Here is a 134525-nt window from a genome sequence, read left to right as displayed (position 1 = left end):
TGTTCGATGTATTGGCGTTCTTCGTACGCGATGGGATTGTCGTCGTTGTCTGTCGCGTGCGGCGGTCGCCTGTTCCAAAACCAGTTCTTCAGACTGTCGATGTCAATTTGCGACGGCGCTGGGCGATCCCTGACATGCCGGGCTGCTATTCGCCATACTTCACGAGGATTTCCACTGCCTCGACATTGTCGCTGCGGACAGCCTGATGGAGAGGGTGTTGTACGTGATGTACATTCAGTAACTCAGATACTGCCTGCATGGCCGTGGACCTGTGGGACCTGCATTAAACCATTAGCAGAAGATGACATACAGTGGAACACAACGTACTCATGACGATTCGGAGGATTGACTATGAATTCAAGAACAGCTCGCAGCCTGTCCACATTCTCAAAGGAGACGGCTGCATTAACCGCCGTCCAGTCTCCCGTGAGCCATTCAGGCCATGCGTCTTGAAACTGCGGCATCATCTGCTCCAGGATTGCATTGCATTTCAGAAACTCCAAGGCAAACTGGGTTATTCCTTCACTTGCATCGGTACCCTTATGAAATTCTATTCACTCTCCCTCGTTGTGTCTTATAAGCCAGAGCGCCAGGGCGTTCTCTCCGTGTCGCAAGGCACACTCAAGAGGTACGCAACAATCGGGGAGAGGGCTGTCCATTGAGCAACCCAGAGCCCGCAGTTGTTTGCAGATCGAGAGGTCACCGGTTTCTATGGCCTTGCGTAGAACACGTAGCCGTTCTGATTTGAGCGTTTTCTCTCCGTATATTCTCACTAAATCTTCACGGTCATTTCCTCCGAGGACCTTAATGGTGATCCGAGTGTCAATACCCATAGTCTTCACGCTGCCCGGTGTAGCGCTAATTTCAGCAAGGTAGTCGATGATGTATTTTGGCATGGCATACTGAACTGGAATGTCGAGTGGTGTCTCTTGGAGGTCACTTAATGCATTGATGCCACAACACCTTGAGTTTAGATACTCCAAGATTTTCTTCCCTATAGATGTCTGATGAGCCATATGCTGCTGCAAAATTTGCACATGTGTAGCCAAGGCCCGCCGGTACATTGATATTTGACAACACGCCCTCCTTGACCAAGTATTTCAGGCAGTCCAGAGACCCAGTAATAGCTGCTATATGGAGCGCATTACATTGGGGGATCTCGCGCCCCTTAAGGAGTTTTGAAGATACCACATGGCCATAAAAAGAGGAATCAAGGTCAAATGTTTTTGTCCACTTAATGTTGAAGGAATGGTTTCTTAGGATTTGAAGCCCAGCGACTTTATGCATCCACATGAACTCTAGCATTGCTGGAAGCTCGTCGTGAGAGGCGTTGTTAGGGTCGGCACCGTTCTTTAGCAGAAGCTGCATGGTCTCCACGGAATATTCGCGGGCATGGTAAAGGACTACAGGCCTTGAGTTAATGGCGCGAGCATTAAGATCACCCCTTTCTGAAGAAGCATCTGTAACTTCTCCGTCCTCCATGGGACCTCCTTGGCAACTAAAAGGTGAGTTAGCGGCAACTTGCACGTACTGTTCAATGTGTTCGGTCCACTAACGTTGGCGTTTAACAGCAGGAGCGCGAAGGTTCATGGCGAACAGTGACACCTTGGCCGGCAGGTATAGTGCAGATAGGATTCCTTGTTAACATGCTCAAGAACATTGGTACCGAGGATGAGAGCTTTATGTATTACGGCCGCCTAATCCCTATATGTATTGGTTCCTCCACGATCCCTCAGGCTCTTTGAGATAGCTGGGTTTCAGAATTTTAAGGATAATTAATTTAAATTCTGCCAAGTCATCCGCATCCACCTCAGCATCCTGGATAGCGGTAAGAATCGCATCGACTATCGGTTCAAAGGCCGGACAAGCCCTCTCGGCCTCATAGGCAGCAAAAATCTCGTGATGCAAGAATATCTCCAGGACATGGTAAGCCCAGTCAGAGGGATCGGCTGGTATGACCTCAGAACAAAGGAACTCGAGAATATCCGCTTTCAGCACATCGTCCTGAGGTATTAGCTCTCCCAAGAGCCCATCGGCGACCTCGTCATCGAAGCCTGGCAACTGTTTGAGCAGAGCTTCGATCAGCAGCCGCCCCTTATGACGTTGGCTGCAGCAGTTCTCGCGAAGAGATTTCAAGGAACGAACCGATTGTATAGAACTTGACGGGGAAATGTGATGCAGAGGGAAGGGTTCTTTCCCAAGTGAGATGTTGGTGGCGACGAACGCTTCTATAACACTGTCTAAGCCAGCTTTCAGCACTTCTTCATAGGGTGTGACGGAGCCAGTGAAACACCTGTCTGTGAGATAGTGTGGTAACAGTGATAAAATGATGTCATTTTCGGCTGCGGATAAGGCAACTGCCATCGGCGTGCACCCGTCATCATTGAGTTCCTCCAGTCGGGCTTGTCGATCCAAGTGTTTGTCCACCAAAGGCTTGACAATATAATCACGCCGCCAGGCTTCTCTTCCTTTTACTCTCAGGTGAAATGGGGTGTTACCTTGGTGATCTTTTACACCATTGGAAGCTCCATGTTCTAGGAGTATATGGGCGCAACTGTCTGTCGCATCGTGCAGTGGCACACGTCCCATAGTATCCTGCGCTGAGACATCCATACCAGCGTCAAGTAGATGTTTTAGTGCCCGAGTAGAATTCTTCCTTGCAGCTATCTGCAACAAGGAAATCCCATCTTCCTGTGTCTCGCAATATGGTTTGGATCTCGGGTCCAATATCAGGTCACTTAGCTTCGACACATTGTCATATTCGATAGCTGCTTCCAATGTCGAGTTGTATGCATTGTCCGAAAGCCCTGTTGCCTCGACCATAATAGAAAGATGATGACGGACGCTTGCCTTATTAATTGCATGACGCAAATATGCCCTTGTATAATTGTCATGAATCCCAGTTCGAGCGGCAGAGCGTATCTCAGTCAATACCCTTGCCAAGCGTGTCACATCCAACAATAGCCGGTCCAACACCTGAAATACCTCGTGAAGCTATTTAATTGATTGGCCGTGGACCTGGGCGCCCGAAATCATCGCTTTTAAGAATAGAGCCATGGAGCTCGTGATGTCGCTGTGACCTGCTAGTCGCACGATAAGGTCTAGCAGCGAGTAGCGCATTGAGCCAAGACTGACAACTTGTGTGGCTATGGTAATCCGTGGGAGCAACTATGTCACCAAATCCAGCCATAGAATGCAGGTGGCTGATGTGTTCGGCCCCATCCAGTCATAGAACAGGGACTCCATTATCGTCTCGTTGTCATGCTCAAATTGATGATCCTTGGGAACATCGTAAAGGAGCACTGGCAAGCCAAAGAGCAGACATTCAACCGGAGAGGCGATGCTGCTCACTGATTGAAACAAAGCTGCATTTTCATCAATTGACCTATAGATCAAGTGCTCCAGGCTTAGAATACTAGCCATATGAATAGTCGTGAAATCGGCATGGATAATCTTCGCAACGATATCAGACGGGTCGACACCAAGGCCATATTCATCCCGTACACGGAAGGAGAATGTAACACATCACAGGAGGAATTGTGGGGTTTTACGCAGCTGAAATAATTCATCGAAAAACTCGAAAGCGCAACTCCGCAGAGAATTGGTATGCTCCGGATTGGAGTGCATGGCCGCCCCAGCGAGGCTCATCCTCAACCAGGAGGGCCAATACCATGTTGCAAAGTGATAAAAACGGTGGTTGATTCGGGTTCTCTCCACGGCCTTCACAGCGTTCGCCGGTGCTGAAAGACAGCTGCTGAAATCATCCAGGTTGACGAATCGGAGGCAGAAATGGACGAGTAGTCAATCTGGACGTGGGGTGATGTGGTAAATTTGCAGGCCTAATTCTGGATCCTGTAGATAAGGCGATTCAAGGAACTCCCTAACGGGGAAGTGCGCAAATTCAAAATGGGATCCATCATTGGACTTTCGTAGGGTGCTGCTGCAGACCGGTGCAGTCTCCTCTTCTGGGACAGCGTTATTTTCTCCTATATATAAATCGCCCTAGCGAAGAGCAAGCGCATCACTTAGTTGCGGTATTGATATCTCCCTCCCTGCAGCTGCCACCATTCGCAAAGTCATTTGCATGATGTGTGAAGATGCTGGAACGACGTTCCGTAGAATTCGTTCATATGTTGCATTCAGAGTTGGTGGCAATTTCCCTAATGCCTCCTTGCAGAAATCGCACAGATAGTCCATTTGACAGCTGACCCAAAGGAACCTGAGGCAGAACCTGTCAGCCTTTAGTCATGCACAGTGTAATCTGGGAGAAGACCTACATCCCCTGACCTCCCTGTATTAATGCCTCGATAATCTCTCCTTCCAAGCTTGGTCGGCGAATGCGCAGTTTCTGTTCCTGAATTCTCTGTTTCAACTCTGCGCGGACGTACATATCTACATCTGCGCTCTGAGCAGCGATCTCGATGTGATGAAATGTCCCGTCTAGAAGCACCCGGATATGCTCTTCCACACGACTTAGTAACGCCACTGAGGTCGACGGGGCTTTGCATATTGGGGATGCAAGGTACTCGGTTACTTTTGACTGAAGACCATCAACGACTAGTAATACCTGGTCGAAGCACTGGGTCATCTCTACCAGCTTCTCAATAAGGACTGCGGCCTCGGGGGACCTAGGCAAGCTGTTCCCGGGGTTTAGGTCTTTGTAGTAGGCGGCCATTATTCCGAAGGCATCGTGGCTCTGTCTGGCAAGTTGTGAAGCCAAGCAGCTCAGAATATTGACCTCTTCCAGAGACTCCAGTTCCTTGTAATCGCAGAAGAAGAAACAGCACCCTTTGTTTGAACCAACGTATTGCGTCGCTGCTAGGCACTCTTGAATCATCAAGCCTGCCAGAACAGTCTTCCCGGCACCTGGAATGCCACTCAGCCAGGGTTTGCCATTTCGAGAGCCAAGCCAGTCCTTAAATTCGTCGCCCTCGGTGAGCCATAGTCCGGTGTTTTGATGCCAAAGGTTAATGCTTGTCTGGAGAGTAGGCTTTGGATTATAGCCCATGAAGAAGTCCAATACATCGAAGAAGTCCAATACATCCTGGTGGTATTTTTTTCACCAGAATCCGGGTTTGAATCTGCTCCAGCGTATGTTTGACTTTGGCAAGGTCGTTACCAATCTCATCCTGTCTGGTGAGGGTTTTCAGCTTAGCGTGAGTCCGCGGAAAGGGCCAGCGTCATTGTCGCCTTGTGGGTAGATATCTCGTCAAGTAACGCTTTGAGCTCTTTGGAAGTATACGGCGATTTGAGTCTGGTAGCAGCGGCAGTTGCACGTCCATGACTCCAATCGAGTCCTGCAGCCGTTTTTTTTGGAGGCGCAATTTGATTTCCTGGACGGTCTGCCGGCAAGGGTTGACATGATGGAGGCGGAAAGTTGTGCTGCGCCCGTCATCCTCGAACGACCTAGCGAGCAAAGAAAGCCGATAGAGCAATACGGAAGGGTTTTGGATTTCCGTAAACAGGCTAAGGATATCCTTCTTTGCGTCTTTGACTGCGCGATTGTTTACGGGCTGAAACACTTCCTCTGCCAGGGAAATCAGGTCGGCGACGCTAAGAGCGATGGAAAGAGGGTCAGACATTTCCTTGGTACATGAATCACATACAGCGCAGCGAAAACAGGTATGAGGATTCTTGTCGACTGGGAGGCGAATCAGCAGAGGGCGACCTGTATAAGCATAGTCACATTCGACCGGCACTGCCCCGCGCGAGGCTGCTTCGCCTGTAACCAATCATTGTTAGCAGAGCTCGTGCAACCGCACCGTAAGATCTTCTGCTGGGAGGACATACCATCGAAAGCTATCGCTATTTGAATAGCGCTCAACCAGCTGAGGTGACGATTGCGTTGGCAGACAAACTGGAGAGTCGGTGCTATCCCCGCCACCGCCGCGGAAGGCGGCCCTGAAGCAGAAGAGCAAGCTCTGCCCAAAGCTGCCTTCCCAGAGGTGGACTGGGTGCCCACTTTTCGCGTTTTCGGGCTGAGTTGTCGGCGAGGGCAGGGATGCATCGCCTCCTCGAATCAGGACCCTCCTGATCACTCAACATCCTAGCGTTTTGCGGTCGGCTACATGCTGGGTGTGACCACCATCATCTTCCGACGTTCTGGCCGGGACCGTTCGATATGTAGTTGCCCAGCTGAACTATCTGTTGCACGGCCATCAGAAAATTCTTGGGCTTCCCCAACAACCTCACCCCGTCCCTGTTGAAGAGGTGAAAGGGCTCGATGGAATGCCATGTCATTGAGGTGGATCTGATAATTTAGCTAAGATGAAGCTATTCGGAGATCATGGTCTCTGTGGGCGCAACTAACCTAATGAGGTTAGTGTGATCCTCAAGTCTCGTCAATTCGGTGCCGCGTACCAAAGTCCTAGTCTTGTTCTTGCCCCCGGTGGAAGTCTACGGTATACGGGGCTAAAGCCTATAGGCACAAGAGCATGCTGGAAAATCTATTAGTTTAATCCTGCAGTGTCTTGGTGGGCGTAATGCACTGCTTTGCAGTGTTGCTCTTGGCGCCCAGATCTACCCCGCTTTACGTATCTTACTAGATATAGCGCCCAATGAACCGGATGACTTTCTTAGCGCGACCGAGTGAATCGGATGACTTTCTGACAAAAATGACCTAAAGGAGTTTAGCGCCACGTTTTGGCCAGTAATCGTAGACCCACAAAAAAGCTCGTTGGCCAATAGAACGCCGCCACGGCCAACGTCACCTCCTTCACCACCAAGGCCAGGCTCTGAATAGCCTCAATTTCCGTTTTAGGACCAAGCTGGCGGGCGTACAAGGCCTCCGCAACATCCACTGCAGCTCCCGCTACGACCGCTACAATCTCCGCTCTGAATAGCTTCAATTTAGCCGTGTTAGGAAGGAACTGGCAGGCGTACGAGGCCTCTGCGGGCGCGCGTCAGATAATTACCCCTTTTTGAATTAACCAATGAGATTCCTGCATTCTATTGACGTAAATATAACTTTTAGACATTCGAAATAGCTTCAGAATGCTCAGTTTAGTTAGGATTATGAAGAATTAATTTTATTAAACAAGGGTACTATTTTGTTTGGCCGGGGTCGAGCCTCGGAGAACAATTTTACTAGTAAATTACTAGGCAAGTTGTGTGACGGGGCCAAAACAGGGCTCTGTCAGAAAGTCATCCCGTTCACTCGGTCGCGCTAAGAAAGTCATCCGGTTCATTGGGCGCTAGATATAGGTAAGCTCAACCTCATATTCGTGAATCTGACTTCAGGCGCTATAAATCCACCTGCACGAAATATTGGCCCTTACGCCGTTTGTTCTGATATGGATGGTTTGTCCTTAGCGGCGAGCATCGTGGCGGCCATTCAACTGACAAGAAGCCTTGTGGAGATTTGCGGAAGCTATATTGGCCATGTGAAAAATGCACAGGACGATATTTTGACCCTGCAAAAGGCAACTGCAAAGCTTCAATGGACACTCGAAGTCCTGGAGAGCCTTGTCCATAATCTCGATGGAAGAGCCCTATCCAACTCACGACTAAACGACAATATCACGGATTGCTTCTCCAACCTACGGCTTTAGAAACAAGGCTCGATCCGGAAACGGGAAAGACTGGTGTAAAGTGGCCCCTAAACCAAGCAGAACTGGAGGAAGTTACTCGAGATCTCCAGGGATACCAATCTTTATTCACCTCGTTCTTACAGGAGTGTCAGCTGTACGTTCAAGCATGATTATATGGCTATTTATATTTTTCTCTCTGACGATTGGTAGGACTCATGAATCGGTTCTTGCAAATTTGGAACATGTGAGGGAGGCAGAATATTCTCCATATCCTTATAGAGGAGACAGCTGTCTCCCTGGTACTAGGACTGAGCTCCTTCAGGAGATAATGGATTGGGCTATGTCACCCTCCCAGAAAAGTATTTTCTGGTTGAGTGGAATGGGCGCGACAGGAAAGTCCACAATATCTCGGACGGTGGCAAGGTCGCTCCAAGATACCAACGATCTGGGTGCCAGCTTCTTTTTTAATGCTGGCAACGGAGATTGTTGCAACGCAAAGAAGTTTTTCCCGACACTGGCAAGGCAACTAATTCTCAAAATCCCCGAGCTGGGCTTTGGCGTGCAGAAGGCGCTCAAGGACGACCCGGGCATTGCTTCAAAATCGCTTGAAGAACAGTTTAACAAACTACTACTTCAACCGCTTCTCGATCTTGACAAATCCGGCCAGCAGACACGATCTGCTGTGATTGTGGTTGACGCTTTAGATGAGTGCAAGCCCGACGACGATGTTCGAAATGTAGTCCGACTGTTACGTCTTCTACGAAAAGCAAAAACTGTTCGCGTGCGGGTGTTTATAACTAGCAGACCGGAGGTTCCAATTCAACTTGGCTTCGGAGGGGTTGAGGGTACTGGCGATTACCAGGACATAGAGCTTCATGATATGTCCACAACCCCCGAAACGATGCAGCGCGACATATCTTTATTCATGCAGGACCAATTTGCCAAGATCAGACATAGAGAGAATCTCTCTTGGGACTGGCCTGGAGATGATATTATTCAGACTCTTTCAGAACTCTCGTTCCCGTCTTTTCGTCACGCCATACGTGTGTGTCATACCTTGGGGGATTCTCCAGATCCGGTGGACACTCTCGCCAAGATTCTTCAACAGCAAAGCGGGGATGGTGAAACACAGGAAAGTGAACACACTGAGGCTGAAGATGATAAAGGGAGCTCAAAGTGGGATGCAAGTGACATTGAAAGCATTTTCTCCACAAATTCAATGTCTTCCCAATCGTCCCACCCTGACCACCCTGAGATCACCGCGATTGCTATAATTGAACTAACCAATATGCTTTTGGATGACCAAGATTTGAAGCTTCTATATCCATTGGCAATCTCGAAGGTTGGCCCCGATAGGTTTCAGAGGAACTTTGCCCGCATACTCAAACATTATGGGAGAAGCTTGCATGGTGAAGCTTCAAATGAAGTTCAGCGTCAAGCGGCACAATTCGTCCGGCTGTCTGCACGGAGGACAGCAGCCAAAATCCGCATAGCCTGCTTGCAGGATAGCCCCGAGCTTCCCTTAGGAACAAAAGTGGAATCAGAAGAATCGAACTTGGTCCTCAACGCGTGGCTAGTGGCGCAAATGGAAAATCATGCATACTCTGGTGCAGACGTGAATGAAATATCTGAGGACAGCGATTCAAGCAGTTCCGAAAGCGGCCCTCAAAGCTCACTCAGCACTCTGAAAGAGGTAAAAGAGTTTATGGTATCAACAAAAGCATTTCGTGGCCTACGTCAAGAATTTCGAGAATGGTTGGAAGTCAAAAGCAAAGGTAGCCGCGAAGGTCCAATCGAGGAAATAAAGGAGTCTCCCGCAGTCCACGGAAGCGACAGCACCTTGAACCCAAATATCACGCCAGGTTAGCTTTCGAAACTGGAATGCCTGCCGTTAGTTATGCTGATATGGCCACAGATTTTGGACTTGACGAAGATCCTATCAGTTCTACTCAACCCCTAAAAGATCATGGTAGCCCCATCGACGAGGTTACGGCCGAGCCTCCAAAGACAGGGGAATTAACCAGACTGTCAACCTGGTGGATTCGGTTAATGAATATGATTGTTCCACCCGCAGCTGGTTATCAGCGGATTTCGTATATATGCGTGAGTTTTCCTGCAATTGCTGCGGAAGGAGCGTTAATAATACTCTAGGGCTGTGGAGAACTTTCATACCTTGATGTTCGAGAGCTATCTGCGGGTGGGATTGAAAGGTTCCGGTGAAAACTTCTTAACAGCGTCGCTGCTGTTAGCAGTATGCCACACCATGATGCGTCGCCTGGTTCGAGTCGTCTAGAGCCTCCCCCTCGAGTGCATTTAAATGACCAATTTATCTCGAACCCCGCCAGAGGAAGCACTGGAAACCCATTGGTCCCATACCATTTCCCATCCCAGTCGATTCCAGCCGAGAATATCCAAGCATATAGCACAACACCCCAGATTCAGGATGCTCAATTCGTTCTCTTATGCATGAGCGCAAGAAGCTCAACCGTTCTGGTCCATATCGAAGTGAGCACCCTCACCAATGACCATTACTTTTTCCAGCAAGTACGTCAAGAATATCAGAAACTTTGTCATGAGCAAGGATTCAGACTTTCAAGGATCGTTCCCTTGTGGGCTTGTAATTTCGGCCGCGCAATTGCAATGCGGCTGCCACGGCTCCCATCAGTATGGCCGCTCTTTCGGTTCCGTTGGATACATTTCTCTGCTATGCCTGAAATACATCTCCACAAGATTGTATCTGGAGATTTTGTCCGAGTACGTATACGTATAAGGCATTCTTGCATACACCACCACCCACACCACCCAACCATCAGATCAGATCAGTGAATGACAGGCTAACTCTTCCTTTCCTTCATAGTTCTCACCAATTCCTATTGGAATCACTTGTTGTCCCTCGTGGTTCAAGACGAGAGAATTTCCTCCAGAAGTCGAGGTTACGACAAGAAGATACCTCTACGAGCCAGTACCAATGGAAGACGTTGAATTGTCTCATATCCCGTTGCAACACCTGTTAAAACCGGGACCCCACACTGACACGTTCTGGATGACCATGATTCCCAAGAAACTCCGAGATCCTTTAGTCCGAAGCCCTGGAACTAACCGCCATGTTAGAGGATGGGGTGTCCGTATTAACGAGGGTCTGAATTGGGTCTTTGTCTTACCATTTATGCTCGTCATGCTCTTAGCAGTTGGCGTCAGCGTAATCATTTACGCAGCACTCACGTCGGATAACTCGTCGGCTTTTAGCCTGGGAGCGTTCTTGGTGTCGCTACTTACCGTCTATCTTACGTATCAATATCTTGCATGGAAAGATGATACTTAATTCGATGAAAGTGCATATTTGTGATGAGCCTTCAATAGAGACTTGCTTTGGAGGAAGCGGCTTTGCCAGGGAGGTACACAAAGCATCAAGCCATGAAACAGTGAACCTAGCTTCGCACCGTCCTATACTACTTCGCTTCCAGAGGAACCCCGGGATCAAAGGCAAGTGGTTCTTGATCGTGCTGGACACAGCGACAAACCAGCGGACCAGGGCAGGGCTCCAAGAATCAGCTCCGAGCTCCAGGGCACTGAGCTCGTTGCGGTGCTTCAACCGCCGCATATATCAACGAGCTCGAGAATATGTGAAGTACTGCAAGCAGACACGGTTAAGGGCCTCGAGATAGACATACTAGATGATGGGTTGCGGAAAGATCGGGGCTAATAATATCTAAATTCAACGAGGTAGGAAGTGACAGGTAGACCGGCAAGAAGAAAAACCAACAGGAACAACCAACAAACAAACAAAAAGAAACAAGAAGAGACAAAAACACAACAAGAAGGACAAACCAAAGCACGAACACCAGCGGCCTAAAGGGTTTAGCCGGTAAGACTCAGCGAAGCAACAGGTGGCGGTAAATGGTGTAGCGCTTACAATAGATCCACGGGACCACCTCCTGGTCAATCGTGCACCAACCCGCGTCCGCAGTGACAGGCAGCTTATTCATAACAAAGACAGTGTCGGGTGGAGGTGATCCCTCCAGGAGATGAGGTAGCTTGTTCTCTTTCATTAGGCGGGCACGGTACTCCAGCAGGGGCTCAAAGATGTTGCAGTCAGCTGCGACCTCCACGTGTCCTCGGAGTTGGTCCCAGAACAGTTGCAGCTCAGGCACGTCCAGCTGGTACTTTGTAACTGTGCGCTCGCCGGGAACCTTCCGCTCCGCGAGGTCATACAACATCGCGAACCAGAGCCAGTCCAGACGGCGGAAAATGTGCAGACTCTGGCAGAGGCAGAGGAGGGCCATCTTGACATGGGCTGCTGCCACCAGGGTTTTGACGTGGTAAAGGGTTGACCATGGGCCCGAGCTTCGTCGGGTCTCGCCGGTTGCGGTTGGCATGTACTGAGTATACTCTTCAGGGCCAGGCCAGGCAGGCTGGTCACGGTCGGACAGGCGGGCCGCGTCAGTTGAGAGGACAAAGTAAGGGTCGTCTTGCGCTGGTGGTCCGACATGGAAATCCTCATCCTTGATCCACCAGAGAAGGCGCGACTTGTAATGTAGGTGGACAATCAGATCATCAGGCATATGAAAGTGAGCATAGCCAGGGGGGTGAAATTGGTCTCTACAGATCAGTAACTGCACATGGCGCTTAACAGCTTGCTGCTCAAGTGTTTGCTGCGGAAGCTGGTAGATCCCAGGGAAGCGGTCTTCCAGGACTTCAATACATGTCGAATCCCGGGGTGGCCTGCTGCAGTAGCCCGTTCGTTTGACGGGAATGCAACGTTTGATGACTCTGGACGAATATTAGCGGCGAAGTGGCAGCGGGGCAGGCACTCACTCAGACCGCTACCGACCGGCCTGATCGGTGGAGCAGAAGAAGATTCATACCTTTTGATGTGCTCGGATCGATTGATATTGTAGCTGAGTTGATAGCCAAGCCTGTTGAGTTGCCTGAAAACCGCCTTACTCGTTGCCGACTTCGAAGTCGGGTGAGGTCAAGATTCGCGCGTTGGGCAAGGATGTTTTCTGCCAAAGGCGGCGACAGATTAGGTCTAGTTCCCGAGACAGCAAAGCCATGCTAGATACGGAGTACGGTACAGCCTTAGGTACAGTGAACTGTGCTGACTTTGCAGAGCAATCACCATTAGCTCTGTTTTGCTTCAGAAAAAGCAGCACTATACAACCTCTGGTCTGCAGGGAAAAGCTTCTGTACTGTGAACCGTACTACAGAGTGCGGAAGTTTCTAGGATAGACTGGAGTAGGCCAATAAAATATATTCCAGCACTTGTGAACGATTCAATGGGTCGACAGTGACACAAGCTATTCAACCTGGTAAGGACCGCCGGAGCGAAAGACGATCTGCGCTCATCCAAAAACATGGACCTAATCAGGTCCCTGCAGCACTGCGCCCAGAGCCTAGCCGTCACAAGCGTTTCCTTCGATCGATCATCCCCCATCCAAGCTTCTCTTGCCAGGCAAATCTCGCTCAACCAACATCTCAGCAGGCAGGCCGATTCGCAGCTGACCGGAAGCTGACACCCATCCCGGCCCTTACGTGATGCTTCGCAATCCTGACCAAGGCGCCGTCCGACAACATAAAAACTCGACCAAAAACCATCCCTGCGCTCTCCTCATCTCATCTCCAGTATCACCACCACGCCCAAAATGCCCTGGCCGTGGCCTCACCAACCATCCTCCACCTTCTGGCGACCATCCGCCCACCGACCACCCCCCGACTCCAGCGCCCCCATCCCCTTCGCCGGCCGCCTCGGCGCAAACCAAGAATTCTCCCTTGACAAGCAAGACACGCAGCAAATCGAGCTGCTGCAGAAATTCCCCGATGCCGCGCCCTGGATCCCGCTGGGTGAGTCCCTCGACCTGAGACACATTCTCCAGCTCGGGCTGTGGAAGGCCGCAGTGATCGAGGGCGTGGGGAGCTGTTTCCTCGTTTATCTGACTTGCTTTGTATCCGTTGGATTGGGGGAGTTGGTATCGTGTGTTTTGCACTTCACTTTCACGTCTGGAGCGGTAATCCAGCTAATCAAGCCACCTAGTACATTCGCGTCCGGCCCCCTCGTCCCATCTCTACTCGGCGCCTGCACAGCCCTAATCTCCCTCCCGCTGTTCATCTTCGCGACGGGACCCGTCTCAGGCGCGCATCTTAACCCGACGATCACGCTGGGGACGTTCTTTGGTCGACTGGCGACCCTCCCGCGGTGTATTCTGTACATTGCGTTCCAGACATTCGGGGCCGCGATCGCGGGGTTGTTGTTGCGGGCGAGCTTTGATACGAGGGATGTATGTTACCCACACAAATACCCCTGTAAACAAATCCAGAGAAGAGAGTACGGTAGAGCACTAATAAACTTCCCAGTTCACCGTCCCCGGCTGCTCCGTCGACACATCGCTCATCACCCTCCGCAGCGCCTTCACAATCGAGTTCACAACGGACTTCGCCCTGCTCTTCCTCTCCTTCGGGGTGGGCTTGGATCCGCGGCAGAAGGACGTCTTCGGCCCAGCGCTGGGTCCCATCCTCGTCGGGCTCGTGCTGGCAATGTGCACCTTTTTCACGGGGATCAGTCGCCCGGGATACCCGGGGTTCTGTACGTGTTTCCGTTTCCCACACATGCGTGTAATGCTTTAGCGGGCATCGGTCGACTAACTTGCATTGCTAGCGGGCAACCCAGCGCGGTGTTTCGGCGCAATGGTAGGCTCGCACTTCGCCGCGTACCACTGGATCCACTGGGTCGGGCCCCTAACGGCGTCGATTGCGCACGGAGTGTTGTATTATCTCTTCCCGCCGTACTCGCAGCGCCCGCACTCGCCTGCGGAAGACGGAATTGTCCGTTGAGGTTGGGTTGAGCGTTCTGGACGCTGGGTGGATGGGTATCACCTTGTATTGGATTGGTAGGCATTCGACATCGGTGGCCACCGTGATGATTCGGGCACGAGCACGGGGACATCCACCGAACCGAACCCACCTATTGTCCGGGGAGTCTGCTGCCTCGCCCTTATAGGTTGTTTACGCCTATCCGTGTGTCCAGTGGATTGCGTCGTGGGGAATTACGATACTAGAGCCGCCAACCTTCAAATTCGAGTCAAGTGGACATGTTGGGTGTCGTAAACGGACGACTGGATTAAGAGAAAGCTGTAAGCCGTCCCGTCCACGTTGAGGAGTAGAACCCTAAGAAGGTGGAGCCAGGGGCAAGCGCAAGGCCTCGTGCTGAAAATACCCTAAGCCTGGAGGATGCGGCCGGTTGAACGTACTTGACTCATCAGAGGACTCATGCGCTAGCTATGTACGGAGGCTCTCAGTCTATGGTACAAGTCCAGGTTCCGCGTGAGGGTACACCACCGCGGCAAGGAGCAAGAACAGTCTCCCGTAGTATCAGGTATCTTGAAGAATAATGTTGTCTTATCCTGCTAATCCCATTCGGTTTGCCATGTTCGAGGGGAGGAAGGTAGTAAAGCGGGAAGATGTTGTGCGTAATGCATTGAATCTAGCCAAGAATATTCGCAGGGCACTTTGACAGCCATGTATCCACCAATATCTAGTTATCTACCAAAACTGGTCCCTAAAAACTAACAACCATGTTTTTCAACGTCTCTGGATTCCCCTTCCCCTTCCTCAACCTCAAACACATACCCCAGCCGCTCAAGAGCCCTCTTAACAATATCCCCAACCCCATCCTCAACCATCATCTCGCTAACGACTTCCCCAGCCTTCGCCAACGTCCCACTCTTAACAGTAACAAGTTCATCCCGCCGCAACTTCTTCGTCGCCTCGTCCGTCCCCGCAGCAACCATGAAGATCCAACCCACAAGGAACGGCAGCTGCGTCTCAGCCTCCATGTACTCCGGGCCGAAAGCCCTGCGCAGGAACGGGTCCACGGCAGCGTGCAGTCTTCGGAGCATCTGCCAGCATAGCTGGTGGAGCGTCAGATAGTCGAAATTCATCTCGGGTGCTTCGACCTGGAGGGTATTGCGGAGGGTCGTGAGAAGCTCGGTGGGGGTTAGGCGGCGTGCGGTGTCCCAGCGCTGTCGGGCTGAGGATTTCGAGTTTGACAATTTCGATTCCTTGTTGCCGACGCGGCGGGACATAGTGAGCACGTCTCCGTCTTGATCCTGTTCTTGGCCTTCGAGTTCGATTTCCCAGACGCCGTCGGCGAGGATTTTCTCGAGCTCGGCTGCGCTGAACCCGGTCTTTCGCGATCCCTCGCAGTACCGCTCGAAGAACATACGTGAGATGTTGGCGATGGGTTGGATCCCCTTGGGGCCGCTCCTGGATTCCGGTAGACGGGGGGTGTGCCGTCGATTCCGTCCGTAGGCTGTAGCAGAGACGCCCGTGCTGAGGTTAAAGCGTTTCAAGTAATCTTCTGGGCGGGCTGGGCGGGCCCCAACGAAGATCTCGGGGTGCCAATATAGAATAAGGTCCATGTCGAACCAGGCGCCGGACATGAGCTTTTCCTGCTGGAGGGCATTGTACAAGTGAGCGGAGTACATGATCGAGCCCCATGCGCCTGCGAATGTAATGCCTATTTCCTGCCACATGGACTTGAGGTAGTAGGTGATCATTCCGCATAGGACGGGGTGCCACTTCGTGAGCTTGAACTCGTCTCCCGGTCGCCATATTAGCTTGAGACTTTGCTTCAGGGACATTGTCATATCGGTATGCACCCACATGTCGACGACGTCGAGGATATGCTGCATCACCTTGTCATTTTGCTTTGGCCAATTGTCGATGCGGAGATCCGCGTGAAACGCCATGTTCTTCCTGATCGATGTTCCGACAGTTTCGGCGTGGATAGCGAGTTCACCATGAGGCCGCTGAAAGTCGTCACGGAGGATACGATGGATGTCAAGAAAGACCTGGGCGGCAAAAACAAGCCAGAGGGGGATTTCCTTGGTGTCAAACATCTTCCGTAGCCCGCGTGTAAATTCATCTTCGTAGGATTGCGCTGGTCCGATCCGGTGCAGAGTAACAAACTCCGGAAGTATTTCCATCAAGATCATCTTGTCATGCAAGAAGTTCTCTTTCCCGCTCATCTCGTTCCTATATCTGGTCCTGTCAAGGTGGCCGTAGTATCCCGGTCTGTATTGCGGCACATTCCTTTTCTGCACTACTTCACGGAACGCGCTCAGAATTAACCAGGTCGGGTACATCAGCGTCTGCGCATCTTCATAGACCCGGAAATTCATATCGTCGCCAGGCTGCTCTCGAAAATTGGCGTCTTCTTCTTTAAGTATGCAAGATGCCACGAACATTCTCTTAAGCATTCCTTCCGATCCTCCAATTTTAACAAACAGATGCTGAATTTCTTCTTCCATGCGTTGCGCTATATCAAAAGCCGAGTTCGTCATGAGGGAAACAGACACCAGGTCAAACTCGGCGCAGCCGTAACTCGCCCAGGTTGTCATAAGGAGCCGTCGCAGCTCACGGTAATCCTTTAGAAGAAGGCTGAAAGCGACCAATGCCTCGCCAGCATCATGTCTCAGCTCAGCTTCGTAATCAACATCTGGCGTATCGTCCTTGAAGGTGGAGATGGTCACATCCGGAGCACGCAAGAACGCCTCAGATGGTTCCTGTACGTCGAGGCCATCGAACCTATTGGCGAGATTGTCGACTCTCCCGCCTACCGAGTCGTCATCTGCGCGTCGAGTCAAGGGATCATTGACTTGGGTGCTCGGCATCAAAGGCCGAAGAGCCTGCTGAACGTGCTCGAGAATGCCAATGAAGTAGTTATGCCGTTCGTCGGACTCTTGATCCTGGACCCCCAGGCCTAGACCATCTGAGAATCGTAGTCCATGACGCCGTCTGACAGCGATAGCTCTATTCAGGACAGCAGCGAAGCCTTCAGGAACACGGATCCGAGGACTGGTAGAGGCAGCGATGTAGTCGGCCAGGCTAACGAAGTCCTTCACGGCGAGGGTATGCTTGGCTACGACGGGATTGGCAGATGACTCTGGTTTCGCACCGGTCTCTTTGGCGAGCTTTCGCGCTTTTCCCTTGAGCCGTTTAGACTGTGGGGCGGCGGGCGTAGCAGGCGTCGTGGCTCCTCTCAGCGTCTCCACGGGAAAGCCACACTTCTTCGCGGTAGCGACCAGCCATGTGGCAACGGCGTCAGTGTCGGCTTTGTACTGTGTATAGCTGCTGGTGAAAAACTCTAGTCCCATTGCGGTGCTGCTGCTGGGAGAAAAGGAAGGTTGGGAGAAAGAAAGTTGCGTTGGAAAAGAGATTGGAAGTGGAACCAGGCGACTGCCAAGCCCCAGCCCAAAAGGTTCTGTTTGATCAATCACAAAAAGCAAAAGTCTTCATTTTCCAACTATCACGCAGAATCATCAGACTCTATGCCATCTATGCTTCCCTATCCATCTTTTCCTCCTCAACTTCAGGACCATGGGATCCCCATCCCGCTGCATCCTGTCCCCACCACAACCCATCCACCGACGCTTCAACTACCTTTCAACCACCGCCAAATGCACCGTGATGCTCACACTTAGATAAGCACCTTCTCAACATCGGCAAGAGTGCCGTTGACAATAGCGGCAGCGTGGTGGCGAGCGACGAGACCGTAAGCGAACTGGTACCTATCCGGAGTCAGCAATATCCACAATACCCTCTGAGCAAACTCACTGGTCAAGGAAGGGCAGCAGCTGGGCAAGACCAGGGGTGTTCCTCCAGTCGCGCATGAGGTCGCAAACAATGGCAAAGAAGCCCATGAGGGTGACGCCAGCCTTCTCCATGCGCCTGTTGGCATCCTCCGCGAGACGGACGTCGAAGGTTCCGCTGGCTTCGGTGTTGGCGTACACCTCGTAGCCCTCGTCGACAAGTGAGAGGGCCAGGAAGGCGGTGCCTGGTCGTTCACAGTTAGCGGAGCCTCGGAACAAGGAGTTGTGCGAGACGTACAAACTTCGGTCACGATTCCACCAACAATCAGCTGCTTCTTGCCCGTGGCCTTGACAGCGTTGCGGAACTCCTCGTTGTCCCAGGCGTTAACTTCGCCCTGGCGGCGGACGACCGTGACGTTCGGGTACATGTCAAGGATCTCCTTGAGCATCTGGCCGTTGGGGCCTTCGTCGGAGGAGGTGGTCAGCACGACGGGGATGTCGAAGGCCTTGCCGATGGCGGCGTGGGCGAGCATGTTGTTGCGGAAGTCGTTGGTGCTGTAGTCGCGGACGACGGTAGCAAGACCGACCTGGTGGTCGATGACCAGAAGGGCCTGTTCACGTTAATCCCTGCGCCATGATCGTCATCGTCAAGTGCACGACTTACAGCATTGTCCTTGTCAATCCGGTTCCAGGCGTTGACGGTGGCAGAGGCGGCCAGGACGAGGCCGGCCTGAAGAGCTTGGATGAAACGCATCTTGCTGTTGACTTTTCTTGATTGACTGGAATCGAGGCGAGAGGAGCTGGAAAGACAACCGAGGGCTTGAGACTGCTTTGCTTTGCTGCTGCTGCTGTTCTCTTCAACGCCGTCCTCGTCCCCCTATTTATACCCATCCCTTCTACCCCCTTCTCCCCTTCATCGCCTCGCCAACGGCCGTCGCGACCCCAACTCACGATTTCCAATCCTCAGGTCATCACCACAAATCTCCGGACGAACCGCCTGGCACCTTCAACGAACGTATCTATCTGCATTATGTTCCCTGACAAACAGATGCATAAGCCACAGTATATTGTCTGGCCAGTCAGAGGGCAGACAACCCTGCACCATCAAGCCGCGTGCGTTTTAAGCTGACTTAGCGCCTTGGTCGGCTAGGGTCTGGGCTTGGCGAGGCGGAGAAGGGGCGTTCGCTTGTGCGTGAGAAGGATCGGAGATGAGATTGGATCGTGGAGGTGGAGGAGCCTCGAGGGCTTTTTCTCGACTATCAGGCACAGAAGCCTCGACTTGACGGCCAGCGTTGTCATATTTTGACAGTATATCTTCCACTCCGACGCTGTAGGAGCTGTCATACACGTAGCCAGCCCACTTAGGGCAACCCGCCGCCCAACCAGGTCCAGACCGCAGAATTCTATCCCGGAAAACAATTCCAGAATCCATGTAGGTAGGTATGGGAAACCAAGCCTCTCACAGTACTTCTACTACTCCCACCGGCCCGGGTCTAGCATGATACCAATCTTACCCAACGGGAAGTCTCCAAGCCGTGAGGTCTGAATAAGAACTCAGTCAGCACCCAAAACCTGTCAAGTCGGTGACAGGCGGATCGAGCCGCCAGGCCCAATCCAATCTTCTTACTCCGTATCAACCCCGTATCTTAACAGCTCCCATCGGCCAGAGTCCGAGACCCCCGACTGACAATAAAATACAGTTGTACGGAGTACTACGGTAGTAACCACCAACGGTCCAAAGCCCACCGAGTCCGCACAGCGCAGTCGCAGTCGCAGTCGCAGTCGCAGTCCGAGCTCGGCGGCTGACAGATTGATAAGTCTTAGTCTTCGTCTGCAACGCCTAGGCCAGGGCTAAATTTCCACCACGGCAATTTGACTGGCGGCCGACCGGGCGCGACGGGCGGGGACGCAAAAGTGCGCTATTTGTGGAAAATAGTTCCCTCTCCGTATGTGCAGGGTTTCGTTGGACAGAAACGCCTGCAGTTGCTGCATCGTTGCCAGGTGCCCGGCTTGATAGGCGTTTGTTTTACTTGTAAGCTCTGCAGCTAGATTAGCCCGACCCTGGATTTTGGGGGCGGAGGGATCTGGCCTATAGCACCCGTCAAGTATCCTTCCTTTGCAGGCTAGCGTAGGCAGCCTCATTGCTATTTGCAAAGCACCTTCTTGTTTGGACGCACGGTCGTTTCTGCTTCTGGCCCTGGTCCTGGTCTTTTGGCTTTGGCTTTGGCTTTTAGCCTGATGGCCATGTGTCGGGCATGGGTTGGGATCCTGGATCGTGTTCGCTGCGTCCCTGATCCTGCAGCTGTGCGGTGCAGAGCAGAGATCCTGGTGGTTTCGGGCAATGGGGTCATGTGGTAGGTAGCGAGCATGTGAAGAGAGAAAAGTTACGCTGGCTGGGGTTGGGTTGGGATTGTCAAGTTGAGGCTGGAATGGTGTGGACCGGTGCAACGGTGAGGCGAGACTGAGAGGAGAGGAGATGTTATCTGATCGTGCGTGGGTCGCGTAGGAACTGAGAAATTGGGTCGGGCTGGGGTCGCGGCCTGCATCGGGATGGGGCCGTTCTTAAGCGGTAGGGGCAGATGGACAGAAATGCCTCAAGATTGAGGTTGAGGTACGATTGTAGAGCAAAGATAGAGAGATGGACGTGGAGATTCGTATATTCTATCATCCAAACCAAGAAAAACCAAAACCAAATAACAGAGAAGAGAGTCTAGTGTTGAACACCCCAACCCAAAAGCAACGCACGCTCAAAATCCTAATCCCAGCAGTATACCAACCCAATTAATCAAGCAATCAACATCTCAAGCCCGTCGCCCCTTCTTACTATCCCGCCCCTCATCCCCAGTATCACACCGATACCTCTCGGGGCCCTGTCCCTGCCCCTCCCCAAACAGCCCAAGCAGCGTCTGCATAACAATACAACTGCGCTCATACTCCATCCCCTTGCGCCAACACCCCGGCGAACACGAGCTCTCCACGCGCCTCATCAACTCATCCGTATCGGAATTGAGACTGCCATCGCGCCGCACAATATCCGCCATCACGCCGAGGATCTTCTCGCGCCACTTGCGCAGACTCTCGACCTCTTTCTCCAATCGCCGCTTATCGCTCTCAATTGTATCATTCCGCGATCGCATCGACTCTAACGATTTCGCCATGGCGTCGTGCTTCGCTTGTAACTCGTCCAGCCGCGACAGGAGCTCCGTCTTCTGCGCCTCCTTGCGCTCGCGGAACCGTCGCTGTGCCTGCCTATTCTGAGAGCGCCGGAGCGTTGTCTACACATACTATCAGCATCCTATCCCTTACAATCAAGTAGATTATTTGAGGGTGGTAGCTACCTTCTGCACCGTCTCACCCTCCCCAAACTCGGCATCATGAAACGCAGACGTAGACTGGCGATCACTCACGCTCACCGCAAGATGCGACATATGCGGCGAGGATTCCGTGGATGTAGACGGGAACGAAAAGACGTCGTCGGTGGTAGGCGTGTGAATTGGCGGCGACAGCGTGGAGAGGAATTGGAGGTTCTGTTCGGCGAAGTGTGGCGAGGACCAGTGCATCCCGTTTGGGTGTGCGAGCCGGGACTCTTCTCCGAGGTCGAGCGCGGGGTGCGATTTGGGGTGGTGTGCTGGCATTGCGTAGGCGTCGACGCCGCCCATGTAGTAGGAGGGTGTTTTGGGGGTGTTGTGGTACATTTTCTTTTATCTTATCCTCGAGACGAGAGCAGTGCAATGCAATTGAGAAAGGGGGAAGTTGATGAGACTGGGACTGAGACAATGTATCGCGGGCGCGGAGCGGCTCCATTTAACCAAGTGCGCGAAATGACGCTTTGCCTCGTCAAGCACGCTGCATCTGCGACTGGATTGCATTTTCATTTTCATTTTCATCGCTTCCGTTAAGCTTCTCCTGCGCGCGACACATGGTTCTGCGCTGCTAGTCCTGAATTGGGACGATGTTGGCAGGCTCTTATTGCTCCGGGACGCTAATCCTTGTGATAACGGGCAACGTGGTTTTCAGCCTTCGTTTGACAGGGATAGCGGTTCTTACGGAGTACGGAGTGGGCAGTTCGATAGATACGTCGGACGGGCTCCGTGCTACATTCTAGGATAATAGGATTGTGTACTATGCTCTAATCTAGTGTAGGGATGCAGGGTTCTCGCTTGGGATGAACACACCAAGGGAGTCTGACAGGATCTCTATTCTCTAGTGCCCAGGGATGCGATCTACAGGCGCTGAGGATTTGTGGAACGGGATCGGGCTGCTGCCGAGTCATGCTGGAGTATTCTTTAGACTCTTTAGTCCTTAATGAGGGCGCTATGTATACTGCTAAGAATAAGCTGCCATGTGGTCTCGCTGCATCGTCCAATCACATCGCCACATCATATTGCCAAATTCGGTTTAACTCTGAGGCTAGGCCCCATTCGTGCTAGGGCCATCTGTATCGTCAACATCAGAGCGTCTCCATCTACGCCCGTCTCCCCCGACTGCCCCCTTCTGTTTGGCACTTGTCCTTCAACTCGACCCGATCCCGTCCCATCGGACCCGACTGACACTGGCCCCCAGATCCGGGACCCAAAGTACGCCACTATCCAGCAGCCTGCAGCATAAGTCCACCTATAACGGGACGACTCGTTTGAAATTTCCTATCACGGTAGGCTGCACGGCCGCATCCACCCAGGCAAACGATGAAAGGAGCGCCACAAGCTTGTCGAGATTGTCCGCCCCTGCATCCTGAGACAGACGGGCCATGTATGAGACTAGCGGGCTTGGAGGATTCTCATCCTGCATGCTCATTGCTACAGCCACGCACCAGAGGATCAAAGGTTGCGAGACATCCTGCGCCTTCAGAAGGTCGAAGCGAGGGTATAATGCTTCGAGGAGTGCTTGTCTAAGGCGTTGAGAGCGGGGAATGGGGAAAGTGACGTGCACTGCATACAGAATCGCGCTCAGGCGAACGGTCAGGTAGATCTCCCGCAGCAGATCAGCTTCAGGCTCAGCCGCTGTCTGTCCCTTACACTCGATGATCGCTTCGATGGGGTCATTTTCATCTGGCAGCGAGAGCAGGCGGTGGTGGATTAGGTTCCGGCTATCGCCTAGCAAATCCAACACCGCCGGACTACATGTCTCTCCTGACTCCGAGTAGTGCTGCAGGACACTGGAGTACTGTCCGAGATGGATAAAAACAGAAGCAATCTCCTGTTTCACAGGCGGCCAAAGATAGAAGAGATCGTGGAACCCGGTCCCGGCCGTGTCTTGAACCAGACCTTTGAACAGCAAGCTCGGCGGCTGCAGATCCAACGGCTTCCCCTCGACGTCAACGATCGGGTAAACGGGTTTATTTAAAGTTTGTACGGCGCTCATCAGATCAGACAAGCAGAGCAGCCAAGCCAGGGCATACATCTGCAGGCTCTGGATCCCCCCATAGCGCGCCACAATGTCCTGCACAACCTTCCAATGCAGTGGGTGGTACTCCCGGGATCCGTAAAAGTCCAACGCATGTAGGTTCGTGAAGCCTGGCTTGAACGGGCTGGGATCCCGGTCGATTTTCGTCATCTGCCTGTCGTTAACCGCCAGGTAGAGGATGCACTTGACCATCGCATCGGGTGATCTGCCATCTGCCATTTTCCCGACCTCCTTCCGCAGCGCGCGCAGAGCAAGAGTCTTCAGCTCGAGCTGCTCCTTTGACTCCAACAGCGGCTCCGCAGCCCCATACGTAACGCGCACTATATCCCGGTGAAACGACGCACTCCAGAGGATAGTATACTTGATAAGCTCATTCGGGTCATTCCACGCAAACACCCACGCTTTGTAGCAATTAACCGCATAGTCGCCGGCCCGGAAATGCGGCCAGAGCGCCGTGGTCATGTAGTCCAGCAGCTCGTGCACCTTGTGCCGGGATGCCGTGGCATCTACCGGGACAAGCGGGTCCTTGCGTCCTGCAACCAGGGCCTGGGGACTGGGGAGCACGGGCACCGCTTGGTCATTGCTGACTCTGACAGCCGCAGGAGCCGCGACAACGGTCCCTCCACAAGCCGGACAGCGATCCGGGAGGCGTTGCGCCTGCAGGGCACCACCACTCTGGGTACGCTGCAGACTCTCCTTCGGGCGAAGTGCCGGTAAGCGGGAGTTTGCGCCTGCAGCAGGTGCCGTCACTGTCGTCTGACTCGCCCCCGGCGAATCAAGCTCAGACCCAGCGCTCCGTCCGAGCTCCACGATCGAGCCACATCTGCATATAGGTAGGGCTGATCCTGTCCCTGACCCTGACCGTGGACCCTTATCCTGATTCTTCAACATCGAGTCCAACCTCGTCGCTGCATCCTCCCTCCTCTTCGCCTTCTTATCCGCCAAAATCCTCCTTAGCAGCGTCGACCGCACCCCCGGATTGCCCGCCTGCTCGTTCAGCGTGGGTCCGCCGACGAACATGAACTGGCCTGGGGGCCGGCCGGCGGCGCCGCCGCTGCTCGCTTTCGGTTTCGGTGGCATTTAGGCTGCGGTTCGCGCGGCGGGGACGGTGACATGCTCTTGTCGTACCGTATACTCTCGGGTTCGGCTAGCTCTTCTGCAGGAATCGTGTGACACTGACGTCTCGAACGGGTGGGTGGGCTGATCTCGAAGCTCCGGCGATGGATGGCCTCGGGCTGGATCGGCAGGGACGAGGGGGTCGGGTGACTTTGCTAGCTCTCGTAAAGGCAAATGAGATGGCTTATCGAGGCGCTAGGTTGGTTGGAGCTAGCGTTGTTGTCGTTGGTCATGGTGCATGAACTATATGTGCATAGGGCTTTTGCTTATGTAATTATGCGGCATAGTACCTGCCAGAGACTCCAGCTCACGCCGCCACATGCAAAGTTTCTACTCCACACTACCAGTCTAACAGTCTACTGTAACTCTGCACGCTGTAAATAGACATGTTGTCTCTAAGGCTAACTCTAAGACACCTTCCTCGACCTGCAAACTGCCCACCTCCTTTCCTCACCCACGGAATTGCAATCCCCCTGAACCAACCCGCGGAACAAAACCTCCTCTCGCGTGGCTCGCGCACGCCTGCGCCTCACCTCGCCTCAGGAACAAAAATAGCCGAATCAAAGGGGTTGAAACTTTAACGTATTCCCCACCCGCTGATCCAAACGGCTCAAGTCTACCGTACTCCGTAAGTGTCAACGGCGCTACGAAAAATTCAATTCGCGACTCCTTTCGTCTGGAACAGTGGGAACCTATCAAACTCTGCGTATAGGCCATCCTGTACCCACCACTGAGCCCCTTCTCACAAAAGAGGAAAGAGCATGGCGCTAGCTAGGATGATCTGAGTTAGAGGACGGGGGCATGGGGGAGCTTAGGGCTTTTTTTTGTTTGGGAGGACGGTAGCGGGATGGCGTTGGGACTTGGGAAATGGTTGAGCACGGGGGTTTGGGTTTGGGACGGGGGAGCTCCGTTTGGATGTGAAATTTCTGATCGCGTTTTTTTTTCTTGGGGTTTAATTTATATAGGAGTTCGTTCATCTGCGATATTATTCGAGGCTGTATTTGCGATTGTTTGGTGGTTGTTCTATACTCATCCATCCATTATGGCCGCAACGACAACCACCTCGACCCTGGCAGGGATTGAAAAGGTACCTTACTTACTGCAGCTTATCCTACATGCTGCATGCAGCTCAGCTAGACTAACAAAGACCTGCTAGAAAAAAGAAGAAATCACCCTGCAGACCATCAAAAACGCCATCCCCAAGCACTGCTTCGAGCGCTCCCTCCTCACCTCCTCCCTCTACCTGGTCCGCGACCTCATCTACGCCAGCACCCTCTTCTACCTCGGCCTGCAGATCGACTCGTTCCTCTCGTCAACGCCCCTCCGCATAATAGCCTGGCTCGCCTACGGCTTCCTGCAAGGCTGCGTCGGCACCGGCATCTGGATCCTCGCGCACGAATGCGGCCACGGCTCGTTCTCGCCGTACCAGACATGGAACGACGTCGTCGGCTGGGCCTGCCACTCGCTCCTGATGGTCCCCTACTTCAGCTGGAAGATCACGCACGCGCGTCACCACCGGTACACGAACAACACGGACCGGGACACCGCGTTCGTGCCCTGGATGGAAAACGAGTATGAGCACCGCCCGCGCTATCTCCCCGCCTGGATCGAGGTCTTCGAGGACACGCCCATCTACAACCTCGTCAGTCTGCTCGCGCACCAGCTCGCGGGCTGGCAGACGTATCTCTGCTTCTACGTTAGTGCCGGCGCGAAGAGTAAGCCCGTGCCGCAGGGGAAGCAGAGCGGGTGGTTTGGCGGCCAGCAGAGCGCGAGCCACTTTGACCCGGGCAGCTCGCTGTGGACGGAGAACCAGCGGCACCTGATTGCGATTTCGGATTTGGGGCTGCTGATTGTTGCGGCGGCGAACTGGTATCTTGCGCAGAAGGTTGGCGTGCTGAAGATGGTGCTGCTTTATGTTGTGCCGTATTTCTGGGTGCATCACTGGCTTGGTAAGACACCTTTACTCGATCTTGTCTTTTGGATGACGGCTGCTAATCTTTGTCGCGCAGTCGCAATCACCTACCTCCACCACACGCACCCCTCAATCCCGCACTACACCGATTCCACCTGGACGTTCACCAAGGGCGCGCTGTCGACTGTTGACCGCGACTTCGGGTTCATTGGGCGCCACTTCTTCCACCACATTATCGACCACCACGTTGTTCACCATCTGTTCAGCCGGATTCCGTTCTACCATGCCGAGGAGGCGACGGATGCTATCATCCCTGTTCTCGGCGATATGTATCACCGCGAGGAGACGGGCTTTATGCGGAGCTTGTTTGAGACGTACAAGAACTGCCAGTTTGTTGGTGTTGAGAAAGAGGTTGGCAAAGAGGGCGTTTTGCATTGGGTTTTTGAGGACAAGAAGGGTGAGAAGGCTCAGTAAGGCCTTCACAACTATTTTGGATGGTTGAGCGCCAGAGTTGGTAGGAGAGCACGTGTTGATTCGGACTGGTCGGTTGGTTGTTTGTTTGGTTTGTATAGACGGCTTGGCTAGACTTGACTGGGTTAGATAGTGGAAGATAGATCATCATAATGATACCCTCATCGTGAAGCAAAAAAAGGGTAGTTCAAAGGTTTATTCATATCATTCATTCCTAAATTGCAAAGTCTATGTATGGCGGCGACAATGGTATGATGCAGGCAATATAAACAAGAAATATCATTAATCGAATCGTTACTTTTAGACACTGATCGTCTTGAAGACACTGCAGGGAGAATTAGCAACAGCAAGTATAGTGATAGAGTGAGGACGTACCCGAAACCGCTGCTACCAGTCGCCATAAGCGTACCGGGCATTTGAGCCTGCCAGTGCAGCTCCTTGACTGACTCCATGTAGTGAACGAACAGCAACTGCGGCGGAACGTCATTGAGTCCAGCCTCGCGGCTCTCTTCCTCGTCCAGCTCGACGGCAAGATCCCAGAGGGTGACGGTGTTATCGGCTGATCCGACAGCAACGACACTGTCGTCCGTCGGGTGCCATTCAATACTTGTAATGGGCTCCTTGTGGAAGTCGAATGAAGCGACAGGTGACGCGGTGATCGGGGCGGAGGAGGACGGGCTAGGCTTCCAATGTCGCAGATCCCAGACGGCCCATTGACCATCATCGGCACCGGTAGCGAGAAGATGGGAAGTCTGCTTCGACCAGGTCATGACGTTGACATCGGTGTTGGAGATCTTGACGTTGACGGCAGGCGTGCGCGATTTCGAACGGACGTCCCAGACCTTGACGGTTCCATCGCTGCTCGCAGAAGCAAAGACGTTCTTCTCGTTGGGTGACCATTGCAGCTCTTCAATCGAGGAGGTGTGGCCGTGGAATGCGCGGGTGTCGGTTACCCAACCGCCGCCTTCAGTGCGAGTTGTAACGTAAATCAAACCGTCGTTGTCACCAGTAAGGAGCTTTCCAAGCGGCTGGAGGGGAGACCAGTCGAGGGCGTATCCTTCGGACTTGTGCATGCGGAGAGTAGACAGGGGCTTGGAGGCGGAGGGAGGAAGCATGGTACCGGGTACGTCGAAACTAGTAAGGTGCGGAGTGACGTCGTGGATGACAACCTGCGAGTTCTCCAGCATGGTCGCGGTGATGGTTTGCGGTGGCTTGGTGAAGTCGGATTGCGGAGTTTGATGGGCGCGGATACGGTTGGCCGTAGACCCGAGAGGAATGCTCTTGTGCTCGAGAATGGCCTCGCCCCCTTCGTCGTCGTCCGAGTCGCTCTCTGAGTCTGTCTCATTCTCTCTCTCCATCTTGCTCAGTCCGCTCAGCTTCAGAACCATCAGCTCATTCTCCTTCGCCCGACGGCCCTCTGCCTGTGTTCCAGTCACCGCATATACCGTCGCGGGATAGGTCTTCCGGTTGTCGCCCAGGGTATCGCGGACAATGTCAAAGGACAAGCACGGCCACGGCGTGCTGAGAGTGTGGAGCATATCGTATGTAGAGGGATCAGGGGAGAGGACCTCACCAGGCGCGAGTTTCGTGCGACCGGGGATGAACGTTTGTTGATCTACTTCCATGGCGTCGGCTTCAACCGTTAGCAACATCCACGGTAGTCTGACAGTGACATACCCTTTTCCTCTTCCTCGCGCTCGGCATCCGGTCGTCCGTCAACACCAGCCTCCAGAATCTCGTCCTCGCTCTCGAACTCGTCCTCATACTCGTCCTCAAACTCGCCCATCTCGTCGGGAGGGGCATCGGCGAGCGGGCGCTCGCCGGCCTTGAGGGCGGCGGCGTCGTCGGAGGCGTCAGCGGCTCTTTTCGACATTTTGAAGTAGGTCCGTAAGGATGAGCTGCAACGAGCCAGTCGTGCGGCAGAGACAGAGATGACAAGACTGAAATCGTTGACTCCGGAGTAGGGTTCAGGAACTTTTTTTTCGTTGACGGTCGGAGGCCCGCACTAAACCTATCGCGGACTAGCGGCGATCAGTTGAGCTGGAGCTGCGGCTGGCTGTGTTGATGTTGACCTCAGGCCTCCCTCCCCTCCCTTCGTCCAACTCCAGTCCCTCCTGCTACTGCTATTGTTTGCTTTGATCATTTATCTACTCTCACTCTCCTTACTTCTCTCTTTCGCGAGCTGTGCTCTATCCTCCCTCGCTCCGCCATGGACCCCGCCCAAACCCCGGTCGCAGAAGCGCCTGCGCCCGAAGTCGAACCACAACACCAGGACCAGCTCCCGGAAACCCAACAAGAGACTCAAGAGCCTCACGCCGAGCTAGATCAACTCGATCACACATCGCAAGATATCTCACAAACTTCGGAGACCGAGACTCCAACCATCATCCCAAGCGCCGCTTCAGAAGAACCTACCCTCCCCTCCTCCAGCTTCCACAACGGCTACAGCAGCGACTCGCGAGCACACTATGAATATCATACTCCGGCCCAAGACCCTCTAACTCAACTTCCGACGTCCTCGAGACCGAGCTCCGGGTTATCAGTCACCCAGAAACAACAACCGACGCAGTCAACAAAGAACAGCGTGGTGATCAAGGTCGGCATGGTGGGAGATGCACAAATCGGAAAAACGAGTTTGATGGTAAAATATGTTGAAGGGAGCTGGGACGAGGATTACATTCAAACGCTGGGTATGTTTGCTATTTCTTTCGTCGTGGGCGGCTGCTGATGGCTCCAGGCGTGAACTTCATGGAAAAAACGATTTCGATCCGGAATACGGAGATCACTTTCTCGATTTGGGATTTGGGTGGTCAGCGCGAGTTCGTCAACATGCTTCCGCTTGTCTGTAACGATGCTGTCGCTATCCTTTTCATGTTCGACCTTACCCGCAAGAGTACTCTAAACTCGATCAAGGAGTGGTACCGACAAGGCCGTGGCTTCAACAAGACGGCGATTCCGTTCCTCGTTGGTACCAAGTACGACCACTTTGTTAACTTTCCTCGGGAAGACCAAGAGGAGATCTCAATTCAGGTAAGCAAGTCGTGTCCGTACTCGAACCCGTCTAATTCCGCAGGCCAAACGCTTTGCCAAGGCAATGAAAGCCAGCTTGATCTTCAGCAGTACTAGCCACAGCATCAATGTGCAGAAGGTATGACCAAGTTCATCATGATCCAGAAAACGGTCTTCTAAGTCACCGCAGATCTTCAAAATCGTCCTCGCCAAGGCTTTTGATCTAAAATGCACAATCCCCGAGATTGAAAATATCGGCGAGCCTCTACTGCTTTATAAGAACGTCTAGCCCCGCGCTCGCGGGCTTATGTTTACGTCCGTGCGTCTGGACGAATGATGTTGACGACCAAACGTTACACCTGACTACATTGAGTTTGGCCTATATCAAGTCCTGGACCTGCGCCACGATCCTGTCTCTCTTTCCTTTCCTCTCCTTCCATCAGCATTGGGATGCGCCTGGGCCTTTCATTCTCTCATATTTTCTTTTCCTTGTCTTAAATTCCCCACTTGTCTCCTTCCTTCTCCCTGTATCTTCTTTATTGTAGGCGTACGCCCGTCTGGTCTTTGTACTTTTCTTGCCAGTCTTGCCTCAGATTGCTATGTCGGAGTATGTTATGCGGAAAGACATTCATGGTTGTCGTTGTTCCAGCTGAATCAAGATTGTCTGATCGGTCCTGCTGCATCCCTGTTAAAAAACGTGACCTTTGGTCTTGCGTGCACAACATACTACGTAACTTCACAAGGCGTGCTTTGTGCAGACCTGAGGCCGTGGAGGCGTGTAGCTGGTACTGGGGGCCGTGAACCAGGTCCCGGGGCGCGCCCAAGCCCTCCGCTCTTGCAAGATCCCGATCCTCGACAAAACACTCCTGTTTTCCGAGCAACAAAGTTCTGAAGGGCATCCTGACAATCGGCCTTAGTACCGAGCTAATGGCCGCCTTCGGGATCGGATGAATGCCGTTGAAGGTGGTTTTGACTTGGCTGTGGCAGTAGGTTGCGCAAGGTCGCCAAAAATATATATTGGGCATCTGCACACCACGCTCTCAGTACCCTACCCGGCTGGGGGGCTCCAATCTCTGAATTCAGACCAGGAATTTAGGTTGCTGATAATATATTTAGGCGATCAAGGTTGGACAGAGGCTGCCTTGTCTTGAACGACTTATCGCTTAGCCGAGATTGGCGCTCAGGACCTCACCCTGAAAGCATAGGGGATACCGTGGACGGCCAATCCTGGTGCCACATCGGTCTGATAGCCTAGCTCCTATCCTCCGCTCAAAGTCTGTTGAACGCACCGTCGCTCTGCATAAGATTAACTAAGAGGTAGGCGTGATCAGGAACGGGAATTGATATCCGTAGTCTCTCGTTGTTTCTTTTGTAAGTAGCCGTCCAGGTCCTCTCTCAACCGAAGTAGTTGACACTTCTTGATAGTATCCATACCCAACAGGACATCAAAATGCATATCAACAATGTGGAAATCTGAAGAATATGTCCTGTATCCATCTTCAAGGTGCCATTGTACGTCTTTCACGACGCCCATTATTGGGGTTTGGGCACCACCAATGCCTCTAACGGACGACACATCATCAAGGGCTTCTAATGAGTATCCAAAATTGGTACGAAGTTTCTTCCACCCATCGACACTCATCAGATTGATGTGTAGGAGTTGACTGTCAAAGCTGAAACACATGTTAGCCTTGCAGTTGCCTTCGCGAGACTTAACCACCACCTCTAAGCCAGAGGAAGCGAATAATGGGGTGCTCTGAGGTAACTTGTTTGGATCTCCAGTCTTGGCAACAGAGGTAGAAGTAGTCTCTGCAAGGCTGGCGTGTTTGCTATTTTCGGTCGGCGTATTTGTCGGGCTTGTTGGGCGCTTAGCAAATCCAGACAACTTCCGGAGGCGAGATCTCAGCCTTTGGGCGAGAGGGGGGTTTTTCGGCTTCGATGTCGGGTTGCTCGGCGAACTATGCTCCACACTCGGTTGCAAGTTCTCTTCAGCCGTCTCGGGTGATTCGTCTGGGGTGGACGGCGAAAGATTTCCCTCTGTATGTTCCGATATATCTGTTAGTGAGCCGGGCTCAGTGCTATTGACCAGAGGAAGACAAGCAAGGGATATCTCCTCCAAATGCTCGCCGAGACGAGTAGTATAAGCTTTCGGTGAGGCCCAGTCGGTCCTCAAGCATAGTGGGCATGCGTGACCTGCGAAGTTTGCCACGGGCACCTTCTCCGCGGCCTGCTGAGCTATTTTGTCCCGTTCCTCGTCGCTTCGACCGGTCTCGTTATGCACCTGAAGAAAATGGTGCATGAATTCGTCTCGGCCAAAGGCTATATCACAGGAGAAGCAGCGCCATTGCAGCTGCGAGAAGTGTTCGTCAATCTCATGCTTCGCCCAGAGGCTTCGTGTTGGAAACATTTTGAGAGCGTGTTTACAAACCGAGTGAGTGCATATGTATGACTGCAGGTCGGAAAATACGTGCATCCTAAACCATCAGTTTCTGCAGCTCGAAAGGACCAGGAAATAACCGACTTCCATTGTACACGGCTCTGCATGGATATTGTCTTTTTGCAAAAGCAACATTGAAAGTAACGGCCCTGTTCACCCTCTGCCGGAAGGGGCGGAACACGGGGTCGCCCCAGAGAGTCTTCTCCAACGCGTGAGGCAAACGAAGAATGGCTGGCAACCGAGGAAGATCCAAGACCGGAATCGTGGAAGACCGAGATTGGCACAAAGCGTGTACGAGTATCATGCGAAAAGGCGGACAGGGTCTGATTCTCTTCACTCAACACTGCATCTTCCGCCAATTGAATCAGACGGACTGATCTATCCCAATTAGCTTGTGATAGTCGCTCCACCAATTCGAGGTTTGCGTCTTTGAACCTATCATCCATTCTTAGTTTCGCGTTATAAATGCGACAAACGACAGACCTATCCAGTATGATCCTGGCGAAGGGACGGGCTTCCTCGGACACTGAAAGCTCAATGCGCTCCGGAACAGCACTTTCATCCAAAAGCTCACGTATATTGTTGGTCTGATGCTCAACTGCTATGGCTAGATCCATTAGGCAGTTGATATACGTTTCCAATCTCTCGTATAGGTTTATGTCGGATTCTGAAAATGAAGCTTCCTCAGATAGCGAACTCCCATCTGACGAAGAACCAGAGCCGTCCATATTCATGAGCTCCTCTATGGCCTGGCCATGGATGAATTGAAGATCTCTGAGACTGCTGACCGCTTGCGTTTCGATGGCTGGGATTCCGCGAGCAACTTGAAAGAGACAAATCAGCGAATTGCACATATGGTGAGACGCAATGGCTTACTTTGGATGATGGCACCGCAAATACTCCTTAGAGTGTCCAACACGTTTTCTCTCAGGTAGCTTGTGTACTGCAGTATCTCGTCTAGCCTTCCAGGAACGAAGTTTTCTTTCCACAAACAAAGCCTTACTACGGCATCTCTCGTTGCATTCAGGGCTGGCCCATGCAAATGATTTCGAAATACCGATATCCATAGCTCGCTGACATATAGCGAGAGCCTGCGGTATAGAACCTCGACGGGGCCAGCATCGGGGCCTAGGAAGTCCTGGTTTGTGGTTTGTGGGCCCGATGCGATCCAGGTGTCAATAGGCAATCCGAACGGGATGCCAGCATCTGCCAAAGTACTTTCAATTTTTCCCAAGGTAGGTGGCATCGTGGAAGGTGCTCCTACCTAGTAGGTGAGCCCAGATGACAAGAGAAGGTCGCAGCATGAGCGGGGTTTGCTTTTCAGCCTCGTGAGGGGTTCGGCCTGCCACCTCACCCTCCCCGATATTGACGTCTCAACCTCGTTTCCACTGCCCTTTCATCGAGTCCGGTCCATAAGGCCAGCTCTGCCTTCTGCTTGGAGTGACTAGGAATCTGGGATTTGCGATGAACAACTTCTTTGTGGCGATCGTCAGCAGAGTACGACCCAGCCACCCAGCTGCTCTAGCCTCGCAGCCAGGCATGCTTCCAAGCCCTTCTTCTCAATATACCATGTGAGAAATATCGCTTTTTGGAACTTAGAATGGCAGCAAAATTGCCCTCCCGCCCAAAGGACAGGACAGAGTTCGAAATCGCCATCATTTGCGCCCTGCCGATCGCGAACGACGCCGTTGAATCCCTCTTCGACCACTTTTGGGACGAAGATGGCGATTGCTATGGGAAGGCCCGAGAAGACATGAATGCATATACAACTGGAGTCATTGGCAACCATAACGTCGTCCTGGCTCACATGCCAGGGATGGGAAAGGGAAATGCGGCTATAGTTGCCACAAGTTTCCGCTTCAGTTTCCGAAACATAAAACTCGCCTTGCTCGTTGGCATCTGCGGAGGGGTTCCTGTCGGAGCGTAGTATACTGCTCGCCCCACTGTAGCCCTTGCCTATTAGCTTAGTTAGCCACACTAAGTATAGCTTTACTATCGTGGCCTAGCTAGATAATAATTTTTAAGCTTTTATTTTTAAGAGGTTATATGCCCTAGATAGCTCCTTTTATTAAAATATTATATTTACTTATATATAATTACTTTTTTTATTACTACCTTTTTTTAAAATTTATTTACTTTAAATATTTATTAAGTTAAAAATATTTTTATATAGCTTTGGGATTTTTAGCTACCTAATAAAAATTTTTTAATTACTTATTTTATATAACTCCTACGCCACCCTTATATATTAAGGCTATGTAAAAATTTATTTATAATATAGCTAATATTATTATTATTACTTTTAACTTTTATAAAGTTATTATATAACTTAATAATTAAAAAAATTATTATTTATAGCGCGAATTTTTTAAAATTATACTTTAATTTAAATTACCTTATTTTTAATTTATTATTACTAAAAAAGTCTTTTTTTTTACAAGTATTTGCTAAAGCAAGCTATTATTATTATAAAATATATTAATAAAAATAACATGGCTTAGAATTAAGTTATTAAGCTTATTATTAAAAATTAAATTAGTATTTAAATTTTTTAAAATATTAAAATAAAAGCAAAGCAAGGGCGCTAAATATAATATAACTTTTTTTTATTATTATTTTTATAATTAACACTTTATATATAATATATAAATTAAATTTTTAGCCTTTAAAGTGCTACCTAAGCCTTTTACTACCTATAAAAGCTATATAACTTATCCAGCGCTGGTTTTTTTTTAAAAAGCTAGTAAATACTTAATATAATAAAATATATTAGTTAATAACTAAAATAATTTTTTATAAAGTTTAAAAATATTATTACTAAGCTAGTAATTATATAAACCCTTAATTAATAGGCTATATAATATTTTTTTATTATAATAATCTTTAGCTTATATAATATATAGCCCTTTATTACTTAGCTATATATAATATTTTATTAAAGTATTAATAATATTTATTTACTTTTTTTATAGTTTAAACTTAATTAAATATAAATATTTAAAACTACTTAATATACTATTAATATTACTAGCTGCTTTAGTTATAGTAACTTTATTTTTATTAAGGATTATAGTATTATATAATATATATATTACTAGTTATATAATAATTATTTTTTTTTACCTATGTTAGGAATTTAGTAAACACCTAGTTAAAAAATAAAAATAATTTTAAAGGCACTAGTACTAGTGCTTGTTAAGGCTGTAGCGGTGGATTTAGATACCGTGGAAAAAGAAAAGGCAAAGAAGGCTATAGCACCTTTACCTTTATAAATATTATATAGGTAAAAAATATTACTACTAGCGCTTTATAATAATTAGCTTAAGAATTAATTTAAGGTTTTTTATTAATGCCTTTGCCTAATACTTTGCGGGCCTTTTTAGGCGCTAATATAATTAGTATTAACTTTAACTTTATATATATAAACTTTATGTTTATATAACTAGATCTTAATATTAATAAGCTAAATTTTTATATTAAATTAACTTATGTAAATATTAAACCAGTTACTAATAATAGTTAAATACTTAACTTTAATACTTTTTATTATATAATATACTTTAAGCATAATTTTATATTATTTTAATATATAAAAGTTTTAGTTAAAATAGCTAATAATAGCAAGTTTTTTATTAAAGGCTATAGTAATATTATATTAAGTATTATTAATAAGTTTAGTATAAAGTAAATTAAAAGTTTTTTATTAAAAAATATTTAGTACACGCTTAGCTTAGCTTATAATTTACTATTAATTAAATAGCTTATAAATAATAATATTTATATAATATTTAATACTAATATTATTATTAAACTTACATGGTATAAATCCCTAATTATATATGCCACCTTACTTAAATTTTATTACTATTTTTATTTAAATATTAACACTTTTTTTAAGGTAATTACCGCGCTTGCAAATATTTTTATACTTAATTAAAATATAATTTTATTTAAAGGTTTAATAGCAGCTAGGGTAAAGGTCTTTAATAAGATAATTTTTATATATTTAGCTTATTAATAGGCTGCCCATGTATTTAAAAAAAAAATTAAGGATTTTTTTTAATATATTATTAGCCTTAAATTATATAAAGGCTTGCTAGTTAAATAGTATAAGCTATATATTATTAATAAAAAAATAACACTTCCCTTAGTAAAGTAAAACCTAATTAAAAATCTTGGCTGCTAGCTAAATAATATTATATATATAAATATTTACAGGCCTATATTAATACACGGGTAAATAAGTATTTTATACTTTATTATATTTATTAATAAGGCCTCCTAGTTTTACTAGGTATTTATTATAAAAAAAAAAAAAACTTTTTAAAAAATTCCTTTAACTCCGCAACTAGCTATAAATATAATTAAAGTTAAAAATAAAGCGTATTTACTATAATAACACCCTAAAATATTAATTACTTAAGTTATACTATAAAAACTATAGTATTATTTTTAATCTAGCACTAAGATATTGCTTAACACTAAATTTAATTATTAAGGTAAAAAATTAATATATTATTAAACTAGTTATATTTATTATAATAAAAAACTAACTTTTAAAGTTTTTTTAGGATTACCTAGTTCTTACTATTATTTATATTTATAATTATTTTTATTATAAAATTATTAATAAAACGCCTTATAAAGCACTTAATAAAATATAACTTAATATTTTTTACTAGCACATGCTAAGATGTAAATACTTTTACCTTATTTTTAAAAAAATATATAAAATAAAAATTAATTTTTATATAGCCAAGGGCTGCTTTATTAAATACTTTAAAAGTTTATATAAAGTTTATAATTTTAAATTAAAGTAAGTTATTACTACTTATAATATTATTTTTAAAAAGTTAAGTACTTTCCTCCCGCTGCTTATTAATAAATATAATTTAAATACTTTACACCTTGTTACTAGCAAAGTAAATAAAAAAAAATTATATTTTTAAAAGTAAAAATATACACCCCCTGGCTTTAAAACTTTGCTAAATACTTATAAAAATATTTTTATTTTTTATAACCCTATTTCTTAACATTTTAAAATAAATTTAGAATAAAAAAAATTATTTTAAAAAAACCTTTTTAATAATACTATTTATAACCCAAAGTGGCTCCAGGAATATTAATTAACTAGTATTTTTTTTTTAATACTAGTACTAAACTTTTTAATTTAAAAATTATATAATATAAAGCCTTAATATTATCCTGCTTTAAACCCCCCCCCTTTTTTTTAAAAAGGTAATTTAAGTATAATTAATAAAAATTATAATAGCCTAGTAAAACATACCCATGCTTTAAGGGCTAATACTTAATACTTTTTACCCTTAAAAAGTAAGATACACTGCTTAAATTATTTAAAAAAGCTAAGTTAAATTATAAAAAAGCACCTTAAATTAATAAGTATAAATAAACTTTTTTTATATATAATCCTAATTTTTTTTTAAATTATCTTGCGTGATTTCTTGTGGATTATAAGCTTGCCCTTAATAACTTTATTAATAATATTATTCTTGCGGTAAACTTTAGCAAGCTAAATAAATAAAATTTTACTTTTAAAACCCTAAATAATACTAGTTATAAGCTAAAAATATATATAAATATAGTTTTTTATTTAAAAATAAATAAATAGTATATAGCTATTTATAAAAAGCTTAATAATTATTTTTTTAATAGCACGTGGCGTGTTATTAATTATTAAAAAAAATATAACTTTTTAACCTTAAATAAGTATTTAAAATTAAGTATAATAGTATTTATAAAGCTTGCCTAATTATTAAAGGCTTTTATTAAATTACTAGCTATAATTATAAGATTTATAAGGTATATATAGCTATTATTAAATTAATATTTTTTAAACTTTTTATTATACTAGCTACCTGCTATAATTAGGTATTATATTTTTTTAATATTATTACTGCTTTTTTATACGCAGATTTTTTTAAAAAGATTTTTATTAAATTATTTAAGGGTAGTAAAATTACTAGTAAATATAGCTTACTTTTAAAGACCTTGTATAGCCTAAAGTAGTTACTAAAAAAATAGTATAAAATACTTACTAGCCTTTTTATATTACTTAAATTTACTAAAATACATGTGGATTATTTAGTCTTTACCTATGGCTAAGTATTTATTTTTTTTTATATAAATAATATTATGCTTTTTTTTTATTTATAAATAATATTATAAAAATTATTAAGATACTTAAAGGCGCCTTTAAAATTACTAATAATAAAGTACTTACTTATTTTATTAATATTAATATTTACCACGCGGATAACAGTATTTATTTTTTTTAAAAATATTATATTAAAAATATTTTAAAGTAATTTAGTCTTAAAAACTATAAAAATTTTATAACTTTATATAATTTTAAGGTTATATTATAAAAGTTTAATAGCAAGGCCTTAATAAAAAAGATCTTTTTATATTAAAAATAAATTAATACTTTTATTTAAATTTTTATTAATACACGCCTAAATATTTCCTTTACTATTATACTTTTATTTTAATATATAATAAATTTTTTAAAAAATTATATTATAGTTTTAACACGTGTTTTTTACTACCTTAAGGTATTAAAGGGCCTTACTATTTTTTATTAATATAAAGGTAAAGGCCTTATTAAATATTATAATACTAACTAGGCCAGTATTCACGCTAATAACTATACCTTTATTTTTAAATATATTTTTAAGGTGGCTAACGGGCTAATTAACTAGTTTTTTAAAAAATAATTTATTATAGCCTTTTTATTAATAAAATTAAAATATATTTTTTAGGTAGTTATAACTTAAGAACTTTTATAATTTTAACTACTTTTTATTAAACTTAATATCTCGCGCCTTGCTTTAATATAAATACTTTTTATTAAATTAATATTTATTTATATAAATAACTAAGGCGTAATTACCTTATTAAAAAATTTAGAATTTTATACCTATATAAAGCATGTGGTAATTAAATATTACTTTATTTATAAAAAGGTGGCCGCTAGTAATATTAAATTTACTTATATTAATATTAAAAAATAGGTTATTAATAGCCTTATTAAGCCCCTTAAGCGGGTTTAATATTTTTATTTTATTAAGTAACTTGGCATAAGACGCCTTAGCAAGGGGGGTAATTTTTAAATAGCTTTATAATTTCTTATTTTAGCTTATATTACTTATACACGAGGGCAGCCCGCCGCGGCGCCTTACTTATTTTTTATTATTTTATATTTTATTATTTACTTTTTATTTAGGAAATATATTTAGCTTTATTCCTTTAGTAAGGCTCCTAGCAAGGGGGGTATTAAAGCGTAGTATACTACTTGCCCTACTATAGCCCTTGCCTATTAGCTTAGTTAGCCACACCAAGTATAGCTTTACTATCGTGGCCTAGCTAGATAACAATCTCCAAGCTTTCATCTCCAAGAGTTCCGATTGGAGATACTGGTCAATTGTTTCTGGGGGATGTTGTTGTCGGCGATGAGATTCCCCGGAAACTTCATTCGAAAGGACCTGGCCGACAATCATGGCGTTTCAAGTCTGGAAGTCCGCGCCTTCCTGAACAAGCTCAGGAGCCGAAGGGGCCGTCACAATCTGTCAAAGAGAACTGCCCATCATCTTGCAGCACTTCAACAAGGAACCGACAGCCATAACTCTCCGGGAATACGCCATGACCGGCTCTTCAACCCGAAATACCATCATAAGCATCCCGACAAAGCTTGCGCAGAGTGCAGCAACAGCAGGATTTGCGAAGAGGCAAGATCCGCGACTTGTGAAGATTTGCAATGCGAGAAAAAGCAGGTAATTGTGCGGTCTCGTGTGGCACGGGCGCTTGAAGTGCTACGGTCAAAGCATTTGTCACCACGGATTCACTTCGGACGTATTGCCTCAGCAGACACAGTAATGAAGTCTGGAGAAGATCGAGACAACATTGCGAGACAGGAGAGCGTTCTATGCTTTGAGATGGAGGGTGCTGGTGTATTCAGCAGTCTACCCTGTATAGTCATCAAAGGAGTGAGCGACTACGCTGACAGCCATAAAGACAAGATATGGCAGAGCTATTCAGCAGGAACCGCAGCAGCATGTGCGAAGGCGTTATTGGAGCAATGGTCTGTCACTGATCGATCTTCTCTCGGTACTACTACACTTGTTAATGGTATGATATTTTCAAATATCTCTGTCCTTAGCTACTTCGTCCTCGCTAACGCCCGAAGTACCGCGTGCTGAGCATCAACGCAACTCGGCATCTACAATCAGCACGTCAAGAAGTATAGAGCGCTTGCCGGACATATTGGACAGCTCAACAGACCGGAATTTGAACCCAGATCAAATAGCCGATCTTAACGAAAGCCCACGATCTAGTCCAGAATGCGCGGCTTCTCTAAGCGACAACGTCCTCATCAAACTTAAAGACCATGCCGAGTCAAAAGCAACAATGTTTGAAGGTAACGAGGTACCTGGAATTTTGTATCGTTTATTTCTTCCTCTTGGCTGATCAAGTTTGTTGTGTATAGTGGTTCCGGCAATCGAGGCAGGCTTTGACAATGTTTTGCGTTGCGCTAAAGAGCTTCGCAAGCACCTACCCCCTAACATCGATCTTCAAAAAACACTAAAAACTCAGAGAGTCGTTTTCCGAACGGTTATTGAAACATTTCTGTTGCGTGGCAAGGTACCGCTGGGAACTGCACAATACATGGCGGCAGATCCAGACCATCCAATGTGGCAGAACAGAACGCTGTACAATCGCATCCAGGAGAGTTTAGGCCCGTCAAACGAAGACTGTCTCGAGACATCTCACGTTATACAACAAAAGGCGACCAAACTGGGAGAGCTAACGAGATGTGCCAAGTCTGCCGGAAAGAGAAGAATGGTAGGTATCCCTCGTCGGACAACTTTTACATGTCGCCGCGTCTGAACTTTACTCTAGAGCGATGGACAATCACAAACCCCGTCCAGCCTTTCCAGGGTGAGCGTGAGCCGTCTTTCTTAGTCAAAAGAATAAGTTCTAATGATATGGGCAGGACTGTTTACAAGACTTGAGGCTGCTTATCCAACATCTTTCGTTTCTGGTAGCTCCGCGAGGAGAAAGCAGACTCGTTGAGGACGCAGGGGCTTTTAAATCCCGACCAAACACAGAAATGACTCGTTTTGCACCATTCAGCAGGTCTCAGCCAGCCTATATCGGGCGTTGCGGACGGCATGCAGCGCACATTCCACCCACAATTTCCATCTGTCGCTATATCCCGAGGTAGACGAAACTTTGACGCAGATAGAGTTCACAGTAGCCTTGCGTCTGGATACAGCGGATCCTCAGATGCCCACGCCAATTTGGCTTGGTGTAAAATCCACTACAACGTCAGAGCCACCAGAGAGGCAACCGCCGTCGGGATCACACGGGAGTCTTACCTTGTCTTCACAGACTGAACTTCGCTCGGAAGATCCCCGAACCAAGCATGTACGCTTTCTGGGGCTACCGACCTTTCCTTCTTCCAGCCTTCCAAAACCGGTTACCACTGTCGGAGACCTGAGACTCGAAGGGAATTTATGCGCCGCAATCCAGGGACCAATATCAGATCCGGACCGTTGTGTCGGGTGGCTTGGGGATGCCGAAGCGGACAGGCACCTGGTGTATATGGCCAACCAGTTCGGCGAGACCGTCGTTAGTCCTACGACTTTGTCCCAGCTGACACAAAGATCGGGATCTAGTTTGGCCAGCGGACTGAGCTTGTATGATCGCATCTGTTTGGCTAAAAAGCTCGCCACAGCAGTTCTCCACTACCATACAACACCATGGCTCGACAGGGTATGGTTCAGCAACGAGGTCTATCTTTTCACCCATGAGGATAATTATCTAAGCCGTCAGCAATGTCCGCAGAAGCCATTCTATCTCAGTACATCGGTGAGAGCATTAGATGCGTCGGTGCCATCCAGTCATTGTTTCACTGAATGTGAGGCGTTCGTTCGAAACCCAGTCCTTTTCGGACTTGGAGTTATGTTACTTGAGCTCGCATATCAACATCCGCTAGGTGCTCTTTTAACGCGTGACGATAAGTTCTATGGACAAATTTCTGGTTTATCCGTTTTCGACAAGGTAAGGAAACTGGCTTGCCATGTCCAGGTAAAAGCTGGGGCAGCCTTTCGACAAATCGTTGAAAAGTGTCTGTATTGCGACTTTGGATGCGGCAGTGATTTCCGAGCCCCTGCCCTGCAGCAAGCGTTTCACCGCGGTGTCATGGGAGGACTGGGGAAAGTGGAGGAGCTTTGTCGGGCGCTGCATGTCGATGATTCGGGCGGGTTTGAAGCGGATGCCCCGGCCTGAATCAAAACTTGGGGTTCTGCAGCGAACCGAGTCAACGAATCAGGATCAAGTCAGCTCGTAGTCTCACAGTCACTGCTGCCGAGTTTCCAGCCCAATTGGGGCCAGGGTCGGTCTTTGCCGGCTCTAACCCCAAAGCCCTGGATGTCGGCGGGATGGCAGATCACCACTGTGCTAATTTGCTTTGTCTCTATGCCGACCAGGCTGCGAGCTTTGTGGATGATCGACCACTACCGTAACTTACCGGAGTGGCAGATCTGGACAGGGTTCGTCCCTTTGTTGTTTTTTTGGGGTAATTTGGGCAGTGGAGGAACGGTGTAACTCTGTACGACGCTGACTCTGACTCGAAATTTCTACGGATTACTCTCTGAAGTTGGCCCCAAGTTTGAGACCAGGCAGGCCAGGTACAGTCTCCTTGGCAACTGTCTCTGTCTCTCAGGGATGCCTGTCAAAGTCACCTCACTCTGAGACATTTACGAGCACTTCCCAACAATATCAACTCAGACCTATTGTTCTCGCCTCAACAGTGATCTCTTAGACATTTACCCCTTGCACACCGTCCAGCTTTTCTCCTGATTTCTAGCCCTCACCACGTGTTACTGCTTCATGACCCTGTGTTTACCCACACTCTTCTCATATAGAGGCTGTCGCTGCTTCTACCCACCATTGTGTTCAAAGATTTCATCTTCACAGCAATGTGGCTGGCTCTTCTTTATCTTACATTCAGTGTTGCCACTGTGCTTGGATCTACAGCAACTGGTAGCCACATCCTGCATGAACAGCGCGATGTGTTGCCGGACCACTGGACCAAGCACTCCCGCCTGCATGGCCACGAGATCATCCCTGTTAGAATTGGATTGACCCAGTCCAGTTTGGATGCTGGCCATGACTTGTTGATGGAACTGTAAGTCCACCGTCCACCGTTGAGATTTCTGCCGCCGCACTTGACTGACTCCTCAGTTCGGACCCCAAATCACCGCGGTACGGCAAGCACCTCTCGCAAGACGAAGTTCACGATCTGTTTGCTCCAGCTGAGGAGAGCGTCGAGCAGGTTCGCGCTTGGCTGGAATCCGAGGGTATTGCCAGCACCCGTATCTCGCAGTCGTTCAACAAACAGTGGCTGCAGTTTGATGCAACGGCGGGCGAGCTGGAGAAGTTGCTGCGCGCTGAGTACTATCTCCACTCGCATGAACAAACCGGTCGATCTCACATCGCTTGTCGGGAGTATGTTCTTGTTGATCATCTCTCGTCGTCGCTCGCTGACACCGGCCAGATACCATGTTCCTCGATCTCTCCAGTCGCACATTGATTACATCACCCCAGGTATCAAGCTTCTCGAGATTAGCGGTTCCCAGTCGCGCATGAAGAGAAGCTTGGACGAAAAGTGGAGCTTGCAGAAACGCAGTATCAATGACTTGTCCGCGATCATCCTTGGGACGGATCCGCCTCTTACCGTAGCGCAAGTGTCGAAAACCCCGCTGGAATTCTGTGACCAAGTTATTACGCCCGCCTGTGTCCAAGGTACCAATGCCGACTCTGTCAGTAAACGCTTGTTAACGAGATAGTCATGTACCAAATCCCCCACGGCAACAGCGCAACCCCCGGCAACGAACTCGGAATCTACTCGAGCATAGACGATGCTTATAACCAGGAAGACCTCGACCTATTTTTCTCTTCTGTTGAAAAGTAAGTTGTATACCTCCTCAATAGAGAGCTAGCTAGTTCTGACTCTGACAGACGCATCCCAAACGGCACTCATCCCACGGTAAACAGCATCAATGGCGGGATTTCGCCAACTCCGTTCGTGAACGCGTCCGGTCCCGAATCGACCCTCGATCTGGAAATGGCGTACCCCTTCCTCTACCCACAGAACGCCATTATCTTCCAGACAGACGATCCGAAGTGGTTTGAGAACGGCAGCGCCGATCAGTACCCCGGCATGTTCAACAACTTCCTCGACGCCATCGACGGCTCCTACTGCAACCCAGCGGAAGAGGATCTGGACCTCCCCTACCCAAACCCTGCTCCCGGTGGCTACAAAGGCGAGAAGCAGTGTGGTGTGTACAAGCCCACAAACGTCATTTCGCTCTCGTGGGGCAACGCAGAGTCCATATTCCCCGTCCGATATCTCCGCCGCCAGTGCCACGAATGGATGAAGCTCGGGCTCCAAGGCGTCTCAGTCGTGAGCGCATCTTCAGACGACGGCGTGCAAGGCCAGGGCTGTGATGGCAAAGATGGTAAAGTCTTCGGGTCCGTCTACACGCCTTCCTGCCCGTACATCACCGTCGTAGGCGGCACATACCTCCCCCGCGGCGCGAATCCGCACAAAGGCGAAGAAGTCGCCGTCGATCCCGCCGTCACCGTGGGCAATTGGTCCTCCGGCTCGGGATTCAGCAATGTCTTCGAACGCCCGAGCTACCAGTACCTCGCGGTGGAAGACTACTTCTCGCGCGCCAACCTGACATACCCATACTACGAGAGCTACAACAACGACAGCTTCGCGAAGAACGGCGGGATCTATAACCGCGTGGGTCGCGCCTATCCCGACGTTTCGACCGTAGGCTGGAACAATTTCGCGTATATCAGGGGGATGCCGGCTGTTGGCGGCGGGACCTCAGCGAGCGCGCCGATCTTCGCGGCCATGCTTACCCGGATTAATGAGGAGCGGCTTAAGGCTGGATTGCCGACTGTGGGTTTCGTCAACCCTGTGCTTTATGCCCATCCTGAGGTGTTTCGTGATGTTACGGTTGGTAAGGCGCCTGGGTGTGGGACCGATGGGTTTCCGGCGACGGAGGGCTGGGATCCGGTTACTGGGCTCGGAACCCCGATTTATCCTAAGCTTTTGGAGGTGCTTATGGATGTTTGATGGGACTGCTAGTGGCTAGCTGGGCAGGTGATCATCTGGAGGGGATTATCTTGAGATGTAGTTGTGAGATAAGGCAGGACCGTTAGACTCGCCGTAATTCATCTTGCACATGCCATTTGAAGGCGAGCGCTAATCTGAGGAAGAAGATTATTTCGCAGCTAGAAATGATGAGATCGAGCGGAGTTTATGCTCCTACGATAGCTTATCTTGCCATTACCATCTAAGCACTCATTTTCATGTGCATGTAGTCTATTTGACGGACTTACATAGGAGACGGACATCTCGGAGTATTCAATTCCGGTGAAGCTCACAACCTCCGAGATTAGTTTCTACTGCGATGGCTATGCACGATGATATAGAATGAGAGCATGACGGGCCATAATAATGAGTCGAGATTCGAGATTCACTTAGGGCAGAGCCACTCCACCGCCCCAGGCTCTATTTCCCAATTGGCCAATGAACTGCATTCCAAGAATCCGAGTTGCGGACACTACGGAGTATCTCAATTCCCTTGCTGTGATTGGCGATGAGAGCAGATGATGGATCATGACTCATGCCTTGGCATGCTCCACCTGCCGGATTGGGGCTGTCATCTATCCCTACTTGGTCTACTTATAAAGAATCATTCCCATCATATCGAATCCATCAATTCCACAGCTCTATCCAACGTCCATACCCGCCTTCCAAGATGGCAGACAGCTTACCAACAACCAAGCGGGCCCTGGCCTCCGACGCCCCATCATCAGAAAAACACCCAGACCCCCCTCCACCACAACCTCACTCCAACCCCGAAGACTCACCCTCACCAACCTACCCCACCCCCCTAAAACTCACCTTCATCCTCGTCGGCCTAAACCTCTCCATGTTCCTCGTCGGCCTCGACAACACAATCCTCTCCTCCGCAATCCCAAAGATCACAGACCAATTCCACGCCCTCGCCGACGTCGGCTGGTACGCCAGCGCCTACCTGCTCACAAACTGCGCCTTCCAGCTCATCTGGGGGAAGCTGTATACCTTCTACATCGTGAAATGGGTATACGCCGCTGCACTGTTCCTCTTCGAGCTGGGCTCGTTGATCTGTGCTGTGGCCCCCAGCTCCACGGCTCTCATTGTTGGACGCGCAATTGCGGGCGTTGGGGCCGGCGGCGTGACGAATGGGAGTTTCCTCCTCATTGCGCATTCGGTTTCTCCCCCGAAACGGCCCACGCTCGTGGGGTTGCTAGGCAGTATGTACGGGCTTGCTGCGATCGCGGGTCCGCTGATGGGCGGTGCGTTTACGGATAACGCGTCCCTGACGTGGCGGTGGTGTTTCTGGATTAATCTGCCACTGGGCGTTGTACCCGCGGGCGTGATTGTATTCCTCATCCCGAGCTTTGCGGGGAGTGCGAACCGCCAGACGGGCGTGCTGAACCAAGTCAGGCAGATGGATGTTCCGGGCTCACTGTGCTTGTTGCCCGGGGTAATCTGTCTGCTTCTTGGCCTGCAGTGGGGGGGCACGAGGTACGCCTGGGACAACGGGCGGATTATCGCGCTGTTCGTGCTGGCCGGGTTGTTGGGCGTGGGATTCACGGCGATCCAGTATTTCAGCGGGGACCGCGCGACGGTCCCGCCGCGTGTCTTTGGGAATCGGAATGTCTGGGGCGCGGCGCTGTTTGGGTCTGGTGTTACGGCGGCGTTTTTTCTCATGATGTACTATGTGCGTCTGCGTCTCCTCTGCTCTTCCTGCCTCGCTCGTTTTTCGGTTTGGCTAACGTATGGTACGGCTTAGATCCCCATCTGGTTCCAAGCCATCAAAGGCGCGTCCGCCATCCGCTCCGGCGTCATGAACCTCCCCATGGTTCTCGCGTACGTGACCTTCTCGCTATCCGGCGGCTTCCTGACTTCGCTACTGGGCTACTACGTGCCCTTTGCGTACGCGACCGTCGTCTTCATGAGCATCGGGGCCGGTCTGCTCTCGACGTTCAGCGTGGACTCCGGCAGCCCCGAGTGGATAGGGTACCAGTTCCTGTTTGGCGCGGGCGTGGGACTAGGGTTGCAGACTGCGTTTGCGGCGCCTCAGTGCGCGCTCCCCATTGAGGATATTGCCATTGGCACGGCGATCGTCATGTTCCTGGAGAATCTGAGCGCGGCGGTCTTTGTGTCTGTGGGCCAGAATGTGTTTAGTAACCAGCTGAAGAGCAATGTGGGGATTTATGCGCCGAGTGTTGATGCGGCGGAGCTGGTTGAGAGGGGTGCGACGGAGGTGAGGAGTTTGGTGGGGGATGGGCCTGTTTACCAGGCGGTGCTGTTTGCGTATAATAAGGCGTTGACGCAGACGTTTTATGTCGGGGTTGGCTTGTCTTGTATTGGGATTTTTGGAGTCGTAGTTATGGAGTGGATTAATGTCAAGAAGGGGGCGAAGAAGGGGAAGAGTGAGGCTGTGGCTGAGCAGGAGGGAAGCCAAGGGGTATGATTGTAATGTAATAGATCTTATAGATGTTTGGGCAGTAGATAGGAAATGGAAGACTTGCTTCCTGCACAGCCCAGCAGAACAAACCTTTTGATTGTGCCTTGATGATCAACCCAAAGCTGCTTGTCACCCCTGGGACCGTTGCCTTCCTGTCAAGCGCTACCTCAATTTTATGACTCTTCCGGCCATATTCTGTGTGATCACTGAGCTCGGTCTTCTGTTGCCTCAGGGGAGCCAGAAAACATGCTTCAGAGAGTCTCGAGGACAAATTTGCCCTTCACCCTTGTATTTATCGCTGGTGGCCATGGAGCATGATCTCGGACACAGAAGCGCTGTTCAGTGTATTCATTCAGTGCTTAGAGATGTTGACCGTGTATCAAAACCCTAGCTGTAGCGAAATCAATGCCTTTGGGGTTTATCAAACCCCGAAGCCCTGCAGCCAGGCGTATTGCTGATTCTGTCCGGGACACGCCCGAGACTCATGACACAGTTGGAGTCCAATGTAGGGGACAAGCCGATCCCCAGGTTTGCATAACTCGGTACACATTGGAAAAGAAACGTACACGTCGAACGGTGCACACTGTTTCCCATCATGCGTACGCAGTCCCAGTCCGAGCCCTCATACCCTTCATTGCTTCTCATCGGGCTCTCAAAAGGAGCCATGTCGACGCCTTGAGAAGCCCAATCCCCCGCATTGGCCGTCAGTCCAGGATCGCCGCTCGTTGCTGGAAGTGGCTAGGGTCAGAGAAGTTGGTCTGAGGTTGGACTAACATATTTGGGGGAATGCCATCATGGGCTGGGACTGAAACTGCCTTGCGATGAGAACAGATTGAGCGTCAGGCCCTGGTCCATTGAATAGGCTGTGCTCAGCTTTGTCTTGACTTTATCGTAAGGCATTGACAGAAGCTCATGAACAAGGACTCCGGAGTACTGGCTGTCTTTGCATATTTTTCTGTGTTCTCTCGTGATGGGAGAGACTGATGTATGAACTGAGACAATGCCTCATGTTGACTGGTGCTGCGGTTCTGAGACCAGACAGGCCTCAAGCTTGCAACCACACGAAGTGCGCGGGAGTATCCGTACCTCAAAGGTTATGTAAAAGGCTATAAATTCTCGGTGGACGCCACTAAACGAGTGGTAAACATGGTATTTGACCATGATCACTCCGCCTTGGAGTCGAGGTGCAGGTACATGTCCGTAACCGATATTGTCCATTAGAGTCTCATCCAGAAGCTCCTGGCTGATACATTCAGATCCTCGTCGCCGACAGGAAATGCAGGCATTGTTGGGCGAATCGTTAAGATAGCGTAGTTGCCAGGCATCTTCTGCACGATGAAACCGTGGAGATTTTGGGATTTTGCTGGACGGAAGATGGGTGACTGAGCATTGAGGACTCATGACCGCATGAAGGGATACTCGTTTACCTATATGTCTTGAAACAAGCCCCGTTTGTTGGACTCGTATCGTAGACGGCAGTGGCGTAGGTAGGAGTCCGTTTGCCAGGGTCGGAAATGGAATAGACATGATCGACTAGTCCATGTGACAACGGGCTCGTGCTTCTGAGGATCTTACCAGCATGTGTACTCCTCAAGTCTTCGGCCCTGCTATTGATCGTTAGGAGCACTGGCCTTGAAATGAGTACCAGCGATTCATGCACTTCCTTGAAATTATTATTAGCTTTATATACAGTACGTGAGTCCAATAGCCCCAAATCAGCCTCTAAATTTACACGCCAGATATTCATCCAACCAAAGAGAAATTACAAACAGAAATTACGCAACAATCTTGGTAACAAGCTTGCCAGTGTTGGCGCCCTCGAAGAGCTTCATCCAGGTGTTGGGGATATCCTCGAACTTGCTCTCGACAACAGTCTGCATCGACTCATCGACGACGATCTTGCCCTCCTTCCAGGCCTGCGTCAGCTCGGCGACGACATCGCCGAACTTGTGGATGTAGTCGAGCACGATGAAGCCGTGGATGTGCAGGCGCATGGAGACGACTTCCTGTTCGTTGTTAGTATTGAATGGCTGAATGATTTGAGACATAAATGGCACGTACGAAGAAGTTCTTGAGACCGACGGGGTCAGGGCGGTTGTAGTTGGAGATGGTACCGCTGGGGTTTGTCAGTTAAGGTGCACATAATTGGACATTGGGGATAGCATACCAAGCAGCGATGCGGCCGTGGCGCTTCATGCGGGTAAGCATAAGGTCGAGGATGCTGCCACCAACGTTGTCTATATTTGTCAATTGATGAACAGTAATAGGGCGCATCAGGAGAAGACATACCAAAGTAGACCTCAACGAAGCCCTCGGTCTCCTTGATGAGATCCTGCTCAAAGGAGTCCTTCTTGTAGTTGATGCAGACGTCCGCACCGAGCTTCTCAACCCAGCGGCACTTCTCGTCGGTACCGGCAATACCAATGACCTATCGACAAAACTGTCAGCTCTCCGTTCCAGCAGAGCTATCCATGATAAATTCCGGAGACTTACCCGCTTGCAGCCAATAATGTTCTTAGCAATCTGCACAACCATGCTTCCGGTAGCACCAGCAGCACCAGAAACAACAACAGTGTCATCCTTGGTCGCGCCAACAACCTCCTTGATGCCATAGTACCCAGTGAGAGCAGTCAGACCCAGAGCACCGAGGAAGTGGCCGAGGTCCAGTCCCTCAATGGGCTTGATCGCCTGCAGTCCCTTGATCTCGTGGACGGAGTACTCGGTCCAGTTCGTGGGCGCAAGAACAAGGCTGCCGACAGCCAGGTCGTTGGGCGATCCGGACTCGACGACCTCAGCAAGCGCGAAGGAGGACATGGGCGAGCCCACCTGGACGGGAGGGGCGTAGAGGCGGTTGGGGTCGGCGTCGGGGACGATCCATGTTCGCTGGGCGGGGTCGTTGGAGAGGAGGAGAGTCTTCACGAGGGCTTGCGAGGAGGAGGGCTTAGGGACGTCGGCGGTTTCGAGCTTGAAGGTGGGATTGGGGCCAGACACGGTAGGGAGGTCGGTGGGCTTGTTGGCCAGGACCCATTGCTTCATGGAAGGCATTTTGGCGGAGTTTGTGGATGTAAGAGTTGGATAGGTGAGAGGATTGACGGGAGTGCTGGACCGCTGACTAGTTTCTCAGCTCCGTAGTCAGGTATCGGCGTAGTCTTATAGGTACACGGGAGACACGGGAAGGTCGATGGCAGTCGGTGACATCAAGCCCCGAGAGATCCACAACCGTTGGAAAGTGTCCGAGATTTGTAAGGGATCCACTTGAGTCTCGAATTCTGGGCTTCATCTCGTAGAGCAGAAGGCAGACTTGTTGAAGGCTCATGAGGAATGAAAACAATTGGAGAAATTGAGATGTTGTTGGCTTGAGGCTATAGTTCAGTTGTATGCATAATCAGCATTAAGCTTAGGTACCTAAACTCCTTAGTGCTGACATGGAGCATCATCCCTGCTAGTGTGGGGCACCATTATACGAGGTACCTACTTTAGAACCAGGTCTAGGTCACCTACAAATGCACAACCTTCCCAACATCAAAGTCCTTCTCCTCCATCCAGGGCATCGCATAACCCCTCTGGTTGCTGACCACCCTAATCCCGCCCTTCTCGATATCTGTCGAGAAGTGCGTATGCCCAAAAACCCACAGCGTGACCCCGTCCCACTCCCCCTTTTTCAGCCTGCTACTAATCAGCAGATCAGTTGCAAAGGCTGAGGACACTGGGCTGCCCGCGTGTTGCGGCTCAGACGTCCTCTTCATCATCGGCGCGTGGTGTGTGACGACTACAACCTCCTTTACGCCTCCCTCTTCTTTAATGAGACGTATCTGCTCTTGGAGCCATGCGAGGTCTTCCCCATGAGCGTGATTATGCGAGTCAACAGTCCAACCGTTGATCTTTCTGTAATCCTGCACCTTGAGCCTCACGGCCTCTCTGTTGCTCTCTGGGATAAAGCTCCAAAGCGAACATCCAAGGACGGTCACCTTGCTATCGTGGATATCGTATTGACCGCGGTTCAATAAGATCACCCGCCCCTCTAGCAACGGCTCGTCAGCTAGTTCTCCTGCTTTCTGTACCCCCTCATCGTACGATAACCCATAGAACTCGTGGTTCCCGAGGACGAGAAAAACGCGCTCAAATTGGGCGGTCTGCTGTTGAAGGAAGTAGAGGTAATCCGCGTAATCGATGAGGCGGCCAATATCGCCGGCTAGGATCAAATTTGGGCTGTGTGCGGGAATAGAGAATGTTCTGTAGGATTTTGTAGCCTCAAGGTGGAGATCAGAGAGAATCTGGAAGGACGTTGACGGTGTTGGATCAGGTTGGGTCTGAGATGCGGGGTTTAATCTGAACAGAGAGGGGATAGACCATTTTGTCATCGTATCTGTACATTTCTGAGCTGTTAGCACGTCAAATGAGCCTCAATGGACGGTTATATGAGTACCTTGCTCGGCAACCGGATGAAGCTATCCGCGAGATCCGCGGGTGGAGGGGAAAATGACCCCGCCTGCTTATCAATCACTCTTATCGATCAACGACATCATAGCTTTTTCTCTTAGCCCGCCGTCTTCCTAGCTTTTCACTCTCCGCACTGATTCAATTGTCCATCGCACGACTCAATTGACCTCCAAATATGTCCTCTCAAAAGACTATGCGGGCCATCGGTACGTCCCCTCACCCCCCCTCATACCACCATACTAACCCTCTTCTCGTCTTGCAGCCATCAAAAATGGCAAAGGTCCCGCCGATGCCCTCTTCATCGACAACATTCCCGTCCCCGAGCTCGGTGCCACGCAAGCCCTCGTCAAGGTCAAAGCATTCGGCCTGAACCGCATGGACCTCCTCCAGCGCGAAGGCCAGTACCCAGTCCCCCCTCAAGCCCCCTCAACCCTGGGCGTCGAATTCTCCGGAACAATCACGGAACTCGGCAACGGCGCGACAGAGGACTTCAAGGTCGGCGATGAGGTGTTTGGACTGGCATACGGTGGCGCCTACGCCGAATACATCGCCGTTGCGACGGGAATGCTCATCCACAAGCCAAAGGAGTTGTCGTGGGAGGAGGCGGCGGGTATTCCGGAGGTACGTTCTAGTCTAATCCCACCTGCTAATCGCGCAAGGCTCTGTACTACCTGCTAATTGTGTACTCTAGACATGGATCACAGCAACCCAAGCCCTGCACCTCGTCGGCGCCTTCAAACCCGGCAACTCCGTCCTCTGGCACGCGGGCGCCTCCTCCGTCTCCATAGCCGGCATCCAGCTCGCCAAAGCCGCCGGCGCCTCCGCGATCTACGTGACCGCGGGCTCCGACGAAAAGATCGCCTTCTGCGTCGACAAGCTCGGCGCAACCGCGGGGTTCAACTACCGCACCCAGAACTGGGCCGAGGAGCTCTCCAAGGCGACGGAGGGCCGCGGCGTTGACGTCATTGTCGACTATATCGGCGCTGGCTATTTCCAGGATAACTTGAAGAGCGCGGCGCTGGATGGACGCATCGTTAACCTTGCGTTCCTGGGTGGGATCAAGGTTGAGAATGTGGATATCTCGTACTTCCTGCGCAAGAGGGTGAGGTATGAGGGGAGTACGCTGCGGAGTCGGGATGAGGAGTATCAGAGGAAGCTGCGCGATATGGTTGTTGAGAATGCGTTGGAGAAGTTGACGAGTGGGGAGTTTAAGGTGTTTATTGAGAAGGTGTTTGGGTTTGAGGATGTGGTCGCGGCGCATAAGTTGATGGAGAGTAATCAGACGAAGGGGAAGATTATTTGTACTATCTAGATACGGCGCAGTGCATTGCTTACGTTATAGCTACGATATAGAAGCAAGAGCATGAGGGTGTGGGATCATCTATATTTTATTCATCCATATATACATCTCATTTCATCGCCAGTGACCAGCACCAAGCGCGCATCTAAACAATGACCTTGTGGCCAGCAGGCTTCTCATCCTCCTCATTGAAGATGTTGATGTTCCAGCGAGGCTTGTTAGCCACGTAAGGGGTGTTGTAGCGGCGGCGGTTCTCGCCGAGCTTGGAGACCTTGGCGATCTCCTCCTTGGTGAGCTCGACCTCCTGGAAGTTCTCGGCAATGCGCGAGGCAGTAACGGACTTGGGGATGACGGAGTGGCCACCCTCCTGAGACCAGTTGAGGATAACCTGGGCGGGGGTGACAGTCTTGCCGAGGCGCTTGGAGGCCTCGTCGGCGACGGCCTTGACGTCGGGGTGAGCGACGAGGAGGGGGATGTTGAACATGTTGTTGCCGAAGGCCTGGTCGTGCATTAGTATGCTTTCACTAGGAGAGTGGAGATGAATATGGTGAACGTACGGAGTAAGCAGTGATGTGGATGTTCTTCTTAGCAGCGTACTCGATCAGGTCGTTGCTCTGGAGGACGGGGTGACGCTCGATCTGGTTGGCAGCGGGGACGACGCCGGTGGCGTTGATGATGGCCTCGAGGTGCTCGACAGTGTGGTTGGAGACACCGACGGCGCGGGCCTTCTCCTTGGGGAGCTTGGTCATGGCCTTCCAGGTGTCGACAATGGAGATGTTGTCCTCGATAAGGACATCGCCGTCGGGGTGGCTGCTGCTCTCCTCGAGGGGGAAGTAGTTCTCGCCGGTCTTGAAGGCGACGGGCCAGTGGACAAGGTACAGGTCGAGGTAGTCGAGCTCGAGCTCGGCAAGACACTCATCCAGGGCCTTCTCGACAACGGCGGGGTCGTGCTGGGTGTTCCAGAGCTTGGATGTCTGGAGCGGATTGTGAGTTTTATGGCTAAAAGAACACGTTTGCAGACGAGTCGACGTACGATGAAGATGTCCTCACGCTTGAGGCCGGGGACGTCCTTGTAGGCGCGCTTGATACCCTCGGCAACCTCGCGCTGGTTTTGGTAGATGGTGGCCAAGTCAAGGTGACGGTAGCCGACCTTCAGAGCCTGGTAGACGGCCTCGCCGACCTGGCCGGGGGCGGACTGCCAGGTACCGAATCCCAGCTGGCTAGAGGACGTTAGCAGGCGTCAGTAATGGCTGGCTGCAGCATACGTACGGGATCTGGGCACCGGTGTTGAGAGTGACCTTCTTGCCGAGAGACATTGTGAGTGTAGATGGATGGATAGATGAGAGGATGCAATGAGGAAGAGAACAGATGGAGAGATGAAGACAGAAGGTTGGGAGGGGAGGGAGGGGCAATAAAAAGGGCGCGCAGCAGCTCCGGTGGGGTGGCCTTGGTAACCTTGGAAGCCATCCATCATCCATGCCACCGTCGACGGTCGATTCAGGATCCAGGTCCAGTCTCTCGATCTTCCCCGCCAATATGGCCTTTTACCCCTCGGCGGGGCTCCCTGATGGCATCATAGCAGCAACCTGCACTCCCTGCCTGCCTACCGCTGCACATGCAACAATTCTGTACAGCATGCTTCAACCCATGTAGAGCTAAGCTATTGCGGCCTTTCTAATGGCCGCTCTCATCAACATCGCATGCGCTCAACAGTTCCCAATGATGTCAGTCGGTAGACACTCCTCCGCGGAGGCCGATGGGGTAATTCTCCACCAATTCGCGCACGGATAAATGCGTCTTGCACTTCGTCCAATCACCTGTTCGGTTCGGTTCCTCGCTCGGAGTTGTCCCGGTGGCGGTTAAATTTGTCGAGTTCGGTCTCACATATTGCGCTTCCACCTTCTGAGCCTGATGGTGATTCGGTTGATTTCTATCGCGGTCGACCCGAGTCGCGACAACTCACCCCGCGCCCACCGTCTCCGGGTAACTCCAACCGCAATCGCAGCATTCTGGAAGGTTTGACGAGGACCTAAGCCTCTTCAACATACCAGAACTGGATCTTGAAGCTCGGTGTCGTGCAGCATCATCTAGATGGTTTCTCAAGTGGTTCGACTTGCTCGGTATCCCGCCGCGGAAATATATTGCACGCGGTCACTTGATCACGCAAATTGGAGTCGGTAATGGTGCATTTTTACCGGGCGACTCGCTTATTTCAATGCCGGCTTCGGGCAATAGCTCATCTCCTCGTTAGCATTTGAACGGAGTCAGTCTGTCCTCAGTTCTTGATATGTACACAAGCTCCATTGCGCTATGCACTACTTCTAGTGCTTTGGCAGCCACTCGCCATCGCCGTGGAGGAACTCTTCGTCCTTGTCAGCGACCTCAAATCCGACTTCAATATCGATGTATCGCCGGTAGTTGACAAACGTAATTCGTCATCATCACTTTCCTCTTCCAGTGACACCATAGTCCTGCCCTCCCGGCTGAACGTCTCTTCGAGAAAACCACCCAAGATGAGCATCAGATCTGAATTGAAGGTATTGCGAAACCATTTCCATCTCTTAGATCTCATGATGGCACTCTCATCATCGACCATCCTCAGGTGAAGGTAGTAGGTTTTGTCACTGATGCTTACACTGATGTCGGCTTCGTCAGGTAGTTGTCGTTGAGGCGCAACTGAGACCTAGTGATCGCAGGGCCAGATCGAATTCATGCACACGCGCAGGCCCAATTTTCTCCATATCAAGATAATAACCCATGTCTAGGAAACTCTCGGTGGCGGAGAAATCGCGTATTACTGGAGAGCAATGTAACCGGACATGGTTCACAACGCTTTGATGATCTGTTCATTGGCGAAGACAAGTCTGCATAATGGGCAGTTTCGAGGGTCCGAAGGCTGCTCTGGTTCAATCGGCCATGGCCAGGCTTGAAAAGAATATGTCCGAGAAACTTTTCCGAGGCCAGTAGCAGAGTCTTCATGCGTTAGTTGGGCGTCATGCTTGAAAGAATGGAAGAGGAACTATGCCCATGAGGCTGGCAAGGCAGACTGCTTCGTCGTCGCGACGGCTAGTTATGCGGCCTTGGATGCTGACAAACAGCACCGCGCACCGGCGTACAGGATCGCTCAAGCTCCTTTCTAATCTGGAATCAATTGGACTCTGGTAGTGAAGGCTTGCTATGCTCTGCCCTCCATGCTCGATGCGCCGCATATCTGTAATTGGACGTACGAGGTCAAGAAAATACTATATCCACATTCCCTGTCGATCGATGATGTTTATGAAGGTTGTTTCATCACATTTGGAAAAGCCAGGTGCGGCTAACTTGATAGACCCAAAGACAGGCGAAGTCGAGAGGTGCTGTCGACGCCCGCGCTAGGGACAGGAGCCAGGAGACCGGAGCATGTTCCGGAATCACGCCGGATCAGCCATGCTAACGCTATTAACACGCTTTTGGCGTTCAATCTCGCTGGGATAATAATCCTCAACGCACAGCCTGATCAGTTTGTACTGTCACGCGGCATATCTGAAAGTCGTGATAGAGTCTCTTGGCCAAGTAGACTTTCGGGGGCGTCCAGAGCCGCGGGTCCATGGACTAACAGCCACGCAGAACAGGAGCTGAAATGGGGAAGATGTACTTAAAGAAAGGCAATGAACGGATCTGCCTATCACAAGCACCTTTCCTGCGGCCAGATATACCCTCATCGAGCCTCGCCTTGCTTGAATTCGCATGGTCCTCTCCCGTGGCACACAGACGGTGTCTATCCAATGGTACGCGTCCAGGATATTTGGGACAAAGCCTTCAAGCTCAACTTGGAGATCCTTCCAAGGACATAGCGGCAGATTGTTCCCCTTGGTATTATCAGTACCATTCAACCATAGGTGAGAAACTGCGACGTACGTCAGAGAACGGGTCACTGCACTAGAAACCAAGCCAAAGACAAGCATAGGTCTGCTACCGGAGTGCTGGAAGTGCCTGCCACCTTTAGGTACTTGGTAGCTGATATATTGCCCACTTCCAGTTGAGTTGTTCGACCATGGCCCGGCGGTGATGCCAGTACAGCGTGGCTGCCACCGCTCTCCAAGATTCCCTTTACTCGAAACCAATGTCTTCTTGAACATGGTGATTACATATGCAATTGCTCGTGACGTGCGCTGTACGATACACACTCTCATCAAGCTGGTGAGCAACGGGTTTTGTCTTGCGGCAGCGGCTGTGGTCTGCCATCTGGATCTCTCCAACCAATCCGTCAAAAACGTTTTCCTCTCCGGATCTCTTCTCAGTTCGTTCGCCAAAGTTGAATCAGCGAAATCACAGCTCAATTCGTGCGTTGCCTCTATGTGTGATATTTGTACTGGGCGTAAGTGGCATTGCTGGTATTGTATGCCTGCAGATTTTCCTCCAGGGTCGCTTCAAGTCCTGCGGTGTTTTGGTCATCTCATCGGTTCTTTAGAGATCATGTCCGAAATCATCCAGACTTTGACTTGTTCGATAGAATCTAGCCTGTTGAACGAGTAAGCCTTTTGGACATTCTGTCAAGATGAATGTATGATCTTCACTGGTTGTAACCTGCAGAGTGCTGCATTTGATCACTTTTGCAACCCCAATCAGCGTCGGACACGTCCGAGGAGCTGTATCTGCTGGGTTGTTTGTTTTCAGCTGACGGTGCGGTGATCGCTGCCGCTTGACCCTTATTACCCATAGGCCCTCTTGATTGCTTTTTCTTCCTGCGGCTCGCTCAGAATGTTTGGATGATAGCCTGGGCTACAGCTCATATTCTCACCTGGTACAGCAGGAACACAACCTTGCATTATGCCTGCAAAGATGAAGTTTGCGTTGCAGTCTCTATTACCATGCCAAAAGCCATACCTACCGTTACCAACGTTGACGCCGATGGCAAAGCACTCACACGCCAACAACACCTCCGATACCAGAAGCTTCTGGCTTTCGTACACGGTCACATTCCTCGAATTGCTGGCTCTTTTCTTTGCCGCCACCTTTCTAACCTATGGTGGGTTTTACCTTGGAGCGGTAATCTTGATATGCCTTTTCGACATCACGGCCCTCCTAGCATCCCTGCAACATTTAACAGGCCCATCTTCGCCAGCCAGGCCTCTGTCGAAGAGCACACCAGAATTCAAGCACCGGAGGGAGCAGTAGTGGACGTGCACTTCCTAGCAGCGAACTGTAACGCCTGAGGCCTCGGAGCTCGAGTACTCATTAGATAATCCTCCTAACTCCACGCCCTAGCCAACATCCCAAGAACTGACAACCCGCATCTAATACTCTAGGTAACACGCATTCTGGCCGTGGTCTTAGTGACTCAAGCTTCGCTACTAGACTGTCTTCATCGCCGTGATATTACTGGTCTCCTTGTTCCTGGTAGTGAAAATAAACTTGCTGTGGCTAAAGTATATTTTCCGCCAGTGCGAAAATATATGTAATCACGAATAGCTGCCGTGTGTTCTGAAATAAAGCTCACAATCACTGGACAAGAACAAACCAAGGTAGTCCTGACAGAGGCCATTAAGCATCGCCATATTCCATTTCGATGGCGTCTTTGCAGTGTTGGAGTAGCTACATCATCGCATTGCGTAGCCGCAATTTCCCATAGACAGAACCGGCAACTGGGCACGTGCCGAGCCTTATCAGGTTATTTGAAGACAATCACATATTCAAAATTGGAACAAAAGTACAAGACCAATTGCCAGTACTTATGCGCCCCCGATTAGTTAGATTTCATCCATAGTTGACCCCAGTGTGCCCTGAAAACGGTGGTTTAGCTGTAACACTGGTCGTTCTCCGAAGATTAGGCGGAGTCCACAAGGCTGATGGATATTCGGTGCTTGGCGCGCAGAAGCCACGGTGAGACTGGCTGGGACAAATATGAGAAAAAAAAAGGAAACCGAGTCTACAGTCACTGAATTGCGCAGTTGACGCATTTGGTTGAGATTGTTAAGATATACAGTATACTTCGTTGCTGAAGACTGAAGACGTCGGGTTCTAAATATAAAGGCCTAAGATTGAGCCCAGACGCGAGTTGTGCGCGTTTCCAGACCAGGACAAGCTGGATGCATCGAACCAATAATAATCAATGGTTCAAGGGCCACAAGCGCAAGCAAACAGTGTTTATTGGCCAAAGACTGCCCCTTTTCTTCTCCATCCCTGCCGAGCCAGCGATTACGTACCGTACGTGCGGCGCGAGCGTCCACGGGTGCAGACTGACTCGCCCAAACCGGGCTAGTGACACCAACGCCTCGCCGACCTGGACTTCAGCCAATTTCATCCTCCCCCAATGTATCATTTATCGCCGTGATCCCTTATTCTCTTACACTTCCTCGGTTGTTCCTCGCCTCTCTGATCCGCGGAGAGGTTCGTCCTGATGGCCAAGCGGCGACTCTTCCGTTGGCCAGCCCCCCGGACCACGGGCCTGACCTTCCTCGCTCTGCTGCTCAGCACTCTCACATTGTTCCTCTATGGCGGGGGGTCATTTCCGCTCACACCGGCCCAGCGAGGTTCGTCTTCAAATTCTGCGCTGTCAGCGAGCGATGCTGACGGCGTAATCGCAGCCCAGGAATCGCTCCACGACCAGGTCATTCGCGAGCTCTCCGAGATCACAGCGACGTACAGCAATGCGAGCCAGGTCGGACTGGTATTAGCGGCTACGCAGTCTGATGACTTGCAGTGGCTGCTGGAGTATATTAAGGAGCGGTTCGTCAGCCCGATCGAGTTGACGGTGAACTTGCGGAGAACTAACTTGTGTCACAGCGGCCCCGGCACAATCCCCTTCATCTACAGCACCGACGATAAACCTGACCCGCGCCTCCTCCTCCCGCGCACTACCCGCGGCCGCGAAGCAACCGCCTACCTCTCCTACATCGTTGACCATTACAATAACCTCCCGCCGTACTCGATTTTCATCCACTCCAACATCAACCAATGGCACAACGACCTCTTCGGTCCGTTTACCAGCAACGCCCTGCGCAATCTCCGCCTCGAAGCCGTCGACGCGATGGGCTACGTCAATCTCCGATGCCAGCATGACCCCGGTTGTCCGACGAGCGTGCACCCGTGGAGCCCGACGCAGATCGATATCGAGAAGAACGACATCCGCGCGTTCTTCCCGGAGGTATACCAAGACATCCTTGGTGTCCCTGCAGAGCGGGTCCCCGAACACATTGGGAATGTATGCTGCGGGCAGTTTGCCGTGAGCCGCGAGCGCATTCTGCAGCGGCCGAGGCAGGACTACGAGCGGATGCTAAAGTGGGCGGCGGAAACGGACCGCACGGACAGTTTTGGCGTCGGCTGGGTATACGAGAAGATCTGGCACATTATTTTTGGGATGGAGGTTATCTAGTGCGTCCCGTCCCTCTCGCCTACCCTCTCTCACTTCGCCGCTAACCACTGATTCGCAGCTGTCCCCGATACGAGCAATGCCGCTGTGACGTTTACGGATGGTGCGGACCACTGGCAGGCACAGGCGAGACACTGCAGGCAGTGCGCGGCCCGGCCCCGGCCGTATAAAATCTACACTACGTAATTTAGACGATTGACGGAACCCTTTTACCCTTTTGTTGTTTGTTTTTTGAATAGTTCGAATTCCCACCCCGTTTCGTTTGCTTGCTTTTACCCCTTCTTCCCCTTCTGTTGCATCGACTTTGTATACTACATACCTTACCTATCATGAGTGAGTCCGGACGCATACGCTGCATTGCATTGGCATTGACATACACGGTGTCTGGCGATCGGAACGAGAGAATGAGAATGTGCTTTCATGACTTGGATAGTGACTTTTTCGGGTCGTTTCGTGGTGGTTATACCCTTTTCCTTTCCTTTCCTTTTCCTTTACTCACCTTCTTCCCTTATTTATCACTCTTAATTGGGTAGATAGGATAACTTACTTAGCCTAGTTTAGACAGGATACGACAGAATGGACATGGTCATCATCATCATAACTCGTTTCAGCATCCCTATATACAATCCCCTCTATCATAGCACGCATTTCTCAAGCGTGGGAATCATCCCCAGCCTCCCCATGAATAACCCTCTGATGCCTCGCCCCCTCAAATCCCCCATCAAGCTCAAACACCGTCCCCTCGCCAACAACCCTCTCCGTCCGTTCCGGTGCCCTCGGCACCGCAACCCCAGAAACCTCATGTACATTTTCACTATCAAGCATCGGCACATCAGACTCCGATGGCCGGCGCTGAGGACGCGGAGGCGGCCGAGACGCATTAGGCGCCGCGGTGAAGAATAGCGCGTCTCCTTCGCCATTATCCCGACGACCATCCGGCGTCGAAGTCGGCCCATTCGTCCCCGGTATCAGTGCCGTCGGGACAGGCATCGAGGCCGGATTCGTGGCGCCGGCTGTGAGCGATGAAGGCAGTGTGGATGAAGCTGGATCAGTGGACGTTGGCGAAGACGAAGACGGCAATGTGAACGCTGTTGATGTTGAGACCGGGCGGCGCGGTATGGATCCTCCCCCTCCTCCTGCTACAGCAGCTACGATTCCCGCCGCTGCTAACCCGGATCCAGGACCGTCTGTTGGACTCGTGCTCGTGCTCTGGCTCGGCTGCTTTTCCGCATCACCATTTATGCCCTTGGCACTCCCGACTGCAGCAGCAGCGCCAGCAGCACCACCGACAGCAGCGGCGGCGTTAGCATTGGCGCGGTTCTTCCTCCTCTCACGCAGAAACAGCCAAATCAGGACGAGGATGATAAGCACGCCGACCACGACGCCAACGACTATCCCCGCTATCGCGCCACCGCCGAGGCCCGAGTCATCTGAGTCCGAATTCGAGGGCGCGGACTCATCCGAAGCCGTCGGGGTAGTCGTTGCGCTGGACGTCGAGCTCGAGCTCGAAGTCGAAGTGGACGTACTAGTCGTAGTGGTAGTAGTAGTGGTAGTAGCACACGTCACACCACCCTGGAAAACCCTCCCCTCACTCTCCTCCTCGCCCTCCCGATCCAGCGCCTCAACGCCCGCACAGCCCGCAGACCCCGTAGCCACAACATCCGACTCCGCACCCACAGTCTCCAGCATCTCAAAGCTCAGCGTGTTGAACCCACCAGATAGATGCACGCCGCCCCTAACAGTCTCCAGATCATCGAGCGCCAGGTCAACAAGCGCATTGTTCCCCTGGACATTGAGGTCCGCGCCTATGCTGGATAGACTGCCGAGGCTGAGGCGGGTGAGCTGCTCGTTGTCTGTGACGGTTACGGAGCCGCCGACGTCTTCGAGGTCTGGGATGGAGACGCCGACTAGGGTTGTGGACTCGATGATTAGGTTCTCGCTTATGCGCTCGAGGTTTTCGAGGTTCAGGGTGCCTGAGGCGGAGGGGGAGATTGTAACGGAGCCGGAGATGCTTTTGCAGGAGGAGAGGGCGGAGGTGGCGGAGGATTGGGAGTCTATTGTTATGGAAGAGCCTGGAGAATGTGTTAGTCTTTTTTGTCGAAAGGGAAGGGGGAAGGACTTGCAGGATTGCGCCGATACGGGCGTCGAGCCCGCGAGGGCGTAGACTAGAATTGGTATGGGTATCATCTGGCCGGCATCAGGAGGCTTGCAGAAACAAAAAGAAATGCATTATGGATCGAGAAGCATGCAGTGATGCCTGGAGGGATTGCGGTCTTTTATTTGTCTTGCCATGTCGCTGGATGGGTCTAAGGGCTAGCTCGCTTGGCTGTGTCTTGGGCGCGGTGATCTAAGTGATTATTCATGTTTTATCTCCGAAGAATCATCATATACCTCGTATTGAATGATCTTTTTGCTCTAGTTCGAACGAACGACCATTGAGACGACAGATATCTCCGAGCTCTCTGCTCTAGGGCTAAGGATTGTTGCGGAACGGCGGTGCCTGAACTGGAGACGAGCCCTCACAGTCACGCCAAGTTCGACACTGCCACGCCGACCCACCCCATCACAGCACCCTCCACTCGGTGTTCAGGGTCCAGCTCTCAAGAGGCCAATCTCCAGCTCCCACGGGGTGGTCGCAGTGCGATCCGAGTCGTGCCTTTCCCGATTCGATCTATTTATATCCGTGGAGACCCTGACTGCCAGTGCACTAAATCCAGGCATCATAGTTTCTGTTTCCGGTCTTGACCATGGTCTTTTGGTATTTAACACTGCTACCTAGACTAGATGGATGAAAGTTGTGGCTAGGGTTAGACAGTATTGTGCTGGTTCAGCTGGCGCTCTGCAAGTTGAGACCTTGTTCCGGATCCTGACCAATTGCCGTCCGATCCAAGGTGTCGTTCTGCAGTCGTGCAGGTTCCATCTCCTGGTGGCGCATTCGGGACGGTTATTAATTTATTGTCGGAGGCGGTGCTGCCTTGCGGTATGTGGCAGGTTTGGTTCTGATATCCGCTGGGTAAGGAAGGGTTATTTTCACAGCCGAGCTCATGGCGGGTCTTGTCCTCTGGGATATTTTGGTTTCCGCACCCGATCGATTGCACCGATGAACATGGGATAGCCGAATTGTCTTCCGAGCCAGGCTGCTTTGCCTGAAGGAGGTCTGGCACAATATCGAGATGTTCATGCTTCAGCGCCAGAGCCAATGCGGTCAGTCCATTATCGTCCTTGCAACTGACATCGGCCCCGGCCTTGATAAGGCACCATATCACCGCGCGTTGACCGTATACAGCTGCTAGAGCTAGCGGCGTCTGTCCATTCTTGTCTCTGAAGTTCTTATCAGCAGCGTAGTTGACAAGGACCTCAACGACATCGCTGTGCCCGGTCTTTGCAGCCCATGACAATGGTGTCTGGCCACTAGCATCTTTCAGGTCCGGGGCAGCAGCTTCGTATCGCAGGAGTAACTCGACTAGCGATTTATGTCCTTCGGCAGCTGCCCATGAGAGAGGGCTCCTTCCTAAAGAATCGACCATGTCCACGTCATGGCCTCCGGCAATCAGTCTGCACACAGCATCTTCAAGCCCAAAGTACGAAGCAAGATGGATTCCATGGAGGTCTGTAGGTACCGGCCAAGCTTTATCCTCTAGAAGGACTCGGGCCGAGCGTAGCACATTGAGTCTGTTCTCTAGAAATCCCAAAACCATGACCGGGCTCAGAGCATCAGTGGGTCCATGACGTCCCCAGTTCTGAGCTGCATAGCGATAAAGGGGGTATTTGTCGAAAAGGCTGGCCTGGTGCTTTGGTTGCAAGTCTCCCAAAGGCCTGTGTTGGTCTTCGCCAAAATCAAATGATAGGTAAGTGATGCACGTAGCTGCTATGTTCTTTTGCGCGTCTGGAAACCACTCAGTCCAGGTCCGTTCAAAGTATTCCTGAGCCGTATAATGAACCAGGCGAATGATATTACTCTGCTCGTCGACAATGACCAAGCCTGCACATACCGAAACTATATCTTCCACATCGGAGATGTTCGTTTCGTCCAGCCTGGGATGTCCAATTTCCACAGCGAGAGCATGTTGTAGCTCCCGGGTAGTCAACGGGCCGGCACAAGTAATCCACGACAATACCTGCTTAGCCATCTCTTTCTGATCAGAGACCTGTCCTTCGATGCGTTCCATAGCAGTTCGATATGCCGAATCATATGCGTTAGAACCGGTAGGTAGGCTTTTCAGCGCCGTCCGTAATGCTTTCTGAGATCTCTTTCCAACCAAGGAGTCCAGGTGCAGCTTGGCGAGGAGGAACCTATCCACATCAAATCAGTACAAGTTCCTGCTGACGTGGGGGCTACTCACATTCCGCCAACGGCTTTGGAGACCTCGGCTATAATTTCGCATTGGAGCTCTTTGTTCCGAGACACGAACGATGGTAGTCGGGATAGCTGACTGCGCAGATATCTCCACACGTCTTCCATTGTTGCGCGAATCTCCAGCGAAGGGCAGCCTTCGAACGCGGCAATCGTGTCTGGGATATACCTAGACGTGGCCAGAAAGTTGACGTTACATCTATCCTGGAGGGAATAGATGGCTGCTAGTAGTGATTCGCGGACAGTGCTCTCACATTCATCAAGAGCGTCTACCACAATGAAAACACGAGACAGCTGATTCGAAAAGAGCTGCAGGAACTGCAAGAGCTCGCTCACACTGGGCTGAATCTTCTTGTTCCGCGCCTGAGAATATGCATCCCTCACACAATCGGGGATTGCGTGATCCCGCTGTACAATCTGCCTTACCAAGCTCGCCAGTAGATCTCGAAATGTCTGTGTGGGCCGCTGTCGAAAACTGCAGTATAGATACGCGATGCCGATATTGCCGCGGCGGCCGAACTTTTGCTCGAGAAAGTCGATAATCATAGACACCATGATGGTTTTCCCGGCGCCAGGTATCCCGGGACAGAACAGTGTCTCCTTATCCTTCTCTGCCCATTGCCGGAACTGACTTGCCCCGAGAAGCCACTGCCCGCTCCCTTCCTGGTGTTGATTGAGAAAGTCGTTCTGTTGCGCGGCGTAGTTCACAGGACTCAACCAGTCGAGGATCTTATCGTACTCTTCGTCTATCTGGTAATGCTTGATCGCGGCAATTTCTTCCCTCGAACGAGCTGTTGTTTCGCATACGGCAAGGTTGACGTCGCTTCACTATGTTAGCAACTGACTTTCAACAATGAGCTCCAAGAATTAACGAACGGGTGCACGGCATACAGATTGAGCCGAGCTAAGAAGAGATTAAAAGTGACAACCTGTCCGCAAATGCGCCGTTCAAAATTCTGTATCTCTTTAGGGTCCCAGTTCAGTCGCTGCCATACGCGTCTCGAGAGATAGCCTAGGCCACGGCTAGCACGCGTATCAATATCCGTGCCCGTGTTGTCAGTCGAACTAGAGTCCAGATCCAGGTCTTGAAATTTCCCCAAAACATGGTCGAGATCCTGAAGCACGGTGTAGCAAGACCGAGATATTTGCTCGAGATGACGCTTCTGCCCATTGCTTAGTACATTCTCCGGGTCGATATCGTCGATGTCGCGCAGGACGTTGGACAGAGACTTGATACTGATGGTGACCCTGGAGTTAGGACTCTCGTCGACTGGCTGGGTGAAGATCTTCATACCTCTCGGTTGTGCTTTTGAATTGTGTGGGCGCGTAGACGAAGCGCTTGCGGATGTCATTTGCGATGACCATGACCGAGAGGAAATCCCCTGCACCGTACCCGAAACTCATGTTGGATGGCTGCTGTTGACCTCGTTGGGTAATGTATATACAGCATACAAGAATATACAAGACGACGGACGTGTCCAGCGGCCGGTTGGAGACTTGCGTAGTATAGAGTGGCGGTGTCAAGGTAGGGCTGAAGGGAGCAGAGAAATCTCCACAGCCTTAAACGGCAGGAGCACCCTGAATACCATGGGGAGTACGGAGTTATTGGGTCCAGAATTGCTGGGGTGTTGGGAAACGTCACGCGTTATGGTCCGTTCGGATATAACGAACGCAACGAAGAACCTGTCGAACTCGCGGTTTGGATGTGGACAAAATCGTCTCATATTCTCAACCACAGGTCTATAGGTCTGCGGAAATGACGTGAAGGCGTGAGTTCACGACATGAAGGGGTATATACATAAGACTTCAGCAATCAACCAACGGAGATAGGCCGGAGATATCGTCTCAGAAACGTGGGCTCCAGGTTTTATCGAGGGCGTGAAGCTCATTCCACTCAGCTTCTAGTTGGCCGACAATCCAAGCTGTCGGCCAGCCGATTTTCTTTTCCACAAATTCTAGGAACTCAAAGGATCCCAGATGCTCTGCCGGGTGACGAAGGCAAAACCCGTCTATACAGCATTAGTGCCGAATATTCTTCGAAGGTGACGAAAAGCATACAACGATGTAATAGATGGCACCCCATAAAATATGCGTTGACGACTGTTTCATTGGATCTTGACAATCCAATCACGTTAACAAGGTGGTATGCGATGGTTTGCTTCGGACGGTCAGCATAAGTCAAGCAGGCTGAGATGATTACAAACCTCTTCTATACGCCTCAGTCGAGCCCGCTCAAAGTCGTTTACAACTCCCTGGTGCTTATTTGAAGTCGCAAGGATGATTCGAGACGCATGATAGTATTGTAAACCGACAACTGAACGCTCAGTATATATTCGGTTCGAGGATACAAAAACATACCTGCAGGTGGGGACACCAACCACAGCTCTGGAAAAGGTCTATTTTCGCCAGCATTGGCCTCCTGATGTTTCAATGGCTGCCAGCTGATGGGCTTTTCCCGATACCACTGCTCAACACAGTCGGACAAGTACTGCCAATCGTCTTCATTGAAGCTGTATGCATTGGGCTCGGAGCGAAGTTGAATTATTCTCGCACATAGGAAAATTATCCTATTAGCATAGGCGGCATCATCCATTCGTTGAAACACGGAAGAATGCTCATAATTCTCTAGATTTAGTTGCATTGGCTGGTATTCAACCAAGCAAGCATATATGGCTTGCCGAAGAAATTGCCAGCTGATAGCCTCCGCAAGGCCTCCAGACGATGCTGATTTTGACATTGTATTCAGAAGTCGAGTAGAGCCCAGCCAGTGGCACTTTTCGTCCGTGGCCCGCTCCAACTCTTCATAGACACGCAGGATCACCACCGTAATCAATATGTTATCGTCGTAAAATCCTTCGGCTTTCGAAAGCGCCCGAAGAAGCAACTCAACGCACTGACTGTGGTACTCTGAGGCCTCCCAATCATCGGACCCGGACATGATCGCCGCATGTCGAGCAGAATATGCTAGGATTGCCTTCATAACCATCGGGACTTGAAGTGCTCTCCGAGGGATCTCGCTTGAGAAGTGAGAATTCTGGTCGCAGATATCAAACTAGTAGTTCAGTGAGTAGTCCGACGTTCGGGATGCAGAGACCTACCCTGGAGGAAAGATCATGAATGAACGAGCGGAGAAGGGAGGCTTCGCGCGTCGTCATAGACGAGTTTGAGCTTTGGCGAGGGCTGAGAGAACTCAAAGAAGGTGAGAACTCTGCCCAGGTGCTGACAGAGGGCAACGGGGAGGGCCCACTTGCAGGTTTAGGAGATATGCTGATAGAGGATATTGTTCGTCGTTCGTCTGGACTAGAACCAGCCAATTGAGTGATCAAATGGTCTTGATTACCAGGTTCGGCGACATCTGCGTTCAGACTGGGTGCGCTAGAGACATGCGGTAGCGGCAGCGATGAAGCCCCATCAGCAGGGGGTTGGCTATTCCTCAAAACGTCGGGCATAACATCTGAGTCGGGATCTTCCGCCGATTCTTCAATAAACATCACTGGACATATCATGAGCACCGATCGAAGAAGACATGGACGGATAGCAACATACAAGACTGAGGAACTTTCACCCAAGGCTGTCGGGCATCCCAGGCCAAATCATATTTGCCCGTCGCGGACCCTTGACTCTTCTGGTATACATGGCGGACCGTTTTAAAACGGAACGGTGGATCAAGGCGACAAGCCCGCGATAGCCGGGTACATTCATTACATGACGATGCACCTTCAACAATAGTACACTTGATATGGCGAAGACGACAACGCTCACATCCCCTACCGATGCGCATTGCAAGTCGGGAGCTGAGCGTCCGCTAAGTAGAAAGTCGATGATGGCAGGAACATCGGCAGATGGAGATACCCATCGATACAGTTGCACTAAGTATCAAGCGGGGAGAGATGAAGGCAGGCGGAAGAAGGTGTAAGAGACAAGCAGGAAAGATCCCACGATGATGCTGAAGGTCGGCTCCTTCGAGTCCTTCGACTGCACGCTCCCCCGCAATCCCCCGGTTTGCTGAATCAGCGGCTGCCCACGGCTTCTGATTGGTGCCCTCATGACTCGGACAGTCTCCGAACCCATCGATCGAGTACGGCTGTCAGGCTGAGTTGGCGAAATAGCCACTTTGCCGCCGATCGAGTCTGGGCACTCGGTCAGGACGTCACTCGTGCTGTCGCATTTTTTTGCGTTCAAGGTCTTCGTTTAGTCGGACGTCCTGGCGGAAGTGGATGTTTGTTGCCTCGTAAAAGACCCAGCTTTCGGTGCCGCTTGAAGACAGCTGTATGGTATCAGACAAGCCCAGGCAATAGTAGAATGTAAGGAGTAATCCGCCTCTATAGCGTTGGGACGCCGTTTGGAGTGTTGCGTTGTTGGAAAATCCGCGATGCATGCATGTTCCCAGGCTTGTCGAGCGGATCATATTGTTTCAGGCAAAAAGTACGGTACATTCAAACCCATGCAGGCAAACGCCGCCGAAGAATGGCCCAACCATCGCCTTGGCGAGCGCATTGATTCAAGTCCATGGTTGGGATTAATACTCCGTAGCACTCTCTGGTTTTGTTAACCGGATTCGATTGCTCGTAAACACTGGATAGTAGCCACCGGTGAACTGGCCTGGTCTCAGCCCTCAACGAGACTGATCCGGTCTTCAGAAGTCAGAACCAAATACGCGTTCGTAAGGCATACCGATACCGATAAGGCAGCGCGTGCTGGATAAGCTGCACCACACCTAAAGAGGGAAATAGAGTTAATAGGCACATCATTCAAACTCTCCATCCAGTATAGTTTGGAGTGATGTACCATCGCAGCCGTTGCCGCCATCATAGATCACTCAGAGGCCCATTTAACATCATTGGCCATGGTCTATACGGGATAGCCATGGTGCTGTAGGCGATACAACTCGACCGGGTTGCTCAACATTCGATGAAGAGGCTGGTTCCGACATGTCGGTGGGGAGATATGGAGTTCGTGTTCTAACCATCTTGGCTTGCACACGAATAGATGAAGCGCGTTGAGGTAGGCCTAATGATACTTCATACCCTTTCCAATCGAATGTTATATGAGTGTTTCTTCAGAGGACTGTCGAGGTGCCGAGGGTCAAAGTCGTATTTGACCACCGCTTGCTTGAGTTCAGTGTCATGACCGAACGCTCCGTTCTTGGGACTTGCTCATTTGGACGCTCAGCACAAAGTACGGGGGCTGATTAGCTGGGGGTTCATAATTAATATAGACCGTGTCCGTACAGCTGCGCCGGAACATAAAAACCGAGGCCAATATATCGTGGGGTCGCTTGGATGCTAGGATCGTATGATCTCGCCGTCCGGCGAGTTAAGAGCGGAGATCGGATTCCAGATCTGACGGGAGACTCGACAGATGATTCAGGAGTCAAAGGGGCCAAGGGCAATGGAAACAATTCGTCGTGGATGGCTTGCTCTGCCTAATTGCAGACAGTAACGTACCAAGATAGGAATCGAGGATGTGGTGAGAGGCGGCCCACTGATCGGCCATGGCCCATCCATCTTACGTCTCCGCGGCGGCGCGTTTGAGGAGCAAAGAATTCTCCTTCAGCACGGACACGGTCAACACCACCTCGACTCCTCCACAACTCAGGATGCAGCGGTTCGAGCCGCCATGACAAACCGCGATCCTGACTTCCGACATCAGCTGGGAAGGTTCCGTCTCCAAGTCGATCCCCTTCCTCCATCACAGCTCCCACTTCCGACCACGTCCGTGACGCCCCCGACTTCGCTGCCCTCTCCATCCGCGCCCTCGTCCGCGCCCCCTCCCCCTCTCCCTGACCGTCTTGCGTCTCGCCCCAAACGCGTTTCAACTGCCTGCGATTTCTGCCGGAAACGGAAAAAGAAATGTGATTTCCGCTACCCCAATTGCTCGGCGTGTACACGAGCCGGCGTTCGTTGCACCATCGCTCCTCCAGGACCGCAAATCACATCTGTTCCCCGCGATCAGCTCGAACGGCTACAGGACCGCGTACAATGGCTGGAAGAAATTGTCCGCCGCAAGACGGGCGTTGCAGTCGCGGACAAGCCGACAGGCAGCGCGTTGGACGAAGATGGCGACCCAAATTCGTGGCACCAGCTGCCGGCAATTTTGATCAAGGTTGATCCTAGCAGTCCGCAAGCCGCTTCCACAGTAGCAGGGTCCACGACCGGGGTCGAATCGAGCGCAAGTCCAGGGTCGACGGAGCCATCAGCAGTCGGAACTGAGCTTCCCAATGTTGGTGAGATCTTTCGCGACAAACTCGAGCATCGTCGCCCTTCCATCGCACGACCGGTCATATCTGCAAGCGCTCCGCACATCCTCCGGCTCGCATCCTTGGAGGAAGCCGAACGGGTGGCCGGGCAGTACTTTGATAGCATGGGATACCAGTACCCCTTCCTACACCGTGTTGAATTCTTCGATCATGTCCGACGGATCTACGCCGGTGAAGTTCCCACCCCTGAGGTGCACTACAGCTATCACATCACGATCGGTATTTCTCTGCTTATCGGATCTGCGGAAAATGCCGAGGCCAGGGCCATGGAGTTCTATCGGGCAAGCAATGAAACACTCTCCATAGCATTGCACAACGAGGACCTTACCGCTCTTCGCGCATTGCTGAGTCTAGCTCTTTATACGCTGTTTGCGACAACCGGCCCCAGCATATGGCATGTCCTCGGGACCGCTTTGCGCCTTACCACCAGCTTAGGGCTACACAAAGCAAGGCATCCCACCAACCTTCTTGACGATGAAATGACCAAACGCGCATTCTGGAGTCTATACAACCTCGATAGGCTCATCGCTAGCACCCTAGGCAGACCGCTCGGGATTGCCGATGAAGACATCACCGTGTCTCTTCCCCGAGAGTTGAATGACGACGGGACTGAAACGCCAGGAGCGAGCGCCATGACCATCCCCATACAAGTCATTCGGCTGCGCCGCATCTTCTCGCGAATCTACCGTTACCGTAAGCCGCATCCATTCCCTCCCTTGGAACACCTCAACTAACAAACTCCCAGTATACAGCACCAACCAACCCGCCCCATCGCCACCCGAACTATCCCTCAACCTCCGGCACTTCCGCCAGGAACTCGACGACTGGCGCACCACGAGCCCCGTCTACCCACCAGCCCTCCTCTACTCAACCAGCTACTTCGACTACCTGCACGCAACAACCCTCCTCCTCCTCTACCGCCCCAGCCCGCGCAACCCAACCCCGGACCAAACCAGCATCATCAGCTGCGGCAACGCCAGCATCGCGGTAATTCGCTCGTACTGGGAATCCTACTGCGCCGGCAAACTCAAATGGATCTGGCTCACGCTCAGCCAGCTCTACTTCGCCGGCATCACGATCCTCTGGTGTCTGAACCGGAATTTCCACTCTGTAAACGAGGGGCTTGGGCCGGTTTGGGAGCCAGACGAGCAGATGATGCGGAGAGGAATCCAGGCGGTCGTTGTCATCCTCGAGGCCTTCGGGAAACGGCGAGCGGGCGTTGATAAGCTCGCCGAGACTTTCCGCGCCCAGAGTACAACGATCTTCAGCCATCTGGCGTACCAGCAGCAACAGCAGCAGTCTATGATGCCCCCGCCGTTGCCTCCGCCACAGCCGGCTCCCAACCCGGTTTATATGGCGCCGCCAGTGCCGCTTGCACCTGTTCTGGATGATGTCTTGTTGGTTGATGCGTCCGGGACGATGCCCGTTATGGATCCGCAGATGGCGGAGCAGTTGTTTTACTCTTATGATTGGTTCCAGGAGGAGATGGCGACGTATTATACCTTATAGATGATCGGTGTATGGAGGGGGACCTTGTATGTTCTGTGGCGCTCAGCGAAATATGGCTCTTTGATACCGAAGATAATTTTCAATGCAGTAATGAATTCTATTCCCGAAATGTGTTGGCATATGTACAAGATGCTAGATGGGTTCAATAAATATGTACAATTAGAAGTCTAGCGTTGATAAACGAGTGGTGTATTTGGTTACTCCCAACTGGTAGGTCCAAACCGCTCACCGGGGGAAACAGTCTTCCATGGCGTGCCTCGACCGTCGGCCGTCCTCATGAAGATTTCATTTCCCCACCATCTGAGCGGCCCAGCGGGTAGCATGATACAAAAGAAAATGACCACGGTCGAGACGGCAACACCCGAGTCGAGGGCTGCGCTGAGGACAAAGTCTAAGTTTTGTCAGCCGTGCTGCCAGTGCCAAAACAGGAAGATATAAAAGGGCAGGTGAAACTCACTATACTTTGACCACCAAGCTGGACGCTTCCGTTTGATAAGGCCATTGAAGATGACATTAACAACCCACCACGATGAGAAGTTAATCCCTGTTGCGGGTGGCACCATGCTCATTGCGCCGAAGGCGACGGGCCAGGATATGTAATTTACTACTTTCCAGCGCCGCCCGAGGAGGTAGGTAATTACGACTATCACTGGGCCCGCGAGAAAGAACCAGACGAGGTTTCCGTAGATTTGGCCTGGCGCGAAGTTGCGGGCGGGGCCAAGGGCGCCTAATTTAGACCATGGCCGTTAGTTTGGGTTCTGAAGATGGGTCAAGGCACTTACCCCAGATCAGGGACGAAGAGAATGTAACTAAGCCATGGGGACAGGTGAAGCCGCCTTCAGCATGAGGAGTGCAGATGCCCTCAAAACGTGTGAGCATGAATACTGTCACGCCGCATTGCACGATCGCGCCGATTAGTGTAGCGAGGCCTTGCGCAAAGAAAAGGGTGCGAGGGGCGATGTGGAGGTAGTGCGCCAGTTTCATGTCCGCCACGAATCTGTATCACCAGTCAGAAAAACTCAACGTATATATAAAATTGAATGTTGGCGCTTACTCTAGTCCCTGTGAAACGGTCACATATCCGTAAAACTTGAAGGCCATGTTGGCGATGGGCTTTCCGAGGAAGGCATAGCCCCCGATAAACTCGGTGATGAGGTTCAATTGATTGCTCGTAATGTTCGTTAGAGCTTTGATGATTCCCACGGGAATGAAGTAGATTATCGGCAAGACGAATGCTAGAAGTACGCCCCACGCCGGCAGGCCAGTTTCCCACACTTCGTTGTTGACGATGCTGAGTACAAACATCAGAACCGTCACTGCACCAAACCACCACCAAGGAACGGGGGCGTAGGACTGCATGAGCCGTGAGTGGATGTCTTTCTTGTGTCGACCACTCCACTGCTGAATCAGGTCCTTTCCATGGTATAGTGCTATGTGAAAGAAGATCCCAGTAAGATTCGCAAATGCCACGCCGTACGTGACGGCAAACCCAGCAGGTATAAACATTGGGGAGTATTTTCGATAAGCCTCCACATTGACGGTGCCGTTGTTGATGTTCATGACACGTCGAGTGTCATACATGCGGCCAGTGTTGTCAAAAGTATTCGAGTCCAGGAGTGGCAAGTAAGCAGAATACCACGTATTCGTGTAATATATGATAGGGACAAGAATCCAGAAGAAAAGTACGAATGACCCCATCACGTTCAATCCTGCCCAAAAGGGAACCAAGAGAGGGCTATCATTGGCAAAGACGACTTGAGACCAATCAAACGTGAGGAGCGACATCCCAAGTCCAGTTTTCTGCCCGAAGAGCTGATTGACCACGACGTTTGATGGCGCCAACCAGCAGACGAAACTGAACGTGCTGAGGGCAGTGAAGATGTACCCTGGAAAAAAATACCAAATGGCGCCACAAACAAACACAACCATGAAGAAACTCAGCCGCGTCATGGCCCAGCCATCGGCAACCTTGTTCGATCTTGAGTGCAATGTGGAGAGGAGGGCTGCATTCGAGAGAACCTGTGGCCAGATCATTGTGGCAGGTTCCACAAGCCAGCGCGAAACCATCCCCGCAATACCGAACCCGAATAGCTGAGTCGTGATGCATAAAAGCACCTGAAAACCACCTTGCGAGGGCATGTGGTAAAATTTGACCATGACCTCAATGACCTGAGTCGCTGAGGCAGAGCCGAACGAGACATTGGCCATAATCGTGATCAGAGCATGCTCTTTGATATTGAAGCGGCGGTCTGGGTTAAGCCAGCCCAATGGCATCCATCGCGCCCATGCACAACCAATGGGATATGCTACCAGCTGAGCGACCAGCGCGCTGATTTTGACACTAGGTTGCCGCAGGCTGAAGAATTGATTCAATCCACTTCCGATCTATAGTGGCTCCAAGTCAGTTGGGAGTAGTGGGTCGAATAGAGAGAGGTCTGAACGCTCAAGATGGCCACATACAATTGTGAACAGAATGCCGATAACCCACATCCGAGCCGTATTTAGAGGCAATTCGACTTCGTCTACGGGCCGAACAACAGCTCGCACCTCCGGGAAGGGGGAATCGTCTGCTTCATACGGAAGTATCTTCTCCGCATCACGGTCGTCAAGAATGACATTGTTGCTGCCAACTTCGTCGTTGTTCTCCACGTTATTAATCTGCGATTCCTGCGAAAGCACAATGTTCTGGTTAGCACTTGACCTACAGAAGGCGGATTCCAGACCGACGAGATATTACTCAATGCAGTAATACCGTGAAACGAGCGTCATTTCTCAGGGTCGGCAAGAGCACCAATGGAAGCGCATTCGAGTTGCAGGATCGAGCAACCCACCTTGTGTGAGCCTCTGCTAAGAGGTTTCTCCTCGGCTTCCACCATCATCCATAACACGCCAGGCCGGCGGGTGATGGCCAGCTTACGGCGGGAGCGAGACCGCTGGTCTGGGGCGTCCGAAAGCGAGACAGGTGGAGTCAGTGCCCCCTGGGGGTTGATCATCGATCACCCGGATCAACCGGGACGTCGGTAATTGGGTATGGACCGTGGACCGTAAAATATAAACCGAGGATTAGGCGATGATTGAGGGTTGTGTTGTTGCGGAGTCTGGAACGGTTTGCTCAGGAACTCAGGGGAAAAGAGCCTGCGGAAAAGATACGAAGTCATGCCTGAGGCGCCCCCGGACACCGCTCTGAGTGTTACACAGTCACTTCATCTTCACTGTCATCAAGCCACTACTCCTTCTTGTTCTACGATTCTGGGTGTACTGATGTATACAGGGCTTCAACATTATTGTCACAGGATTACAGCTGCTATAGCACCCTATAGTGTGCACGTCCCTATGCAGGCGAGTCTGCGAGTCACGACCCAGTCGGAATGAACCGCCCAGTCGTTAACAGAACCAGCCACTCATGTGCCAGCCCGTGACCTCTGCCTGGGCCCTACCAGAGTGGTGGACTGATGGCGGGCCAGAAATTAGACAAATAATTCCTGCAAACGAAAGGCCAAGGGAGGGGTGGGAATGCGAGAGCAGCGGATACAGCCGACTGATAACCCACTGCGCGATGTCGGAACAGGAAAGTGTCAACCAGTTGGAGCATGCAAGCTATCGGCCTCCTATCGGTGCTCCCCTCCCTTGATTCAACAATATCTGCAAATCTGTTGACTTCGCTCTCCTATATATCCACTGTCAAACCTGGTTCAAACAGTCTATTCCCGTTACATCTCGCCAAGGCAGTCCTACAGTGGGCATCACGGCATTCACTACTCCACAAGTATCAGCATCAGGCGAAATGGGAGAGTGTGGCCATTTCTTTAGCAACGTTCCCTTTCCTCAACGTCCAATCGTCATTTTAGGCGCAGGAATCATAGGATGCGCGACAGCCAGACAGCTTCTGCTTGATGGCTTTTCCGTGATCTTGGTGGCGGAATTCCTACCAGGTGATCAAAGCATATTCTACGCCTCTGCCTGGGCTGGAGCCGCATGGCACGCAGCCGGGGGAATCAGTCCTGATCACCGTTATATCCAGGCTGTTACTTACCGACATTTATTAAAAATGGCGCGCGACGAGCCTGGATCCGGAGTTTGTATAGTTGGCGGCCGAGAATACGTCGAACAACCTCCGCCTGAGAACTCCTCCGCTTGGGGACGGACAGTACTACCCAAGGTAAGAAGACGTCAGCGAAGCCACGATTTTTGTCTAATCTCAATTCAGTTCCGCGATATGAAACCGGGCGAGTACCCTCCGAATTTCGATTGCGCCTGGGCATACGAAACTGTGGTTACTGACCCCACGCGACATATGCCCTGGCTCAGAGAGAGGATTATATCCCTTGGAGGTCAATTCGTTCGTAAGCGAGTTGAGTCTCTAGAGGAGCTTTACGACATGTTTCCCGAATCAAGGATCTTCATAAATGCCAGTGGTTTTGGCAGTAGGGATCTTAACGACGTCCGGGATGATAAATGCTTTCCGGAACGTGGCCAGAACGTGTTCTACCGTACAAGCAAGTGTCACACTCTCTACTTCCGGAACGGCAAAGAATACACATACATTATCCCTCGACCATTGTCTCAGGGTGTGGTTCTAGGGGGAGTCAAGCAGAGAGACACTCTGTAAGTCAATGGTTTCCCCATCGTGACATAGTTACTGATGGTAGCAGTTCGCCAGAAGTGGATATGGAAATAGCCCGGGATGAGATTGCCCGTGCGCATCGTCTTGCCCCAGAGATCGTTCCGGCGAATCCACCGGAAGACTCCATCAGTCATATCATTGGTATACGCCCTTCGCGAGATGGAGGTTTTCGACTGGACTCTGAGACTATCGGAGACCGCGTTATCTTGTCCGCATATGGTTTTGGCGGTGGAGGGTACGCCTTCTCGTACGGAATTGCGGATGCTTTGGTGAACATGGTCGAAAAAGCCGAGAGAGAACACATAATATTGTAATATCTCGAGGGTATGCAAATGTCTCGCTCATGCTCTTTACTAGTCAACAGTATGAGATGTTTATTCCAAGTGCTTCTGCTTTGAAAGTCTGAACAGCGTGCTCTCTTTTCCATTTTCAGGAGCGAATTATCCACCTTGAGCAAGTCAGATGATACAACCTCACAAAACCTGTTTGCTGACAGACTCATTCTCCGGCCTTTCTCTTTGTCCCCGTCACATTCCCCAGGCCGAACATTGCGTCCAGTTTCTTCTGCCCTTTCTCCTGCTTCTCGACTTTGATCTTTTCAGAAACCGGCGGCAGACCCTGAATACGCGATTTGGCGTCATCTAGTAGCTCAAGCTCCCGCTCTCGCTGTTTCCTCACCGTTGGAACGGACCACGAATTCGAAGCAGCCGATTTGTACGCCAACTTGTACTTGGACCCCTCCAGAACGGTCTCATATGTGTTGGCATCGATCTTCTTCACATGCTGGGGCCAGTATCAGACAACGCTTCCAGCTAGAAGCCCACGCCTCGTTTCCGAAACAGAAGTACCTATTGGGAAGATCATACCTGATGCGCAACAATAAGCCAGTGATACTCTGTCCCCACGGGCGCACCACTGCCCTGCGGGGCCTTCCTCGCGCGTCTCTTGTTAGTCCTATAATCTATCCTCCACAAATCCGGCTCCTCCTTCGTTTCCTTCCAGACGCCTTCATCATAGTTCCAGGTGTGCGAGCCCCCAACCGCCATCCCTGAGTAGTATTGCCCCTTGTATGACTTCAGCGCATTGTATCCGCCGGGAAAGCCCTGGTTCCGCTTTGATGTGCCCTCACCAGCCGATCCTGCTTCGCTAACCGTATGCTCCGTTTCCTCCGGCATCTCTTCATCCGTCTCTAGAACCGGCTCCGGTGAGTTAATTTCCTCCGGCGTAAGAGGCTCTTCCGGTTCGTCACTTTCTTGGTTTTTGATTTCGGAGTCATTTTGTTCTGTGTGTTCTCCTGGAGCAACCGGTTCTTGCTCTGGGGACGACGGGTATGTTGGTTTTCGGGTTTGCGGTTTGGAGGTTCTAGTTCTGCGCTTTGGTGGCATCTTGTGAATCCTCAGATCTGTGAATGTATAAAGCTAATGGAGTAGTATGCTTAGAGGTCTTTTGCATTATATAGGGCAGGGTCTGTAGCACATGACCTGCTAGGTACCGTCACTATGACATCCACCACAATCCTATTCATCACTCATTGGTTATACAATCCTTCATGTCATAATATAAACTACTATGAACTGGACATGGTTGAAGGCCTATAAACATATCACCAATAAAACAAGAACATCATTCTAATACCTCTCTATACTACGGTAGTGCTAAGTACGTAAAATACTATAGAATAGACTATGGCCGTAACCGCTGCGCAGTGATTATCAAAACAGGTGGATATTCATTATACGCAGGCCAGAGGGTGTAATGAGTATTTTCGGTCATGATCCAAAAAGCCGAAGTCGGTTTCTATACCAACCTCCATGCTGGATGGCGGGTATATATTTTGTAAATATATATATCCGCATCCTCTGGCGTACAGTCCCCTGTTCTCACGGCTACGTGCTTATCCATTCATATTAATGCTTCATGATGTACTTGAATGGGTTGGAAATATAGCCCATGAAGCATTGTCCGTCCCCTTGCCAATAAGTATTTGGAGTTGACATCCAGTCTGTATAGTACAGAATGGCAAGTGGGCGGAGCACGGACTCAGTCTCGACCTCAGGATTGGAGCAGCCCGCTTAAGCGGGAGGCGATCGATGGAATTTATTTCAGGGCCGAACTGGTCTGGTCGGGGCACAGTCACAGCCTTGTTTCTCGCATCCCTGGAGGGGCAGACATTCGTTTCGAGCTGGGGCCAAACCTGCACCTTTTTATATCTCATCTCCCCTCGTTCTTTATCCTTTCCTCTCTTTATGGCTTCTGTCGCTGTCGAGGCCCCCTTTTTGCATTCTTATTGCTAGGTCCGCTTCCCGCCAAGCGCCCCATTTCGCGCCGCCCTTGTGAACGCGATCGCGATCAATTAGAGTTCCGATCTTGGTTGGCGTCTCGCAATCGACAATTATTGCAAGGGACCATGGCCGAAGAGACCCAAGTCCTGTCCATCCAGGACCGCATCAGGGCCCTGAAACAGGCACAAAGCCAAACCCAAAGCACCGATGCTGAGGGGACATCGCCGTTCCTGGGATCACAGCCAACCGCATTCGCCCTCCGTCCAGCGTCATCGCATTCGAACGGTGTCAGCACTCCCCCTCCCCCTTATAGCAGCCAGCCGCCGCCACCACCGGTTGGAAGAAAATCCCCGGCCCTCAATAATGTCCCGCCGCGGCCAGCGCCTCGGTCAGTTTCGACGGGCGGCGTCTCGACTACGCCAGACTCCAGGCAACAGCCAAAAAAGCCCCCACCCCTGCCCGCCCGCAAAAGCTCGAGCCAACAACTTGCCGTGCCGTCGCTGCCACCACGGAGACCGTCGATCGACTCGATAGCGTCTGATGCGTCTCGATCAACAGCTACCAGCACGGGGAAATCTACAGGGACGGGGACAGCCACCAGAGCTTCGACGCCTGGGTCGGTGGTGAAAGCTCCGCCATGGGGTGCTACAGAGCTTCCGCCGTTGCCTGCAAAGCGCCAGAATACCCAGCCGGCTGTATCGCCGTCAAAACCGAAACCTACAACTTTGGGGAGCAATGGGCGTTTGCCGCCACCACGACCGGTACTTCCCCCTCGCCGGTCTTCAGGTGTATCGACTGTGTCAACGGAGAGTAGCGCCCAGTCACGGCCGACCCCACCACTTCCTCAGAGGCGTGACCCCTCTCCGAACCCGTCAGCCCAGGAGACAAACGGACAAGGGCAGGAAAGACGGCTTCCGCCACCAGCTCCGTCTGGAGCGGCGTTGGACAAGATTCGGATTACGGGCTTTGGAGGACTGACTAAAAGAGCAACTGGGGCTGCCGAAGCGCCTGCCTCGGTCGGTGCACCACCGCCAGTGCCGACGGGATCTCGCCCAGATCTTTCTGCGATCCAGGCGACCAAGCCGCGCGTTGCGGTATCAAACGCGGTCCCCGCGGCCGCCGCCCCAGTAGCAGCGTGCTTGAAGTGCCGCGACTTCTCCGCACCGGATGCACATGCTGCGCTGTATCCGAGACAGAGTCTTCCGAGCCAAGATCTTGGATGGCTAGCCAGAGAACTTACGGCGCCATTCATTTCGGCTACGGACAAGGCACGGGTTATCTTTACGTGGTTGCACCACAACATCGACTACGATACGGTGTCGTTCTTCAATGGTAATGTAAAGCCGGCTACCCCAGATAGCACATTCGCCACGGGACTTGCTGTGTGCGAGGGATACGCGAAGTTGTTTGCAACACTTGCCGCTCACGCGGGTTTGGAAGCCAAAGTAGTCTCCGGTCATGGCAAAGGCTTCAGCTACAATGCTCCAGCGCCTGGCGCATCACTGCCGGCGTACTCACCCACCGGTCACGCATGGAACGTGGTCCGAATCGACAATGGACAGTGGAAACTCATTGACCCCTGCTGGGGTGCAGGACACATCCAAGGCAAGGGGCAGCCCTACGTCCGTAGCTTCAACCCGGCCATGTTCACCAACACCAACGACGAATTCGGACTCAAACACTTCCCCAGCGACCGGGCCCATTTCTACCGTGATGACGGGCGGCCAGAAATAACCTGGGAAGAATATATTGTGGGGAATCCGAACTCACCACTTGGCGCCGCGCAGCCGATGGTCTGGGGTGACGCAAAGAAGCACAGCATCGGCGAGCGCTCGTTCCGACCGGCTGCGGCGCAAATCTCAATTCGCGACCCTGGCCCGATGCGCTTCCAGTTTAACCTCATCTGCGAGCATTGGTCGCTAGAAAAGCACAGTCGGGCTAAGCCCGGGCTCTTCTTGTTGATGACCAACGGATTGGATGGTCGGGATGAACAGCGCATCCCCTTGGTGCATTGGCGGGGAACAGGGGCCAACGGTGGAGGAGATGTGTGGTATATAGACGTTTTGGATCCTAGAACGTTGGGCGCGCCCGGACAGAAGGTGCGCCTGGCAGTGCTCACGAAGTTTGGGGATCGTGATGCCCGTGGGGTCACGGTGGAGGAGTATCAGCAGCAGGTTGGGCGAGTGGGGATGGCGTGGGCGTATATCGCAGACTGGGAGCTCGTGGTCTGATGTGAATCATGTGATGGGAACTACCTACTCCACTGGGGGGACGGAGATTTCCGATGCTTTCTCCATTTCTCCATGTCTCCAGAGTTCTCCAGGTTTTGTTTGTCTTGTCTGTCTTTTGTCTATACCCTCTGCTTCTGCTCGCCTACTACTACTGCTCAGAGTACTCCGTAATTAATGTTAATGAGAGATGAACCATAATTTCCCTAATAATGACTTAATGTCCGACCCCAGCGCCTCTGACGCAGGACAAGACCCGGAATCAAGCATTGTGGCTTAAAGCTGGCTTTTGGTTGGGACTCTTGCCAGAGGCTCGGCTAATTGCGAGCCGGCTCCTGCGGCATTTCTGTGCGCTTGGCGACATTCGCTGCTCCAGAGATTTAACCTCCGGCTCACAGTGGTTGAGGGAGCTTTAACCTCTGGCCAACAGTGGTTGAGTCCGTTGAACTCTGCGGAGAGCTGTTAGCTGGAGACTCATTGTCCAAATATCTACCGGTCTCAGTATCACTAATGCCATCATCAACGGATGGCAAACTGGCAATGCCATGTCCTGGCAGGTTGGCTGCTTTCGGCCCCCGACAGACCACGGACGTCGATCTCGCCGCTTTTGCAGCCAGGCCGATTCCTTAGAGTTCTCGGCCTGCATCACACTTTTCACTTCCAAATCCGCTCCAATTCGGGATGGACCAATGGCGCTCGATGCCTGTGTGGACTCTCCGTGCAGGGTGACATTCGACCCCAATCCCCACGGGCGTCCCGCATTTGGCTGAAGTCTGACAGCCTGACTGTCGGCCTCCCCGTATACCTTACCTTTTGCTGCACAGTCGGTCTCGGGATAGCTGACTGCGCTCGAAGCCGTGAGTGAAGCATGCCGAGCTCCTAGGTGCTACTGCTGCACCTGGCTTACCTGCAGGAATCCTGCAATGGTGGGCCAGAGAAGATGGGCCACTGCAGTCACTATGCAGTGGGAGTGACATGAACAGGAGTGACTAGTGACGAGACAAAGACCAACCCCATGGGCCCATCAGAGTTTTCTGTTTCGCTGTCACGAGTCCGGGGTGCTTCTTCTCCGGCCCACTTGAGCTCTTTCTATTTAACCTTCCTTCTCCCCCAGCTTTTGCTCTGCGTTTCCCTTTGCTTTTTTCTCTCCCCAATCTCTTCTTTCTCGAGACTTGCTTGCCCAGCGCCCACCATGGCCGTCGGCAACATCTACGTTATCGCGGCCATCGCCGTCATTGGCGGTGGTCTCTTTGGCTTCGATATCTCATCCATGTCTGCTATCATCAACACCGATGCGTACCTGTGTTACTTCCAACAGGGCCCCCTCAAGCCCGATGAAAACGGAGTGCTCACGTGCAGTGGTCCTACTGCTGACGTCCAGGGCGGTATTACTGCTGCTATGCCTGGAGGCTCCTGGCTCGGTGCTCTCGTTTCTGGTTTCCTCTCTGACATCTTTGGTCGGAAGACGAGTATCCAAATCGGTTCTGTGATCTGGTGAGTTTGCCTGCAAATCTGCCTTGTGGTATTCGTCTGGTCTAACTGATACAGGTGCATTGGTTCCATCATCATCTGCGCCTCCCAAAACATCCCCATGCTCATCGTGGGCCGTGTCATCAATGGCTTCAGCGTCGGCATCTGCTCGGCTCAAGTCCCAGTCTACATTAGTGAGCTGGCACCCCCAACCAAGCGCGGTCGTCTCGTCGGTCTCCAGCAATGGGCCATCACCTGGGGCATCATGATCATGTTCTACATCTCCTACGGCACCAGCTACATCGACGGCACCGCGGCCTTCCGCATCCCATGGGGCCTGCAAATGATCCCAGCAATCCTCCTATTCTTCGGCATGATGATCCTCCCCGAGTCACCCCGCTGGCTCGCCCGCAAAGACCGCTGGGAAGAATGCATGAGCGTCCTCACCCTCGTCCACGGCAAAGGCGACCCCACCGCCCCCTTCGTCATCCGCGAATACGAGGAAATCAAAAACATGTGCGAGTTCGAGCGCAACAACGCAGACGTCTCGTACCTCGAGCTCATCAAGCCAAACATGATCAACCGCACCCACGTCGGCGTCTTCACCCAAATCTGGTCCCAGCTAACCGGCATGAACGTCATGATGTACTACATCACCTACGTCTTCGCCATGGCCGGTCTGGAAGGCAACAACCTCCTCGTCTCCTCCTCCATCCAATACGTCATCAACGTCGTGATGACCGTCCCCGCCATCATCTGGGTCGACCGCTGGGGCCGCCGCCCAACCCTCCTCCTCGGCGCAGCAGGAATGCTCGCCTTCCTCTTCGCAAACGGCGGTCTCATGGCCAGCTACGGACACCCCGCACCCCCCGGCGGCCTAGACGGCATCGAGCAGCAGTCCTGGATCGTGCGCGGGCCCCCCTCAAAGGCCGTCATCGCCTGCACCTACCTCTTCGTCGCCGTGTACGCGATCTCCTGGGGCCCCGTGTCCTGGGTGTACCCGCCGGAACTATTCCCGCTGCGCGTCCGCGGCAAGGCCAACGCGCTCTGCACGTCGTCCAACTGGGCCTTCAACTTCGCGCTGGCGTACTTCGTCCCCCCGGCGTTCGTGAACATCCAGTGGAAGGTGTACATTATCTTCGGCGTCTTCTGCACGGCGATGTTCATCCATGTGTTCTTCATGTTCCCGGAGACGGCGGGCAAGACGCTCGAGGATGTCGAGGGCATCTTTACCAACCCGATGGGCATCAAGTATGTGGGCACGCCCGCTTGGGAGACGAAGAACGAGCGTGGTCGGGCGGCTATGCTTGAGCGCACGGGATATGATGGCGATGAGGAGAAGAGGGCTGAGGCTGTGGAGGAGGCTGCGCCGAAGAATACCCGTGCTCTGTGAGCGTGAGTGAGCTCTTCTCCGTTCGTCCTGACGATCGGCGATGCGACGCCAAGTTGCATGAAACAAAAACTGGAGTAAGATGATATCCTGCTTTTAATATTTGGATCACATTCCCCTTCGCAAGGTCTTTCTCGTTCTGTCTGGTCTGGTCTGGTCTGGTTGGCCCAGTTAAGTCTTCCTTTTGACCGTACCCTATCTGTACTGGTAGACGCCCTGGTCTTGGTCTTGGTCTGGTCTTGGGTCTTGGGTTTTACAACACTTGCTGCCATACAGAAAGAGAGACGATTCTTCGGAAGAATATTCATGTTTTAATGATAGTGATACGCAATCACGCATGCCTAATTTAGGTCAATGAGATAATGATACCTGTCTGTCTACTTACCTACCTATTTCATCCATTTTCTAGAAGCACTGTATCCCCGTCGCGAAGTCTGGATCTGATCATGCCGTGTTACGCAGACCTCAATAGTCCCAATGCATGTCGGTAATAGTTAATACTAACTGCCCTGGTGATCCGATTGATATACCCCTTGGCATCCGTCCTATCGATCGGTCCACTTGATTGACAGAGCCGCGAGCATCAATTAACTAACTAGGTTAGGTGCTGCGTAGGATGATCGTGACCTCACGCCCTTTAGATCGAGGCGTAGAGGATAACAGGCTGGAGTTCTGTCGATACAAGGTAAGATCCACGCCAGGCCGACAAGGCCTACTCAGGACAGAGCGGTCCACGAGTTCCTTTGAGATCAACCAGGATCCAAACGTCTGGGGAGGAAGCGCAGGGGTCTGGATGAGGTGCGGATACCCAGATCCCCCGTCAGCCTCAGTATGGTATAAGGTGCGTATGAAGCGGAAGCATCAGGTCATTTCGTAGGCACTCAACCTAGACCCGGGTCTCGATTCTCGACGCTCGGTATATAGTCTCTGGACCCTAGCCTAGGACTCTAGATGGAGTTTGTGTCCAGGTCTGGTCTGGCTGGAAGGGCCGCCTTGGGATTTGGGCCCCTTGCAGCGGCCCGCAGAATGTGTATCTCAGAGTCAGGCTCAATTCTGGAATGCACACAGCTTGAGCTGCTAGATAAGCACTCGTATCGTCCCAATGCTTCCTCCCTTGCTTTGGAGAAGAGATCACCAAGCAAGGGAGGATCAGATGCAAGAGCCAAGTAACCTAGTTCCCACCTAAGGCAACAGCGGTAGCAACGGATAGACAGACTTTCGCAAAGCATCCCGAGCCTACATAACCCTTCTTTGCCTCGGTCTCATTTGACTCGATCTTCTCACTCACTCAGGTATCGAAGGAGAAAGCGAAAGCCGATGTGATTAGTGGTTTATCTTGGCTGTTCGTTCGGTGCGTACTGCAATGTGTCCATAGAAGGTGTAATCAATGGCACAGTTTCTCGCCTATGGTGTGGTGAAGGGAGGTTTCGCGGTCGATGTCTCGTTGCCAGGTTGGGGTGCTAAGGCAGATACTCTATTGAGTATGGAGTAGGCTTACATGAAATGTCGGCCAAGGCAAGTCATGTAGGATATCTGAGCGGAGCATATGTTATAAAGCTAACCTGGTACTTAGTGATTGTCAGCTCAAGTTCGATCTAGCAAGATGTGCTTTATTGTATAAGTGCTTAAGAAGGGCCAGGGGGACACACCTGAAGCTGGGACCGCGAAGTGAGATCAACTGTGTAAACTTTAAAAGACGTCGTGTTGTTCTCGCAAGCGATGGCCATGGCCGCGGTGTGCAGAAGGGTGGCTGAGCTTGGAAGTCTCATTATATCGGAAAAGTCAAGTTCAGATGCCTAGCAGGCCTGGGGCTTCTCTTCACTCCCCTCCCCTTCCAAACGGCTACTGATACTTATGATCGCCGTCAAACACCGCTTCACTTACCGTCTTTCCATACCAACAGCCGACATTTCCGTGTCTCCCATGCTGAGCGGAATCGAAACCGTGGCGGCTCTTCCCGGCCTGGATAACAAACGTCTTCCAGGAACCATTGGATTCCAAGAATTCGATATAAAGCGATAGCAGTAGGTGTCTACGTAGTGCTGGCTATGACGAGTATAATTCCCGGCTACTCAAATTCAATGGTCGGGTAGTGTCTGTAGACGGCTCCGCAACTTGCTGGCGGCCTCTGAGATTTGAGAGTACTGGCAGGCTCAAGGAACATCTACCCATTCAACTGAGTATACCTCCTCCCCTGGCCTCAAAGAATTCCGCCCATTATGAGAGGCAATGTGCTTCTGAGCTTGTGGGCTAATTCCTGGGCACAGCTGTTGTTGCCTTCCCGATAAAATCGCGCACCTGGCATTGCACGGCGTAAGCACAGAGGCATCGGAAAACCGTCAACAAACTCTATATCCAAAGACCGCCTTTTTTGAAGCTCCGTGCGCAGGGATGTCTTAACTCGTATGAAGTATCCGATAGGCCTGATGGGATCGGGTGGCAAAGTGACAGAGTCTTGGTTAGGGCTGGGCTTGATATGGACGGACACAACCAAGACCAGGCATCGTTGCGATGATTGGGCCGGCTTAATCCATTTCCACGACGTACAAGGTTCAGGTTGATCACGAATGGCAATTCTCGCGGCACGGCACAATCCCGATGGCTTGAACCAGCCAGGAACATGGCATCCTTGTGTAGGCGGACATGGAGTGCAATGCAGATGTTTGTTTCCCCGCACAATCAGCTCCGGACCATGCCTAGACAGGCGGAACGGCGTGGAATGCAACAGAAGACGCAGTTGGGCGACGAAATGTAGCCATTTCAGTTGCAGCGGATGCGCATCGGCCTCGGCATCTGGCCAACAACCCGGTCTCGTTTTGTCGCACAGATCGTGCGCCTTAGCCCGAAGATGAACCGAGCCTGAAAGTGTATAGAGGCAAGTTAGGGCTGATGGAACTCTTTCCTGGTCAAGGCGTGGCGCCATCTAATAACATCCTTGCATTATATGACTCAAGATGAATAACTTCACAGTATAGCTCGAGGAGAATTGAATTGTACGGTCCGATTATGCCACCACATTCAACCCAGCGACGGGATCCCGGCGACAGAACAGCCGATTTTATCGAATGAGATTATGACGCTATCTTGCAAGCCCGGTTGTTGGACTAATTCCTGAAGGACTGTGGCCTGAGACAAGCTGTTCTGCGACGAGATAGTGAGGCTGGTCGGTGACGTTGGGAGGTTCCAAATGATCAACTGTCGCCTTTCTGCATCGCGTGGCTTTTTCCATATCTGCATACGTGCAAATTACGCGGAGTAAATCGCGGGGTTACTCCATAGTCCTGGCTAGGCAGGCTGCTAGATAATAGGTAGCTCGAATTAACAAACACCGCCCTGATGGCGTCACACGTTTGCGTACTGCGGTTCAGCTCAGGAGCGATAACCACAGAGATCCGGTCTTGGCGAGTATTCGCCTATAGCGTTCCTGATTATCATGCTTATTTTTTCCAGAGGCAAATGGCTATACCCAAGAGGTAATCTTTTCCGCTTTGTTGTTGACCTCGTTTTTCTTCCGTTGTTCACCCATTCTCTTTCAACCCGATTCGATATCAGTATTGTATCGGATTATAATCGTCACCATTGTCCTCACTATCACAACAGACCAGCGGGTTGCGAGTTCGACGTCATCACTTTCTGGGAACTCGGAACTTGCCCGGGGAAATCTGCCCCAACCAGCACTGCGGAGAAGATCGGCCTAGTTGAGTCTCAGGGGGACAAGTCGGACGAGTCACGAGAGAATGACGAGAAGAAGTAGCGAAATACGTTGCTGGGATTCGCTAGGTCGTGATGATGGCGTTGCGCGCTTGGCTGGGACAGGCTTAGGGCGCGAGACGGCCTGGAGACGGAAGGAAACCCCGGATTTCGAGCCTTCTCCGCACTCCGGCTATTGAGTCGGGGGTACTCCGCTCATTGGCTGTCATCTTCTACACACACTTTACCCAAACAGGTAGGCCGTGGGCGTGCCGACAGTGGGCAACTGTAACATTCCTGGGCGTGAGGGCGTTGGGGTTGAGTATATATAGAGCCTTCTGGCAGCGAGGTTGCCTCTCTTCTGCAGCGGTGTGTCCGACTTCCCAACGGTTCAACCACCATCCAATTCCAACAACTTCTCTTTTTCCCTCTTTATCTCTTCTCCCTCTGTGAACATTATCTTTCTGAGCACTGGTCTGTTCAATCTCCCCAATCATGTCGACCGACTATGAGAAGAGGTTGAGCCTCGACGACATGGCCCTGAAAACTGGTGACCATATTGAGTGCGTCGACAAGACCGCCGCCGTCGAGGCCACCGTCGCCGCCGATGTCGATAACATCCCTATCAGTATGTACGTGTGGATGGTAGCTTTGTCTGCCTCGATTGCGGGGATGCTCTTCGGCTATGATACTGGTATCATTTCAGCTGTCCTGGTTTATATCAAAGATGCCCTGGGCGGGCGACACCTCACAAACTCCGAAAAAGAACTTATCACTTCGCTCTGCTCAGGAGGAGCGTTCTTTGGTTCCATCTTTGCCGGAAATACCGCCGATAGGGTACGTCTCATTTCCTTGCAGATCGCTTTGAAAGTCATGCTGACAAGGGCACGAGTGGGGTCGTAAAACCGCAATGTACCTAGGATGCGTACTTTTCGTGATCGGCGCTGTCTTGCAGGGAGCTGCATACACCATCGCACAGATGGCCGTTGGCCGGGTCATTGTTGGCTTCGGAGTTGGATCAGCCGCCATGATTGTCCCACTTTATGTGGCCGAAATCGCTCCATCCAAAGCTCGTGGACGGCTGATTGGTTTGAACAATGTGTCGATTACTGGAGGCCAGGTCATTGCTTATGCCATTGGTGCCGCCTTTGCCAGCGTTCCTCATGGTTGGCGGGTTATGGTTAGTCTTGGTGGTCTGCCGCCCATTATCCTGGCATGTCTGCTGCCGTTCTGTCCTGAGTCACCTCGCCATCTTGTTTACAAGGGTCGCATGGAGGAGGCGCGCGGAGTCCTGCGCAAGCTGTACCGTGGCGCTACTGATGTCCAAATCGAGTCCCTGCTCGCTTCTATCCAGGCCGGCTGCGAGGAAGCCCGCGCAATCAGCGGAGATGAGGGTGGCTGGGCCAAAATTGTACGGCTGCACACCGTTCCTAGCAACTTTCGGGCTCTGCTTTGTGCATGTGGCCTGATGGTGCTCTCCCAAATTTCTGGTTTCAACACACTGATGTATTACTCCTCCACAATATTTTCCCTGGTGGGATTCACCAGCCCAACAGCAGTTGGTCTAGTGGTAGCTGGAACAAACCTTATCATGACTTTCGTCAATATGGTGCTGGTAGATCGCCTTGGTCGCCGGCGTCTGCTGCTATCCACTGTCTGGGGAATGAGCGCAGGTCTTATAGCTGTCTCGGTGGCTTTCAGCTTCATTGATGTTGATGTCAATGCGACGGACATAGCCCCCCAAGCTGTGACTACACCGGCGATTGTGGTGCTCGTTTTCATCATCTGGTTTGTCGTCTTTTACGGCGTATCAGTAGGCAATACCGCCTGGATGTCCGCCGACTTCTTCCCCTTGGAAGTACGAGCAATGGGTACCATGTGGATGACTTGTTCGTCATGGGCAAGCAATGTCATCGTCTCCAGCACTTTCCTGTCCATGACCCACGCCATGACAATGGCAGGAACTTTTGGGTTCTATGCCGGTATCTGCGGAGTCAGCTATATCCTCATCTACTTCTTCTACCCAGAAGTCTCCGGGCTGGTGCTCGAGGAGATCAAGGAAGTTTTCGAACATGGCTTCGGCGTGAGATACGCGAGGAACCTCCGAAAAGAGCGGAAACAAGTCATCGAAGAAAGACTGAGGGCGAAGAAGGCGTCAAAATCTGCTCACTGATGTGCTATAGATATTCCATGTTTACTTACTGACCTTAGCCACTGCGTAGAACGCAGTGTAGGCAAACTGAAGATGAGCTCAATACAAATACGTTTAACTCTCGTGATTCGTGAATGATCAGCTCTCCAGTAGTGCGGAGTAGATACCCCAGGTAGTTTGCGTTCGCTCTGATTGATGGATAGTAAATTTTACCCACTCCCAAGACGCGGGGTCTCGATCTACCATTCGACCCATAAAAGATCGGTCAGCGGGGGCGGCTTTTGAATAGAGGTTTCCGGAAATGTCACTCCGATTCGGCAACCTGTCGCCAAATAGACGTTGGGGCAAGACCAAAGTACTATGGGTTTGTGGAACAAGGATTCCGCCTGTACTTCCAGGCATGTATAGAGACCCGGATAAGCAAAAGCCGTCGGTGGTACTGGTACTCCATGCTTGAGAGGTGATTCATATTTGTTGAGCGAACTGAAAGTGATTACAAGGCTCGCGCGACTCGCACCCATCCACGTATTCTGCCGCATCTCGCGAGCTAGGAACCTGGCATGCTTCCATGCGATATCGGTCGCGAGCCTGAGAAGAAATCTTCGTGTCCTTGACGCGTCCGTTCTCGATTATTGACCATATAATATCTTGGGAGACTTGGTGTTAACTTCGTGATGTCAGCCAGGCCTTCTCACAGAATGTTATTGTTGACTCAAGGAAAGTCTTGCGTATCGCCCTTTTGGAGACGCCACGTCCCTCAAACATCCCATCAATCATTCATCCCGCGGAGCGAATCTAGAAAATGATTTCTCAAAGCTGAGGCCTGATGATACTGCTTGTCCACCAAGTGGAGGTCTTGTCCTTCAGGGTGATAAGCTGAAATGAGTGTTGGTTTCTGTCAATAGAGTAGCAGCCAGTGTTTGGAAGGTTGGTGGCATTTGGGATTGGGCCATGGACAGGCTTTTACCGACGGGTCTCAATCCTCTCCGCGATTCAATGCGGCTATTTCGATAACCCGCCTCGTTGCTCCCTTCTCGCACTCGGCGTTGAGTGAATTGGAAGTTCGCTTGGATAGACGGACGTGGGAGCTCTTGGCCGTGCTGCGCTTGGTTCTACGCAGGCCTGTTTTGGGTGTACGAGAAGGACATGGGACTTGCACATTGAAGAACATGAGACGGCTTGTGTCCACTGAGACAATTGTCGGACTTTGGGCGACTTCGCTGCAAGCAGGCCGACGCTCGTCACCAGTTCCGACAGATTGTATAGGGCTAATCTCCGATTCTCCGTAGAATAGAATTACTCAGGGTAAGCTTCGGTAACTTCTTAGCTCGTCCAAGTCCAGCAGTGAGCCGGATAGTCTCTCAAAGATCCGGATGAATCCTTCTCTCGTGTCCGTCGTATTCATTTCTGGAAGAAGCAGCTGTACCCGGCAACCCTCCGAACGCCACGCAACGGGCCGCAAATGTCCCTGCTGGGGCCAATGCTGTCAGCGACTAAGCTCTTTTGAAGAGACCTTGCGACGATTGTTGCGATGATGGAGCCACGGAGATGCAATTCATCCGCTGCGGGCCTGCATTGATCATATAAATTGGAATTAGCGGATGCGATAGCTCGACGCTACTGGCGATCTGTGAGATTGAAGAGTGACGAGATTGGTGGGTGAGCGGTGGAGCGAGGCCGGAGAGGAGGGTGGAGTGCCAAGGCTGCCAACGTGATCCGAGCAAAATTGAGGCACCCCTGGATTTCTTTCAGCTTGACATCAGCACGCCCTGTACGACTCTTCTTCTCCTCTCTTCTTGCCTGTGCGTACTTTGTTTATTCTCTTCTCTTCTCTTCTTGCTGCTGTGTTATTCATCCTTTTTTTTTGTCGCCATTGTCCTCCTTCGCGGCTCCCAATCAACCTCAGCTTGACGGCCGAGTCCGGACCCTTGTCGATAAGCCACGGTGTCGCTGGGAGAGCGTCTTACAATTAAAGACATTCTCCCTACAGTTCGAAGGAAAGCCATTCGAAACTCCATTTGGTCATACCCAAGAAATCCGCCGTCATGGTTCGCACGCGCAAATCCAGCAACCTCGGGGCGGACATTCGGGGCGACACGAGCGCTCCCGCAATGTCCACTATGAACGAGGTCAGTCCAATTGATTCGAAACCTCCGAGTTGGGAAAATGTATGTGCACTGCTGGCATCTAGCCGGACGACATCCTCTGCGTTAGAAGCTCACTCGTGCTCAGGTTGCTCAACCCGCTGAAAAGTTGGCAAAGTCGCATTCGAAGCGCCGCAGGAGCCGATCACTCCTCAACCGATTCAAAGACACATGCCTGAAACATACTTGGGTCCTCCCGCTTCTGATTCTGGCTGTTCTCCTCGCCGCGTATGCCGTCAACCCGACTCCCTCGAACCCGCTTCACTACGCCATTTTCCTGTCCTATCCCGAGCCTCCGAAAACCCCAGGCGGTCCCACTATGTACGGCAAAGGCCCGAAAGATATCGCATTCGTCTCCTTCTACATGGTTGTGCTCTCCTTCACTCGTGAATTCCTGATGCAGCGCGTGATTCGTCCTTTCGCTATCTACTGCGGGATCCGTGGAAAAGGCAAAACGGCTCGATTCATGGAGCAGGTGTATACGGCCATCTACTTCGCCATATTCGGTCCCTACGGCCTTTATGTTATGAGCCGCACCAACATTTGGTACTTCAACACAACTGCTATGTTCGAAGGGTTTCCCCACCGGGAGCACGAAGGACTGTTCAAGGCTTATTACCTGCTTCAAGCCAGTTACTGGGCTCAACAGGCTATTGTTCTTCTACTGCAGCTGGAGAAGCCTCGAAAGGACTTCAAGGAGCTTGTTGGTCATCACATTATCACATTGGCCCTCATCGCCTTGAGCTACAGATTCCACTTCACCTACCTCGGTCTTGCTGTGTACATCACCCACGACGTCTCTGATTTCTTCCTGGCGGTACGTTCTTGGCCACCCTTACCCATGTCTCGGTTGAGGACATGTACTGATTCATTAATTTCTAGACTTCCAAAACCCTCAACTACCTCGATGCCTACATCACTGCTCCCTACTTCGGATGGTTCGTCTGCGTCTGGATCTACCTCCGCCATGTCCTGAACCTCAAGTTCCTCTGGGCTGTTCTTACCGAATTCCGCACCGTCGGACCCTTTGAGCTGAACTGGGAGACCCAGCAATACAAGTGCTGGATCAGTCAGTACATCACCTTCGCCCTGCTCGCCAGTCTGCAGGCCGTGAACGCCTTCTGGCTCTTCCTGATTCTGCGCATCCTCAAGAACTACCTCTTCACCAACATCAAGAAGGACGAGCGGAGCGATGACGAAGACGAGGAGGAGGAAGAACTCGAGCAGAATGCCAACAGCACCGCAGCTCTGGCTACCGGTACCGAGTCGGCGTCTCTGACTGCGCGCTCTGTCAATGCGACACCTCAGGTTATGATCAACGGACAGCCTGTTAAGCGGTAAACGTTCAGCCAGATCACCCGCAGCTGTCCAACATTAGCCGGAATGTATACTCCGCGAGACATTTACTTTGCTCGCGCCATTACCAAAGGTTACTACTCTATCACCGCGTCCCAAACAGCACGCGTGCTTATATTCTCCTATCCCCCATTTAAAATTTACTGCATGTGCTGACGGGAGCCTTGTAAGGTCCCCGCCGAGCATCCTTTTACTTCTTCCTCTTGTACCACATTTGGTTTGTCTTGCGTCTGCACAACGCAATTGAATGGATATAGCGACGATTCATGAAGAAGTAATTACGGTGGAACTAGGTAGCTACCTACTTATCACCGTTCCCTAATACTAATGTTAATATGAAGCCTACGTCTACCTGTCATCGTCGACCGAAGCTTGTGACGTGCGGTTGGAGATGTACTTGTTTCGTAGTCTCATCCTATTCAAGACTGTACATACTCGCCAACTTGTATATACAGTATGGTATGATACTCAAGTACGCAGTTGCTCAAGACCGAAGACTAAGCTCAAAAGCGAAGTCAAATGGCTCCGTCTTGCATCGGTACTGCTCAAACGGCTGGGGCCCAACACTCGCAGAGCCAAGTCCATGGTTATCGTAGTCCAGCCAAAGAATCGTCATATCCAGCGGCTCCAGATCGAACGGGTGCTTCGCGTTGTTCAGGTCAATGGGCATGTACTGCGACGCCGTGAAGCTGAAGACTTCGCCTGCGTCCGCGCGGCGCGCATCCAGACTCACCCCGCTCTCGGCGTCCTCGATCTGCAGCCACCGCAGGTCTTCGCGGTTACCGTTTTCCTGGGGGTAGTCGTAGTGCGTGAAAAGCTCTTCCACGGTCGCGGAGTATTCGCCGATGCGGCATGCCTGCTTCGAGTCCTTGTAGTTCTCGCCGGGGCCGCGGCCGAACCAGCGGACTTGGTTGAAGGAGGATGAAAGGATGGTTTGCAGGCCGATGCGCGGGACGACGTCCGGGGTGTTTGTTCCTACGAACTCGCCGGTGGCGTGGATGTGGAGGGTTGGTTCGGAGTCCCCTGTGGAAATGGTGTAGACGAGGTCTGCCTCCACGCCCCATTCCAGGACCTGCGGCGCGACACGCACCTTGAAGTGCACCGTTGCTTCGGTGTCGGTGCTGCTCCAGGTGACGTCGCGGACTTGGGTGTGCATTGTTTCAACCCAGGCGTCGTCCCACTCGGCTTCGTTGCCGGACTGGCCTTCATCGTTTTGGGTCATAGCTCGGATGAAGGAGAGTTCGGGCCCACGCTGGAAGAGACTTTCTCCGTCGGCTTCCCAAGTGACGTTTCCTTGCAACAAGTCAAAGCCGATGGTTGAGGTGCCGGCGGTGATTTGAAGTCTTGTTCTGTTTTGCTCGACTTCTAGGCCTTCAGAAGCCTGGCGGGCGACAGGCGGGGAGCGCTTCGTCGAAGAATTGGAAGAAGAAGAGCCGGGAAGATATAGCTGGTCCCAGGCAACGACGTGGCCCTTGTCTGCCCAAACCTTGTCTTCCTTCAGCTTGAATTCAACGGTGAGCCAGGTCTCTCTCGACAGGTTTGATGGGTCTAGCGGTAGTTCCACGGTGCGGTTCTCGCCGGCAGGGACGCGCGGTAGATCCAACTCTTGCGACTCCGTTGTCTTGCCATCTTGCACGGTGTGCCATGAAGCATCGAGTCCGCTGAGGTCGACGAAGGCGTAGTGGTTTGTTACGACCATGCTGGTTGAGTCGTTCGCCAGACTCACGGAGACGGGCTGAATGATCTTTGCATATTCGAGTAGACTGGGCATTGGGGTATGGTCTGAGAGAGTCAAGCCATCCATTACGAAGTCTGCATCGTTTGGTTCGTCACCAAAGTCACCACCATATGCGTAATATTCAAGATCGCCCTCCTTTTTCAGCAAGCCATGGTTATTGAACTCCCAGACAAGTCCTCCTTGGGAGAGTGGGTGTGACCGAAACAGCGCGATGTATTCTTTCAGACCACCAGGGCCGTTTCCCATTGCGCTATGGTAGTCAGCAGTCTGCTTGGTGGACATAGACAGAAAACCTACTGTGCAAACTCGCAAAGAATAAGAGGTTTGTCCGTGTGATTTCCCATGTGTTCCAGCATCGTATCGGGTGAGGAATACATCTGGCTATAAATATCGGCCGATTCTGCATCATGGTCCTGTTCATAGTGAATGATCCGTGAGGGGTCCCGTTCCTTGATCCATTTATACATGGCCGCCTGGTTTTGGCCGTATTGGCACTCGTTTCCAAGCGACCACATGATGACTGACGCATGATTCTTGTAACGCTCCACAAGCTGCTCCGCCCTGTCAAGGTATGCATGAGTCCATTCCGGATTATCAGATGTCCAAGCAGCGGCTTTCTCTTCGGTCCCTTCGATAGTAAGAAAGCCGTGACACTCAATGTCCGCTTCAGTTATAACATAGAAGCCTAACTCATCGGCGACATCGTAGAATGACGGGTGCTGAGGGTAGTGGGCAGTTCGAATGGCGTTAATATTGGACTGCTTCATCAGGATCAGGTCCGCGCGCATCGACTCGTAGGGAACTGTCCGACCAGATGTGTAGTTATGTTCATGGCGGTTGACACCGTAGATGATGATTGGTTCGCCGTTGACAAGGAAGTTGGAGCCGCTTATTTCCACGCGGCGGAACCCGACCTTCTGGCTGATGGTGCGGCCGTTGAACTCAATGAGGACGGTATACAGGTTCGGCGTCTCGGCGGACCAGAGTAGAAAATCTTCGCCTTCTATATCCCTAGAATAGATGGTAGAAGAAGAGCCAGTCCATTCGTCAAGCACATCGCCAGCAGGAGACAAAACTTTGACGCCCAGGTCACCGTGCTCACCCTGAATGGTAACATTGACCTTCAGCGTACCGCTAGCAAATCCGTCATCGACTTCTGGTTTGATGAAAAAGTCCGTGATCGCAGAGCTTTCGAACGCGGTCAAATATACGTCTCTAAATATACCAGAGAGCCACCATTGGTCCTGGTCCTCAAGATACGTGCCATCAGACCACTGGTATACGCGTGTAGCGAGAGTGTTTGTGCCTTCCGAAGAGAGGTAATCGGTGATGTCAAACTCGCTGGGGTTGCGGCTACCCTGGCTGTAACCGACCTCTTCGCCATTTACCCAAACATGAAAAGCGCTATCCACACCCTCGTAACGTAGGCGGATTTGCTGCCCATTCCATCCCTCCGGGATCTCGAACTCTCGCCAGTACGAGCCCGTGGGGTTCACATACGAAACATTTGGCGGAGTAACCGGGAAGGGGTAGACAATGTTGGTGTACTGCGGGCGTCCATATCCCTGCATCTGCCACACACCGGGAACGACAATATCATCCCACTCCGTAGTGTTGGCCGTGTCCCAAAGAGGAGCTTCGAAAGGCGACGCATCGTAGTGAAACTTCCAGGTGCCGTTCAAACTCTGGAAAAAGCTCTCCTCGCGGTCGAATGTGAGGGCTGTTTCCTCATTGGGGTATGAGTAGAAGTGTGCTCGAGGGGGTAGGGTATTGCGGTGCAAGACATTGAGATTAGACCAGTCAGGGAGAAACCCCGGCCAGCCTGAGACTGCAGAAAGTGAGGCCATCCTTCCTGGTTTTCACGCAGATGATCACGGTTTCTGTCACATATATATTCCTCAGTGGCTCTCCAGCCATTTTATATCCTTCCGCTCGGACATCATGCCGTGCCACCGGTATTGCCAAGAGCAGTGTTGACGGTCCTTTCACTACTATGCTGACCTCAAAGTTAGACACCAGCGCATGGCAAGTTGAACTGATGGTAGCATTTGCCAAGCTTGAGAGGCATAGTTCACCCCGCGATGTGGAGATATTGTATATGAACGTTACCCTAAACGTTGGCTGATCGTCGGACACCCTGAGGGGCCATTTCTCCGATTGGATATATACTCGTGCGAGGACCCGATCAAACAAGTATGTAGGGTTTGTTGTTCGGAGTCTGTGTTGTATTCGGTTAAAAGCCGGCAGAAGCATAGGTATTTGGTACGCATGGCACACGTCATTGCGAGACCGGGACTCGGCGTTGAGCCGGAGATTCCGGTGCATAGTCCCTTGTACATCATACCATCGGTGCGGAGCATGGAAGACTGAGGTCTTGAGACCAGGATACAAACTCGGGGCAGATGGGAGCGATGGTCGGAGGAAGAGAAAGCCCAGTGGAGAGATGCGGGGAACTCTTGGCGCTGGGTCGGAGAGACTCGAGGGGACTTGAGGGGCGTAGCCATCGCTTGTCTCCCATGATGCCTGAGTGCCATTCCTGTAAAGTAGTCTGAGTAGAGCCTACCTATACGTTGTCTAGTGCCTGGTGTGTATGAATAACTGTTCATTTTATTCCTGACTCTACTACTGTAAGGAAAGCTGCGCAAGCGGTCTCTATGGCGTGCTGGAGAAGCTTAGCTACGAGATGGCCTTGGGTCCCCATCTTTATTCACAAACCACAACTCAAACAACAATCAGTTTTTCCCCATCTTCTCTTAGTCTAACATTCTCCTAACTATCCCTCCGTACTTGTGGCGACCGTGATAGCCTCAACTGAGCGACCGGAGCGACCATATTCTCTTTACCATTATCCGTCTCGAGTCCATCTGTTCCACGCGGGGTTGTGCTCAAGATGGGAGATCGACACACCGTCCAGCAAACTCTCAATGGCTTACTTGCGAAGCTGGATGACGCGGACCCTGATATGAGATACATGTCTCTGAATGATCTTTACGGTGTTCTCAACAATCCCAACTCGTCCTACCTGGCCCACGATCAAGCCTCTGCAACCAGACTCGCCGAAGGCTTGCTGAAGGCGTTGGATGACCAACACGGCGATGTCCAAAACCAAGCGCTGAAATGGTTAGTTAAAGCCCTCGCTACTATCACCGCTCATTGACTGATATAACGTTGCTCTCAAGTCTCGGCCCTCTTGTCGTCAGGTTGCCCCTTGAGGGCCTTCGGATGCTGCTCGAGAGACTATCAACACTCACTACTTCCCAGACCATTGATACATCCGTTCCAAACACTGCACTGCGAGTCATTGTCACAGCGCTACCGCGTCCTCAATTGAACCAACAGCCAACCTCCGACGCTACCACAGCGTATTCTGCAGTTTCCGAAGTTCTCATTCCCCGCCTGATCGGACCCGGACCCTCGAGGCGAAGAGGCTCAATCACAAAAGGAATGCTGGAGAAGGATCCTGCTAAAGGCTTTAGCAGTGATGCAATCGACGTTGTCATTCAAGTGGCCTCCTGCTTTGGTACACTTCTCAAGGAGAGAGAGTTGACAGCTCTAGAAAAGGCCGTCATGTCCATCATCGATAATGACACGGCCGGTACTGTGGTCACGAAACGGGCATTGGCTGCTATTTCAGCATTGGTTGTTCATTTCTCAGATGACCAGTTTGGAATCTTCGTCTCTGAACTCGTGGAAAGGTTCAACTCTCCTCAGCTGAGCACTGTCCACCGGCGGCATTTGGTTGCCGCTGTTGGCAGCCTAGCTAGGACAGTACCGGCCAAGCTGGGTCCTCATCTGCCTACTTTGGCCCCGTTCATCTTTTCGGCTGTTGGCGAAGATAATCTCGAGGTAAGTCATGACCCAGGTTGGTTACGTACGTCAACATCTAACGTATGCAGTAGCCGAAACACGATGATAATCTGCGACCGATACCAACAGCTGCCTAAGCGAAAGTAATTTGTGCTGGTATGTGGTCTAGCACAAATTTATGGGCAGGAGGGTTCCAATGTAATTTGAATGCTTCTGGCTAGATCTCATCACCTTACGATGGACGAGCTTAATGATAGAATATCATCCCGTGAAGTGACTTTCCGAAGCTATGCTCAACGACTGTTCAAAGTATTCCCGACTGTCTATGAGTAGGCTGCTGGCCTTGTCCTGAGGCGTCAGGACCTGCCATAGGTATTGGCCCGGCTGTCTCACCCAGGCCATGGTCCATGATGAATAGCCTAGGATCGCCCGGATTCCAATTGAGTTGAACCATGCCCTAGGTATCAGCCAGCTGATCTTTGGACGGCGCCCTCGGTACTGCATCCTTGCACACTCGATAATCAGCACCGCAGTAAATCCCGTCAGCAAGGCTAACTTCCGAACATGGACATTGCTCGCAGTTTCCGCCACCCAGGGTGCTTCCGAAAGATGATGTCCACGGGTGTTGGGTGCTCCTTCCTCTTTTGACCTGCGATGAAATGTTCGTCAACAGTGTCGGGCTCTTCTCCCCTCCGTGTTTCTTCATCATTCTTCTTTTGGTCCTACGCCTGAGGTACTTTACGAATTCATCTCATAGCTTATATCATTTCTTCCAGAATCCTTTACCAGACGAAGGGGCATTCAAAATGCACGTACCTTATCTTTTGGTTGCTTCGACTCTGAATATTTTGCCGAGTGTCTTTGGACGCAACATCATTGATCTCCCCTCCGACTACGAGACTGTCCAAGTCATCTCTGGGCTTCAGGAACCTACGGCTACTCAGTATCTGCTTGGGCGTGACCTTGGCGGTGCGAGATGTGGCGCGGGATTTGGTCGCTGCTCCAACGGCAATTGCTGTTCTACTGCCGGTAGGTGCTCTTTGGACGGCTGCGAAGAGCGGAAAACTAAATTTGCACAGGGTACTGTGGAAACACTACGGCTCACTGTCGCTCCCCGGATTGCCAAATCGACTATGGCCATTGCGATGCACATGCCACTCCAGGAGGCCCGTCGACGGAGGCCATTCCACGACCAAAACTTGGGAAGGTTGCGTACGGCCCAACCGCGATTCGCTCTTGCACTACCCCCGGAACCGTTGCTTTAACCTACGATGATGGACCCAACCAATACACCCGTGATCTTCTGGACCTTCTCGATAAATACGACGCCAAGGTGACATTTTTCGTCACCGGAAACAACAACGGCAAGGGCCAGATTGACAGTCCGGAGGTACCTTGGGCCCCCCTGATCCAGCGCATGGTGCTTAGCGGACATCAAGTGGCTAGCCACACTTGGTCTCATCAGGATCTCAACAAAATTTCCCAAGTCCAGCGCCGCACTCAACTGCTGTGGAACGAAGTTGCACTTCGGAACATCCTTGGCTACTTCCCTACCTACATGCGTCCGCCTTATTCGAGCTGCACTACAGATACCGGCTGCTTAAGTGACATGGGTGATCTCGGATACCACGTCATTCTCTACGACATCGATACCGAGGACTATAGCCATGATAGTCCAGAGACAATCCAACGCTCCAAGGACATCTTTGATGAGAACCTAGCTCGTGAGCAGAGCTTCTACAAGTCCTGGCTTGTCATCGCACATGATGTACATGAGCAGACTGTCCACAACCTCACAGAACACATGCTGCAGAAACTTATGGCCGACGGATATCGTGCAGTGACTGTCGGAGAATGCCTAGGTGACGCGGTCCAAAACTGGTATCGCAGAGATGATCAGGTCAAGGTCCCGGGAAACCCCAAGCCGGAACCTCCTGTGGAAAACATCTCGCCTGACGGAAAGTGTGGTGGGTCAGTGTCGTGCGTCGGATCTGACTTTGGCATGTGCTGCGGTGGAAAGGGCCTCTGCGGCAACACGACCGAATTCTGCGGAGAAGGTTGCCAGCCAAATGCCGGTTATTGTCAGGCCGACTTCTTCGAAAGCAGCCAGCAACAGGCTGGGCCTGGTATTGTTGGGTCTGATCCATTGGGCGACAGCATCAACCAAGACAAGAAGTTTTTCAAGTCAGATGCAAGCTCACGCTTTGGTCGGGCCTCTCTATCACTGGCTTCGGTATTCTTATTTGCCATGGCATTACTGTAATCCGCCACTACATTCCTGGGTATTCTTTTCCCAATCGCTCGGTCTGCCAACACCGGACGTGTCCTGTGTGAATGTTCTTACGGACAATACTGGCTGGTCGCCGGTCGACGTTGTTTGTCCACTTCCCAGAAAATTATGAGTTATGTCTTAGACTTTCGTTACTGTCATTAGTTCCTACAAGCTCAACGCGAAGGTAGAGAATGAAACTTCACCATTGTCATGTCATCCATTTCTCTGCAAAAAGAATGCTGACAAGGACGAGATTCGAGCGAGGTGTAAACCACTGCGGGTGTTATGTTAATACCTAAACACAGCCCCATAAGCACTCGGGCACCTTGCCATGGCAGTGACTAGATGCGTACAACGGAAGGTTGATCTTTAACCGTAATCAGATGAGGCTTCCCTTATACGATTGTATTAGAGATGAAAGCATAAATCCACCGAAGGGGACGGAGGCTTCCCCAGAGAACCTCACTCACTAACACCAGTACCCATGCCGCATGAATAGCCGAAAGAACCACTGCGCCGAAAGAAAAAAAAAAAAGTGTAAAAGCCCAGTATATCATCGATAGCATCGGGAGGTACATATACAATAGAAGAGCAAACTGGCATAAACAAATCGGACGCACAAGATCAAATCCCGGGAAACCGCACGACTTAACAGCGACGTACGGGCATCTTGTGATGAACAAAACGGACATGGTCAATGGAGCACCCGAAAGCGGAAGAGGATTATCCTTTTTTTGTCATGAAGAAAAGAGATTTGTAGATAGAAGGAGTATAAGACGAAGCACGTCATCGCTTGATGATCTTCAGCAGCGGCGCAATTCGAGCCTTCTTGCTGAGTCCGACGCGGTAGGGGACTTTGCTTGTGGAAGAGATAGGACTGTGTTTGCCGGGTCCCTTGTTCGATGGGGTTTTAGGGTCTGTTTGCTTCTGCGGTGTTTCGGGCGGTTGTTGGGCTGGTGGTGAGTGTTCTGAGCGTTTGGGTGGTGAGGTTGGTTGTTGGAGGTTGAGATTAGGGGGTGATTGTTCTTCGATAATAGGGTTTGCGAGCTCTGGGGATTGGATGCGAGTGGTATTTTTGGTGGGGAGGACAACTGATATGCTGGGTTCGTTGTGGGTATCTTTAGGTCGAGGCGTGTTGTTCGCTTCATTGGAGTTTGTTGTTGGTGCATTAGGTTCTTCTGGGGCTGGCGGCGCGTCTGGTGCATTTTCTAGCTGCTCGGGCGCCTTCTTCCTCTTGCGGCCGCGCTTTTTGGGAGCTGGTGCCTGTTCCGCAGCTGCGTCGTTACTTGGTTCGGTAGGGTTGGTGAGACTGTTGTCTTCGAGAGGTAGAACGGGTCTCTGGTCTACCCAGATCACATCGTCTTCGACCTCTGACTCGTATGTCTTGGTTAGAGTTACTGAAGTCGTTTTGCCGCGTTTCAGTTTCTTCTTCTTCGGCTCATCGATGGATGTAGCAGGTAATTGTGGACTTGGTTCTGGTTCAGGCGCTGAAAGCTGTTCGCTCTGATTATTGTTCGAGGTTTCGTCGATAGCGCTCTGAGGAGGAGCAACAGTGACAGTTATGCCATCAGGCGGAATTTCCAGAGCACTTGGAACGTTGATCTCCTGGTTTTCCGCCAGTTGATTGTCTGCAGGCTCGGGAAGATCAACAGGGCCAGTGCTGACCGTATCATCCACTCTCGCGCTCTTCGGGGGTCTACCTGGCTTGCGCTTTTCGGGCTTCGTGGGTGCCAATTCATGGGTCTGTAGGAGAGCAAGCTCGTCATCGTCGTCGCTCGCAGGAACGACCTGCTTCTTCTTCCGGCCCCTCTTCTCAACCTTAGGTATCTCCGTGGCCACTGGTAATGAGAGTTCATCAACATCGGCAGACGATGGCTGCACACTGACAAAAGCAGCATTATCACTCTTTGCTCTGGTTGCCCCGGGGGAAATGACTGATGAGAACGGCTCTGTGTCGTGTGGAGACGAAGTCGACCCCTGCATAGAAGTCCATCGGCGAAGCTCGGGGTTCTGGATAAATTCTGTTTGTGCCGTGACCCCCGAGTCACGGATAAAGTCGGCTCTGTTAAGCAGGGTAGAAGGAGTGTGGGATGACGAGTCGAAAATATTGTATGAAGCCGTCTGCGACCAGTCACCGCTTGCGTCTACCCCATAGGGCTCTGGGCGGAGAAATTGGTCTTGTGCCGACAGTGCAGTGGGGGGATCGCGGGGTTCTGTGATACCCTCCGGTTCGGCTATAGCATCGTTGAAGTCTTGTACCTGCTCTCGTTCGTGGGATATGGTAAGTTGCTGGGCATACTGGGCTTGCTGTTCATCGTCGAATAGTCGTTGTTGCGCGAGGCCGATTTCCGTCATCATGTTCCCTGTAAATAAATGCGTTTTATTAGCATCCACTATAACAAAACATTCGAGTATTGCCATGAGAAGGACCCCAAGGCTGTCAATCTAAGAGCTTCATACCCGTGGATCCAGTACGTCCTGTAGATGATAGCCATCGCTCTTCCCTGCGCTGCTGGGAGGCGGACAATATCGTTTGCGGAGCATCTTGCGACTGAAGGAATGCGTCAAAGTTGACAGGGATATGAGACTCGTGGTGGGTTTCCACAACTTTGAGACTCTTTGCATCGTCCTGCGCTCCATAATTTGTCATGGGGACGCGCTTCGGTTGTTCTGGGGAAAGCTCCCCGAACGACTCCCCTTCATCGTCGGAGTCCTGAATCACGCGATCAAAGGGCATTTGATATATGATGTATGCCTAAGATATGTATGGACGTGTTTCAAGGCCAATTCCGGGGTAAATCTGCTCCACTGAGTAACGGTTTATTCTCTCAAACGCGTCTTAATCAACGCTCAACGCGGAGTCACGTGCTGATAAGATAAGCCGAGATTTCTAAGCCTGGAATATCAGGCAGAGAGGTGGTATATACAAAAACATCATAGCAAGCCGAGGGTATTTCCTATTCCATAGTAGTTTGGGGTCGCATCACACCTCTCCCAAAGAATTCGCTTATCACGCCGTATCGGTCCTTGGACCGCTGAAGTTCTGCCTTGAAAAGATCATGTTGGTCTGCGGACTCAACCTGTCTCCTCCGAATTGCCTTTATGGTGGAGTTCTCTGGAGCACAGGCTGGACATTCCGCATCCTCCCCTACAGTGTTAAGACAGCGCTGGTGGAACGAGTGCTTGCAAAGGAAGTGGACGGTAGGAAGATCGAGGGATCGGTTGCAAGATGTACAGCGGCGCGCCTGGAAAACGACGGGCTTGGAACCCAGCTGCTCCAGCTCCTGCATCTTGTTTTCGGTTTCGGCACTATAGCTTGATATGAGGCGGCGGTTCGAAGATATCTCTTTGCGTTCCCTCTCAATGTTGTCACTCAGATACTTCTTGATCCTTCCCATGGTCACAACCGCGTTGTTACTGAGCGCTTGAATTACCTGAAGTGGTGACATCAGGCCATCCTCGGAAATTCTCTTCAAGACAACATCGAGCTCATCGCCAGCTTCATCAAGAATTTGGGGGCTCGATGTGAAATATGTCAGCGCATCCACATATAGTTGAGGTTCCTCAGGGCCGTATTTTTTCAAGGCCCGAATAGCCCCCTGTGTGTCCTTGGCGGTAGTAAAAGATCGAAAGATATCGGATCGAAGACCAGCTTGCTCCCGGACAAGTGTAGAACCCTCCTGGAACTCGGACAGATCGGAGAGAAGTAAGACGCTGGAGGTGGAGATCGGGATCTGTGGATGTCAGTCTCGCAGAAACCAGGTAGGGATCGTTCTTACATCTTTACCCTCAATCAACGTTTTGGCCTTGCTCTGCCACTTTTCCTTCTCTGTAGTGTCTTTCTGCCGTCCCGCTACATTGAGGTACATTTCAAAAAGCGTGGTGTATAGATCAACTTTATCCTCTTTTCTGAAGCTTTCTCTGCTGATAAGGGCCTCCAAGAAAGTAATAAATTCTTGAGGTTGGCCAACAAAAGCTGAAAATGCTGTGCGCGGTTTTGGTATCTGATATTCTGGCGCGCGTTCCTCCTGAGCCTCTGGAACAGGTTGAGGCTCGACAGTTTCTGTCTTTGAACTTCCGCCAGTGTGGAGCAGAGGCAAGGGAAGAAATGCCGCCAGACTCTGTAAGGGATTGTTGTGCTGCGCTTGAGGCTCCGGTAGTGGTTCAACTTGTTGCGTCCTTGGTTGGTATTCTCCTTTGTAGTATTCGATAAAGAGCTCGGTCGTCGTTGAAGGGCAATTTGACAGCAGCACTCGGGCATATTTCATGAGGTTATTGTAGGCCTTGGATTAGTCAGTATAGATCAGATAAACCCTGTCCTGTCATACGTACCAACTCAGGCTCCAGTCTCCAGATGTATTCCAGTGCTTCAGCATACTTCTTGGAATCCTCAATCAGTATATCCACGACCATGTCATTCTCGCCGTACTTCGTAGCTAGATAAGCCGCTTGCTCATAGTAGCCACCTTGCCGGCACATAGCAATGGCTGTTTCAAGGTCAAACTTGAGTTCACCTGGTGCTTTAATGAAAGCATCTAGTTTCTTCGTGTCCTTTAATTTCGCGTAACAATTGAGCAGCAATGTGGTGTGGTCTACTGAAGCTCGGTCGTGGTCATGTAATTCTTCCAGGTACTCTATTAGGTTATGAATCCGTTGGGTGTCGAGGTACTAGTCATCGCAATCAGTAAGTACATCATTATTGCTTGAGAGCGAGTAAATACCTTTCTGATGACTTGAGATGGCTCCGTATTATCAATGGCCCTCAAGTATTGCTGCATTGCAGTATCGTAATCACCTTTCTGGTACAGATAGTCTCCGTACCTGCGGTAGATGGCGTTTTGTTGATAAGTGTCAACCCCGATTTTCTGTGCCAAATTGATAGCTAGGATATAGAGGTTTCGTTGGTAGAGGATCTCCAGTTTCTGCTGGAGGCTCTTCTCTCTGTACCGATAGATCTAAGCAACAATCAGCGAAATCCAAAAACCCGGTTTTTCATAGCACGTACTTTTCCATCTGTAGTTAGAAGATAGAGGTTGCCCCATTCTTTGAAAATATGTCTTACGGAAGACACGAGAGCCTCTGAATGAGCGATGAACTTGAGATCGGTATCTAAGAGAGTGAAAGTGGCGGTACTGAATATTTCATCTCTACCGACTCCAAGGGTCTGTAGCCCAGTTGAACCGGGTGCGCCACCTCTGGGTGGGCAGACCAACGTAACGTAGTCTTTGAAAATGTTGATAGAGCTCTTGGGGCTCTCGAAAGCGTAGCTTTGTCCACGTCCATGAGGACCATACGTATATATTGCGTCCTCCCTAGCAACAAGAACATCGCCGCTGTCTTTGTCCAGAGTCATACAGCCAAGGCCGCACCCTGTGTCTTCTAGTACCCGTGCTGGTTGTCCCTGTCCACGACCGGAGATCACCAGCGCCAGAATCCGGTTGGTGGTAGATATATAGAGGGTGGTCACCGGCCCACTTTGTACCTCGAGTCCAGTGATAGGTTCCTCCGATTCAAAGACGATGCGTTGTCGCGCACCCCGGTCGTGTATCAGGTCGCCTCGAATAATTGCGACGGAGCCATTGCCGAAACCAACTGCGACTTGGGACAGGTCTCCGAGCGCTGCGAATGCGGAAACCTATGCATTTAAAACTCGTTATATGGCGATTGAAGTGCCGTATCTCGGAAGCCACATACCGGAAATAGCCTCCTCGCGTTCTGCACTGATGTTGTTGACAGACAGCGCGGAGTCCCCGTTTTCTTCTCGGGCTTGTCGAGCGCCCAGACCTTCAATATCGGCTCGTTCAGCAAGTCCTCCGCTATTGTTATGAGAAGCGATGTCCCTTCCACCTGCTTGATATGCGTGATCGATCCATTATCCGACGCTTTGAAAGACTGTACGACCTTGAAGGACGAAGAAACGGTGTGGACGAACCCGTCGGCTGTACCAAGAAAGAGATTCGCAGAGCCGGAGCATAAACAAGAGACCTCGGACTAGTATACGGATTAGAACTGATTGAAAACGTCGAGCCTGGAAAGGAATATGGACCATACATTGAAGAGGGTTGAGCTGTCTTCGGGAAGCTTCACCGGAGATACTTCGAAGAAGTTGAACGCTTTCCACTGTTTCGGGCCACATTAGCAGGCCGTGTGAGAGATAAATGTAGTACAGCTTCCATACCGAAGTCAGAGCCATTTTGACGTGGCTCACGCCATGGGCTAGATTGAATCGACAGAGCGAGGTTCACAGGCGCCGGCTTTGCGGAGGTTATCGCACTCCGCCGCGCCAAGACCAAGAAGCTCAGACCAGGTCGGAAGAGCCCCATCAACGTCATCTTAGGAACAATGTACGAATTAGGGTTATCATAAAATTTATTCGCTAGTTATATTTATAAGTAGAAACATGATCCTGATAGTGCGTACCCAAACACGCCGTGGACAAAAACAGATCGCTATGCTACATCAAATCACAAGGCAAGAGAGCATGACAACAGAACGCCGAATATGTCTCTGGGGAAATGCAGATAGAGAGTCCATGGTTGAGGACTCCAAGCTTAATGCGTTGGGTCCGCAGAATGGGGCTGTGGAAGCACCGCAGTCCTGCAGTGGGTGATATCCTTATTGATTTCAAAGCTCTGCTGCAACCAGCTGCCGGCCTCCGCAATTGCCTGGCTTAAATCGAAGCTCTCTGCGCCTTGGCCCTCTTGGGCCGTTGGTGGCGTTGTGCCGGTCAAAGTCATTGGGAATGCACTCCTTTGCGATCCAGACGGCGAATCGGGGGCTGCAGTGGGATGGTCTCGTACGGCGTTATCAGCGTCTTCGTCGGATGTGTAATGGTCCGATGGTATCTCAGATGGTGATTCCAAGGCGAAGCTAGTGGTCTTCCGCTTCTTGGTCTTTGATTTATCCTTTCCAGATGATAGCGTGCGAAAGCCTGCTTTCTTCTCTGTGCTAAACGTAAAAGGTGTGGCAGCATCAATCATGTATTGCGTACTTATCATCGGTGCTCCTCCACTCTCTAGTGCATCGGATCGGTCGACGATATCCCGGTCGGGAGCATTCACTTTATGGAAAGGCGTGATGTTAATTGCGTTTGGAGACTGGTAATCCGAAGGCTGAGATGCCCTTCGTTTCCTTGTCGATGCCATCGGACTGTCTTCCGGGCTTCGGAGATCATTCTGGAAAGATCGCTGTGCCATCATAAGAGCTGCTTGAGTTGAGAAGTGTTGATCGGTGTTATGATCCTCAGTGCGGTTCGAAGTGGCTTTAGATATTGCGATTGAATAGAGAGACGTAAGATTATCGTAGGTCGGCGGATTACCAGGTAGAGGCTGCGCTGATGGTAGGTTGTTCTCACTCGTTGCACCAGTCTTGGTCTGACTAGCCTGCTGTGCGTGGTCCACGTTCGTTGTTGAAGGATCCTCAATAATGTTGGAAGCGCTTGTCAAGGTCAGTGAGTTTTCTGTATTCTGCGCAATGATAGATTCCGCCGGATCAGAACTCCGCGTTGAGGAGGGTTTTTGCGGAAGGTTCTTAGACCCAGCCTCGCCGGGTTTATCCTCAGCCCGCTCAGGACTAAGTTGGCTTTCTGCGTTTGCATTCAATTTGTGGCGCTGCTTTAGCCGATACTCAAATTTCGGTAACTGGGACGACGACGACACCACATGAATCGATCCGTCTCCGTTTACGGATTGCGAGCTACTTTTTCGCAAATTCGATCCAGGTGTATGGCCATCCGGAAGTGCGGCGCGCCTCTCTGGTTCATGTCTAGGGCTTGACACCTGATGCTCCGAGGACCTGGGCGATACATATCCGGCCGTCACTGGTCTGCTAGTTGACTGAGATTCGGTTATTGCGCCTCTTTTTTGATGACGTGAAGATATACTGGTCGTGGGAGACGTTGGCGGTTCAATATTCTGAAACCGCGTGGAGACCTTGTCCTTTTTCAACCACCTCGTGTCTGTAGGTTTGGGCCGGGTAAATCGAGGAGATTGATAGCCAGCTGCGGGGCGCTCTGAACGGAGTGGTCTGTCCTTAGTATCGGCTCTGGTGACTTCTTTGCGCGGGCTATCAGCGTGAGATGCAGCTCGCGGAGTAGCTGACGATTTCGAGCGAGGTACGGCGGGCGGGCTCTGGTGGTGTCTGCGTTTGAGTGAATTCGTTTCTGGGATGACCCGTTGCTCCGTCGGATGGTTGCCACTTCTCCTATCTTTTTTCCATGGGTTTATCCAGCCTTTGTCTAGTGGGCCGCGGAGAGAGGCAGAAAGGATGAAGAGAGGTGTACCCTTGAGATACGCCTCTCCAAGCCTCTCGATCCTCCGACGTTGCGCAGAGAGTTCGCCCTTATCAAGCTCATCGTCCGAGCCGGGAAGCCAGTAATCATCGGGGTCTGAATCGAGCGGTGCGCATGTTTCGAGGGCCAGAGGAGAGACTGGTCGACGGTGTGGAGGTGGCATCTGGAGGCGGGGTCATGAATTATTGCTGGTGTTTACAGTGCTGCTACCGCAGGTCACTGCGATCGACGCGAAGAAAAGGGACGAATGGGTTGTTTCGCAAGCGATTCCTCATGTCTCCAGTAGCGAGTGTCTCCTATGTGTTAGTGAGGGGCAGCCTAGCCTGCGACTCTTCGCCGAAGTCTTCGTTCTCACTTTAGGCCAACTTGGAGCGCGCGAAAAACCACTTAACGCGCCGGGATACCCCAGCAACGTGGGCCGCCGGTTGTGTCATTGGCTGTGCCTTGATCATGTGATCTATCATAGAGCCTGAGCCTCATTTTGGTATTGGGCTTGGGCCATCTACCGGCCCCAGCATTTGGCCTTGAGACGGTACTGTAGTTATCAAGCTGCTTTTCGATCTCCATTAAAATCTTATAACAGCTACTTAACTCCTTCGCTTCGTCGTTGAATAGTGCGAGGTAGAACAATACATGGCTGATGCTGAATCGGCCTGGTATTACGAAGTAGCAGGACGGTCCGACAATATATACCTACTCTACCAGAGCTTGGTGTTGGAACGGGTGTATTTTTAGGACCATGATCGTTATAACTTGCTCTGTGATATAATGCACGTTTAACAACAGCTTACAGAGCGTTATTGCGTACCTTATTTATTTCGTACATGAACAAACCCTGACTAGTTGAAGAAAACTGTTTGTCTCACGCCTTGCGCTGGTGCTGCAGGGCTGGGATGGAGAGTTCGAGTCCTTGCAGCGGGGGTTCGTGTTTTCGTGAATTTCGCCCGAGCTCATATTCAAGACCCACCGAAATACCTTGCTTTCGTGATTCATTTTGATTAAAGGAACCTTAATAGACGGTTTAATCTCATTTGAGACCCAGGAAATCCCTGTTTCGCAATTTGTATTGAGGACGAAACTCGTAACAAAAATACATGGTTCAATCCAATGGCCGGGACATGGAATAAGCATTTCGAGCTCGTGATATTGAACTAGCACTCAGTAGTCAGAGCAATTCAGTTCCTAGCATCCTCAGGTGCATGTGTGGTATCATATTCATGGATCCATTGCTGCAGGGGGAGGGCCCAGTAGATACTGCTCCCACGATCCTTAGCGGGACGGATGCTGGAGCTGTGGATCGTCTGGAGTAAGGATCTAGGTACTGCCGAGATGAAGTAAAATAGTATAACCCGTGCTGAGTCTCGAGAGGAGAAGAGTCTAGTGTTTCTATGGTATTGGCGCCAGCAGAATAAGCGGTGGCTGACAGCTCAAGCGGGCTTCAGGTACCGTGGAAGCGTTGGGGTTGCCCCGAGCACCCGAACCAAGAGAACCGCTGCTGCAGCACAATAACAAGATCAATATCAACCGGTTCAGTTCCCCTCCAACTCATCAGGATGCTGCAAAACCAACCAAAGAATCCCTGAGACTCATCCTCTATCATACTCTGCTTTATTGCTAATCTACATATTTGTTTACTGCTGTGCCCATCATTTCCAGGTGCAGCTGCTCTATGTTTTCCCTGCATTTATTAATTTCCGCAGTGCTCGGATTCACTGCAGTGCTGTTGCTGCATCCTGCTGAGCTGGTTTCAGCAGAATTGCCTTTCATACTGAGACAATGAGTAATCAGCCATGGCTGGAAAGCCTTTCAGACGACTGGGTGTCGTTGCCAGGGACTCCCACCAGTCCTGGGCCCCCTCGCTCACCTATCAACAACCACTCCCGCCGTTCTAGTCTACAGACCACACCCAGCCGCATTCCTATCCCCGCGCGCCGCTCAGTCGAACCCTCTCCATTGTCCGATTCAAAGAAGAAAGTCCCGCGACCGTGCCATCACATCAGAAGAGAGCTCCCGACCCCCAAGACCCCGCGCACCCCAAAGACACCTTCCAAACCGAGATCGCCCTACCCGAACATCGTAAATACCAAGCCGAACCCGCCTCCTGGGCCCTATAAACAATCCGTCATGGACGGGAGATCGCCTTTGCGATCGGTTTCCAACGCGTCGAGCCAACCCGAACAAGAGGGCACCGTGCAGATCAAACCGAAGAAGGAGAAAGGCAAGCAGGGCACCCCAGAGTGGCGGAAGAGGTTGGTAAATGGCGATATACCTGCAGGCGACCAACGCGATCTGTTCGCGCCTATCGGGCTGGAAAGCGTCTTCAAGCCCCCGTCGCCGGGTTCGCCGCTGGCAGGGAGCACACCGATACCGCGGATGAAGCAACCAGATGATCGTTGGAACTTTAGCGCCAGCTCTGCGGCAGAAAAGAAAGGGAAACCTCCGGGGCAGGTCTCAAGGAGTAGCCGTGGAAGTGCGCGCACGGCATCCGGGAAGTCAGCTAAGCAAGGGTCGCGTACCGTGGAACGAGACGGCAAACAAACAACAAAGTCGCGAAACGAAGAATCGCAATTAAAGAAACCCGCGGCGCACTTATCACCACACATGGCCGAAGGTCAGGGTGACTCAACGGATACCGCGCAGATGCGGTCTGCCAGCGGCCTGGAGGACTTGCGGAATGAAGATATAACCCCCATCACTTTCTCCCGGACAAACACAGTGGATGGTGAGGGCACGGCCGAAATCATCAAGTCCGCTTTGAAGCAAGTTACTACAAAACTAGAGAAGCTACAGCTGGCGCCAGTGGATCGCCCTGTCTCTAGAGCGAGCGATAGTCTTTTAATGAGTCAACATAACGATATTATTGTTGAAGCCGCCGCTGAAGATGATCTTTTTGACGTCACGAGTCACTCTCTTCCCCAGGATCTGTCAATGGGGACATTGGATTATAGGGGCCGAAGCGCCTTCACAAGTCTGCAAGGAGATTCATTTGCGGATGAGCGCTCCTCCCAAAAAGACCAGCTCTCTCCTGCAGGATTTCCTTCCCATCGCCTTACGCCGTTCATTCGTCCCAGTACGAGGATTCGAAGCTCGCCTCCTTTCTATAATAAAAGCAATGCACAAAATGACCCGCTCTCATTACCGCGGCCTTCCTCCGCCCATGTCGGAACGTCATCGAACAAGATTGGAGATATGCCCTCCTCCGGGAGCCCCCTGAAGCTGTTTGCGAATCACGATACATTCACAAATAACAAACTACTTCGACGGATGAGCCAGTTTGAAGAGACTCTTGGGGAGGATTCGGACGAGGACGAGCCAGTCTCGCCGTCAGAGGAAGCCGGCCGCAAACGCGAGAATCGAAGCTTCCTGCACCCTGGCGAACGTATCGGACGGCGACACGAGCGTTCGAGGTCTCGAAACACCCAGACTCCCCGCATAAATCGCTTTGGGGAAGGCCAGTTGGATAACTTTGACTTTTCCGATGCTAGCCCCTTTGATGCGCAATTCCTCAATACCGATTCCCCAGAACCCGACGTTTCTCCGCCCGGTTACTTGTTAGCTTCTGGAGGAAGAGCCCAAAAGGGGCGTTCGTACAGGCAGACCAGTGGCGAATCCCAAGCGTTCAGCTCTCTATCTTTCAAGCAGAACAGCACGGACTTGACAGGCCTGCGGGCTACCCGGCCAAGGATCAAGACCACGCCTAGTAGCCCTGTCAAAGATCCTACGCCAAAGAGGCGGAGAATGGCCAGGCAATTCAACGGCTCTATGCTAGGTGATGCAACCATCGAGGATAGCGAAGGCACCGACGACCTGTCCTTGCTTCAACGGAGCCTGATGCAACATGGATTGAGATACAGTGAGAACGAAGAAGAAGGATTTTCAGAATCTGCAAACCGCCCACGGACCCCTACACCGCACCAAACAGGGTCTTTCGAACGAAGACAACCATCACCAGATCGGCGAAGAGAGCAGCTAGAGCCTGATGGCCACGATTATTCCCTCTCACCACTTGCCCAGAATATGCCCAATGCCATCGGACGACAAGGAAATGAAGAAGTCCGCAGGGGATCCATCACCACTCAAGATTTTCTCAATGAGGCGACTAAGGTTATGAACTTCATACGCTCCAAAGGCACAGCCAAGAGCAGTTTATCCAGGGTGGATGAAACCGATACCGAAGAGCACGACGGCAATGAGAGCTACGAAGAGGAGTCAACCCTCGAAGAGTTCTCGCGACCTCCCAGCAGAGAAGGCGGTGATTTGCGCAGGTTGCGAGAGCCTCAAGAACCCAACCCAAGAATCTTGAATCACTTGAAGAAGTTCCAGGAGAATGACGAATTAGAATTTGGTGTTAGTGGTTCTGTCACATCCCTTCATCTGGGAGGCAATGACAGTGAGCGTGGAGACTCAGATAAGCATCGGAAGCGCAAACTTCCTGCACCGCCACCAACTCAAGAAGATGACCTGTACGATTTCCTGCGGCTCAACACCGAGACCTCGTCAAAAAACTTCAGTGCTCGCTCGGTTCAGACTGGCTCTTCACAGGGCTCACACGCTAAAGGTGTTTTATCTTCCGATATTGTGTCTCACCTGATTCCAGAACAGGTGAATGGATTTACCTACGACCGTCTTAAACATTTGTGGGTGAAGGAGGATGAAAGAAAGTCTCGTTCTAGTCAGCAATACAAGAACAGTGATGAGGATCCTTTTAAAGATATCCCCGACCTCAGCGTTGACGAGATGGATGAAATGATGAGGACTGAAAAAGCTAGTTATCCGCGGAAGGAAAAGGACTCAGCCCATGCCGAAGAAACCGAACCCCGCGGAGCAGAGATTGCCGGGACTGACGGTAAAGCCTCGGACCCTGTACTCGAAGATGCAGCAGCAGCACCGTCGGTCAATCTCAGCTCTCTCCAGTCTGGAGTTAGCCGGTCGAGCACAACCAACCCTACTTCGGGCACCAGAGAAACGTCATGGGGAACTGAAGTACCTAAGAGCACGACGTCTTCACATGACATTGAGCACGAAATCAAGCTGCATGAAGGTCGCCTGTCTAAATCCCCTCACCTGGCAAGAAAGCCGGCCCACCAAGCCCGTGTTGTTACCATAAGCTTTTCCTCCCCGCTCGTCTCTCAAATCGAGTACAGCGATGATGATAGCCCTTCCAAGCTCCGAAGGATCGCGATTGCCGCACAGGCGCAAGCCGCGGCCGCAGAGAATTCTGCGTTGCAATCTTTCAATCATGAGCAGGAGTTCCCCCGGCGCTCTATCTCAAAGATCGACGAGCAGAACGAGGATACAGCTGAGGGCCACAGTTTGATCCGGAGGGCTACACAAGAGCTTGAGCCCGTCTCACCCGAAAGAAATGTGGACGCCTCGCTCGCCTACGTTCAAGAACATGGATTGGACACCAGCTATTCCTTCCATCTCAGTCCACTTCCTGACTTCACAGTCAATCAAATCGACCAGCCATCACAGCTTGATATAAGCTATGTTGCTCAACGCACACACCCGACGTCATTGCGTCAAATCCACGGGACCTTTGCTTTGGCAACAGAGGATTTGATCAAACACATCACCGAAGCCGAACCGTGTGAGCCTTACTGGGAGCATCTTCGTCGCTTGGTCATGCGTCGCAAAGGACTCATGACTCTCCATAAGCTCAGCGACTTTTGTCCGCGTTTGGAAGAACTGGATGTGTCGGAGAATGATATCGGCCAGCTGAGCGGCGTTCCTTCAACAGTGAGGAACTTGAGGATCCAAAACAACTGCCTCTCAAATCTTACTGCATGGGGTCACCTGGGGAACTTACAGTATCTGGATATCTCGGGAAATGAACTGGAAAACCTCGACGCCGTCAGTGGGCTGATTCATCTCAGAGAATTGATAGCGGACAATAACAACATCCGGCATATTGAGGGAATCTTCGGACTGAACGGACTTTTGACCTTGAAGCTGAGAAATAACCGCTTGGATTCCATCGATTTCAACACAGCGGAACTGTGAGTTAACCTCGCTACTTTGAATGGATCGCTTGTGACCGCTGACAACAATGCTCAAACAGGACTCGCTTGAGCGAACTAGACCTGAGCCATAATGGGCTGACGTCCATTAGGAACATCCATAACCTTTCGACTCTTTCCCAACTAGACCTGAGCAGCAATCGCTTGGAATCAGCACCATTCTCCTCCCCGTTAACCATGTTGCGAGCTTTGAAGCTATCCGATAACCGCCTACGCAGTCTCGATGTTGGGCTATTTCCCGCGCTTATTCTTCTCTACGTGGACCAGAACTGTTTGTCCACCCTTTCAGGCCTCGATAATACCCGGGACTTGGAAGTATTATCCGCACGAGAGCAGGAAATCCCTGGCAAAGAGTTCTTTGATCTGGACCTTGGCATGGTGAAGGACATTAGGAAGGTGTACCTTTCCTCGAATAAGCTCTCGCCACAAGCACTTTCACCATCTGCGCCTCTTCTCAGTTTGCAGCTTCTCGACATCGCGACCTGCCGATTGAAAGAGCTCCCTATAGACTTCGCCGCAAAGTTTCCTAACATCAAGGTTCTTAACCTTAACTTCAATTCGCTGGAGGGGGTTAACGAGCTGCTCGGCATGAATTGCCTTTCGCGGCTAACTGTCGCTGGCAACTCCATTTCCCGCCTTCGAAGGATCTGTCAAGTCCTGAGTCGGATTGGGCGCACACGCAAATCGAATACTTGCACGCTCCAAAAAGTTGACATCCGACACAATCCCCTCACTGTCCGATTCTATCCACCTGCCATAACGGGGAACGGCAAGCAACATACCCAGAAACTGATCTCAAACGAGAAAGCACGTTCTAGGAACAGCCAGGGTCTGGATTTAGACATGCCTCTCATGGCGCAGCTCGACCGCGATGGCCAACTGCTTCCGATTGAAGACGAAGACGATGAAGGTGGAACACACCCCGACCCCGAAATAAACGACCCATATACTCTCCCTCCAGCAGATCTGTTGTTGGATCAAAAGCATCTAGCCCACCTGGATCAAGCGACTAGACTCAAACGTAGAGTCTTTGAGCTTATGCTCTATGCAGGCACAGGTGGCGCAATAAAATACCTCGATGGGCTGGAATTCCGACCAGCACTTGAGCCAGGCTCAGATATGAACCAGGCTTGGGCTAGACTCGAACAACTCGGTGTTCTCAAGAAGAAGGCAATCACTGGTTGATTTGTTGTCTCTTGTTGATTAACATATGTGTTGCTCGATACTCCTTCTCTTTTCTCATAATCTCTTGCCTTTTCTTCTGTATTCTGGGTTGGAGAGGCATCGCGTACTGTTTCTCTGATCCCTTTTCACTTACTTTTTTCTGCACCATGTTTGTTCAATGTTACTTTGGAGGCTGGCTGGGTTGGTTCTTGGCGCAGCATTTGCTCTTAGCGGATTGATTTTCGTCATACCTGGGAGTTTGGGATCGATACCATCTGTCTCTGTCTGTGAGAGTCTCTCTGTTGTCTGTCGGCGTCACCCCGGATTTGGGTGCATGGATGGGTAAGGTACATAGCGAGCTTGTGTTTATCTTTGTCTTTGAAAACTACCACTTGATCCGCGTTCTTAGCTGCAATTGCATTTTCGACTTGAGTTCTACTAGATTTCCTACCCAATGCTGACACTTTAGGTAGAGGGATGTGTACGAGGTAACTTGCGTGACTTTGGTATTTAACTAAAACGTAACCAGCTAGTTCTGAAGACGCTGTAGGCCAAGAGCAAGGGGATTCAGAAGTCAAGGCTTGCTTGACCCTAAAACTCGGCCTCAAGGTTACTCAGCTGCGTTCCAAACTGCGCCCTCACCATCTCCATATAAGCCTTCCACTTATGACGATCAGCCGACGCCTCAGCATTCGGGAACGCCTTGGACAACTCGCGCGTGATCTTAAGCACACCCGTTGATGCCTCCTGCGCCTTCTCAATCTCCTGCTTGACGGCGTTCTCCTTGGGCTTGAAGTTCAGGACGCCGGTGTAGCGCTCCGAGAGGGCGTCGAGATGACGCTGGGTTTCCTCGGGGGCGAGTGTAATGAGTTTGGAGGTCATGAGGTTGCAGATAGTGCGGATGTCCTGCTCGTCATCGATTCCTGCGAGGATGCGGCTGTAGAGTTCCGGGAGATGCGAGAGGGAGAAGGAGGTGTCCAAGGCGGCGTAGACGGTTTCGTAGGCGCTCTGGTGGAGGCGTTAGTCTGTTCTGCTTAAAATGGTGAGATGGGGTTTGCTTACCTTGCGCAGCTCGAGCCCGTCGTCGACCTTGTGCTTGAAGGGGCCCATTTGTACTTCCCTGATGAGCTCGGGTTTGATCTGGGTGTCTCCGAGAACAGCGGGGAGGAGTTCGCCTAGGTGGGGGAGGATGAGGGCGAGTTTGTTGTGGATTGCTGAGTTAAGTGTTGTGAGGGCTAGGCGGTGGTTGCCTAGGTCTCGGTCACTGAGCATGTTGACTAGGAGAGGCACGATCAAAGGCCTGAGAACGTCATTGAAGACGTCTCTTGGATCGGAGAGGGTGAAGCGGAATGCGGATATCACAATGCTACGAATCCCAGCGTCACCATTGGATAAATATTCCTGTTTTAGAAGAATCGTGATCAGCAACAGAAAGACGGAGTAGTTTGTATGATTTACCTGGAATTGCGGGATGTAGGCAGCGGGGTCGAGTAACGCCAACCGTCCAACACATTCAGCTCCGACAGCACGGTTATCTTCTTCCTTGGAGACGACAAGCAAAGCCTGCCAGAGCTTCAAGGCTGAGGGTGCCACATCCGTCCGGACCATCTCAGGGTGCTGAAGTAGCTCCTTGACGGAATGTAAGAGAAGGTAGTTCTTAGAATCGGATTTCTCTAGCCCGCCCAAAATTGTTGGTAGGTAGGCTTTGACATTACCCGCAGCTGCATTCCCAAGCGCATTCGCCGAAGCCAAGCGGACCTTTTCAGACTTTGAGTTGAAGTGAGGGATGAACACCTCGGGAGTTAGCGAGCAACTGGCACCCAAACGAAGCGCAGATTCTCCCAATATGGCAAGGGCGAGACATTGACGCTGAGGATCTTGCGTCTTCTGCAACTCAGCCAAGAAATCTTCCATGCGCACACCCACATTTGAACCGCCATGGACCAAGAGGGTGCCGATTGACCGTCCGACAACAGAGGTATCGCCATTGATTCCAACATCCTGCAGCAGCTTTTGCATCAGAGCTGATCCGCTTTCCTCTTCTCCAATAACTTTAACAAGTAATAGCAATGCCTTAAGAACTGTCCCAGCCAGAGATGTACGGACTATTGAGCAAATAGCCGTTACTAAGTTGTCGTTGACAAGAAGTTGGGCATTTCCGGGGATGAGCTTGGCAATGATTATCAGCGACGGCGCCAATAAATGGACATCCTCCACGCTGATGAGAGGAATGAGATGGTCTTCGAGGGTTTTGATGGAGTTACCATCATAATGAGCTCGTGTGTTGGGATTCATGGAGAGACTGCGAAGAGTCTCCAAGCTGGCACTGCGGAGAACACGGTCTGACTTGCGCAGCTGTGCCCCAAGCTCGGAAGTCACTTCGCGAACCCAGTTAGAGTCAACATCACCCTTTCGCGAGCAAAGGACAGCCACATCATCGATCGCGCGAACAGCGGAGAGACGTGTTGTTTCATTCTTCAAGCGATCGACAAGGGTCATAAGTCCTTTGGATCGATGCTGCAAAGAGAGAAATGCGGAGCCTTGTTCGCCAGAAGTCCGAGCAAGAAGAACACCAAGAACATGGATCGCCCGCTGGCGGACTTCGAGATCGGCGCTCGTATCGGTAATGCGACCGTGGCTGACATCATAGAGCTTCTCCAACTGAGAAACAAGGTCTTGTGAAGCAGCAGTCACCCGAGGCGGCGTAAGAGCCTTAACAATCTGCTCGACCGCGGCAAGCGCTTCACTGCTCACTTTGTAGTTCCTATCATTGACAGCACCGATAACACCAGGAATCAGGGCGATGAGGAAAGGAAGAAGAGCATCGGAAGCATGTGTCTCGGAGACAGCAGAAATGAGGTTGAGTGTTTCGATTTGCAAGGTCCCCGCGCTCGCAGAAGCTCCGACGGACGCAGAGTTAGCACCAGACAGCGACGATTTGAGCACATCTGCAATTGGGTCTTCAATCTGCTGAAGATGATCGGCGAGCCCTCCATAGCGAACCAATGCTAAGCTCTTAAGCAGTACTATGATAGCTTGTTTCAAGGGGATAGAGGCCTGCTTCCACATTTTGACGAGACTCCGGACAATGACCGGCAAGGCATTGGCCAATTCTGACTGGGGGCCGGATTGTGGCGAAGAGGGTGCGACCAGCGGAGTGCCTGCTGCAGACGAAGTGCCCATGCTGGGCTCGAAGTCGATCATGCTGGCATCGCTGTCTTGACGCCTTCTCTTTCTCGAGATCTTGGATCCACTCCCGACAGATTCCAGAAACCCATTGGAAGTGATTATCATCGAACCCTCTGCAGTTTTACGCACAAGGGCGTCCATAGTAGAAACAAGCTCCAGCTTGACGCTTTCCTCTCTTTCTTTATTGAAACGAGTGACGATAGCAGGTGCTATCTGTTGATACAAGGATCCATCGTCCAAGGCACGGCCACGCCCATATGTGGAAATAACGGCATACAGAAGCTTCGCCGCACATCGACGGACCTTCCAACTCATATCATCAATGTCGCTATAGCCTCCTTCTTCCTCGAAGTCCTCAAAGTCGTCATCTTCCATATCAGGCTCCTCCGTGGCATCATCCTCCGACCCATCGTCTTGTGTTCCACCCATTTCTTCGTCTTCTTCCGCATCGGCCACGTTCGGGTCATATTTCAGGAACCTCAGCGCCGAGTTAATGGTATTTGGTAGGTAAGATTGCATCTGAGAACTGCATGAGCTGATCAAAGCCTCCAACGTCACCAAGGCGGTCTCGCGGAGCTCGTCCGCCTCAGGGTCGTGCTCATCATCATGGGAGTAGTCTGACATCGCGTCGGAGGACATTCTGGCGGGTTGGAAAGTTCCACGAGTGAGCAAACAAAGCGCAATCAAGAGAACTGGATAGTTGGAGAACAAAGGCCGAGCTCGAAAGCTTCAGTGTCAGTGAGAGGAGGCCCAACACTGAACAGTATTGCGCCCGTAGAGAGCCCCGCGCTAGTACCAATTTGGATTGGATTGCACCCACTGCTCTGGGCTCTTGGCATCAAAGAATGAAGAGACAAACAATAGAACAGTGAGATGATGGTGACAGTCTCTATTGAAGAAAGTCAAACAAGTCAAGAGATTTTGAGGGCCCAGCTTGAGACTGCTTTGTAGCTAGCAGAGCCTGCAGCCCACCCTGCTTGCGCGCCTTGGCTCTCTTCTTACTACTGGCATTTTCTGCAGTTCTACTAGCAAGCGCCTGATCAGGCTGAGCTTTGGCTGCAGTAGAATCGACAATGGGGATAATTGGTGGAGCAGGCTTCGAAAGGGTGCGAGATGGGGTTACCGTTCGTCGTCCGCATCGCAGGCACTTGTAGACAGTAGCCCCATCTGCAGTCAGACCTTTTGCTGGGGAGGGGGTAACGCGCTTCTGGCTTTTCTTAATGGAGGCTACCTTAGTGTGTTCGCTTCTTCGAGGACAACCACAGGCGCCACAGAAAGAGTCATGGAGGCGTTGGTTGAGCGGCTTGTGGTCTTCATGGAAGATGGCATTATGGGCGGACATGAGGTAGGCGGCAGTTGAGGGACTCATCGAACTCAGGGAGCTGGCCGAGTCTTTTAGAAAGTTCAATCGGGGAGTATAATCCTTGAAATGCATTTTGTATGATAAAGGACCGAGTACAAAACCGAGTGCTAGATAGGCTCTAGGAGGCAAGAGTTAGACAAGGAGAAAATTGTGAGGGAAAATCGACGCCTGAGACGAGAGCTGGAACACAACCACCACCACAGCCTTCCCGATAGGTACAACTTCTCTTCCTCTTCCTCTTCCTCACCCTCATCTCATCTCTTTCTATCCCCAACCTTCCTCTTTCTAATCACACTTACCTTTCTGATCTCTTCACTCATTACTGCATCAATAGAAACTGAACACAATCTTCTTTCTTTCTTCTTACTTTAATCCTCCTGTCTCTGCTTGCTCTGACTGTTGAACACAACTGTACCTCGCCAAACAACACTATCCCAGTTGACCTTCCTGACTTCACTGTCACCCACCTACACTAATCTTTCTTCCTTGCTCCTCTTTATTGCTCTGATTAGATGTGTCTTTGACCACATCCGAATATTTACTACCAATATCCGGGCAAATACCGAACAGCATTGTTGCCATGGCTGACTCGAATGCAAAATGTGGTGAGGGACCAGTCAAAGCACCCTCAGCGCCCTCAGCACCCTCAGTCCGAATTGCTGTTGAAGGATGTGTAAGTTTGCTTCGATCTATTCGATATGCTACGTGGATCATTAACACATCTCTTTAGGGTCATGGGTGCTTACACGATATCTACGCATCTGTAGAGAGAGCTGCGAACTTGAAGGGTTGGGATGGTGTTGACCTGCTGATTATCGGGGGCGATTTCCAGGTACGTTCCGGATTGTTATTGCCATAGCCTTTCGCGGTCCATCTGACTACCCGCTAGGCTGTTCGCAACTCGAATGACATGGCTTGCATGTCCGTCCCTGATAGGTTCAAGCAAATAGGCGATTTCCAAGAGTATTATAGTGGGCAGAGAACCGCTCCGTACTTAACGATCTTCATTGGGGGAAACCACGAGGCTAGCAACTACCTCTTTGAGCTTTACTACGGTGGCTGGGTTGCCCCAAATATCTACTACATGGGTGCCGCGAACGTTCTTCGGTATGGGCCTCTTCGTATCGCCGGATTCTCCGGTATCTGGAAACCCTACGACTATGACAAACCGCATCACGAGAGGCTGCCGTACAATGTCGATGACATTACGAACATCTACCACGTTCGAGAACTCGACATTCGCAAGCTGCTGCAAATACGCACACAGGTTGACATAGGCTTGTCACACGATTGGCCCCGGCAGGTGGAGTACTCTGGAGACTGGAGGCAGCTCTTCAGATCTAAACCTTTTCTACGCGAGGATTCCGAGAAAAGGAGACTTGGCAGCCAGGCTGCCGAATACGTCCTCAAGCGCCTGCGTCCTGCGTACTGGTTCTCAGCGCATTTGCACGTTATGTTTGCAGCCGTTGTCCAACATGCACCCCAGAACATTCACGCTAGCCACCAGTTCGGACTGGATGGGGCATCTCTGACCAACATGTTTGGTGATGATGAAGAAGAAACCCAGCAAACCGGATATGGTCAGGTCGGGTCACAGCTCAGTGTACGCCCAGATTCTCAGCTTGAGGGAAGTGAAGCACAACACGAGTCAAACCCTGAAATTCCGCTGCGTCCAAGCAACGAGAATATTCCAGTCCCCACTGAGTTTGAATCCTCGCAGGGTAACACAGAAAATACTTCTAGACTGGTATCAGCGTGGAACAACTTTCAGCACGTTGCTGCAAAAAATGAAGCCGCAGATAACTCTCGCTTTCTTGCAGAGCATGGGAGAAACCAGGGTCAATCTACTACACTGGACGTCCACAATCATAATGTAACGTGGAAAAAGATTGAAACAGATGAAGATGGATTGGGTCGCAGAAAAGCAGGCGTGGAACGAAGTGGTCCACGCGAAAACAAGAAGCAGAAGGTCCAGCACGAGACGCAAACCCCGAAGAATTCTGATGAAATCGAGCTTGACCTAGACAGCGACTCCGATCCGGATCATGAGGCGGCACCACTAAAATCCCCAAGCATGACGGCGACTGCGGCAAATGTCGCTCCTCCTCCGTCGCAGGAATTTTCAAAACCTCGATACTCAGAGGTATCGGACGATGTCCGTAACCAGCTTCCCCCTAGCTTCTTTAAGCCACAGCAGTCCCCTCAGCCGCCCAATCTTCCATTTCCCTGCAAAATACATAACACAACCACAAACTTTCTCGCGTTAAGCAAATGCGAACCGAACCGCCAGTTTCTCCAGCTGTTGGAAGTTAACCCGATATCCGAACAGTCAGACGCAGTTGGCGCTAAAGGCCCCTTTCAACTTCACTACGACAAAGAATGGTTGGCAATCACGCGCGTCTTCGCAGCAGATCTCCAGCTCGGTGGAAATCCAGATGATAAAATTCCCGTTGACAAAGGTGAAGCTGTCTACAGGACGCTCATCGAGGAAGAAGAAAAATGGGTAGATGAACACATTGTCCAGCCTGGAAGACTCGCGGTTCCGGCGAACTTCACCCCAACTGCGCCGTTCTATGACCCTGAGGTCCCCATTACCACAGATCAGCAACCTCACGAATATAATAACCCACAGACTGCTGCATTCTGTGAGCTTGTTGGCATAGAGAACCTATTTTTCTTGACCGATGCAGCGCGCGAGAAGAGAATGGGAGATGGGCCTCGACCTTGCCATCCGGACAAGGAAGCATGGCGTGCTCGTCGTGCAGCTGGCCGGGGCCGGGGAAGCGGCCGTGGAAGAGGCTTTGGACGCGGCCAAGGTGGGCGAGGTGGCCGTCGCCACTAGGCCGATTATTGTACTACACGCGCTTCTGTACTGATTCTTTTACTCTACTCTGATTGCAATTTAAGAAATTCCATAAACACGGCACTGAATGATATGCTGTGTTGGTGACCACCATCCAAGTTGAAGAGAAACTAAGTAGAGGTAATCAACAATAAGAACCAACGTCGACAAGTATATCCGCATATGTAACAAGCATATCTACTCAATTTCCTCAATCCTCGGCCTCTCCCCACGACCACCACCCCTCCCAGCCAAAGGATTGACCCTCAACCCAGCGATCTGATCGCCCAGCTCCAATCTCGGTTCCTCATTGTTGGTCCCATCCCCAGCGTACTGCCCAACACCCCACAAAAGCGACTTCTCAATCCAAGCCTCCAAGCTCTCCGTCAAAACCCGAATATGCCCACGGACAATCGAGTCCGTCTCGCGGGCCTCCACGCCCGCCAAAGTGCGCAGCATATGCGGGATATTCCCAATAGTACTAGGACCCCTCCTATAATCACCGCCTGCTCCAAAACCACGAGACGACTCGTCCGCGAGCGTGAATCCGAAGCCTAGATCCTGCGTCTTGCGGTTCTCGCGCGCGGTATCCATGGCTTTCAGGATGTCTAGGAGGAGGACGGCGCTGGCGCGTCTGAGAATCGCCCACTCGTTGTCTGGTTCGAGGGTTAGGGTTGCGAGGGCGAGGTCAACGGATGACGAGAGGATGGAGGGGCCGAGGCCTGTGATGCTCGTTTGGACGGCTGTTGCGAGAATGGAGAGTGCTGAGGCGCGGACGCGCAGATCGTCGGGTTCTTCGTCGCGAGCAGACCCAGCTGCCCAGGCGGAAATGATGTTTGCAGAGTGGGCTGCTTGCTCGGGTGTCTCTGAGTCGGAGTCGTCATTGCCTAGGATCTCTTCCGCAATCTTTGGCGCTGAGAGCTTCCATCCGGACGCGGCGTCTTTCTGCTGTTGGCGCTCTTCGCGTTCCTTTTTCCGCCTCTCCTGATCGAAGGCTTGCTTGCGGGTTTTCTGCGCTTGGGGTTTCAATGCCCGTCTTCCTGCGACGGAGATTAGTCCCTCGCCTAGGACCTTGGCGGTTTCGCCGGCGAGGGCTTCGCCGAGGTCCTGGACTGTCCGGAGGAGAGCTTCTCCGACTTTGAGTCTTTGGTCGAGGGTTGCGTTCTCGCTTCTGTCGATGTAGCGCTCGATTAACGTCTTAATCACGGTGCGCGGATGCCGGGAGGCTAATGTGCCAATCAATTTGATTGCGTTTAGGTATATGAATTCGTCATTGGCTGTTGTTTCTGAAGAGTCGGTTATGATGGACAAGAGGAGAGTCAGTGTAGATGGTATATCGAGGATTGGGGAAGATTTCTTGACCAGGTCCGAAAGAAGCGTGAATCCTTCTGCTTGGACCGGCGGAAGGTCCGAGTTGAGGTTCATTAAAGCACGGCGATGGATTTCGAAGTCTGGAATTTCGTTTGACTTCCCTTTAGATTCCTGGTGTTCTGGTGAGTCGAGCTGGATTTCAAGGAGCATGGAGGCTGTTGTTCCGGATTTTGATAGTGATGAGGGTAAATGTGGAAGAAGCTGGTCTAGCTTCTCTTTGACCTCTGCGAGAAGATCACTCGTTTCTTTTGATATGGAGAATTCAGGTGACGCGAGAATTGTCGAAAGTAAGCTGAACACGACCTGAAGCGACTCAGCAGAGTCGGACTCAGTCGCCTCGTTGGGTCCAGCTTGCTCCGATGGCACGATATTGGCCAAGGACGATAGGGAAACCTTTCCGGAGGCAGGGCCTCTCGCTTTCGCCAGAGTACTCGCTTGCCTGAGCTCGCCATCTATTATGTGCTTGACGAGCTCAAGGACCTTGAAAGGCCGCCGTGAAAGTGTGTCTTTGAAGGTATCCAGAAGCGTTTCGGCAAGCTTCGCGCTAATTAGCTTTTGAATGATACCCTCGGATCCATCATTGTCTGGATGTAGTTGAAGATGATTCAATGTGTGAGCGCTGTTCGAGTGTTGTGTAAGCCACGTTTCGCTGACATATAAGAAGACTTCGCCGGTCTGCTCGTCACGGCTCGGATCGGCATTCAGTAGGCTCATGAACAACTTGGCTCGAGATTGTAGGTCATCGACAAGCCCGACTATGTTTTTGCCAGAGCTCTCAACGCTCGGCTTCCTCAATAGGATTCTGTTTGACGCATCCGAGCCGTATGTGCATGTAGAGCCACCACTCCACAGGAAGTTATCCACAATTTTCTTCAAAGGGGGAAACCCAACGGATATACCAAAGTAGGTTTGCAGTATAATCATGACATCCTCATGGATAAATTTAAGTTGCAGTTGTGCGCTGAAGCATGCCAATCCCCAGAGCGGAAGAAGAATTGGGTAAACAACTCTTCTGACGAGTCCAGGATTCGGCGGCTGTAAGACCAATGTTTTCAGCCTGCTGATTGCCAGTAAAACCTCAGGCTCGCTAGCCAGGACGTTCTTGGATTTTGGTCTTTGAATATCTTGGGATGACACAATATAGGCAAGCGAGGCTTCGTCTGCTGTTCCTGTCAAAATCTTGAAGATGGGCTCTACAAAAATTGAATGCCCGTTAGTACCAGGAGCGCCATAAGCCTTTTTACCAAGAATGCCGTTCCCCACGACATATGCAGCAGCCTTTCGCAGGTCTGGATCATCGCCATCAATTAATGCTAATAGCTGTGGTCCTATGATCTTGAAGTAGTTATCGGCCTCCATTCCCTGGGGAACAGCCGAAAGCAGTCGCGAAGCGTGCATGATTGCGTTCACAGTAATATGCAGGCCACCCGGCCCTTGCTCCTGGGCCTCAGCGCCCATGGATGGGGCAAATTGTGAGGCGAGAAAAACGATCGTCTGAAGCACTCCATTGCTGCGCAAGGGGACCCTTGAGAGAAGCCCTGTGATGATAGATTTGAACCACGGGACAGGATTTGATTGAAGAAAAGCAGACAATGTCGGCAGCAGATTTGCACTTGGTGTGCTGAGATCTGTCAACATACGGAAACATGATGACATGCGGAGGAACATACTCTTCAACTACTCTGGCTAGAACTTGCCGGTATTGGATTTGGTCATTGCTAGCTGGTAGTCTCGGATTGAAGCCTAGGTCCGACGATGCACTTATCATATCACTCAGAATGCGGCCAGTGATCACAGGCTGGATGCTAGGCCGAGGATCGAATAGGATACCGGATAATGCCGTCAGTATGCGGCGCAGTAAGGGAACATCCTGAGGGTCTTCATGCGCAGGAGCATCTTGCTGAGCAATCACGCCAGCTGGCAAGACAGATATCACTCTTTGCTGGAGGGGGATGCCTACTCCAGACGAAAGGGAAGGGTAGATCCCTTCCAAGGATATGAGATCCAATAAAGCATGGAGTGTGCGTCGCCGTTTCGCATCCTCCAGACTCGGATCTTCTTGACCCTCACTGACTGGGGCGCTCAGGTCTTCATCGATTACGGGAGTGACAAATGCTACATGGATTTGAGAGAGCAAGTCCAAGGCCTTGCCGATGACGCTTGTTCTGGCGGATGCATCGTCTGCGAATGATTCGCGAGAGGTTTGACTCATTATATCTACCAGCGACTGGCCGCGAGACTTTTGCAGTTCATCTTGATTCAAGTTAGCACACTCCTGCATGGGTATGATTAAGTCCAGGTTTGCATGCCTCGTTGAAGAACCGGGTTCAGAAACTCGCTCGCCGCAGCAAATGCTTTCCGAATCGCGGCCTGGTCTCCCATTCTCAGTCAAGTAAACCACCGAGGTTTTCACATGCCGGTAACCACTAAGTCTTATAGTTCAAGAAAGACTGTTCTTGGGTCTGGTTGCGGTCTAGATATTCTATGGGCGACGCGGTGGAAACCTTAATACTGCTGGGTTGATGCCTTAAGGCAGCAATCTGCTATCGATATGACTAACGTTATCTCCGATTATTAACCCCTCCAGCAGAAAAAAAATTGCCCCGCCGCGGTGGAAGGCCCAGGAACATTCCGTCATAAGACTTTCATTCCCCTATATACATTTCTTCGTTTACTCCGAAGTCCAGTGATTCCAGTCGACATCCTCGCCAAAACCGTATTTCCAAATATACAAACAACAATGTCCGCCGATGACCAGCCGGTAGCGCAGGAGGAGGTTTTCCAGAAGCCGGGAGACCTCGTCGAGAGAGATGAAGAGACTGGTGTCATGCAAGTGGAGAGCTTGTGCATGAACTGCCATGACAACGTACGTTTTCCCAAGAGAGATATAGAGAGGACGTGCCTAATAATGCGCTCAGGGAACCACCAGATTACTGCTCCTCCGCGTCCCCTTCTTCCGCGACATTATCCTCGAGTCTTTCGAATGCGAACACTGCCACTTTAAGGACAACTCAGTCAAGTCCGCCGGCCAAATCCAGGAGAAGGGCTCCGTATACACCCTCGACGTTGAGAACGAAGACGACCTCCAGCGCCAGGTTATCCGAAGCGATGTGTCCATTTTCAAGGTCGAGACATTGGGTATCGAGATGCCCAAGGGTGAAAGTCAGCTGACTACAGTGGAGGGTGTTATTCAGAAGATTCACGAGTCGCTCTCCAGCGAGCAGCCATTGCGAAAGGAGCAGGCGCCTGAGCTCCACGATGCCCTTGTGCCAATCATCGACAAGCTACAGAAGATCCTGGACCGGGAAGGCTACCCATTCACCGTTTCTCTGGATGACCCAACAGGCAACTCCTGGATTGCGCCAACAACCCATGATACCGGACGCAAATACAGGCGCCGCGACTACGCTCGTACCCACGAACAGAACGAGCAGCTTGGAATCGCATCTGATCCCGAAGCCGTGAAGAACGAGGGAGAGACCATTGGCAACCCAGACGACCTTGATATTGTTGACGGAAAGGTTTACAGTCTTCCCGCCGATTGCCCTGCCTGCGCGAAGGATTGCGTCGTGAACATGCAGAAGGTCGATATTCCGTACTTTAAGGAGGTTTTCATCCTAAGCAACGTCTGTGACCACTGCGGATACCGCTCGAGCGATGTCAAGACCGGTGGCGAGGTTCCCGAGAAAGGAAAGCGCATTACTCTCAGCGTTGAGACTATCACCGATCTTCACCGTGATATCCTCAAGTCCGATACCTGCGCGCTCCACAGTGAGGAGCTCGAAGTCACCGTACAGCCTGGTACTCTTGGTGGACGGTTCACCACCGTTGAGGGTCTCCTCACCGAAATTCGCGATCAGCTCAAGGGGCAGATCTACGACATTGACGACTCCGCGCAGACCGGGGGTGACAGCATGTCTTCTTCCGACAAGGAGAAATGGGCTCGCTTCTTTAAGCGTCTCGATTCCGCCATTACTGGCGATCTGAAGTTCTCCGTGACGCTTGAGGACCCTATGGCCAACAGTTACGTTCAGGATCTGTGCGCTCCTGCTGCCGACCCTCAACTCAAGACGGAGGAATATACCCGTACCGAAGAGGAGGAAGAGGAGCTTGGTCTTAAAGACATGAAGGTTGAGGGATACGAGGAGGAAGAAGCGAACGAGGAGAAGAAGGGTGAAGAGGAGAACAAGTCATGATCTTAACGATACCCACTCAGACATTGCAACGTCTCCATTTATGATCTTTGATTTATGATGTGTTTTATGATATCTTGGCATCTTGTGAGCATGCTGATGATGGTGCTTTCGTTATTTATCTGTAAATATGGGACTCGACCGGTGGTGTTCGAAAGGGGTTGTTGAAGCATTGGTGATGGGGCACAAAAAGTCTGCTTAGAGGTCGTATTCATGATAGAATTCAATGACGCTTCTCCCGCATTGAACTCTCGTGTTTCTCATTACTCCGTAGGAACAGATGTTGACTATCCATTCGGAGTTTGTCGTCTTGTCATGTTGGTAAGTCGGGCCTTGCGGCCGCCGAGGTTGAGCAGCGGGAGCTGTGACGATAGCAGGAAGCTTCGCCTACAATAGGTTTGGGATCGTGCAGTTTGCTGGATCTCTCTGAACTCGATAGACACCCAAGTTGAGAACAGTCTTTCTGCCCAAACGAGCATGTCTAATCTCTCAGAGGGGGGACGCCCTGTTGCCGCACTCCGTAGTCTTAAGTGATTGAGCGGTACTGCCTTGTATATCGCCAGAGCAAGGTGGACAACCTCGGCCATAGATAAGGGGTTGTTGCGCTGTTCAAGCAAACGGGTTGGCATGAATCGTAACGTTATTGATCCGAAGCGCCTCATATTCCGTCTCTTCGCCCTCCTTCGGCTGAACAACTCTCCCCTTCTTATCAATCTTTGCGTTTGCCTTCTCCAACTTCGTGAGTACATCGCCGCCCTCATCTTGCGCTGTTAAGTTCAACACCTTGCCAAAAACAGTGCTCGTCCCATCGAGATGCGGAGCCGCAGCAAAGGTAATGAAGAACTGGCTTCCGTTTATCGTCTGACCGGTAGCACCCTGAGAGCCGGGCGCTGTCTGGTTTTTTACTGGCCGAGAAGCCATAGACAGGATTCCGCGCGTATTATGCCGAAGGGCGGGAAGCTGGATTTCTTGGTTCAGCGCTGAGGGATGGTAGATTGAAGTGCCGCCTTTCGGAATGTCGTCGAAGGGAAGTATGGCCTTTGTGCTTTCGCCAGAGCTCACTGCTGGTCCGAGGGAGATGTCGCCGCCTTGAATCATGAAGCCGGGCATTAGACGGTGGAACGGGGTGTTGTTGTATGCGCCGGTCGCGCAGAGGGCAATGAAGTTCTAACCAAGGCTCAGATTAGGTACTAGTCGCCGGAATATTGGATATTGAGAGATAATGGATTGTGATGGTGTTGATTCTGGCGCGGTCACCTACCTCCGCGGTCTTGGGCACTGCTTCGCAGAAAAGCTCGACCTTGAGGTCGCCGTGCGTGGTATGGAGCTATGCATTGAGCTTTTGTAAGCCTCTGGTCAAATTATAAGAGCCCTAGATGTTACTCACAGTGACCGACATCGTGCAGAAGTTGTCAGTGAGATGTCAAGAATGCGGAGAAGTATGTCGCGCGGAATGAAGCCTCGGAGGAGAATAGGCTCGGTCACATGACAAACAGTGATATACAGGCACTAGACATGGTTCGAAGCAACAACCACTCCAACCATTTCTCCCCTATCTCGAAGCAACTGACCTGAAGTCTATCACACAGCTAGAAGGTATCTAGCGAGCCATTACTGCCAAACCCGTCTCCCAGCGCCCAGATCGCCCACTTGCTCTAACCATAAATTTGACCATCACTTCTGAACGATCGATATCAACGAAGCCCAACAAGATGAACAACAGGCCTGTCGATCAGGCACTGGCCACTCTGCTGCCCACGCATGCCCAAGATCTCCCGCAAGAGCTTCGGAGCCTTGCCTTATCTTTCGTGGCGCAGTCACGAAGTTCCTCTTCAAGCTTGAGACCGGATGAAGAAATCGCGCGTCCGTTTGCTTGCGCCGAATTGGCTTGCAGAAGGTCCATATATATTATCCAAATCATAATGAGTTGTGATTGTGCAATCAACTGACTATTTGTGCTTCATATAGGCTCGCGCGTACGCTCAATCTACCTCCACTACTCGGCCACCCGCCCTGCCCTCCAAAAACCTACAAAAAGCTATACTCATTCCTTGAGCGATCGTTAAATCTGGCGAGTCCAAGACGTACAGAAAGTGCTTCAGCCTCGGGAACACCGAACCGCTCAGGATCCGCGCCTTCAACGCCGACGAAACAATCAAGGGTTGTACGGAGCCCATCAAAGGCTGCGGCGACGCCGCGCGGGTTAGAGAACACCCCCAGTAAACCAACTCCTCTGAAGAGAGCATACACGAATGACAATGAGTCGCGTACTCTGCAACGACCGAACAAAATACATAATGAAAGCCACTTGACCTCGACCAAGATTCCCGATGCACCGTCTTGGGTGATGACTTCCATCCGGACGGTGTGCAAAACATTATCGACTCCAGCACCACGAATGAGCACATGGTCTAGGCCGCCAATCTCAAGGACCCTCCCTCCACATATCTTCGCGGGTGTATCGTCAATACTTCACTTGGTCGACGGTAAGAATGACTTCGACGAAGACGCAATGGACTTCTTAGTGCCGGTTCTAAACGCCAAGGACAGAGAAAAGGACGATGACTTCAAGGAAGTTGTCAACGCCCTAGTGGTAGCGGTCTATTTCCTGGTTCTCGCCCGCCGACGCCAACCAGCCGAGTCCTCGACAGACACTCAACAAGAAGACACCAGGAAAATGGACAAGAAGACCTTCACCGAGATGCGCCAGACCGCACTCATGAGCCTCGGTCTCCCTCATTCTGAGCGCCGACACCGCGAAGACGTTGACCAGTGGATCGCGCTCATCATGGAACAGGACTGGGCTCATGGCAAGGAGTGGTTTGAGAACATTCCGCTAGCAGGAGATATAGACGGTGACAATGAAGCTCTTTCCGATGACGCCGGAAACGCAGGTGATGATGGCAACAAACGTCTCAAGGCATTACCTGGCGACCATGATCTGTTTTCTTCGGGAGAAGCCTTGAGGCGTGGACTCCTGCCGGGCTTGGGAACAATGATGCAGGACCGCGTGGACTGGCTGAGTCCCGAGCGTCGGGAAGACTACGCCGAGTGGAAGGCAGATATTCTGACTCGGATCGAACAGGCGGAGGCAGCTGCTCGTGGATAAGTAGTATCTTGGACTCCCTACGCGCCTATATGCGGATTCATTAACTATAAACTTGAATGCCATGATACCCGGCCTCGCGGCCTCTCTGTTATTGTCTATCACCATATCTATTCTAATCTAGCATTATCAGCATAAATGACGCACATCCCGGCTTCCAGCGCTGAGAGTCTCAGTAGGAAAAATGGCCGAATCTATAGATGTCCGAATTTCCTGAACAGTTGCAAGTAATATCAAAAGGGGTATAATGAGTTGCAAACCGGAAAAAGCACCAAATATCAATTAATACCAGATACTCCTCGTCCGATGATGAGGGATAGTTTCACGCCCTTGCTTTTCTAATTCCTTCATCGTATCATATAGAAAGAAATCAATCAAAATGGCGTTGATGCCGATGCCTGCGCCTGGTTGGGCGTTGCTCGCACTGCTGCTGTGCCTCGAGTGTCGTCGAAAGTGGCCGGTATGCGCGGCCTGTGTGTCAGTGTGGCTGTCATTGCCGTTCTGTTTTTCAGGAGGTTGTCTGGAATGTCCATTGGGGTGG

The 134525-nt window shown here is 51.0% G+C and overlaps 47 protein-coding genes across 47 annotated transcripts in view; 19 read left to right on the top strand and 28 right to left on the bottom strand.

Annotated features, from left to right (window-relative positions):
* Positions 1–467, bottom strand: part of DSM5745_05934 (uncharacterized protein) — a gene marked incomplete at both ends in the record, with an annotated part of 666 nt that extends 199 nt beyond the window's left edge. Inside the window, 3 exons of the mRNA XM_026747950.1 lie at positions 1–93; positions 159–278; positions 328–467. The exon at positions 1–93 is cut by the window's left edge and continues 199 nt beyond it. Coding sequence (XP_026603782.1) covers positions 1–93; positions 159–278; positions 328–467 — 353 coding nt within the window. The remainder of the gene's footprint in view (positions 94–158; positions 279–327) is intronic.
* Positions 468–554: 87 nt separating this feature from the next.
* On the bottom strand, positions 555–1590 carry DSM5745_05933 (uncharacterized protein; the record flags this gene model as incomplete). The annotated part of the gene is made up of 3 exons (XM_026747949.1): positions 555–994; positions 1038–1490; positions 1557–1590. 3 exons carry the CDS (start codon positions 1588–1590, stop codon positions 555–557), a joined length of 927 nt encoding a protein of 308 aa, XP_026603781.1.
* A 114-nt stretch (positions 1591–1704) lies between these two features.
* On the bottom strand, positions 1705–2823 carry DSM5745_05932 (ankyrin repeat domain-containing protein; the record flags this gene model as incomplete). The annotated part of the gene is made up of 1 exon (XM_026747948.1): positions 1705–2823. One exon carries the CDS (start codon positions 2821–2823, stop codon positions 1705–1707), a length of 1119 nt encoding a protein of 372 aa, XP_026603780.1.
* Positions 2824–4002: 1179 nt separating this feature from the next.
* On the bottom strand, positions 4003–5008 carry DSM5745_05931 (uncharacterized protein; the record flags this gene model as incomplete). The annotated part of the gene is made up of 2 exons (XM_026747947.1): positions 4003–4219; positions 4278–5008. The coding sequence occupies 2 exons, from the start codon at positions 5006–5008 to the stop codon at positions 4003–4005; spliced, it is 948 nt and encodes a 315-aa protein (XP_026603779.1).
* A 2900-nt stretch (positions 5009–7908) lies between these two features.
* On the top strand, positions 7909–10851 carry DSM5745_05930 (uncharacterized protein; the record flags this gene model as incomplete). The annotated part of the gene is made up of 4 exons (XM_026747946.1): positions 7909–9391; positions 9445–9622; positions 9764–10283; positions 10387–10851. The coding sequence occupies 4 exons, from the start codon at positions 7909–7911 to the stop codon at positions 10849–10851; spliced, it is 2646 nt and encodes an 881-aa protein (XP_026603778.1).
* Positions 10852–11401: 550 nt separating this feature from the next.
* Positions 11402–12583, bottom strand: DSM5745_05929 (uncharacterized protein; the record flags this gene model as incomplete). The annotated part of the gene is made up of 3 exons (XM_026747945.1): positions 11402–12299; positions 12395–12427; positions 12474–12583. 3 exons carry the CDS (start codon positions 12581–12583, stop codon positions 11402–11404), a joined length of 1041 nt encoding a protein of 346 aa, XP_026603777.1.
* Positions 12584–15088: 2505 nt separating this feature from the next.
* Positions 15089–17680, bottom strand: DSM5745_05928 (uncharacterized protein; the record flags this gene model as incomplete). Its single annotated transcript, XM_026747944.1, has 1 exon — positions 15089–17680. The coding sequence occupies one exon, from the start codon at positions 17678–17680 to the stop codon at positions 15089–15091; it is 2592 nt and encodes an 863-aa protein (XP_026603776.1).
* A 323-nt stretch (positions 17681–18003) lies between these two features.
* DSM5745_05927 (putative isochorismatase family hydrolase) lies at positions 18004–18869 on the bottom strand (the record flags this gene model as incomplete). Its single annotated transcript, XM_026747943.1, has 4 exons — positions 18004–18094; positions 18141–18360; positions 18414–18726; positions 18780–18869. 4 exons carry the CDS (start codon positions 18867–18869, stop codon positions 18004–18006), a joined length of 714 nt encoding a protein of 237 aa, XP_026603775.1.
* Positions 18870–20916: 2047 nt separating this feature from the next.
* DSM5745_05926 (putative bZIP transcription factor) lies at positions 20917–21810 on the bottom strand (the record flags this gene model as incomplete). The annotated part of the gene is made up of 2 exons (XM_026747942.1): positions 20917–21390; positions 21454–21810. 2 exons carry the CDS (start codon positions 21808–21810, stop codon positions 20917–20919), a joined length of 831 nt encoding a protein of 276 aa, XP_026603774.1.
* A 919-nt stretch (positions 21811–22729) lies between these two features.
* On the bottom strand, positions 22730–24598 carry DSM5745_05925 (uncharacterized protein; the record flags this gene model as incomplete). The annotated part of the gene is made up of 1 exon (XM_026747941.1): positions 22730–24598. One exon carries the CDS (start codon positions 24596–24598, stop codon positions 22730–22732), a length of 1869 nt encoding a protein of 622 aa, XP_026603773.1.
* Positions 24599–25676: 1078 nt separating this feature from the next.
* On the top strand, positions 25677–27020 carry DSM5745_05924 (oleate delta-12 desaturase; the record flags this gene model as incomplete). The annotated part of the gene is made up of 3 exons (XM_026747940.1): positions 25677–25721; positions 25791–26583; positions 26644–27020. 3 exons carry the CDS (start codon positions 25677–25679, stop codon positions 27018–27020), a joined length of 1215 nt encoding a protein of 404 aa, XP_026603772.1.
* Positions 27021–27317: 297 nt separating this feature from the next.
* On the bottom strand, positions 27318–28890 carry DSM5745_05923 (ribosome biosynthesis protein RRB1; the record flags this gene model as incomplete). The annotated part of the gene is made up of 3 exons (XM_026747939.1): positions 27318–27342; positions 27393–28650; positions 28695–28890. The coding sequence occupies 3 exons, from the start codon at positions 28888–28890 to the stop codon at positions 27318–27320; spliced, it is 1479 nt and encodes a 492-aa protein (XP_026603771.1).
* Positions 28891–29226: 336 nt separating this feature from the next.
* DSM5745_05922 (Spg1/Tem1 GTP-binding protein) lies at positions 29227–30315 on the top strand (the record flags this gene model as incomplete). Its single annotated transcript, XM_026747938.1, has 4 exons — positions 29227–29707; positions 29755–30047; positions 30091–30165; positions 30217–30315. The coding sequence occupies 4 exons, from the start codon at positions 29227–29229 to the stop codon at positions 30313–30315; spliced, it is 948 nt and encodes a 315-aa protein (XP_026603770.1).
* Positions 30316–31353: 1038 nt separating this feature from the next.
* On the bottom strand, positions 31354–33709 carry DSM5745_05921 (retropepsin-like aspartic protease; the record flags this gene model as incomplete). Its single annotated transcript, XM_026747937.1, has 4 exons — positions 31354–32500; positions 32548–32898; positions 32947–33286; positions 33340–33709. The coding sequence occupies 4 exons, from the start codon at positions 33707–33709 to the stop codon at positions 31354–31356; spliced, it is 2208 nt and encodes a 735-aa protein (XP_026603769.1).
* A 6646-nt stretch (positions 33710–40355) lies between these two features.
* Positions 40356–41065, top strand: DSM5745_05920 (uncharacterized protein; the record flags this gene model as incomplete). The annotated part of the gene is made up of 3 exons (XM_026747936.1): positions 40356–40608; positions 40667–40905; positions 40967–41065. The coding sequence occupies 3 exons, from the start codon at positions 40356–40358 to the stop codon at positions 41063–41065; spliced, it is 591 nt and encodes a 196-aa protein (XP_026603768.1).
* A 2398-nt stretch (positions 41066–43463) lies between these two features.
* On the top strand, positions 43464–45634 carry DSM5745_05919 (S53 family peptidase; the record flags this gene model as incomplete). Its single annotated transcript, XM_026747935.1, has 5 exons — positions 43464–43672; positions 43729–43992; positions 44042–44289; positions 44334–44454; positions 44506–45634. The coding sequence occupies 5 exons, from the start codon at positions 43464–43466 to the stop codon at positions 45632–45634; spliced, it is 1971 nt and encodes a 656-aa protein (XP_026603767.1).
* Positions 45635–46322: 688 nt separating this feature from the next.
* Positions 46323–48086, top strand: DSM5745_05918 (MDR family MFS transporter; the record flags this gene model as incomplete). The annotated part of the gene is made up of 2 exons (XM_026747934.1): positions 46323–47330; positions 47403–48086. 2 exons carry the CDS (start codon positions 46323–46325, stop codon positions 48084–48086), a joined length of 1692 nt encoding a protein of 563 aa, XP_026603766.1.
* A 1769-nt stretch (positions 48087–49855) lies between these two features.
* On the bottom strand, positions 49856–51125 carry DSM5745_05917 (MDR family NADP-dependent oxidoreductase; the record flags this gene model as incomplete). The annotated part of the gene is made up of 5 exons (XM_026747933.1): positions 49856–50086; positions 50142–50196; positions 50248–50317; positions 50370–50508; positions 50574–51125. 5 exons carry the CDS (start codon positions 51123–51125, stop codon positions 49856–49858), a joined length of 1047 nt encoding a protein of 348 aa, XP_026603765.1.
* Positions 51126–51577: 452 nt separating this feature from the next.
* Positions 51578–52441, bottom strand: DSM5745_05916 (uncharacterized protein; the record flags this gene model as incomplete). Its single annotated transcript, XM_026747932.1, has 1 exon — positions 51578–52441. The coding sequence occupies one exon, from the start codon at positions 52439–52441 to the stop codon at positions 51578–51580; it is 864 nt and encodes a 287-aa protein (XP_026603764.1).
* Positions 52442–52695: 254 nt separating this feature from the next.
* Positions 52696–53832, top strand: DSM5745_05915 (NAD(P)H-quinone oxidoreductase; the record flags this gene model as incomplete). The annotated part of the gene is made up of 3 exons (XM_026747931.1): positions 52696–52726; positions 52783–53141; positions 53212–53832. The coding sequence occupies 3 exons, from the start codon at positions 52696–52698 to the stop codon at positions 53830–53832; spliced, it is 1011 nt and encodes a 336-aa protein (XP_026603763.1).
* A 133-nt stretch (positions 53833–53965) lies between these two features.
* Positions 53966–55136, bottom strand: akr1 (putative aldehyde reductase (AKR1); the record flags this gene model as incomplete). The annotated part of the gene is made up of 4 exons (XM_026747930.1): positions 53966–54319; positions 54378–54794; positions 54854–55040; positions 55090–55136. The coding sequence occupies 4 exons, from the start codon at positions 55134–55136 to the stop codon at positions 53966–53968; spliced, it is 1005 nt and encodes a 334-aa protein (XP_026603762.1).
* A 5063-nt stretch (positions 55137–60199) lies between these two features.
* On the top strand, positions 60200–61174 carry DSM5745_05913 (DUF3431 domain-containing protein; the record flags this gene model as incomplete). The annotated part of the gene is made up of 3 exons (XM_026747929.1): positions 60200–60332; positions 60387–60528; positions 60586–61174. The coding sequence occupies 3 exons, from the start codon at positions 60200–60202 to the stop codon at positions 61172–61174; spliced, it is 864 nt and encodes a 287-aa protein (XP_026603761.1).
* Positions 61175–61822: 648 nt separating this feature from the next.
* Positions 61823–63358, bottom strand: DSM5745_05912 (putative GPI-anchored cell wall protein Pst1; the record flags this gene model as incomplete). Its single annotated transcript, XM_026747928.1, has 1 exon — positions 61823–63358. One exon carries the CDS (start codon positions 63356–63358, stop codon positions 61823–61825), a length of 1536 nt encoding a protein of 511 aa, XP_026603760.1.
* A 620-nt stretch (positions 63359–63978) lies between these two features.
* Positions 63979–66929, bottom strand: DSM5745_05911 (ankyrin repeat domain-containing protein; the record flags this gene model as incomplete). The annotated part of the gene is made up of 4 exons (XM_026747927.1): positions 63979–65464; positions 65515–66348; positions 66402–66773; positions 66820–66929. 4 exons carry the CDS (start codon positions 66927–66929, stop codon positions 63979–63981), a joined length of 2802 nt encoding a protein of 933 aa, XP_026603759.1.
* A 441-nt stretch (positions 66930–67370) lies between these two features.
* On the bottom strand, positions 67371–69016 carry DSM5745_05910 (uncharacterized protein; the record flags this gene model as incomplete). The annotated part of the gene is made up of 5 exons (XM_026747926.1): positions 67371–67534; positions 67584–67683; positions 67730–67839; positions 67884–68577; positions 68624–69016. 5 exons carry the CDS (start codon positions 69014–69016, stop codon positions 67371–67373), a joined length of 1461 nt encoding a protein of 486 aa, XP_026603758.1.
* Positions 69017–71144: 2128 nt separating this feature from the next.
* DSM5745_05909 (putative C6 transcription factor) lies at positions 71145–73293 on the top strand (the record flags this gene model as incomplete). The annotated part of the gene is made up of 2 exons (XM_026747925.1): positions 71145–72477; positions 72530–73293. The coding sequence occupies 2 exons, from the start codon at positions 71145–71147 to the stop codon at positions 73291–73293; spliced, it is 2097 nt and encodes a 698-aa protein (XP_026603757.1).
* Positions 73294–73490: 197 nt separating this feature from the next.
* Positions 73491–76169, bottom strand: optF (small oligopeptide transporter, OPT family; the record flags this gene model as incomplete). Its single annotated transcript, XM_026747924.1, has 6 exons — positions 73491–73684; positions 73751–74020; positions 74076–74290; positions 74348–75678; positions 75754–75960; positions 76125–76169. 6 exons carry the CDS (start codon positions 76167–76169, stop codon positions 73491–73493), a joined length of 2262 nt encoding a protein of 753 aa, XP_026603756.1.
* A 2246-nt stretch (positions 76170–78415) lies between these two features.
* Positions 78416–79302, bottom strand: DSM5745_05907 (uncharacterized protein; the record flags this gene model as incomplete). The annotated part of the gene is made up of 2 exons (XM_026747923.1): positions 78416–78700; positions 78784–79302. The coding sequence occupies 2 exons, from the start codon at positions 79300–79302 to the stop codon at positions 78416–78418; spliced, it is 804 nt and encodes a 267-aa protein (XP_026603755.1).
* Positions 79303–80324: 1022 nt separating this feature from the next.
* On the top strand, positions 80325–82430 carry DSM5745_05906 (uncharacterized protein; the record flags this gene model as incomplete). The annotated part of the gene is made up of 1 exon (XM_026747922.1): positions 80325–82430. The coding sequence occupies one exon, from the start codon at positions 80325–80327 to the stop codon at positions 82428–82430; it is 2106 nt and encodes a 701-aa protein (XP_026603754.1).
* A 1189-nt stretch (positions 82431–83619) lies between these two features.
* DSM5745_05905 (sugar porter family MFS transporter) lies at positions 83620–85290 on the top strand (the record flags this gene model as incomplete). The annotated part of the gene is made up of 2 exons (XM_026747921.1): positions 83620–83921; positions 83976–85290. 2 exons carry the CDS (start codon positions 83620–83622, stop codon positions 85288–85290), a joined length of 1617 nt encoding a protein of 538 aa, XP_026603753.1.
* Positions 85291–89472: 4182 nt separating this feature from the next.
* On the top strand, positions 89473–91150 carry DSM5745_05904 (myo-inositol transporter; the record flags this gene model as incomplete). Its single annotated transcript, XM_026747920.1, has 2 exons — positions 89473–89814; positions 89870–91150. 2 exons carry the CDS (start codon positions 89473–89475, stop codon positions 91148–91150), a joined length of 1623 nt encoding a protein of 540 aa, XP_026603752.1.
* Positions 91151–93174: 2024 nt separating this feature from the next.
* Positions 93175–94614, top strand: DSM5745_05903 (uncharacterized protein; the record flags this gene model as incomplete). Its single annotated transcript, XM_026747919.1, has 3 exons — positions 93175–93297; positions 93362–94090; positions 94156–94614. The coding sequence occupies 3 exons, from the start codon at positions 93175–93177 to the stop codon at positions 94612–94614; spliced, it is 1311 nt and encodes a 436-aa protein (XP_026603751.1).
* A 499-nt stretch (positions 94615–95113) lies between these two features.
* On the bottom strand, positions 95114–98214 carry DSM5745_05902 (Beta-galactosidase; the record flags this gene model as incomplete). The annotated part of the gene is made up of 2 exons (XM_026747918.1): positions 95114–96617; positions 96665–98214. The coding sequence occupies 2 exons, from the start codon at positions 98212–98214 to the stop codon at positions 95114–95116; spliced, it is 3054 nt and encodes a 1017-aa protein (XP_026603750.1).
* A 1043-nt stretch (positions 98215–99257) lies between these two features.
* On the top strand, positions 99258–100311 carry DSM5745_05901 (uncharacterized protein; the record flags this gene model as incomplete). Its single annotated transcript, XM_026747917.1, has 3 exons — positions 99258–99487; positions 99547–100213; positions 100267–100311. The coding sequence occupies 3 exons, from the start codon at positions 99258–99260 to the stop codon at positions 100309–100311; spliced, it is 942 nt and encodes a 313-aa protein (XP_026603749.1).
* A 669-nt stretch (positions 100312–100980) lies between these two features.
* Positions 100981–102437, top strand: DSM5745_05900 (chitin deacetylase CDA6; the record flags this gene model as incomplete). The annotated part of the gene is made up of 2 exons (XM_026747916.1): positions 100981–101203; positions 101254–102437. The coding sequence occupies 2 exons, from the start codon at positions 100981–100983 to the stop codon at positions 102435–102437; spliced, it is 1407 nt and encodes a 468-aa protein (XP_026603748.1).
* Positions 102438–103232: 795 nt separating this feature from the next.
* DSM5745_05899 (uncharacterized protein) lies at positions 103233–105183 on the bottom strand (the record flags this gene model as incomplete). Its single annotated transcript, XM_026747915.1, has 2 exons — positions 103233–104809; positions 104907–105183. The coding sequence occupies 2 exons, from the start codon at positions 105181–105183 to the stop codon at positions 103233–103235; spliced, it is 1854 nt and encodes a 617-aa protein (XP_026603747.1).
* Positions 105184–105403: 220 nt separating this feature from the next.
* On the bottom strand, positions 105404–108639 carry DSM5745_05898 (tethering complex subunit PEP5; the record flags this gene model as incomplete). The annotated part of the gene is made up of 8 exons (XM_026747914.1): positions 105404–106180; positions 106226–106729; positions 106779–107114; positions 107168–107401; positions 107452–108081; positions 108141–108437; positions 108498–108566; positions 108625–108639. The coding sequence occupies 8 exons, from the start codon at positions 108637–108639 to the stop codon at positions 105404–105406; spliced, it is 2862 nt and encodes a 953-aa protein (XP_026603746.1).
* Positions 108640–108997: 358 nt separating this feature from the next.
* Positions 108998–110899, bottom strand: DSM5745_05897 (uncharacterized protein; the record flags this gene model as incomplete). The annotated part of the gene is made up of 1 exon (XM_026747913.1): positions 108998–110899. One exon carries the CDS (start codon positions 110897–110899, stop codon positions 108998–109000), a length of 1902 nt encoding a protein of 633 aa, XP_026603745.1.
* Positions 110900–112512: 1613 nt separating this feature from the next.
* DSM5745_05896 (uncharacterized protein) lies at positions 112513–117941 on the top strand (the record flags this gene model as incomplete). The annotated part of the gene is made up of 2 exons (XM_026747912.1): positions 112513–116735; positions 116798–117941. The coding sequence occupies 2 exons, from the start codon at positions 112513–112515 to the stop codon at positions 117939–117941; spliced, it is 5367 nt and encodes a 1788-aa protein (XP_026603744.1).
* Positions 117942–118511: 570 nt separating this feature from the next.
* Positions 118512–121748, bottom strand: canA (putative cullin binding protein CanA; the record flags this gene model as incomplete). Its single annotated transcript, XM_026747911.1, has 3 exons — positions 118512–118928; positions 118983–119321; positions 119379–121748. The coding sequence occupies 3 exons, from the start codon at positions 121746–121748 to the stop codon at positions 118512–118514; spliced, it is 3126 nt and encodes a 1041-aa protein (XP_026603743.1).
* Positions 121749–121998: 250 nt separating this feature from the next.
* DSM5745_05894 (ribonuclease P Rpr2/Rpp21/SNM1 subunit) lies at positions 121999–122544 on the bottom strand (the record flags this gene model as incomplete). The annotated part of the gene is made up of 1 exon (XM_026747910.1): positions 121999–122544. One exon carries the CDS (start codon positions 122542–122544, stop codon positions 121999–122001), a length of 546 nt encoding a protein of 181 aa, XP_026603742.1.
* Positions 122545–123052: 508 nt separating this feature from the next.
* On the top strand, positions 123053–125348 carry DSM5745_05893 (RNA lariat debranching enzyme; the record flags this gene model as incomplete). Its single annotated transcript, XM_026747909.1, has 4 exons — positions 123053–123145; positions 123203–123304; positions 123362–125125; positions 125163–125348. The coding sequence occupies 4 exons, from the start codon at positions 123053–123055 to the stop codon at positions 125346–125348; spliced, it is 2145 nt and encodes a 714-aa protein (XP_026603741.1).
* A 164-nt stretch (positions 125349–125512) lies between these two features.
* On the bottom strand, positions 125513–128897 carry DSM5745_05892 (RTP1/Tango6 family protein; the record flags this gene model as incomplete). The annotated part of the gene is made up of 2 exons (XM_026747908.1): positions 125513–128306; positions 128356–128897. 2 exons carry the CDS (start codon positions 128895–128897, stop codon positions 125513–125515), a joined length of 3336 nt encoding a protein of 1111 aa, XP_026603740.1.
* Positions 128898–129425: 528 nt separating this feature from the next.
* On the top strand, positions 129426–130881 carry zpr1 (zinc finger-containing protein ZPR1; the record flags this gene model as incomplete). The annotated part of the gene is made up of 2 exons (XM_026747907.1): positions 129426–129551; positions 129604–130881. 2 exons carry the CDS (start codon positions 129426–129428, stop codon positions 130879–130881), a joined length of 1404 nt encoding a protein of 467 aa, XP_026603739.1.
* Positions 130882–131487: 606 nt separating this feature from the next.
* On the bottom strand, positions 131488–132277 carry cyp5 (putative peptidyl-prolyl cis-trans isomerase; the record flags this gene model as incomplete). The annotated part of the gene is made up of 3 exons (XM_026747906.1): positions 131488–132045; positions 132140–132205; positions 132266–132277. The coding sequence occupies 3 exons, from the start codon at positions 132275–132277 to the stop codon at positions 131488–131490; spliced, it is 636 nt and encodes a 211-aa protein (XP_026603738.1).
* Positions 132278–132590: 313 nt separating this feature from the next.
* Positions 132591–133987, top strand: DSM5745_05889 (uncharacterized protein; the record flags this gene model as incomplete). Its single annotated transcript, XM_026747905.1, has 2 exons — positions 132591–132775; positions 132847–133987. The coding sequence occupies 2 exons, from the start codon at positions 132591–132593 to the stop codon at positions 133985–133987; spliced, it is 1326 nt and encodes a 441-aa protein (XP_026603737.1).
* Positions 133988–134266: 279 nt separating this feature from the next.
* The window catches only part of DSM5745_05888 (queuosine 5'-phosphate N-glycosylase/hydrolase), a gene marked incomplete at both ends in the record, with an annotated part of 1432 nt that continues 1173 nt past the window's right edge, over positions 134267–134525 (bottom strand). Inside the window, one exon of the mRNA XM_026747904.1 lies at positions 134267–134525. This exon is cut by the window's right edge and continues 253 nt beyond it. Within this exon, the coding sequence (XP_026603736.1) occupies positions 134267–134525 (259 nt within the window).

Source organism: Aspergillus mulundensis (genome assembly GCF_003369625.1).
Source record: "Aspergillus mulundensis strain DSM 5745 chromosome Unknown scaffold_5, whole genome shotgun sequence".
Classification (NCBI taxonomy): domain Eukaryota; kingdom Fungi; phylum Ascomycota; class Eurotiomycetes; order Eurotiales; family Aspergillaceae; genus Aspergillus; species Aspergillus mulundensis.
This window is presented reverse-complemented; position numbering and strand designations above follow the sequence as displayed.